This window comes from Chelmon rostratus, chromosome 4 (assembly GCF_017976325.1).
Source record: "Chelmon rostratus isolate fCheRos1 chromosome 4, fCheRos1.pri, whole genome shotgun sequence".
Classification (NCBI taxonomy): domain Eukaryota; kingdom Metazoa; phylum Chordata; class Actinopteri; order Chaetodontiformes; family Chaetodontidae; genus Chelmon; species Chelmon rostratus.
This window is the reverse complement of record NC_055661.1, coordinates 21131883-21251025: the sequence shown is the minus strand read 5'-3', so window position 1 is coordinate 21251025 and position 119143 is coordinate 21131883. Positions and strand designations below refer to the sequence as shown.

The 119143-nt window shown below is 42.5% G+C and overlaps 7 protein-coding genes across 8 annotated transcripts; 2 read left to right on the top strand and 5 right to left on the bottom strand.

Annotated features, from left to right (window-relative positions):
- Positions 1 to 6991: 6991 nt before the first annotated feature.
- tmem59l (transmembrane protein 59-like) lies at positions 6992 to 18122 on the bottom strand. Its single transcript, XM_041935327.1, has 8 exons — positions 17955 to 18122; positions 16564 to 16669; positions 15635 to 15729; positions 15302 to 15454; positions 9078 to 9183; positions 8881 to 8995; positions 8175 to 8292; positions 6992 to 7150 (listed from the first exon to the last, which is right to left on the bottom strand). Exons 1-8 carry the CDS (start codon positions 18120 to 18122, stop codon positions 6992 to 6994), a joined length of 1020 nt encoding a protein of 339 aa, XP_041791261.1.
- A 1781-nt stretch (positions 18123 to 19903) lies between these two features.
- Positions 19904 to 31826, top strand: crlf1b (cytokine receptor-like factor 1b). 2 transcript variants are annotated; one of them, XM_041935325.1, is made up of 8 exons: positions 19904 to 20004; positions 22680 to 22958; positions 23864 to 23993; positions 24205 to 24377; positions 26765 to 26922; positions 27452 to 27620; positions 29698 to 29879; positions 30742 to 31826. In XM_041935325.1, exons 1-8 carry the CDS (start codon positions 19950 to 19952, stop codon positions 30763 to 30765), a joined length of 1170 nt encoding a protein of 389 aa, XP_041791259.1. In that variant the 5' UTR covers positions 19904 to 19949; the 3' UTR covers positions 30766 to 31826. The 2 variants fall into 2 exon arrangements, with proteins under 2 accessions (XP_041791259.1, XP_041791260.1); XM_041935326.1 differs by having other exon boundaries at positions 29698 to 29883.
- Positions 31345 to 35509, bottom strand: rex1bd (required for excision 1-B domain containing). The gene is made up of 5 exons (XM_041935328.1): positions 35373 to 35509; positions 34796 to 34878; positions 34384 to 34588; positions 32520 to 32608; positions 31345 to 32308 (listed from the first exon to the last, which is right to left on the bottom strand). The coding sequence occupies exons 1-5, from the start codon at positions 35373 to 35375 to the stop codon at positions 32236 to 32238; spliced, it is 453 nt and encodes a 150-aa protein (XP_041791262.1). The 5' UTR covers positions 35376 to 35509; the 3' UTR covers positions 31345 to 32235.
- A 2655-nt stretch (positions 35510 to 38164) lies between these two features.
- Positions 38165 to 40319, top strand: fam78bb (family with sequence similarity 78 member Bb). Its single transcript, XM_041936041.1, has 2 exons — positions 38165 to 38541; positions 39797 to 40319. The coding sequence occupies exons 1-2, from the start codon at positions 38165 to 38167 to the stop codon at positions 40317 to 40319; spliced, it is 900 nt and encodes a 299-aa protein (XP_041791975.1).
- A 3274-nt stretch (positions 40320 to 43593) lies between these two features.
- On the bottom strand, positions 43594 to 53891 carry slc35a3a (solute carrier family 35 member A3a). The gene is made up of 8 exons (XM_041935950.1): positions 53518 to 53891; positions 53208 to 53417; positions 52218 to 52372; positions 51951 to 52073; positions 48306 to 48480; positions 46786 to 46904; positions 46482 to 46615; positions 43594 to 46367 (listed from the first exon to the last, which is right to left on the bottom strand). Exons 2-8 carry the CDS (start codon positions 53395 to 53397, stop codon positions 46277 to 46279), a joined length of 987 nt encoding a protein of 328 aa, XP_041791884.1. The 5' UTR covers positions 53398 to 53417; positions 53518 to 53891; the 3' UTR covers positions 43594 to 46276.
- A 902-nt stretch (positions 53892 to 54793) lies between these two features.
- Positions 54794 to 98406, bottom strand: notch2 (notch receptor 2). Its single transcript, XM_041934550.1, has 35 exons — positions 98085 to 98406; positions 86834 to 86915; positions 74129 to 74403; positions 73379 to 73586; positions 73098 to 73231; positions 72431 to 72553; positions 71322 to 71555; positions 70743 to 70898; positions 70461 to 70646; positions 70058 to 70171; positions 69786 to 69899; positions 69367 to 69600; positions 68072 to 68182; positions 67697 to 67889; positions 67103 to 67248; positions 66850 to 66963; positions 66584 to 66703; positions 66278 to 66430; positions 65698 to 65926; positions 65232 to 65433; positions 64871 to 65027; positions 64448 to 64632; positions 64184 to 64316; positions 63658 to 63909; positions 63378 to 63490; positions 61757 to 62292; positions 61303 to 61644; positions 61030 to 61175; positions 60716 to 60920; positions 60279 to 60366; positions 59974 to 60127; positions 59574 to 59893; positions 59259 to 59406; positions 58799 to 58896; positions 54794 to 58327 (listed from the first exon to the last, which is right to left on the bottom strand). Exons 1-35 carry the CDS (start codon positions 98155 to 98157, stop codon positions 56876 to 56878), a joined length of 7530 nt encoding a protein of 2509 aa, XP_041790484.1. The 5' UTR covers positions 98158 to 98406; the 3' UTR covers positions 54794 to 56875.
- Positions 98407 to 109322: 10916 nt separating this feature from the next.
- Positions 109323 to 115300, bottom strand: sec22bb (SEC22 homolog B, vesicle trafficking protein b). The gene is made up of 5 exons (XM_041935267.1): positions 115110 to 115300; positions 113246 to 113355; positions 112894 to 113054; positions 111248 to 111394; positions 109323 to 111056 (listed from the first exon to the last, which is right to left on the bottom strand). The coding sequence occupies exons 1-5, from the start codon at positions 115182 to 115184 to the stop codon at positions 110902 to 110904; spliced, it is 648 nt and encodes a 215-aa protein (XP_041791201.1). The 5' UTR covers positions 115185 to 115300; the 3' UTR covers positions 109323 to 110901.
- Between the last annotated feature and the right edge of the window lie 3843 nt (positions 115301 to 119143).

Below are 119143 nucleotides of genomic sequence, written 5' to 3'. Positions count from 1 at the left end.
CCTGCTGTGAAAGGTCAAAAAGATAAGTGACTTCACTTCGGCAAATAGAGGTTTTGCACAACAAATTTATTAATTCTGTGTGAGGATGTTTAATAAGTCAGAGCATAGAAAAATGACTCTAGATATATACAAAGACTGCCATCACTGTCATGCATTCCCCCTATACGTCAAAGTCAAACTCCAACTAAGTGGCGTGATGACTGACGCAAATGGAGCCTGTGATGACAGTAATATAAGCAAAACAGTATCATCATCAGTAAGGTTTGCAATCAATTTTGACAATTATGAATCAAGCCTCTCACAGATGATATTCTGCGTGACCTCCAGAGGCCTAAAACACCTCCCAAAAATGTATTTTGCATAATCATGAGTGCATTTCACTTTGAAAACGGGCTGTTATTAACACTACCGCACAGTACAGCCTTCTAAATGTAATTCTTCAATAATGGGAGTAAGTTGCTTATGGTATACAGCCTCCCATCTTCTCTTGTGTTGATAAGAACTTGGCCTAACTTTAGCACCAATGTGTTTAATAATTTGAGGGAGGAGGGGGAAAAAATCATATTTATTGGATTTAACTGTTTTGGGGTCTCTCTCTCAGTCAAATTGAGCCTGCACACCATTCTATAATTCCTTCTTATCGGCCAGAGGCTTTAGTTATTTACTTTAAAATGGACTAATTTCTTATTCCAGCGGAGGGGAGACCGGCCGCTGACTTGAACAGCTGCTTCATGACCCAAAAAACTGTCAGTCTTTCCCTGGAATAAATTGTGGAATGTTCCATTTCGCGGCGCGGGGGTGCAGCAATCTGGGAGATACCGCGAATCCCTCGAGGAACGCGTTATCTCTCTGTTACAGCGACATAAACACAATTCCAGTAACATTTGAAGATACCCGATCCTATTTGTGTGACATTCGGTGGGGTTCCGACCCGGACTGGACGCGTTGTTTTGTAGCGCTCACCCCCGCCTCTGAGAGCAGAGATTCGTGTAGGCTCATAGTAGAATCAATTCACAGAGAGGGCAGCTTGAAACCGGCCGCTCATGCCTGTGCGCCTAGTTTGGAGAGAGTGGCGTGTCGGGCAGCTTGGAGTTTAATAGTCCGGGTAGCATCCGTGCTGTATGTACATGTCTGTCTCCCCATGTGTACGTGTATGGCTACTACGGCTGTAAAAGACCGAGAGACACAGAAAGAGAGGAGGGGAGGGAAAATGTCCTCAGAATTTTGATTTGGCGTGTTGTTAAAGCGCTGATTGAATCTTTGTTTTAGGCGCAGCGGAAGTTTATGGCAGATGTCGTGGTGAAATAAAGTTAGAGCTTCAACCAGGTCCGCTTTGGTGGATGTTTCCCCCTCTCTGTCTGTGCGTGTGTATGTGTGAAACAAAGCGACTGAGATGGAGGGAGTGTGTGAGCATTTTCCCTCCCCCCACCCCTCCAAAAAAAAAAAAAAAAAAAAAAACCCACCAAACTTTTCACCATGTCAAAGCAGATCTGACACAGAATCACATTCATTTTGACACTTGTCACACACAGTTGGCGTGACTCAGACGGCTGCAGAGTTGACAGATTTCATGCCTTGCTACCTCTGTTATTTGTGCATGATGTGCACAAAGAAACATGTTGGGGAAATCAGACCAGGTCCACCAGCATGCAAGATTTGTCAAATTATGGAGACAGTTAACCATCCACACCAAAAAGGGTCCAGTTTTGTGTGATGATGTGAGGTTGGGAAATAAATGTGTCTACCTAAACTCTAACTTAACTCTTTGATATTAAGATTATTAAAGGCCAATTTACACATTCCCATTAAAACCCATTTCTCTTCAGCTTCATTAAACGTCTCATCTCCAGGTCACTTTCTTGCACATGAGCAACAACACATGACATTTTCATCATTTTCTCTCAGCGCAGTCTCTGAGGGGAATTATTCACAAATATACACTACAGTGCAGACTGTCCAATCAATCCCCCCGATGAACTCTCCTTCTCCTTCCCTTAACTGTCTCTGACTGTCGCTCCTCTCTCATTATTCTGTTCATTTTCACAGTCGCACACACACATCCTCACATGCTGCTCTGTGTGTATTCGCCTGTTTATGTGTGTGTGTGTGTGTGTGTGTGTGTCAGTGGTGGTGGCTTGTTTAATGCACTGCAGGTTGGCTCCTGCAGCAGGTCTGGCCAGATAAGAGCAGCACACAGCTTTCTGCTGGGAGGGAGGGAGAGAGAGAGAGAGGAACATTGCCTCTTCGCTCACATAAACCATTAAATTGTAATAATGGGGCCACCAGCATTCAAACCTGGATCCATAGCGCCCCCTGTGGGTGATTAGCTGAGTGACAGCCACGGTGACAGGGGCAGGGGGGATCCTTGCTCGCTGGTATGTGCTGTGTTTGTGCACCCCACTGCTGAATGAGGCACTCATAGCAATTACTTTGGGTTGATTAGCCAAAAGGTGCAACAAACTCTTCTCCTTTGCGATGTCGCATGCAAAGATGAAGATCAGCAGGGAGGAAAGAGGGAGGCTCATGAGAGGAGAGGGAGGGGAAAAAAGGGGTGAAGTCAAAGAGAATAACTTGGAGATTTCGCACGACGACTGATTCTGATACAGTTTGTGCTTTAGCATATTTAAAAATGCAATTTTCCCACTAGAATTATCTTCCTGGATGTGTTAATACAGCATTTAAATCATCGTATGAGGAAATAAACAGCCGCCATTGGGAAAAATTGCACTTGACAGTGTTGATATATAAAATTATGGCTCAAGCCATGTTTCTAGACACCGTCTCGTGAGAGAGAGAGTGAGGCTGGAAGGATATAACATCTCAGTTTGTCTTTCCCTGCGTCAAAAGTCTGATTGTGGGAGACAGAGAAATAGTGAGACAACAGGGCCCATTTGCATTAAATGAGTCAGCGCGTCAGTGTGAAAAGTACAATCCATTCCTACTCTTTTTCATTTTTAGCTTCCTCCTCCTCCGCCGCGTCCACACACAGACATGGGATCTATTTGTTGCCAGTTAGAGAGAGACACGCACACACATGCAAGACCCCCACCACCACCACCACCACCTTCCTCTCTCTCCTCCTCTCTCCAGTTCGTTATCAATGGGAGCCCAGCTGCTGCCAAAGCCATTCACTGCACACAGAGCGAAGGCTGGCCCGGTCAAGTTAGTGAAGTGGCACTACAGTGGGCAATTTTTCTCTCTTTACCTAAAGTGTCTGAATGTATGGCAGACAAATCAGAGCTCAGACGCAGCCTGTGAAGGCTCCCGTGAGGCGTGTGAAAGGGAAGTCAGATGCACAGATTTAGACCCTCTGCCCACACATCAGCTCTTGACGCGGTACAAGAAACCAACAAGAAGCCTCGCTTTAAAAAGTTCCTCCAGGCCTCAGGTGTCGTCACCTGCCGACACGCACTCGCCGTCAATGGAGAGCATCCGTGCTGCCTTCACGGACCTACAGTATGTAGAATGACCGGCAGCCACACACTCTCCACGCTGCACTTTCTCCTGCCAAAGCATCACAGGGTAATGTAACGCAACACCCGCTTGTAGAGAAGCTTCTCCTCTTTGATTATGTGTCACAGCTGACAGCAAGGAGGCTTGTTTTGATATTTCCTTCTGTCTGTCTGTCTGTCACACAGCCAGCCAGCATGTTATGCTAATTGGACACATGCACTGGAAGCTCTGGTGTGTTGCCCCTGTTGTGTGGTGTTTGATTATGTATTCATTGTATCTGGTCTGCTTTTGATGCAATGACAGAGAAACCAATGCAAATCCCTGTCTTCTTTTCTTATTGTCTCTTGAATCTTGTTTTAGAAGAATCCTCTTTAAATGAATGAATGAATTAATTTGATCTGCTGCAGGTAAGTCTAAACAGAACAGTGCATGGTATTTGTTCTAATTTGGACTGAGTTGCACAAATTTTCTGGCCATGGCGTCAGATAGTGCTGCAGATTAATCTATTCTTGTGAGGACTGCTCAGCACTGCCAACAACATTACATGTAAATTAGGTTTGTGGTTGATCAAATGTAGAATGACGGGCGTCCAGTGTCTGATTTCATCCAAAATGCATGTTCCAACTCTCATATTTCTCTGAAGTTTAGGCAAACTTCATTCCGTGTCTCCGTCTCCTGCAGGTGAAAGCAGCCAGCTGCTCCATTTATTGTCTCAGCAGTCGTCCCAGCAGCAAAATCTGCTTTCACTTGATGCTGCAGCTCTCATCTGTCATGTTGTTTTGTCATCATTTTTTCATCCCTTCAGAAACAAACTTTCAGATGAATGTATTTTGTGGATAAAATGCCGCCCATTCTCTTTCTCCACTATCATGCCTTCCTCAGCTCTTTCTGTACATACTGCGGTTCGGAGAAGACGCCACGTGATTATTTTTCAAATTAAGAAAATGAACAGGAAGAACTGTGCAGCTATACAACCGTCCTCTATGGCTGCAGAACCTGCCCTCTCTGGTGTTTAATTGTGTTAAAATGAAAATAAAACTATTGCTCTCTGATGCAAAAACGTGTATAATTATCAAATTCATCACTTAAGCTCAGGTGAACTGAAAACAAGGCACAGCAGACTTCAGTATTTTCCAAATAACAGATGCAGTTGTGCCTACAATAAACTTCTCATTATGGTAGTTTAAGAAATACTGAAACGATGCCGCCACCAAGTGGACAGAAGCTTGTATTACACACTGAAGATGGGTCGTTGTGAAATCACCAGCACTAAATGTCCTAATGTGATTTTTGAAAAGAAACTGAATGACCGACATTATATGACCAAAAGTATGTGGACACAGCTCTGTTCTGGGGCTTTTTTTATGGTTTGCATGAGACAAACCCTTAAGCTAAAGAATGGGAATCTTAAAGCTATTGACAATAATGTGCTTTGAAGTTTCTATTCCTGTTTAATGCAACAAGGCCTAAAGCACCGGCCCTCACGTAGCTTGACCTCCAACCCCTTTGGGTTGGATTAAAATGTTGACTGTGAGCCTACATCAGGAGCCAACTAATCCCAGCAGCCAGTGAATGAAACCTTTTGGAAAGCCCTCTAGAAGTGTGGAAGGTAGCATAGCTTTGTATTAGAGCCTGTGGCTTTGGGGTGAGGTGTTCAACCATCACACAAAAGGTGTCCACATGCTTTTGGAAATTATTTGTTGTATTTTTTATTCTTCAATATTCATTCATTGTTGTCCTCTTTATTTTGCTGCACACACATACACACACACGTGTATAACATGAACCATTTATGTGGCAGCATTCGCCTTCTCCTCTTTTTAGCATAAATGGCAAAAAACAAACACTTAACTCTCATTTATTTACAATGAAAACACTTTATTTCATCATGTTGTAAGTATCATTTCATTGAAAATAAACAGACCAGTAAAAAGGAAACAATACGGTTTGAAATTCATATTCCGTGTGACACACCTTCAGCTTGAACCAGCACAGATATTGATTGGATGGCTTTTTAATTAAGAGTCCTTCCTGTAAAATATGAGGATATTGTCATTCATCATTACACATTCTATTCAATGTTTACAGTAAATAGTAACACAAAAAATCACAAGTCTACAGCAGAGGCTTACCATACTGGCGTGGCCGGAGGTTAAGATAAACTACCGAAGCGTCACTTGCATGCACGGTTTATTGTCTACATAGCCTGGATGAAACGAGAGCGTTACAGGACATCAAAAGCACTGAGAGGAAAACAGAAAATCTTCTCTAAGACTGTGCAACTCTGTTCATTAACAAAGAGCTATGTTAAAAGCTTTGCATTACACATCGTTACAGAGGTTATCCTTCAGTGTGTGCTCCTAGGACATACAAAATAGTCAGCTATTAGAAAGCACATGGCACATATAACAGCTAGGAACTCTTGAAGTGATATAAGAGCAATAATATGATGATAATAATAATACAGTTATAGGTGCGATCCTCTCTCTACGTGTCTCTTCCCGATCTGTGTTACAATGTATTTTACATACGGAGCAATTACATTTGTATGATGAACTGTACATGGCACTTCAATAACACTATTTAACAGGTAACTCATGTCGATGATTCTGAATAAATAGAGGAGGAAATAAATAAAGGTTTCCGATCCGGCTCCAGTTTTGAATCTGCCAGCTTTCAGTATTTGCTCCCCATAAATGCGTGTGCTGTTGTAGATGCGCGCCCACACACACACAAACACACACACACACACACATACACAGGCACACACAGGAATATGGCGACAAAAGGCGCTGTTTTAGTTTTTCAGTGTGACTGTTTCTCTAAACTTGGTGAGAATGTGTCGCTCACCTGAGAGTTATTTCCCGCCGTGTAAGGAAAACAGGATTTTGAATATCTGGACCATTTTATAATGCGGCCTTTACTAAACAGCTCATGACGCTGATGATGTAAACAGATTATAAACTGTGAGCTGCAGTATCTGTTTCCTGCAGCGCTCACAGGCCAAAGTATTTAGCCCACCTTCCATTCATCTTCCTTTTCCTCTCTCTCACATTTTTACGCCTTCTTTTTTTTTCTCGCCCTCAGCAGCCCATCAATTAATCCAAACTCTGCGAGAACGAGGCAAAATGAAATCTAAAACGAATCTCGCCGTTTGTCTTGTCTTGTCCGCGCTAGACGTGAAAAATGATATGAGAGCTCTCGCTGGTAATCCATCCTCCCTGCTCGTCTCCAGCTCTGACTTATCAATAAGCAATGAGCAGGTGGATCGTTAAGGTAAAATTTGCGGACGGACTTGAGGAAATCTGGACTGTACAAGTAAATGAAGTGCCATCAGACCAACAAGACCAAGCTAGATGATTCAGCATGATATTTTAAATGACGGGAGGGTGCCATGCTCTTAAAAATATGTTTTAAAAAATTCAGGTGACTGAGTGAGTCCCGCGGTGTGTCTGCTTCACCCCTTTCACCGACAGGCCAAAGATTTCACACATGGTTACCCTGGGAGACAAGACAGCAGCTCTCCCATTGGTCCTTCCTAAACACAGGTCTTGTTGAGGTCAACTTTCACCGGCAGCGGCCCCGCTTCCTGACTCTCCTCTGATTGTTTCACGGCGACAGCGATCACGGGACTCAGGTGGTACGGGTTGACTTTGTGGGCATTGTCCAGGAACTCTTTATCTCCGTTGATGCTCAGCTGAAAAGGCACAAAGAAGGAACGAGTGATAACAAGTTCTCGTGCACGTACCTCCAACTACGATACTTCACCACATCTTGTCTCGACTCGATTAAACTTGACTGCATAAAACAATGAAGTCAGAAACACCAAACTGGGAATGTTAAGACGGCCTGTTTAAAGCCTTTACATGGCTGACAGTTCCTGTAATGATTTGATGGAGTGTTGTAATTTAAGTTGGAGGGAAGGAGGAGGATGCACACAGCTGCTGTCCTACAAACCCAGTCTTTGATTTAAACACGGTAAACACAGAGAATCTGGGCTGCATAAACAAAGTTTTGAGAATGTGTGTCACTCAAATTACAGGCCGCAGGTGCAGAGACGCCTCGCTTGGCTATAAAGTGATTCAATCACAATACAAACCTGATTCCAAATAGGCTGGGACACTGTGTAAAACATAAGTAAAACAGATTGTGATCATTTTACTTATCTCTTGACATAAATTGAAAACAGCACATAGACAATAAACAGTATTTAATGTTTTACCTCATCAACTTTATTGATTTTTGTAAATATCTGCTTATTCTGAATTTGACGCAGCAACACATTTCATTTTGTTCAACATTCGGGGTTGTGCAGCAGCATGTCAGCTGTTGTGGATGGGAACTGCTGATAAGAGTCAGATATTACAGTTATGTTTACTCTGCCTCCCTGGAATCACAACTGTGTCTACAGCTTGAGGAACGTATGATGAAAGTGACAAGGGTAAAGAGTTTGTCTAATGAGTTCTACTGGGTGCACCTTCACTAATTCAAGTGATGCAAACATCACAAAACATGGTTGCACATGTTGACAGCACACATACAAGGACCTCAGACTTCAGCCTAAGCTGCAAAGTGCTACTGGATTTCCAAACTGCCCCTCTACTCGCGCTGCCAAGTGTGCTGAGTCACCTTTGGATTTGCGAGCGAAACGTATTAAGTCACTGCTTCCCCTCACGTGTGCATGCGATTATGCCGGTGCGGGCGCTTTCCTGCGTGCGTACCTGCGTCTTGATGTGCTGCTCTGGCGCGGTGACGAGGCTGGCACAGCTGAGCCACAACATGACCATGATGGACAGGAAGAGACAGGCCGCTAAAATCCACCGTGGAAGGCCTGAACGTCTGCAGAGCCAAAAAGAAGGAGACAGGAGGTCAGGGATGAGACTGGAGAGGGGTAGAAACACGGATAAACTATGCATCAAATAGTGCTAGCCCCAATGTAAATAAATGTGTGGAACATGCACTTTTAATTTCATACTTTTTCACAGAGATGAAACTACTACTGCTTCAAATTCCTTTTATCCCTCCTTACTGTCAGTATGGTATTAAAATTATCCGGCAGAGACAGGAAACATTGAGTTAGACGGTCCATCTCAGCGGATGCATCTCATTCCATCATGTCTACCTTTGTTTTTGCGGAAAATACATCATCACAAAGTGATTCAGTTGAACGTGTAGATTGATGCGGACTGCATACATTGCACAATGATATTATAAGGCCGACAGAGATAAAAGACATGAAGTTCGCTGTGATGGATTCCCTGCAAGTTGATTTTCACGCTGACAATAAACTGCCTGTAAGGAAGGAAATCAGACCAAGACACTCGTGGTTCGCTTAGGAAAATGAGCGGCAGTGATGTAAAGTGGATTTTATGGAGAAAACATCTCCCATCTAGCTCTTCAGCTCTCTGCAGGGTGACTCCAGCTCACCGCGACATGCAGCCGAGGAAGTCGTGCTCAGCTGTGGGGTCGTCCGCGTGCTGGACTGGGTGCTTCCCTTTGCCTCCCGCTTTGGATGCTCCCCTCTCGCCGTGACCCCTCACACCTGCCAAACAAGGGGATACTGCAGCAACGTGCACTGATAAACGTGCGCATGTGCAGTGTGTGTGGGGTGTGCGTGTTCTCACCATGGGGTCTCTGGGTGTGAGAGTGGACCTGAGGCCAGGGTTTGTCTGCCACGTTGGATCGAGGAGCCTGCAGCTCGGGCAGAGAGTACTCCATCTCTGGCTGGCTCTGAGGAGATAAAAACAACAACAAAGACAGTCAGCCGTCATGGCAGCAATTACACCACCGTAATTCACCAGCAGATCCGACAGGAAAGGATCTGTTTAACGCCGCGAGAGGTCAGACCACAGAGGAGCTGCATCTAAGAATAGTTGGCTGGGAAGCTAGAACGAGCAGAGAGAGAGACCACAGCAGACGAATCAAATCTGAGAAATGTGAGGAGAGGCAGCCTGAAAATTTCACATTTCCAAACTCAACAGCAAGCTTTAAAGAAATAGTTTGGTTTGGAAATAGTTAGTTTCCAAGATTGAGATCAGAAAATTGATACCGCTTTCATGTCTGTAGGGTGACTATGGAGCTAGAGCCAATTAGCCTAGCTTAGCATGAAGACTGGGAGCAGGGGGGAACAGCTAGACAAATATTTGAATGTAAAAACGACATGCTGTGGATTTGGTTGCTAATTATTGAGCTTTAGAGGTGCTAGTAGGTGGCTTTTGATACCTTTTAGCAAAGCCAGGCAAGCTGTTTCCCCCTGTTTCCAGTCTGTACGCTAAGCTAGGCTAATCTCCTCCTGGAATCTGACACATTTGAAACTTGGAAAGAAAATTAAAATGAAGTGAGTTGTACAATGGATCTAATATATAGTTGATTTAAATGTCACCTAATTTTACATTAATATCATAATTAAAACGTGACAAGTAGATTCTATACTTAACATTTGATGCTTAGCTGAACTTCAACCTTTAGACACTTCAAATAAGCTGAAACCAAAAAGGCTCAGTTTGCTTGCTCCAGTGAAAGGTCAGAGGTCAGGATCGGCTGACGTCTACAGGCCTGATGGAGCTGGAACAGAGTTAGATTTTCTCTCAGCCTCCAGTGTGACAGATCATGGAGAGGTAGCAGAGAAGAAATGCATGTTGAAAGCAATAAACATCAGCTAAACGTTGTGTCAAATGCACAACGCTGCTGTTTGATAATGCACATTTTAATTAACTTTGTCACCATCTGGATCTGAATTTACTCTTCTGCTCAGTGAAAAGAAACCCATCCATCCTAAATCATAATCTAGCACACCAGCAAAATGACTGTTTTATCTCGTTCTGAGCATTCAGTATGTTGTGTAACTTAATCAAACTGCCGTGAAGCTGACGATCTCCATCCTTTGTTCTTGCTCGCTCGGCCTGCCTTCTTTCACACACTCACATCAGTTAAGTTAAACCTCTTGAACTGGGGCTGAACTGAGCTGAGAAATGGCTTTTAAAACAACTGCTGCACACATATGCACACGTCCTGCTGTCAGTACTTGCACTGTTGTGTGTTTCATTATGTGCGCAGTGTTTCTGGTTCCCCTGGAGAACTCATTAAAAGAGGATTTTGGTTCCCCACCGCTGACCCTCCCTCCCCTACAACAGCGGCTGTAGTCGGTTGTAACAATGCCAATGCCGGCCTCAGCAACAACACAGTATATCCCACTGCAGTAGCATCAGCTTCCCAGTATTTATCGATTTTGACACTAAGTGGATCAATGAACTTTGAAACCTCTTGCTGTGTCTTACACTATAATGTGAAACCAGCTAAATTCATTCTCAGCTTCATTCATCCTCATTATTTTACTTTTGGAAAGGGTTGATTCTGGACGATTTCCATCGCTCGTCCAGAATAACAAAACAACCAACTGCAGTTGACCGTGGAGACGTGGCTGATTGCTTCCCAAAACACTTACAGTCCCTCAGATATACCTCTTCTGTTAAAAAAGTTATTTCACAACCGGGTTTATTACCCCTAGCGAGCAATGTTTTCTGGCAGAGTGCATTGAAACCAGATGCAGCGCCAGTGTGAGGGTTTGGGGAGACTAGGGCAGATGTGAGGGGGGTGATTCTCATTGGCTGCACTCTGAGGAGATCTAACCATCAGAACGAGTGGAGCCTGATCTGCATCTGTCATGCATTATGAAAGGGAATGCAAAAGGTGCTCTGGCTTCAGAAAGACAGAGGAGACAGACAAAAAGAAAGAAAGAAAGACAGAAAGAAAGACAGAAAGAAAGAAAGAAAGAAAGAAAGAAAGAAAGAAAGGGGTTTGAGAGTTCGGAAATGTCTCAGTCATAAACACACAGGGTTTCAGGCTGAGGAGTCGGGATACTATGAGACAGAATCTCACTTCTTCTTGAGCAGTGGACACACTCTGTCTTTGTTGCTTTTGAAGGTCAATAAAATAACAAACAAATATCGTCCATCTGGTAAATAATTGGAGCAAACTGAACTGATTCTAGCCTTTAATCTGGAGTCTTAAAATCTGAACTTTAATTACAACGCCCCCATGTGGTCATTTAGTTCCATTTCTTTATACACGTATTTCCATTCGGAGTGAAATGTCATAGGAAACAGACAATGTGCTGAGATTCTGTATTTTTCTTATTGTCAACAAATCTCATGAAAAGGCCAAAACCAGCAATAAATTGATCCAACTAACACGAGCTGACTGAATGTAGCTTCATACTCTGTGCCACAGAGCTCCACTGTATCAGTGAGCCACATGTTAAAACTAATTCACCATCACCACTTGCGCATCAAATGTGTATTAATCCACCTCTGAAAATAATAGTCCCCAACAGAATGCACAATTTACTCCTGTTTGACCAACCTTCGCTAAAACCTACAGTCTCCAGCTGTTTGAGGAAATTACTGAGCCCTTTTTAAAATGAAAAAAATATATCTGTGACCTATTTTTAAAGACTTATGTCTTCAGTAGGAACTAATGTGCTTGTCGCTAAGCGCGACAGACAGCAGGAAGGTCAGGAAGTATTTTTAGCGACAGACTAACGCCGTGTTGTTTTTTTCATGGAACTTGTTGACAATAAGTAAAATAAATATATAATATTACCAGCCTTATCGTACATGCATACTGTATGTAATGTTCACGCTCAAGTCACTTAATGTCTCTTGTGCCTGGATGAGTAAACTAAGCTGCAGCATAAGTCAGAGTCACGCTTCCTTCAGATGCTATTATTTCACTGGTCCTCTCTGTTCTCTTCTGTTCTGTTAGGGGGTTTTGTTTCTTTCAAATTCATTCGGGGAGAATGACTAATTCTCCAATTGTCGAGACGAAATGGGAGTAGGGATTTCTCTCTTTGTATTCAGCCTTACACGCCGTTCAATTTGTTCTGCAGGCCAGCTCGCTAGCAGAACCGCGGCTCGGTTGGAGGAAGTCTTTAATCGACTCACTTTTGTCCTGAACGCTCTCACACTGTCGCACCATCACGGGCTGATTGGCTAAAATAACAGGGGGGCTGTGTGAAGGGAATGACTGAACTAAAGGGCTGTGTTTTACCAATATTTCCTCATGATTACAACTTTTTTTTTTCCTTCCCTGGAGAGAAACCTCCGTTGTGACCTAAGAGTGACTTTACTCCACCCTTATAATCCGAACTAACTGCTGCCCCTGACTGCTTATTGGTAGCTGTCCTTTTATGATGCTTAAGGCTGCACACGACTAGTCATTCCCATAACCTGAAGTCACACAAACACACACGAGCCCACAGACGGATGTATATGGACAGCTCATTATGGGCATCCACATCAGTCATACTGCAGGCAGCTTTGGCTTGTTTTCCCCCTCTGCTGTTCCTCAACTTAGCTGGACTTTTTCTGTTGTTTCAACACTCTGAGAGTCAATCTGTCAAGTTGGTGGCGGTTTGCCAGCTGCCCACTAAACACAGGCCTGACAGTCTTCTCACAGCCCCGTGGAGCCTGGCTTCCCCTCGCTGCTTCGGCCCGCGTGTCACTGCCATAAAGAGCAAACATCCATCACCAAGTCCAAAAGAAATGCTGGTAATTTCATGTTCCGTGGCTGCTGCATCTCTGTATGAGGTCAGCCTGCAAACAGCTACCTAATAGTGAATTTCAGCATATAAAAGACTCCTCTGTTATACAGAAGCCCTTCTATATGGGTTACGGTGCATAAATACTATCATTTGCCGCTGAGCCCTTTAATTATGGAGCTAAAAATGCCATCAAATTGACATTATCCAAACAGGAAAACCCCTGACAAGGATGCAGGTTTCTAAGCTGTTTTAGGAAATTTGGAGGATATGGTTGGGTAGTCTGGTGGTTAGACAGACCAAATCTTATTATAGCTTTAATGTATAGGTTTATGGCACTGACTTTAACAGTCTGTTCAAGTTTGAATAGAAAGCCCTCAAAATGCACATACTTGTACCAAAGGTGCACAAACATCTAAATTTGCTATTTCAATAATAGAAAATGTGAAGAAATGTTTAATCAGCTTCTAATCTCTCCATTTGTAGTCCACGGACCAATCACGTATGAGCGGGCTTTGCAGGTGAACACTCTGTGTGGAGAGAAAAAGAGGTGGAAGGCTTTGGCAGAAATGCAACCTCTGAACTCATCAGCTATCGTCTGATGACAATGTAGCTTTTAATTATTATTATTTTTTATTTATTTACATTCATATGGAGATATTTGTTATAAAAATTAGCCACAATGTCGGGCTGTTGTCGAAATTTGAAGGTCGAGTTTCTAATTGAACTGTAAACAATGAATGGCGCACAAAAGAGGAAGGCTTGGCCCGGATGTCTGTTTTTTGGATATCTGCCTGCTACACCAGAAGCTCTGAAACACTGGCGGTTGCCTCCAGAGGCTAAATCATCATCAGCTGATGGTTTCCGAGACCTATCTGCATCTGGTTCCAGATCAGCAGGAAAGTACGCATGAAGTGACAGATAATCACTGTATGTGGTTCATCAGTAGTGGAAATGTTTTCCAGATCCTCGATGAACGGGACCGAAATATGCCCCCCTGGTGATGGTAAGCGCACTGTTGCATGAACAATGAGCCTGTCAGCTCCATTCAGGACATCTTTTCAAAGTCCAGAAATAACTAATATTTGTCACAGCCAGAACTTTATCCTTTAGTGCAGTCCACTCTCTTTTAAATCTTGCAGCATGTTTCCGTCCTGAGGCAAACTTCACCACAGCTAGCCCTGCCAGGCATCAAATATGCATGGCGCTGAGGGCGTGTGACACAATTTAAAAGGACATCTACAAACAATTAAAGTGCTGAAATGAATAGATTCAAGCACCTTGTCCCCACCCTGCTGTGTGCCCTTGCTCACTCAACCTTCACAGATGCACTGACTCTAAAATGGGCCGTGAGTTATCCTGGCAGCCGACCAAACTCTACAGCACCGTGTAGCAGAGGAGATATTTCACTATCTTAAAAGGAAACAGAGGTTAGCTCAGCTAATAATCTATAAAGGTCCATTGGCTTGCTTTTAGCCTCCAATTAAAGACATACGACATGAAAAAGCTTTGCAGATATTAATTTTCGAATTTTCCACCATCATGACTCAGTGGGCCATTATATAGTGTATGAGGATATTTCATTTTTGGAGATTTTTTCGTCATTTGTCTGTGTCTGTTGCAGCAAAGTACTCAAAGTTGCAACTTTTCGCAGATATTCAGTTGTACAGCAAATTAAAAAAAGGCCTTAAATCTTACCGTTGAATATTTGCTACTACATGATTCTTAAATTACTTCTTATTCATGCAGCGGAGAAGACTGCAGAAAAACATATATGTTCATCACATCACAGTGTAAAGTGATGCATTCGTGATAAGACTGAGTATGAAGTGTGCTCAGCCGAAACAGGAAGAGGACTCACTTTGAAATACGTTAAACATCTTCATGTTGACTCTGCTGCTGTGTTCCTGAATTGCAAGTAAGATCTCTTGTCACTTGTTTACTTCAATTTCTGGGAATGAAGTTTGGGGACAACGTAGGTGCTTCCACCTACACGGTGCCCCATTTTTCTTTTTCAGTTGAGCCACAGGAAGCCCAACTACAAAGTTTTTCTTCTGTTAATTATTAATAACAAGCTGCTGCTGCCAGAAACAAAAAACACATCGCAGCTAGCAAATCTGCTGGATGTGATGTGTTTTTAGGAACTAGTTTAGGCTTAAACAGGTTTGTATAAATTGCCAAAAGAGTGCAGAAACTTTATTTATGTCCAAGCGTTCAACAGAGAAAGGACAGATCGGAGATGAATGCTGCCTGTGAAGCAAGACAAAGAAAAGCCTGCCCGTCCTGCACATACACCTAGTCGGGTCCTACCTGAAATACCACCACCTTGCCGTCGTCAGCCTGCAGGTAGAAGGTCCAGGTGGAGGAGATGAAACTCTGGGCGGAGCTGACAATGTCATTGCACCAACTGGACACGGCCTCCATCACAGAGGGGGGCTTGGGGCGGAGAGTCATGGCTCTGAGCTGTGGAAGAGATAGCAGGACACTCTGTTACGAGTATTGGCTGTGAATGTGTTTCAGTATAGGCACAAACTTGAGTTCTTGGTAGTGATATTAATTTTCAGACGCCCCGCCTCACTTTGGCCTTAGTACCTGCTTTTGCAGTATTTACGTGTGCAGCCACTGACTGCAGAGCTCTCTCACCTTCCTCCTCTTGATCTCAGGTTCAGAGGGCTGGCTGGCACAGCCGGTGCTGCAGGCGTCCTGCTCCAGCAGCTTGATATATGCCTCCTGGCAGGCTGGAGAGAGACAGAAAGAGAAAGAGGGACAGTTGTGAAGCACGAAAGAGAAAGAGAGTGCAAATGAAGGAGTGAAAAGAAAAAGAAGAAGCACAAAAGCGAGTGGGCATGCAGCACTACACTCAGCTGGGTAGGAGACATGAAGGAATAAATCAGGTGCAGGCTGTTTATGTGGGAAGAAAGATAAAGATGCAAGGGCGATGTATCTGTTGGCCCCTGTGGAGACGATTCACTCCACGTTGCTGTTATTGAAACAGGGGGCGATGGGGCATCTGCTGTCTGGATGGCAAATCACATCATTGATTTCCAATACAGCAGTTCAAACAGGCCGAGCAGCCTCAGCCACACAGAAAATACCCAGTGAGCCTGCCAGCTTCTAGGAAACAGTGCAACATTTAGCTGAGCTGTGTTCAACAGTTTAATGTTAAAGACATGTCAGTCCGGATAGCCGTGAGGCCGCTATCTGCTTTTTTCCTTGAATTTGCATAAATGTTTCGGTTTCTACTCAAAGGAGACCACAGTGTATTTACCTTCAGGTAGAAAGAGCGAGTGAATGATATTTATTTTCCTGTCTTGTCAACAGGACCCACTCCTTCAGGGTTTCAATACACAATCCAAGTAGAAATTACTGGAAAAAGAAGTTGAACCTGCACATTATGCCGCACTAAGCGCACCTCGGTTCAAATAAACGATGCAGATTGGATTTTATTGTCAGGACGATTCACTTCTTTTGTTTTGACACAACATGTGAAAGGCTGAGGCCTCCGTCTAGCAAGACTAAGAGCAGCAAACTCATTCAAACAGTCCAACAGACAGATTGACACACTGACTCACCTCCCTGACACTCCTCCCTGCTGGTGTTGAAGCCGGCGTTGCCATTGACAAACTGACAGATGGAGTAGAGGCGACAGCCACGGTGACAGGCGTTCATTATGGAGTCCTAGCAGCCAGACAGAGAGAAGAGGCGAGGGGGGGGGGGTTGGGGGGACAAAATTAGAGATGTCTCCAGCACTCTTGGATAAACTCAACATAACCTTGTTAGAAAATATGTCAGAGAGATGGGTTATGGTATCTCTTAATGACACACTGCAGCTGTTCTATTACAGCCTATCATAATCAGTCAGTGTAAAAGAAAACCGGTGATAATGAGCCACTTGCATAAAACTTGTGCAGGAGAATGAGAAAGGAAGATGCACATTACTGTACTCCCCCTTGTCATAATGCCTTAATTCTCGGTTTGGAATGGGGAAATAGCGCCCTCTGGTGACCTCTTTGGGAACAGGCGAGACAAAGAACCATGACCGGTCTGTTTGAGCCGAGCACTTGTCATCATCTTCACTGCGTTTCCCTGTTTATTCACAAAGAGGGGTGCTCATCCCAAACCACGAAACTCTGCCTTATAGTTTAAAGGCGACTGTTTATTCAACACCCCTGCTGTTAGAGTCCAGTATGAAACTCGACATAAACGCATGAGCTGCATGCTCTCAGTCACAGTCTTCAAGCCAGGTGACTGTGATCTGCTTTGCAGCTCTGCTCCTGCCGCCCTGCAGGGCGCCTGAACCACACCTGAAGGCAGCAGAGGAGGAGGAGGAGGAGGAGGTGAAGGTGGTGGGAGGAAAAACATCCGACAGTGAAAATCTAAGCAAGGCTCGCAACCACAGAAACTCCTGTAATTCACAGCCATCAGCCAGGATCCAGTCTGGCCTTGTTTGAGCAGCGGAGGGCTGAGTAAACTGTCGCTGAAGGAGAACCGCTTCATGCTTCACAATAGTCTCACTGATCCTCCGTCGCCCGCATTCGCTACGTCTGGCCAGGTCGACCTTAATCGCGGATTAAGAAATGATCAATTATCGGCGCAGTTTGTTTGCAATTACATCTGAGATGCGCTGGCTGGATGCAGTTCACTTCTTGGATGAGCCTTTAAGGTGCAGAAGAAAATGAGCTGCATCCATTTTCGGCCCAATTGTGCGCCGTAGCATCCAAGAGAGGGTGCATCGGAAAAAAAAAATCGGAGCGAACCTGCAATTACGCACAGACCAAAGCACGTTTGTTTTATTTTTTTCGTGTAAAGATAGAGTTTATTCTTCATGCCAACTGTAATGTGATGGTCTGTGCATCGCTGCAGGCGCTGAAATGTCGGACAGCAGGATGTAGCTGTCACCTCGCTGCTGATAATGCGCTTTCTGCAGAGACAGCCTACGCTACAGCACACAAGAATAACTTACTTTAGCGGGGCTTTTGTTTTTGATGGTGAGCTGGCATTGCTTTTTGCAGTAATTGATGTCGCCCAGTTGGTTGTCAAACAGGTCCGAGGACGCCGCCGCCGCGAGCCCAGCGACAAGCACCGAGAGCAGGGCCGACAAGCCGCACATCCCGCCGCCGAGCCGGAGCATCTCAAAGCCTGGAGAAGAGGAGCGGAGAGTCGAGCTTCCAGCAGCACTGAGCTCCCTGTTTGTGGCGGCGCTGTTGGTGCGGATGCTGCTGCTGCTGCTGCTGCTGCCTCAGCCCGGGTCCTGTCTGCTCCGCTGATCTGCTTCTGCCCGTGGCGTCACGCGCATCATCATCATCATCATCACGCACAAGCTGCCCCCCCCGCCCAGCAAACACACACACAATCTGCAGAGCAGCCTTCACCGCAGTGCACAATGTGGCAGTGATGACATTCATAAAAATGTGACAGATAGTTGATGAGGGCGAGCTGCGGGTGGCAGATGTCCCGCACAGAGCAGACAGATGGGCCGTTTGCTGAATATTGACAGCTCGTGCACAATCAATGGCACAATTATCAGCTGAATGTAAAGATCCTGCTGGAACACATGAGGGCCACAGCATAGATCAGCTGAGGAGAGAGCATGTGGGGAGCCAACAACTGATTAAGCCAGCAGATTGAGTTTGGAGAGGGGGCTCAGAGGAGTGAAGACGGTTTCTGCTGGTGTTTCATTTTCTGTTTTTCTGGTTTATTAGTGATGCACTTTTCCTACTTTTCCTATTAAAGTGCTTTAAATAACATTTTAATGATGATGATGATGATGATGATGATGATGACTGTCATAATGAGTATTGTGAACATTGCAGGAATATTATACTTAATGCCCCTTATAATTATCAAACATAAGAGGAAGTTCATCTAAGTAAAAGTACATGAGGATTATTGACAAAATACACTGAAATATCAAAAGTAAAAGTACTCATTATGCAGAATGGACCCTTTTAGATTTTTATTATTAAAAAATATTAGATAAATTTTATTGATATTCAAACATTGTATGTAAAGTCGTAATGTGACTGAGCGGAAGTCGCCTTGTGTACTGTATTGGAGCAGAAGTCTAAGTTGCATAAAATATAAATAGTAATCGTACTTTATTTTGTATTATACTGTATTAGGCTATATTATAGTATATGAATCTCATTTTCATAAATACATTTAGACTTAAAATTGCTCTAAAGTACATTACCTGAGTAAATGTACTTGGTTACATTCCCCCGCTTTATTATATTATATTATATTATATTATATCATATTATATTTCAAGGAAAGAATGTCATTTTCATATGAACATTTACACTTAAATGACTGACTGAGCAGAAGTCACCTTGTGTATTGTATTGGAGCAGCAGTCTGGGTTGCAAGATACAATATTATATGGTATTAGATTTTGCTTTAAAAGTATATAATTTTCATATATGCTTTTACACTTGAAATTGTTCTAAAGTACAGCACTTGAGTAATTATACTAAGTTACATTCCACCACTTAGTACATTTCAGGAAAAGAATATTATTTTCATATGGACATTGATATTTCTTGTCGGTAAAATTGTATTAATTACACACCTACCTGGAAGTTTTACATAAGGCGTCGCGAGCTCACCTGGAGCAGCCAACCACATATCACTAATGATAAAACAATGAACAGTGCAGAAAGTTTGTAGGGAATTTTCTGAGTGTGTGTGTGCGCGCGCGTGTGTGTCAGGGAGGAGACATGTAGAGGATCAGTAATGACTTGTGGCCGTGTGGGAGAATGAGGGAGGAGCGAACAGTGTGAACCTGAGTGTCTGAGCTGCAGCAGCAGAGCCGAAGAGGGGCTGAGGAGGAAGCAAACCTCAATCTGGTCTCCTGCAGAGTGAAGCTGCTCCGGGTTGACCTCCCCGTCTGCTCCTCGCGTCCCGGAAACAAGAAAAAGACGAAGAAAAGCGCAGAACCCCTCCCGCGGACAGAACCATGTTCTCCTGCACGTTCCTCCTGCTGCTTGCTCCTCACGTGCTCTCCTCGACTCGTGAGTACCAAACTTTTACTGCCGAGCTGACAGACAGACACAACCTGATGCACGAGCCGGGGGTCTGTGGTTACCTGCGCATTCTGTCAGTGTTTACAACAAAACGAGTTAGAAATCATTTGACGAACTTAAATCAGCAGGAAGAGTAACTTTTTTTCACCTGCCCAGGTGTTAGTGTCGCCCCGCCTATAATAATCACAGTAGGTAAACACAGTTTGCAAGAAGTTCCAGAGGTTATTAGAAGTAGGCGATCTGGATAAATTCCATTATCGTGGTCTACGTTGTTTTATATCACGATATCGATGTATTGATGTAGTATATGATTAGGGAGAATCAATAGACACAGCGTTTGTTTAAAATATTCGGATGTGGACATTTGTTTTTATCTAATCATGTCAAATGGTCGAATATCACTATTGATAAGCAGGAATGTAAAAAAAAATCTGACAGCTATATTAGAGTAGGGTGGCGACTAACGATCATCTTTATTTTCATTAATCTGTCCGTTATTTTCTGAATTATTCGATTCGTCGTTTGACCTATAAAATGTCACAAAATGGTGAAAAATGTCGATCAGTGTTTCTCAAAGCTCGAGGTGATGTCTTCGAATGTCCTGTATGTGCACAACCCAAAGATATTGAGTTTACGGTCATAAAAACCAGAAAATAATCACTTTTAACTTTAAAAAAAAAAAGACTCAAACTGATGAATCATTGATCGAAATAGTTGGCAATTCATTTAATAATTGACGACTAATCAGTTTTAAGTGTTGCAGCTCTATACTGCACGTTAATCAGCCAATATTCTTTGTTTTCATTCGAGTTTGTGGACAAATTATGTTATGGTGACACTTTCGAAATACACTCAAACACATCATTGACATTTCTGTGCTGCCAGTTCTTGTTTTCATCAGCTGACATTTACGCAGAGACCAATACATCTGCAAGAAATCCACTAACTGACACTGGCCAGTTACATCCAATAATAATCCAGTGTATTTCCCATGAGGACATAATACATCGAGGGATATTTACACAGAATAGCAGGTTGTGGTGTAGGTCATCACATCGCTTGACCCTTTATTTGGGAAACGTTTGATTAGATCACGCTGTAACTAACGATCGTGTCAACAAAAACACAAATTATAGCCCAATTTTCCACTAAAATAGTTCCTGATGCAGTGACACCACTTTAATATGAGAGCAGTCATTAGATGTGATTGTGTACCCAGTGGTGGATTAGACTGAGAACGAGGCCTATTAGACACGGTGGTGATGTAGCTGATGAGACAAATGGAAACAAACAGCGTTCATCGGCGCGTTCGCGTGAAGGAGATGCACAAAGACACAGTATCCTGACTCAGGCTCCGAGAAACTGAGCCGTAAGCGGCGTCTCTACGTGTGATGAAAACACGCGTCACTCCTCCTTACATGTAGTTCTCATCTCTGCACATGTCTTCATGCAGCGGCACATGTGTCGGGAAAGCTACACCTGCAGCACGGCGAATAAAACTCCACACATTAATCCTCGTATCTGTGTGGAGAAGCAGCGCAGTGGTAACGTTCAAACGCACTGCAGAGGGTTTCTCATGGGCATCAATCATAACAGCAAACCTCAGGTCTAAGAGGGGTCGCGGTATGGAAAAGCATTCAGGGATTTTACCGACAAACCGGGGTGACCTTTCCGACTGAGCCTACAGAGGCTCCATAAATCCACTTCATTACTGGGTCATAAATATGTGCTGAGCTCCTGCTCTGTTGTGGTGCAGTGCTGCTGCTGCTGCTCCTGCTGCTGCTGCACTCCTCCTCCTCCTCCTCCTCCTCCTCACACAAACACAAAGTTTTCTTACGCCTGGCAAGAAATGTGGAAACAGTGTGTTCAACACTTAAACAAATCAAAGTGTGCAGAGGAACAGCTCCCCAGGACCTAATGCGTGTTATTGAGGAGAGTCTAATTCATTTAGAGGGAGCTAAAAACCTAAAAAGTAAAAGCAAATGCACTGTGGTATTCTTAGAAAAACAATGTCAGCAAGTTTACTAGTTTTTTTTTTTTTTTGGCTTTGGTTACTTTTACATTTTAAGAAATATACATAAGCTAATAAAAGCAGTGGGCTTGTGCTCACGATCAGGAATGAAACACAATATAATAGTTGGACACAGGCTGCAAAACCATCAAAAAGGAGTGAAATCACAGAAACAACTAAAACAAATTTACATTCCATAATGAATCAACATGCAGCCCATTGAAAGATTAATTAACCATTTATGTCTCAGGCAAAGAAGCAACATATTTGCAGGTTTCAGTCTCTTAAATGTGACAATCTGCATCTTTTCCTTGATTTATGTGTCTCTGTAAACACATTACGTTTGTTCGGAACAAGAAAACAAGTCATTTGAAGGCATCACCTTGGGGTCTGCTAATAGAATTCAATGAAAGCGCGACATGAAGGAAAAAAAGGAGCTTTAGAAGAGAAAGTTTTTTAATACTAGCTGAGTTTGAAAGAGTGTGTGTGCATGTATGACTCATGTTGTGGGGACATAAATCTGTTTACACATTGTGGGGACTCGACTGCCTCATGGGGACAAAACACAAAAGTCCCCAGAACGTAAATCATCACATGTTAGGACTTGGGTTAAGTGTGTGCGTGTGTCTCTGTCTGCCTGTCCACCACCCAGATGTCGCAGTGATCTCCCCTCAGGATCCCGTCCTGCGCATCGGCTCCAGTCTGACCGCCACGTGCACGCTGAGCCCCGAGCTCGGCCTCCGCTCCAGCACGCTGTACTGGACGCTGAACGGGATGCGTCTGTCCAGCAGCACCTACGGCGCCGTGAGCCCCGACGCCCTCGGTGTCACCATCCACAACCTCAACGGCTCCCGGCAGCAGTCTGGAGACAACCTCGTGTGTCACGGAGCAGATGGACACGTCCTGGCTGGTTCATGTCTCTACGTGGGCAGTGAGTCGAGGCTTCTCTGTCCGTGTAAAAACACCATTATCAGTTCATCTCTGCCAGCGTTTGGCTGATAGTGGACAGCAGCCATATTCATTATATCATTAATAGAATTAAATTATTTTTTTCTTTTCTTTTAAATCCGAGTTATTACTTTATGATGTCTGTCACTGTGTTTGGGTAATGAGCAGATACCACGCTGTATATTTTCAGCTTCAAAATCTGGTGTTTGGACATCCCTGATTTAAGTTCAAAGGGTCTTAAAAATGCCACAAAAGCAACAATTTTAAGAGAAAATTAATATTTTATGAAAAAAATACATTTGGAAACAAAACTTACAGTAAATTCAGGATGTTAAGAAGCCAATTGTCACAGTTATTTAGTAGATATATATCATTTGAAAATGTGATGTAAGTTAGTCTAAAGCATGCTGCTTCTCCTAATTGTCCATTTTTATCTAACAGCTAACTTCCCGTCCCAGTAAACAAACAACTTTAACAACTTTACTTTGAATAAATACAAACCCAGATAACAACACCTGAAATGAAACTCTGTTGGGAGCATTTTCAATGTTCTTGTCAATACACAAGGACACAAACCCCATGAATGAATATGAGGATGTGTTTGCATGTTTGCTCTCTCAACAGTTTTGCATTTCTATTTAAAATCATAATTAATGACGTGAATAGTCGGAGCTTCTTTTGGACACAGTTGTCGATCTGTTTATCTATTCAAGGCATCTTAATATAAAGTTTATGAAACTTTATGAGACTCACAAACGCCATGTTTGTTATGAACTTTATTTTTATTTTTAGTTAGTATACAATACAGTTAGTATTTCACTCCGCTCCCACTTTTTACGTTCTTTCTTTAAACTTTGTGTTTCCATTGTTCTTCGTTTCTCTCTCCAGTGCCTCCAGAAAAACCAGTTAATTTGACGTGCTGGTCCCACAACACCAAGGACTTGAGCTGCAGGTGGAGGCCGGGGGGGTGGGGCGAGACCCATATCCGAACCAAATACACCCTCAAGTACAAACTGAGGTGAGCGCCCCAGACCTGCTGCAGCTCACAGGTGATCACCTCGTCCAAGAGAATTCAGGTAGACCAGAACAGGTGTGCTGGTGCATCGGCGCGGCTTGTAGCTGCGGCGCAGACCGCACTGAGGGGCTGCGGCGTGTTTCTCGTGTTAAAAATAATCGCTCCGCCTTTCCAGAAACAGACTCCAGGTTTCATTTTGGTCACTTCTGTCCAGGTGGTACGGCAGAGAGAAGGAGTGTGAAAATGACAGCGCAGGGAAGCAGCGTTACTCCTGCCACATCCCCCGCAACCTCGCCCTCTTCACCCCGTATGAGATCTGGGTGGAGGCGGCCAATCAGCTGGGCTCCGCCACCTCTGACATCACCACCCTCGACATCCTCGATGTAGGTGGGTAAATTAAAGGTTGTTTTTCCTTTTTTGGCTCCTGGAGGTTAAGTACCACAACAGTTTCCTTTCTTCCTCTCTTCCCCCTGTCTTTTTTTATTCCTGTCCTGTCCTTTCCTTTCCTTTCCTTTCCTTTCACGTGATTTTACTTTCCTTTACTTTCTTTTCCTTTCCATTCCGCCCCTTTCCTGTCCTTTCCTATCTGTTCCTTTCCTTTCCTTTTCTTTTCCTGTCCATTCCTTTCTGTTACTCTCTTTTCCTTTCCTTTTGGTTCCTGTCATTTCCTTTCAGTTCCTTTCCCTTCCTCTCCTTTCCTTTCCTTTCCTTTCCTTTCCTTTCCTTTCCTTTCCTTTCCTTTCCTTTCCTTTCCTCTGCTTTCCTTTCCTTTCCTTTCCTTTCCTTTCCTTTCCTTTCCTTTCCTTTCCTTTCCTTTTTGTTCCTTTCGGTTCCTTTTCTTTCTCCTCCTTTCTTTTCTTTTCTCGCTCTGACATTTGTTTGTGCCCAGGTCTCCTACATATGGCTAACACACTTCTCCTGAGCGGAGGAGATTAATTATTATAGTTCCCTTCAACATGCCGCAGTAACAACATGATGTGTTTAGGCTGCAAGGATGAACTGTTCTCTGGCTGCTTAGGTTTCCCAAAGAGGTAGGTTATGATGTACGAGCGATAGCAGGTATTCCTTACAGTTTGGAGGCATTGTGGCCTCCAGTGAGCGCCACATTATGAAAGCAGTGTTTATCTTTCGTGGCCGAGCATCCTCTTCCTCCATTCGTCCTCGCTGCACACTGAGGAACAGACAACTTGGAGCTGTGAGTGGGCTGAGAACGCTGCCACATGTATGATGCATTGCTCCGCCTCAATAAACAAGACGCTCGGGGAGCGTTTGTTGTGGCTTGGTGTTCCTCGCTCTCTCTCGAGCTGAATGCGATAGAACAAATGAAGTACATCAGTTGAGAAATGGCGTCACGCGCCAGCCGTGGAGGACGTACGAAGCTGAAGGTTTCCAGCAGGAACCGCTTTTACAAGACATTTAATAAGCTCCTTTCTTTGTCTCTCGTGCTGCCGCCCCCTTTATCCTTCCCTCCATCTTTCTCTCCTTCAAAGCACTGAATGTGTTTGCGTCCTTTATTGCAGAGGGTAAAATGTTTTGTTTAGTACAGACTGAGGAAGTACAGACTGACCTGAACCAAAGCCTGCCAGCCCGTCAGGACAGGACCAGGACTTTTTCTGTCATGTGACTTTTTATATATTCGGATGTAAATATTTAAATCATTATTCTCACGGAAAGTTACCGACATCTTTACATATGGCACAAGACTTCTGGATGATGAGTGTTTGAGACTTGCTTGTTTCTAAATGGTTGCACCAATTTGCACTTAAGTAAAAGTTGCAATACCATTCATCAAGCTTCCAAAGGTGGTTTTAGTACTTTATGTAGTGTATCCGCTGGGTAGCTTGTGATCAATAAAGTTTTATCTTACATCCATAATATTACATCAGAATTTATTTTTTGATTGTATTTTTTGTTATTAAACTAAAACTGCAAAGTAAATAGTAACTTAAGTTGTCAAAGTGGTGTTAAAAGTACAATAGTTGCCTCTGAATTGTAGTGGAGTAGAAGTGTAGCGTACTCAGGTGTAGTACCTCAAAATTCTACTTGAGTAAATGTACTTAATTACTTTCCACCACTGTCCATAATTGTCCTGTTCAGGTGGAAGTATTTATTTTTATTGTAATGTTATTCTCTCAGCTTCATATTGTGCCTAGCAGGATTATGTTCTTCTTACTTACTATTTGTATTCTTTCAGTCACAGCTGTCTGAATAGACTGATTTTCAGTATGTAAGCACAGTTTATCTTGGGCAATAGCATGTATCGGTGGGACACACACTGTTGCTTTGACCATGTGGTAAATCAGAGCTAAACAAAGTGCTTTACCGACTGTGAGGTATCCACACTTTTAGTCCCCAGGATGGGTTAAGCTCCAGAAACACTGGATCCTATACTTCCCATAATGCAACTGAGTAACACTTTTCATTTGACACTCACTGACCTCCTCAGGGTTATTTTCCATAAACAGTTACTGAAAGACAAACCAAAGACCAGATGAGGATTTGAATGTGAGGAGGCTTTAACATTAAAAAACATTTGAATAAATAAAAACGTGTATTTGAGACAGGTGGCAGTTGGCTGGCTCAGCACTGATCAACCTCACCATGAAGACTGATGAGACATGATGTTTTTCTGCCTCCAGTGTTGTCATATAACACAATATGTTTGGTTTAATCTCTCCAGAGGTCATTCAAGCCTCTTGCATCCTGTATCCTTGCCGCACATGCTGTACATCTGCTGTGTACAAACTTTTTAACACTTGTCCTTGTCCGCGCAGTGACCACCGACCCTCCTGCCAATGTGCAGGTGAGTCGCGTCGGCGACCTTGAGGACCAGCTGACGGTCCGCTGGGCCAGCCCCCCCGAGCTCAAGGACGTCCTGTTTCAGGCCAAATATCAGATCCGCTACAGACTGGAGGACAGCACTGAATGGAAGGTGGTCCACACGCTCCCTCACACAAACCTTTAGACCAGCACAGACACAGTTCCACTGCAGCTCTGACGCCTGGCAGGCAGCGGTGGAAATACCTGAGCTGCAGCACCGACTGATCAATTAAATGATGCGCAGAAAACTTGGTCCTGCTGCAACTGCAGCCTCTTGTCTGTGCTTTCATTATAAAGCAAATAGTACAAGTGTGAAAGCCTTGACTGCTGCTGGTGATTCTTTGCTGGTAAATTTTGAATCAAAGGCTGACTTTGATTCAAAAGTGCAGCCGTGGAGCTTTTTTAAGAAGCCGTCATTCTTTCAAACTGCTTCTTTGATGTGTTCTGCCCACAGCTTCTTGATAATTTCTCTCCATTGTGTAGGTACATACTGTATGTCTTTGACTCCTTTACTATTGAACGAGAGGATTAAGCAAATAATGTTAAAATATATTTGAAGCCAGCCGACATTCAAAATGAAAGCAGAACAAAGTTCTTCTGTTCTTATTACATCCTCCCCATCATTCTGTTCCCTCTCACAGGTGGTGGATGATGTAGGTAACCAGACCTCATGTCGGCTGGCCGGCCTCCAGCCCGGGACCGTCTATTTTGTCCAGGTGAGGTGCAATCCAGTGGGCATCTATGGCTCCAGGAAGGCCGGCATCTGGAGCGACTGGAGCCACCCGGCTGCCGCCTCCACCCCCAGCAGTGGTGAGTACACTGCACAAAAGAAATGGATGCAGGGCAAGTCATTTTAATACAAGACTACATGAAGGAAACAGTGCCTGTGTTTGTGGACATTCACTATAAAATTCACCAAATGTTTAAAAGTACTCTGTCTGTCTCCGCCTTTTAAAATGCTTCCCAAACTTTTCCGATGCCCACAAATCTTGACCATTCGTTCCTTTCTAATAATCAACCTTTCATCGCCAATTAAAGCCAGAAAAACAATGCCGTTATCCTTGTTTCAACATCCTGAACAAGCAGATCCAAACCGCATGTGACCCAGGAGAAACCAGACATCAATAGGCTAGATACCTTGATAGAGATCTCCCAGCAGAGGATTAGACGGAACTGCAAAGAGCCAGGGGGACTCTTGATAGATTCTGGTCGTCGGCTTCAAAGATTGATCAAGTTAAAAAGATGGTTGTGTGTCGGCAGCACACACAGGGCCCATAAAGCTTGAGTGGAAGCAGGTTTGGGAGCAGGAGGAGGAGCAGATAATGAGTTGCACTGGTCATGCGGTATTTACTCCCAAGAGGGAGGAAGTCGTTATGGTGCTCTGTTGTTTGCCATAAAGAATTGACTGTAGCAGACTTACGGCTTTCAGTAGCCTTTCCTCTCCAGAAAGCCAAGTTGGTATATCAGCTCCACAGTTTGGAACATTAAACCGACAAACTCTTCTCTTTGTATGCAACAGTAAGCTACATGAGCCATCAGAAATATTCACTGAAAATGTGCTAAATTACTGGACCAAAAAAGAATCTGCCACCATGCTAGCAACTCTGCGAGGCTGTACTTGGGCACATCGATGCTTTGAGCTAAATGCTAACATCAGCGCGCTAACACTCACAACAGTGCTAATATGCTGATGATCAGAAGCTAGATGTCACCATGGCCAAAAAGCAGTAGTGCGTTGAGCTAAATGCTAATACCAGCATGCTAACACTCACAATGACAATGCTAACATGATGATTCTCAAAAGCTACACTTACCCTTCGTCACCAAGCATTGGTGCTTTGAGCTACATGCTAACACCAGCATGCTAACACTCATAATGACAATGCTAACATGATGATTCTCAAAAGCTGCACTTAGCCATCGTTACCAAGCATTGGTGCTTTGAGCTACATGCTAACACCAGCATGCTAACACTCGTAATGACAATGCTAACATGATTCTCAAAAGCTGCACTTAACCATCGCCACCAAGCAGTGGTGCTTTGAGCTACATGCTAACATCAGCATGCTAATGTGCTCAGGGACAATGCTAACATGCTGCTGCTCAGAAGCTAAAATCTACCATGGTCACCAAGCAGCGGTGCTTTGAGCTACATGCCTACATCAGTATGCTAACATGCTGAAAGCGACACCAAATGTTTAAGTAATGTTTACCATGTTCACCATCTTAGTTTAGCATGTTGGCATTGCTAATGTTTGCTAATTAGCACTAAATACAAAATAGCTGATTAAAGTAGCTGATGGGAATATCATTAGCTCTGCCGGTCATAAACTGAAGTGTTGGACAAAAAGAAAGTTGGTGCTAGACAAGAAGTTGGAATAACTAAAGTTATTACACCCGATCCTGTTGGAGACATGAATAGTTTATGGCAGCCCATCCAGTGGTTGTAAAGATATTTCTGTCCAGACCAAAGTGGTGAAACCAGAGCCAGGCTGTTTAAAAAAAACATTTCAATTTTCTTTATTTCACAAAGTTCATTCATTTAGTATCAGTGCTGCTCTCCACAGAGGTCTGTGTACAAAAAACAATGTGAAATTATTACTTCCAGCTCAAACGTAACAGCATCTGTTTTATTGTATTTGGATCTTTCTGCATGAGTTTGGAGTTTTATTTTTATTTTTGCTGAAAATGTTGACTGCATGAATTCATAGCTTTTGAAAAAGTGGCAAACAAAAGTCAGTCACATGTGTGCTGACACATTACACGGCAAGCATCTACACACCACCCTGTGCGAACACTTGCCCTAACTATAACCTTGATGCTGTTCTCTCTCCCTCCCTTCACTCCCTCCTTTGTCTCTCCTCCTTCCCTCCTCCTCCCCTCCCAGGGCGGCTGCAGAGCGGCTCGTGCGATCCTAAGCCCGGTCAGCAGAACTCCACCTTGCGGCGGGAACTCAAGCAGTTCTTCGGCTGGGTCCGCAAGCACGCGTCCGGCTGCAGCGGCATGTCGATCAAACTGTACGACCAGTGGAGGGTGTGGCTGCAGAAAACGCACAAAACGCGCAACCAGGTAGGTAAGCAGAACCTCTCCGTCTGTCTCGTTTCATTATCCCTGCTGAGCCGCTCGCACAAACACAAACAGCCGCTGCTGCATTGAAGCTGAATTTCTGACCCTGCCTTTGTTATGCCATGCGGTCAGCATTTTTTTTTCTACAAACACACAGAGGACTGATTTCTCTTGAACTGGCTCTGTGAAGTTTCAGCGCGTATTTGCTTTATGATCAGGTAAAATGTGCGGTTTTGACTTTACTGGCACAAAAGTGGGAGCATAAAAGCAGATATGCACTCTGATTTTATTACATATTTTAACGATGTAGACGTCTGATCTTCAGCTGATGGCCACAACAAAGAGAAGCGAACATGGACATGTAATTAACAGCCCCGCTGTAATGTGTTCCTGTTGTGTTTCCTCCTGGCGTGAGGGAGCCCCTTTCAGCGAAATAACTCGGGCCAAATGGCACGACGTCCCCTTTGTGTTTATGTGACTTCTTGAGGAGTTGAGATACTTTCAGCCACATCCTCTGCTGCTCAGCCCTCGAACTCACGGAGACCTTCACTCCACCTGACTCAATTAGTTCAGCGGTCTCTGGGTTTTTGTGCTCTATAGGGCACAGGCTGTCTCCTGAATAATGTCTTTGTTCATAAGCCGTGACAGGTTCCCATTGATTACCTTGAGAGAGAGGTAGCAGGGGTCCGGGGAGCGATACGCAGAGAATGACAAAGAGATGATGCAAAAAAATAAAAATAAATAAGGGGGGGGAGGGTGAGAGAAAAGTGGCAGCCAGACAGAGCAATTATGGTGATGATTGTGAATTACAAGGCATCTCTCGTTGAATTATCCCTGTGTGAACCATCTGCTTTTGTCTTCTCAGATTCTACAAGACGATAATTCATAGCACCGCCGCTCAGCACCACCGTGGTGTTTAATTCAAGAACAGCATCAAGAAACACTGACAGATAACGGCCCCCGAAGGTCCCATCTGTGCGAGAGGTCCAACGCCCTCAGCCTGAGGGATACTGCAGTGTTTGGTCATACAGCCTCAACTTGAGTTTAAAGGGCCCGGGTGGAAGATAAATGAAGTGAGACAATGCAGCCTTGTTCTGCCGTTTCCGCTGGGCCAATCTGTCTGTTAGATCTGTTCGCACAAACACAAATATTTAGACCCTCAGTAACTGCACTTTTATTCAGTGCACAGAACAAAGTGTACAATCCTGAACCTGCTGTTCCAGGTCAAGCAGCATTTTTTTAGGTATTATCGCAAATCTTGTAATGTTTTCTCCCAGCAAATCCGCATATGTGAGATCCCCGTGATCGATGATCCCATTAGGACAGTTAGCACTACATGTGTTACTATTGGAAATAATTAGTTCAGTGTTGGCCTGCAATTAACAATTATTTTTTATTGGTTGATCTGCTGATAAGCTTCTCAACTAACTGATTAATTGTACATCTATAAAATATCGAAAAATTGTGAAAAACAGTCAGTGGGCATTTCCAAGGTGACACCTTCAGATCTTTTGTCTGAGCAGCTGTGGAAAACCCAAAAATATTGTTTAAAATGATATGAACAAGGGGAATCAAACACTCACAACTGAGAAACTGGAACCAGTGAATGTTCTGCTACAAATTGATCAATTAGCAAAATAGAGGCCAGTAATTTTTGGACAGTCCGACTAAGCTGTTGTTTCTGTTGTAGTTCAGTGAACTAATGAGCGGTTTTAAACACAGTAATCAAACAGGGATTTCTCTAAAATGTTGTCTCAAACCATTCATGTAGTTTAGTACAACACAGTATCAGTAATTGTAATAAGGCCTCACTTTGTGTAAAATGTATATACTGTCCTGTGTCTTTGTAGACTATGTAAAGACATTTTCATAATGTTTATATTTTTATAACTGCATATTTAAAGAATATTTTTGTCTAAGTTATATTAATTTACAGCACCAATAATGCCTTCTGACAAATACTGTGTATAACGTATAAAACAGTAAAACATAAAACTTGGAAAGTGGGTTTTTTAATTTAAAAATACAATTCAGAAAGTAAACAAAGATCGCTGGATGAGCCTCCAAAAAATATTTAACCTTATTTACACATTTCTTCACAATATAAACAGAGTTTCTGTTCCTTTCTTTTTTGCTGATGCATGTATTAACACAAGCACATGACGACAGAGAGAAACACACAGAGCCAGAATGTGAAAAGCCCCCTGGGTGGAATGAGACTGCAGCAGCCAGCAGGGTGGGGCCGGAGGGGGATCGATAAGTGCAGCGGAGGAGTCCAAGATGGAAGTCGCAGCAGAGCAGAGTGGATCTGTTGGTGGTGATGTGAGAGGGAGGCTACAGGCCTCCTGGGAGCCACCTGTCAATCACACTCCTCAGAGTCATACTTGAAGTCCTGCATGATCTCACTCAGAGCCTCTTTGTTCTTGATGATCCTGGAAAGGAAGGAGCCCAGAAAACACACTGCGTTACAACAAATTACTGAATATCTCTGACAGATTTATGATGTTACAGTGGTAACAAAGGATAGTCTGTTAAATTAGGAGGAAGCAGGAAGTTCTGCAGCCGACAGCAGGTTGATAGTGAGTGGATGGGTCAGCGGGGAGCTAACGCAGTAAACAGAGGGGAGGTAATAGCTGCTCTTACTCGTGCTTGATCTCCTGAATCTTTTCTTGACAGTCTTCGTCCTCCGGGTGATCCTGGGCCCGCTGCCTGGCCAGCTGCAGCTTGGCTGTCTGTGGAGAAGGCGCATCAGATACGATTTATGCAAAGCATTCATCGGTGGAGGACGGAGAGGAGACACAGGATGGACTTTAAGATAATAGGAGCTTTATGACATTACTGGCAGAAAGGAAGTGAATATTATAAAAGGAGTGTAAAACCTCATACAGTGCTGCACATCACCTCTGATCACCAGATGTGTGAAGCACATTTTAGCACCAGACACGCTCAAATTGTCTGTCCAACCATGATGAGAGTCACAGACGGACTGCAGCTTTCCACTGGAGAACCACTGTAGCAGCACTGAATTACTTTAATTCAACTGAAATCATTGTTTGCTGTCCGGTCAGCACAAAAAGCCCAAAATAATCTCATCAGAAGCATCGTGGACAAGTGGTGCTTAAAATATTTATGACTTGAGTGAATCTTTTACCACACAACCATCCAGCAGGGTTGAAAGGCACGTTTTCTTTTAAATCTCCCGCCAAAAATTACATGTTTATCATAGCCAGAAACGGTACAACATAAATTATCGTAGAATTTTCAAACTTCCAACTTCATGCTACAAACCAAAAAAATAACCAAAATCTAAGCTTAAGGTGACATTTCATCAATATCAATTTATTTCACATGGCTCATTTCAAATTTGGCCAAAAGAAACTAACCAGATCCTGTAAAAAACATCAAACTTTGTGTTCCTCAATGCAACTGCGAGCCATGAATGTCTACACTGACACCTGAAACACGTCACATGACAACAATTCAGTGAAAAGTCGACTGAACTTCAGGCTGTGGAAATATTTCAGTATGTATAGCATGTGAAGACCCCCCCTTGTTTCTTTTCCAATACTGGTATCATTTGTGGGCACATAGAAAAATGTATGTATAGATTTCTTTTTTTTCATTTTTGGAAACTAAATTCTCATAGAAATTCAGCTTGCATTGTTTTTATGACTGTTGGCATTACAACTGTGTTAAAGTGCATCAAAGACATTTTTGAGTTCTCCATGACTGTGCTGTTTCCATACAGGTGCAGTTCTCATGTACTGCAGTCAAAAATGTGACAGGAGCAAATGTCAGTGGTAAAAACTGTTTGCTTAAGAACTCTGCCTCCTTGTGGTGAAACTATGGAACTGTACCAAACATTAAACCAAAATTGTGAACTTACAATAACTTACAAATACAAAGAAATTTCAAATGGAAGAATTACAATACAATGAAAGAATTAGTCATCCACTACATAAATCACATTTAACTACATTTACATACAACTACAGAAATCAAAAAGCAAACTGAGGAAATGATTCTCCTTTTAAACAATGGCCTGTTTGTAAATTTAGCTGTTTATTCACTCCGGTGGTTTTGGTTTGATTTTTGGCTGTTTTCTTCTGTTATTAGTAAACCCTATTTTAATTTTGTCAGTTATTCATGGATTGACTTATTCATTTAGCTTTATATTTATGTCTTCTTCCCAGTACCCAGTTAAATTATCAATCACGACCATTTGCAAGTCTCTTGAGTTTATCTGTACTAAAATGTTAGTTATGTCTATTTATCATTAGTCTGTATCTAAAAATAAGCTGATTATGTCTCCTTTACCTTCTATATGTAGGACAACCAGTGTACATTGTTGAAAAAGGTATCATCAGCAGGTCCACCTTTCCACAATATAGTCAATGTAGTGTTAAATCAAAGCATACGCACACTTGGTATTGTAAAAATGTTTCTTAATGTTTCACTGCTGTCTTTTGGACGAAATATAAAAACCACATAGAGTGTGTTTACTCACCAGTTCAAGTTTCTGCTTCTCTTTGCTCTGCAGCTTGTCGATGTGCTCAGAAAGGTCTGGCCTGTCAAACTCATGGTGCAGCCTCCCCTTGATCTCCAGCACTTCCTTGGAGATGCCGCAGAAGGCCTGTGTTATCTCATGGACCAGCTGCCTGTAGTGGTCGAAGTCATAATGGGGCCCTGTCCTCAAGTAGGCCTCATGTCCTCTGGAAGGGAGTCAGCAGCAAAAACAACACCAAGAAAAAAACAAGCAGAAATAAATGAGGAGTATGATTCAGACTTGTCCATGTGTCTGAAATCAAGAACAATGATGGCTGCAGACAGGAGGACATGTGAAAGTGTGTACAGGTGTATGCAGAAACTATAGTAACTACAGTTAACAATGTGTTAGTTGTTACTGGATCCAAACTCACTCTTCAAAGAGCTGATACGTCTCCACCCGCTCAGACTGAAGGTGATAAAACCTCTGGATCAGGGCTTTAAAGTCTGTAGGGACCTACAGGGAGAGGACAGTTAATACATAACATGCAGAGCTGAGAAAATTGACTGAATATAAATACTTAAAAGTTGAAAAAATATTGTTATTACTGAAAAACGGATGAAAAAATATTACGATTTGCAAATATTTGCATCCATATTATAACAGATTAATCATGTTTTGGTCTTTAAACGGACTAAATGAGCAGTTTCACCAGCAAGAGCTCTGATAACCTGTGATTGATGGGCTAAGTGATTAATGGATTTATCAAAAAAAAAAAAAACACTTCATTTATGTAATTTTGAATATTGATGTAATACTTTTATAGAAAAGAAGAAAGCTTAAAATAAAAGTTCAGAGGTAACAAGCTGCCCAATGACTCTGATAACAACGCATCAACCTCAGCTGCACTCGCCAAGTTAGCATTAGCATTAGCTTAGCTAAGCACATGTGGAAGTATTAGTTTTGAGCCTCTCAGACATTTAACTGTAGGATAAGAGTCAGATATTCACCATGGTGACCTGGCTGGAAATGCTGTCGCTGAGTTTCCGCAGTTTATAACAGCGACATGTTCATATTTTCATGAAAATAGGACGTTGTATCTCTCAGTAAGTGAATCAGCAGCCTGTCTGTTCCTGCTACACGGAGGTGACGACACTGCGCAGGGTATACAGTTGGTTTTCAAAATAAAAGTTCTCATACAGCAACGGACGGTTTAAACATTGTAATTCATTGTTAAAATTTCGTGTTTATTATCAGCCTTAGAGCTACATTTGTGATAATATTTTCCTGTGTGGTGATGCTAAACTTTGCTACATCCGTGCCAGTTGTTCTTCATGATCCCAGAGCATCCTGAAAGGTCCTTACACAAATTGATTAAATTAATTCACAATGTAGACAGAGTGTCAATATAAAACAAACTTGTCTTTATTCATAGATCCAAAGCAAAACTCTTTTTATACACTTGTGTGCTGGTAGCTCCTGCAAATGTTATTTTTCTTTGCTTGTTGTAGCTATCCACAAATTATAAGAAGGCGTGTAAGGTCTAAACAAGTTGGTACATTTGTTCCATAAAGTGAAATAGCAGTGAATGCATTGTAATTCTTAAAGGTAAAATGAACTGACAGTGGCTCATGTGGTATTTCAATAAATGTATGCAATTAAAGTTCAAAAGATTTAGATGATTCCAACAATAAAAAGTTTAAATGAAATAGAAAAAGACATTTTGACACAAAACCATCAAGACAAAAGCACTAAAACATTAAATATATTCAGTGAATCCTGCATAAAAAATGCAATAGTAAAATAAAATATCAGAATATGTCCAATAAAATGCATACAGTATATCATAATGAAAGCATTAAAAAAGACACACTTCTGATATAAACATACTTTTACATATGCACAAAGTAGCAATAAAAATATATAAGGTTTATGTGTGTGTGTGTTTATGTCAACTATGGAATGCATTGGCTGCTGGCTGGCTGTAAATTGTTTAGCAGTAAGAAGCTGTTATTTATTCTGGAAGTGGTGTACATATTCAACAGTTAACATCTGTCCAGTAACGTCATTTGATCTGTCTTGTCATAACTCATGTTACTGAGAGCAAGATAGGTGCTGAAAGTAGGCCTGGCCTGTCACAGGTCATCAGTGTATCTGATGCCTGTAAATATGGAGGGGTCTTTTATTAAAAGAACAGGATGAAGATCAACACACCAGAAGTTTATTTTTGACTTTGGAAACACCAGCTGGTAAAACAATCTCACAGCGAGGTCCACTTGGTAGCTGCAGCTTTCAGGAGTTTTTATCCGGAGTTTTCCTTTTTTTGTATCTCAACTTTTAAGGCTGCATGGAGGAGAGCAATTTTTTATAGTTCCAGGATAGTTGGGCCAACTGCACCTGCTGAGGGGGATCATGCAGTGGAACAGGGACTAATGTACCTTGTGATTGTTTTGGCAAGGCTCTGACGGTTTTATTTTGAAAAATGGCGTAATGCCTCTAGCAGCTGACTCCCACCAACCAATCAAATGTTCCTCTGCACAATAAGAAACACCCCCATCTCTTTACATTTAACTCTATAGGATGTATTATCACAATGTATTAACAATTATATAGAAAATGATGTTTGCTAAGCACAACATCTGGACTAAATACTTAAAAAATAGTCCCTGAGAGCAAAGACTATACCTGTTGCTTCTTCTCTTGCAGCCCCATTAACAAGAATTACAGGCCGTCCAATGGAGGCTTATCTGAGCCCAGTCTGCTTTGTGTTTATGCGATTAGAAAGCATTATTCCAATATGGTGGAAAGAGGTCGTAAAGCCACTATTGTGCAGACGCGGGCACTCCTACGCCTTCAGTCTCCCTCTGCCGTTCATTGGTCCATTCAGCATCTTCAGCACCACGCAGGCTGAACAGCGACACACAGCCATGCAGCTTTCAGCAAATGAGGATGCCGAGCGGCGTATGCGCTGCGCTGCACGGCTACTGTGACACTGTTTATCTGATTTTTTTTTTATTTTTTAGCCTTAATGCCATCGTTTGATCAGCGTGTGGCAGATGTGGACAGCCGGTTTATCTGCAGCTGATCGCCTCCCTGGTTCTGATCGGAAACAACCCGCCTGTGTCGTCTAACTCTGCAAGAGGAAGCGGTTTTTCTCTCCCCCATCACAGATGCTCGGACTCGCTGGGTTTGTTTGTTTCACCGGCTTTCCCTCCCGTCGAGTCGACAGGCATGACGGACAGTAACGCCGCTGCTCGGGTTAACGGCAGCAGCAGCATCTCATGTGCAGTGCCGCATCAACAAGCCTCGCCGCCCGACCACCGGGTCCCCCTGCCGGCGCTCCGGTGTCCGCCGGTCCCCCGACGCCTCTTATGACATGACATCTCGGGGAAGGAAGAAGAGGATCAAAGGTTACCGGCAGGGGTTCGTGCAGGAGCGCAGGTGGGTCGGATCCTTGAGGAGGGGGCGCGCGGAAACAGCGCGCACTGTGTGAGTGGAGAGGAAACAATCAGACCCCAATCAAAAATTCATGTGACACTTTATTGATCCCTGCAGGGTACTTTTTCTTGTGGCTCGCCGCCTCCAGGGAGGTCAGAGCACGGGGTTAGCCACGGAGCAGCGCCCCTGGAGTGGGTTGACGCGCCCGCACATCAGCAGGGCGGCTGCCTGCTGACACGGAGGGACTGAACCTGGATCCTGGTCTCACGGGACCCAGCTGTCCCCCCCTCACTGAAGCCTTATTGTGATTCTGATCTGGGCCCACAGCGTGGTAGCACCCACCTTTGCCTTACAGCTTCATCTGATGCACGGCCTCATAGTGTTGATCCTGGTCGAGTCCCGGTCAGCAGTGCTGTTCCCCAGGCCTGTCAGGCTCTCTTGGCTGCTCCTGACCATCACCTTCACCTGCACAGCCATGGGCTGCATCCAGAGCATAGCCTGTAACAAGTCACGCATCAAACGAGAGAACATCGTGGTGTACGACCTGTCCGCCACCATAGACCACTGTCCGACTGTCATTGAGGAGAACTCGCCCATAGTGCTTCGGTACAAGACGCCCTATTTCAAAGCCTCGGCGCGGATTGTGATGCCCCCTATTCCGCGCAATGAGACATGGGTGGTGGGCTGGATCCAGGCGTGCACCCAGATGGAATTTTACAACACCTACGGAGACGTCGGCATGTGAGTTCACACCTCTGTCACCTGCGTCCCCATTACTGTGACGTGCTTTCAGATAGAAAAAAAAAACAACTGTGCGCGTGCCGTGCGTGCGTCCAGCCTGCGCGAGGGTTTCCATGCATGCTCGTGCACTCTCTGTACAATAACGTGCTGTGTGCATCACACTGAGTTACATGGAGGAGCATTTGTGCACGCAGCAGGTTAACTGTGCTCGTCAGCCTCCTTCATTCAAACGCCCACCGACAGATTCTGTTCCTGTGACTTTGGCACCTAAATAGAAAAGCTGCTATTAAAGGAGCTAAACAACAGTTGATGCTCTCGCACTCAAATTGTGCCCACGGAGACATGTCCTCCCCCACACCCCCACGACACACACACATACACACACACACATTATCTGGAGGGCATATGTGAGGGGGTGTTTAATCCCCTTGGATTTAGGGAGTGGGTGGGCGTAGGGGTGAGAGGATGGGGTTTAGGGTGGCTTGTCATCAGATTGGTCATGAAAGCACAACGAATAGATGGAAGGGGGCCACCAGATGACAAACACTGATGGGCACAACAAAAGGATGATGTTAATCCACTGACACACTGAACCACTTGATATCATTTCCAGCCGGCTGTCGTCTCACTGCGAGCTCGTGTCTGGGTAGGAACTGTACATGATCTCCCCACCTCTGCTGTTTTCCTTGTAAACAGAAATTCACAACTTTTAATACCTCAGACACACAAGTGTGCCAGTGATCATTTCTCAGTTATGTCAGTTATTATTTCAATTAACTATTTAGCATTAAAAATGTAAAAAGAAAAAGAAAAAGAAAGATAACAAATGATTTGATGACATCTTTGAATTGCTTGATTTGGCAAACCAGCACACATTTGAGAAGCTGGAACTTCAGAATGTTTGGCTATTGTACCTGATAAATTACCTAAATTATTAATATTGATAATTATGGAATAAAAGTCCTATATTTTCTGTTGACTGAGTAATCAATGTACTATTTGAAAGGGATTTGTTTTTTCAATTAACGGTTGAGAAACAACAAAATCCTTATCATTCATCCTTTGATCCAACTATTGAATAATGTGTGAGAGATGCAGGTTTCATTGGGAAAAAAAACAACTGATTAGGCCTTTAAAAAGCAACTTAACAGAAGTTAAAAGATAGAGTATCACCATTTGTATCTTTTAAATGAATGGACTGCAGTTACCCAGAAATCTCCTTGTTTCCAGTCTCATACTGTCTGTCTCCTCTCAGGTCGAGCTGGGAGCTGCCTCAGCTACGAGAAGGTCTGGTGAGGGCCATCAGCGACTCAGACGGCGTGAGCTACCCCTGGTACGGAAACACAACAGAGACGGTGACCATCGTGGGCCCCACCTCCAAGCCATCGCGCTTCATTGTTAGCATGAATGACAATTTTTACCCCAGCGTCACCTGGGCTGTGCCGGTCAGTGAATCCAACACACCCTTACTGACTAACATCAAAAGGGACCAGAGCTTCACCACCTGGCTGGTGGCGCTCAACACCACGTCCAGGGAAAAGATCCTGCTCCACACCATCAAGTGGAGGATGAGGGTCGACATATCGGTGGATCCATCCCTCCCCCTGGGCTCCAGGGCCAGGCTGGTGGGCCGGGTGCACCAGGACCAACCTCGGGTGCTGACCCGCATGGAACCCATCCCTCCTAACGCCATGGGGAGGCCCAACGCCAACGACGCCCAGGTTCTGATGTGGAGGCCGAGGAGAGGGCCTCCGCTTGTCGTCATACCGCCCAAGTAGAGCGCTGAGAGCGTCTGATTGGCCGTTTGATACATCATATCATAGTGGGCCACTTCAGCAGCGAAACGGCGAACAAGATAATCAGATAAAGACAAAAACCGGACAAAACGAAGATCTGTAAGCAGGCTTGAACTGTCAATGGCACAAATCAGAGTTGCAGTCATTTTGCGTGTAAAATCTTGAGGGGACAACTGCCTTAATTCCCCACCGCTGCCTTTGACAATCCAGAAAGTATGTTGGTCTCTCCTCCTGGTGCTGTCGAGCTGCTGGGTACCCAGGCCTCCACTCCAGCCCGGCACCACTGAACAAAGCTAACTTTGAAATCCGCCATCAGTGCTGGGATGTAACACAAACCTGTACTGTAGCTACTCAGGCCCAGAAAGAAGCGATCAAGCCTAAATACTGACCCTGTTTAAAAAGGTTCTTCAGCCTTAATGACGACATAATACTGGCCTGCCCTGTTACTGTACAGTTAAGTGCTGTGTAAGAGTGTAACCAAGGAAAGGTGTTGGTGTCTTTGTGTCAAACGGGTCCGAGGAGGACGACACTGCTGCGGGGTTCATTAATTACGGACGGAGATAACCACAATACCAGCCGAGACGTTACTGGATGATGTGCTTTCAGAGATGATGCGAGTGTGGGTGTGCAGGCATGTGTGTATGTGTTTGTGGTTGTGTGTTTTCTATAATGGAGCCCCAGGGTTGGGTCTTGCTGCTTCATCACACCAGACTGCCTCACTCACACACACACACACACACACACAAACACACACACCAGGGGCCTCATTTGTGATTATGCTACAAACAGAACGATTGTCAATATACATGCATCCTCAGAGCTACTTTGTTTTGTTTTTTTTAACATATCATAGAAAATGCAGAAATCACAGCTCGGATTCGGCGGTATGCACACAGTTTGTGCACTGAGAGGAATCTTAAATGAAGCCCCGCAGCGGGATGTTTTTTTTTTTTTTTTTTTTTTTTTTAAAACACAAATGGCCAGTTCATCCAAGCTGCAGAGCTTCTCGCTCCCTGCCTTCTGAAAGCCAGCGATGCCTGTGTTGATGACAGCCTTCTACAATAAGACACACAGTTCTGTCTTTCCTGTGTCCCATCTGATCAGATTTATGAGGTGAAGAGGCAAGGGTACTTTATTTTACGAGTCATAAAATGAGTCTGTCTTCTGTTTGTCCTCTGCAACAGAAACAGAGTGACAGTATATGTTATCAAAGAACAAAGATTGGAGTGAAAGAGGACTGTATTTATGTTAGAAGACTTAAAGAATCGGTTTGCCTAAATTACAACAAAACACAGCTTCTAACTCACTTCCAGTTTGTATTTAGCTGTGAAGATTTGGGGGATTTTCTCTGAGTAAGTTTTGAAATATCTGTCAGTGAGATGAATTGAATGAATGAAATTTCCTCAGTGATTGTAGCTTTTAAAAATGGCATTTAAAGAGGGTGCACCAAGAAAAGCTTCAAGCAACACACCAACATGCCTGTGACAATGCTAACATGTTGATGTTTAGCATGTATAATGATTACCATGCTCACCATCATAGTTTAGGATGTTGGCGTGCTCACAACTGCAAGGCTCATTAGGAGAAATTAAACAAATGGGACTTAACAATCAGTTCATTACCAAATTGCATGAGTGATTTACTAAAAACCAAACATGTCAACCTCATGATGGCGCTAGAGGAAAAGTCCGGGAATTACCAAAGTAATTAGGATATATCAAGTCAAGGAACTATGAATATGCATGGTGTCCATCAGTAAGTGCCAGTCGGACCAAAGCAGTGGACTGACTGACCAAAACCCTGATCCAGAGCCATGCCAGAGTGTATTTCCAATGAAAACGGTCATTCACACTTCCATTGTATTAACTGGAGGCTGAAATCTCTGGGACAGTATTTTAAAACCTGCAGACATAAAACTGAAACTATCTACAGGGCTAGGTTCAGACAGAGGTGAGAGCATGTGTGTTTTGTTGTAATTTGGGTGAACGGACCCTTTAAAGAGCAGTGCAGTATTTGGTTCGCTCAGACTTACAATCTCTTGTGCCATTCTGACCTTTTATAAAATGTGTTTTTATTAAGATTCATGACTGACAATGAAAAACCAGAGTGCAACTTAAAGAATCTGAACACACTCATGTTGAAAATGTGGCTTACTGTTTTCCGGGCCTGTCTATATGCTGTATTTCTGTTCGTACACACTGAGCGGGCCAGTGAAACAGGTCACGCTGAAGTGCTGAGCTGGTCCAGATGAGACAGAGATGAAGAGAGATGGAAGATGTAACCACGTTATCTTACCCATGCTGCTCATTACTCCTGGTGCAAACCGAACGAGCCTTCACACACACTCTTTCACACACACACACACGCACCTCATCTAAGAACGACACTAAAGCCGTGATCGCCGAGCGCTCTGCCTGTGTGCTGCACGCCCTGCAGCACACTCACCGCATAGGGGGCACGGACACCGGATATTTTAACGCCATGCCTATTGTAGCCATGACACGGGAGCAGCTTGTGAGACAAACAGCATGTGAGAGAGCCCTCGCTGACAATCAAGGGAAACATCTAGAGCAGCACTTTTAACTGGAGAATCAAAGTAGGTGATGTTTATCGGCCTGCGATTTTATTCAGAGGATTGAGGCTTTTATAGGGTGAAACAAAGCGGAAACCTTTTTCACACGATGCCCTGATTAAAGTATAGCGCTAATGAAAATATACATTTATACTTGACCAGGAGGTCACAGGGCCTCACGTGTCTTTTACAGTAACAGATGTGCCTGAGGACTCGAGGGTAGAGCGGTACACGGCCCTTCATGGGGAGCTTGACTTGTTTATTCCTACTTGTTCTGCTGATTGACTGGGGTCTGATGCAGCTTTTGGTTTAACATGTCTGGGTAATGGTGTTTTACAGTGTTATAATATGGAGGACATGAAACCCTGGCGTGTTACAGTCCTTTCTCTCAGACTGTCTGGCTTTTGCATGCAGTGTTTTTAAACTCATTAAAACAAATGCCAAAAATATCAACGTGTGAATTTATTCATGTTGCTTGCAGCTCTGAGGCGTTATGCCAAGCATTAAGTTAGACTAGACTTGAACTGTGCATAAAATAATCTAGAATGAGACATCTGGGGAGAAGATTTAAATGCCTTCTGATTTGATTTTAGCAGTTTAAGCGATATATGTGAGCGTTTTAGTGCAGGAGAGATCTGAGAGGACACATACTGTGAATTCAACACAATAACACATTCAGGAAAGTCAAAGGAAACATTTTTCTTTTATAAAAGATTCACATGTTGGTAATTAAAATAATAAAGTTATTAATTTTACCCGCTTTATCCCAAGAAAAATAAAAGTAGTTCCAGAAGAAAAACACCAATCAAATCGTACAATCCAATATTATTTCCTGTGTAAATAATGCCTCACAGATGTAATTAGCATCAACAATTCAGTCAGTTCAGACTTAGTTGGGCCACATTCAGTGATGTTTGATTACTTTGCCTCAGAATCAACAGAATATATTGTCACATGAGCACAGGACATGAGGAGCTGGATGTTTGTAATCAGTGGCTTTGACGCCTAAACGCCTAATTAATGAATGAATAAGTTAAACAGACAATCCATTTAGGTTTATAGATTACAATTTAAATGGTGCTATTATTTACACCCGAAGTTAACATAATTTCAAGTTGTACAAAATAATCCTCACCACATATTAAACCGTCCGATTCGCTTTGAATGAGAACCCCTGTTTCAGCCCAGAACAGCGTTTCTGAAGTGTCACATTAGTTTATTCCTGTCGCATTTTATTCGTACACCCAGATTACTGTCAAATATTAAACTCCACCAGACACAGACATACCAGAGTCAGACACTAACACAGCTCTGTCACTGAGAGATGCGCTATATGTTATCAAAGACATCCCAGTGACTATATGTTGCCTGGCAACAAAAATTGTTTCCAAAAATAGCTGGACAAAACCCAAGATGAGAGCTGTAATTAAGGACAACAATACGAGTTATGGTCACTTCAGCTACCATAGTCTAAAGGCTCTTGGTGCATTGAATGTTGAGTTTTTTTGCCCCGAGTCTTGCCTCCCAGGCAGACAGGCCTCTAAAGCCGTGTACAAATCCCACCTCTATAGCAGGCTTGAACACCAACCGTGGTCCCAAACTAACTGTGACCGGTTGGTGTTATGGCTTGCGGTGCTGTACGCAGCTTTAGAGTCAACAGGGAACTGGGAAGGCTCATTTCAGGGAAAAAATGGGTTGAAATGTGCTTTCAGCTCCAAGTGGTATAAGAAAGAGCCTTAAATACAGCAGCTCTGAGGTGAACATGCCCACACTAAATCTAAAAAACATGGTTTTGAAGAAGCTTTAGAAACTCCTGCCTGTATGCCTCTTCAATCTTTTAGTGCAGTGATACTCAACTTGCGGCCCACAGGCCACAGTCTGGCCCACGATAGGGTGCCGGGTGGCCCGCCGACCATTTTCTAATACACAATAAAAATAAATTGATTCAGAGTGGGGTTTTTTTTTTGCTTTTTTATACACCAATTATTCAGGGCTATGCGGAGGGACAGACATGCCAGTTTTGTATGATGGGGCAAATTAAGCTGCTGGTAACAGAGAGAAGGCTGATCTTGGTGTGATGGCCTCTCAGGCTGCACAAAGTGCCGCAAGATCAGACGACAGCTCGATTCCACCTGGCATGGCTGCGTCACATTCTGGCTGCGATGTGGTTTTGTTCTGTCCTCTGCAGGGCTTCATAATCCACTGGGAGCGTTTCAGAAGTGGAGCCTTTTGCCTGCCCAGTTTTGTTGACTTGCTCAGCTTTTGATGATTTGGTACTTTTTCATTAGCGTTTGTGCTTCCACCAGTAAGTAGGCTACATAGTTAGTGGTTTCCTTCTTGTCTGTTTTAAAGGTGTTTATTGTTGATATACGATTAGCAGTCTGTGTTTTATTCTGAAAGATTCTCTGTGCCTTTCCTGTGTCGGACTTCCTGTCCAGCTCTGTGCAGCTTCACGCGGTGTCCATCAAACACAGACCAGTCGTGTATTTTCAGTGGAGAGCCGCTTCCGAAACGCCCCGCGGGGCTTCTGGTGGAATCACAAGCATTGTCTGGAACGGTCGCAATCAGCTGTCGCAACGTGACACAGCCCAAACCGATGAAAATTATGCAGGGAAAACAAGTGAAGAGCAGCAAATGCATGCAGAAATGAGGGTAACTCTGCTCCCATAAATATGTATTTCACACTTAAAAAGAGCTTAAATGGAGATGGATTCCAGCTTTGTCTTATGTTGTAACAGAAGCATTTACAACTAAAACGCAGTTTTAGCTATTAAATGCAGTCAAACATTTGATTTGTCAATGCTTGCACCACGTAAATTTAGTTAAGTCAGTTAATTGGAAAACAGCAAAGAGCTTTTAATGTTTATTCATTTTATTATTATTATTATTTATTTTCATTTTGCGGCAGTGGCCCCCGGCCGCGGCAAGTTGAGCATCCCTGCTTTAGTGTCGAGGTGTGATTGATGTGGCAGTAACAGTGACTGGCAGTCAAACAGGCTCCTAATGAAAACAATCAGTCGGTCCCGTCGAGAACACCCCTCCAGATCTGCAGGTGAGGCAGCCAGGATTATCTCTACAGCTGTAATTATAAACACTGGATGCCATCTCAGCTGAGGCACTTTTGGTGTGTGAGACCCATCACAGCGTTGTGCTTGCTTTTTGTTTTAACCGTCTCTCCCCGTCCCTCTGCTCCCAACCTGCTTACCTTCTCCCTTCCTGCTCCCCTCCTCTGTCCTTTCTGTGATCACAATATATGATAAAGACCTTTCCCCTTCTTTTCCTCCAGCCCTCTGTCCTCCTTTCCCCTCCACGTCCTGACGCTTCAACAGGACCTCCTGCTGCTGCTGCAGTGTCAGCCGCGAGTGTCCTACGCCCTGCTGGGGTTGGGGGGCGGCTTGCCTTCGTAGCCATACAGGAAAGTGGCCATGATGACCAAAAAGGCCCCCAGGAAGAACACGCTGTGGACATCAGCACACAACGACGTCAGCTCCAGAAATTGTGATTGTGAGAAAGAAAAAAAAAATGGGGAAAAAAGAACAGACAGAAGCAGAGGTAGTGACTGTTTCCTCTACCTGGTGGGGTCGAAGTCCTGGAGCCAGAAGTATGATATAAGAGTTGACAGGATGATGGAGAGCGATGTAGCAAAGCCCTTGAGGATGTTGTCTGCATACTTGATGACCGCTGCTATGACCAGACCACCCAGCGCCTGGAAAAACAACAAACACGCAGACACAGATGGACGAAGGCACGACCTGTACAGACCGACAGGGAGTTTGATCCACGGAGAAAAGAGCCTGTTTCCCCAGAGGCCTGACTACATATTTGACAGCTTTGGTGGGAAACACATTGTATCACCGGCAGTGGAGCGAGCGTTACCTGCAGCGCCACGACAGTCCAGGTGATCGTGTTGTATCCCTGGAACATTCCCGACTCCTTCACCCTCTCTCCATCGTAGGCCAGCATCCCAAAGAGGCCAAACACCAGGCCAAACATCCCTGGAAACACACACAGAAGTAAACGAGCGAGCTAAAGATCTGAAGTCTGATTAAACTAAGTATATAAGTTAAGTATGCCAAAAACTGCAGTTCCTCAAATGGCCACTTGAGTCCGGCTCCAAAAATGAGTCAATCCCCATAGACCCCCATATTAAAATGCCCAACTTTACAGCAGAAATAAACATGTTTAAAGCTTGGCGCTGAAAACGGTTGATGCTTCCAAGATGTAAGTGCTGAGCCTCACAATAGCTCCTCAGAGACCTATAGGGGTGACGTCATGGAGACTACATCCATGTTGAATACAGTCTGTGGTTCAGAGATGAATTCAGACGCGGGATTTCATAGAGAGTGAGTGGAAAGAACACACACATACACACACGGACTGAGTTAGCTGCTAGCTAGCTGAGAGCTAATGTCCTTACAGTTTGCATATTGGCTGTTTTGGGGTGTATAAACACAGACTGCTAACATGCTCACAAAGAGAATGCTAACATGTCGAGGTTCAGCAGGAATAATGTCCACCATTTCCACCATCGTAGTTTAGCGCGTAAGCATGCTAACATTGTCAGTTGTGCGCCTGACAGAGAAACAGTCTGCCATGCAATCATAAAACGACAAACTGACCTTTTGTACAGATTAAACAAGCCATCATTTGTTAATTAGTGAGTTTTAAAGGTGCTGGAAGTTGGTTTTTGCTCCCTATAGGCTAACTGTTAGCTGCTAACCCCCTCCTTGTTTCCAGTCTTTATGCTGAAGTAAGCTAAACTAGCAATCCTCTTATCTAAGTGTCAGCAAGAAAGTAACAAGTGCTTTTCCCAAAATATCAAACTAACTTGTTAATACCTTGCTACAGCCTGTCCTCCAACTACTTCTCATTGTCATTTAAAATGTTTTCACATGTTTAATTGTTGTGAAAAACACTCATCACATCTTTGAAAGAGCTGGAGGTGACATCTTCAAATTGCTTTTGGATCAACACTCCAGAGCTCATCAGCACCAATTTTCCTTCATTTCAAATTTTCTTGGATCACTTTAACAACAACAACAACAAAATAAGTACACAGCGTTTTCTTGCTGCAGATTTAGGCTCCAACATTTGATGCAGGTGAAAAAGCTCCAAGCTCACACCAGGAATCGCAGGAGACTTAACACATGCCTCACACGCTCCGGGGTAAAAATAAACTAGACAGGAACATTCATCTTAACAGAAACATATCGGAGGTAAAGAGCCCAGCTGGCTCTCTGTGCAGGGAAGAAAGGAAACTGTACACATGCGCACGCACACACACACAAGCACACGCACACACACGCACGCACAAGCACACACACTTGCACGTTACAGGTTGTGCTGTTCAGCCCGACCGGACAGCTGATTGATTCCACTGATGGGTGAATACTGACCGAGCTGGATGTTTCGGACCCAGACGCTCTGCTTGCTCTCCTTTAGGATCTTCTCAAAGTAGACGCCAGCGAATCCACTGGAGCAGCACGCCACCAGAACTGCTGCCACGCCAACGAACTGGGAGCCCGCAGAGAGGGCCTCCTTCTCTGGGGTCACTGCGGACTCGGAGGGCCACTGCAAACACGAGAGAAACACTTGGATTATAATAAACCTCCAGCGTCAAAGTTCAGTCTCGATGGAAACACTGATCTGGCTAAAGAAAACAATTAAATTTGAAGTGAAAAATTAAGCAGCTGACTTGCTGGTGTTTTTTAGATCTTTCAGCTGCATCACGCGGTCTGCAAAACGTGGCTGAATGTGAGTAAGTGGGCCTTAAGTTAGAAAGAGTAAAGTCAAAGCGTCAACTATAAACCTTTAAATGGTAAATGACTTACACCGACAAACTGATTTTGTGGATAAAACAAACGAGATATAGCGTTGAACGTCGATTAGTGAGTTTTGGAGCTGCTGGTAGGCAAATTTCACTGTCTTTGGACCAAACCAGGCTAACTGTTCCTCCTGTTTCCAGTCTTTGTGCTAAGCTAAGCTAACCCTTCTTCTAGCAGTAGCCTAGAATTTAAAGGACAGATATGAGAGTGGTACTGATTTTCTTACTTAGCGCTCGGCAAAAAGAGAATAAGGACATTTCCCAAAATGTCGAACTATATGTTTTAAGTTTTGCAAAAGGAAACTTTACCACCAGCAAAACAGAACAGAACAGGCACAAAACAAACAGCTCCTGTCATAAAACTCCAGAAAAAGATTCCAAAAGAGTTTGGGACGCTGTGTAAAACATAAATAAAACAGAATGCGATAACCTGCTAATCATTTTTGACATATAATCAACTTAAAACAGTACAAAGACAATATATTTAAAGTTTTACCTCATGAAATTCATTGCTTTTTGTAAATATCTGCAAAAACACCTGTTTGGAACATTCCACAGATAAACAGGTTGATTAGTAACAGGTGATAGCATCATGATTGGGTATGAAAGGAGCATCCTGGAAAGGCTCAGTCGCTCACAAGCAAGGATGAAGCGAGGTTCACCACTTTGTGAACACGTGATTGTATGAAGGATGTTACTGCGTGAGCTCAGGAACACTGTCGGTTACACAGTTTGTTTGCAAATGGTTACATTCTGTTTTATTTATGTTTTACAGTGTACCAACTTTTTTTACAATCAATGGTTGTCTCGTGTGTTTTGCATAGAAAAAACAAAACATCCAATTAATTTATATCCAAATGCAGATGAAACTTCTACATGTATGCACTTATTAAGGCCTGAATAATGGTTAACAATTGCCCTCGAGTCTCTCTCTGAGTCTCTGGGTACCTGAAATTCACACAAAGGCGTCTTCACAACTTTGCCAAGTTGTAAAAATGTTGCAGAGTGTGAGTTCCTGCGTTTTGTGCTGCAGTAAGCAGGAAAATGGGTGTTAATGCAAAAAAAAAAAAAAAAAAGAAGAAGAAGAAAAGAAAAAGATGATGATTAGAAAGAAGTATTGTAGCTACAGCACTTTTTCATTTGTGGTAAAGATCCTTTCAACAAGTTAGCAACTTTTGGAACAAGATGCTGTTTGCCTTCCACCTCTATACCTCCGCCAAAACAAAGCCTGCCGAGTGCGAACTAACAGCATAAACCTTGAAGATGAACAGTGAAAATGAGACGCTGCATTAATACAACACTGGCCAATTACTTCTCCGTGGATTCATGCTGACTTTTTAGCTCGTTTATTCGTTTGTAGGTGGGTGCTATGGCTGCGTGTTAATACCGTATCTGATGTGATGATCTGTTATTTGAGCCTTAGGGAGGTGTCGTGCATAAACAGCCTGGTTACGCAGTTCGGGAGTGAACGTTTGCACCCGTCTGATCCTGCAGACTTATGAAGGTGCATCTTCACGTCCTCCTCCTCTATTGTGCTTCTGTCTGAGTGCTCTGCCAATATTAGGATCACATCCAGTGGAATACGAACTGACTGGCATTTTCTTTGTTTTGCCAAGGAGGAGGAGGAGGTGATATCACAACAGTCAACACTTCATCATTCATCAGCACATCCCTTGTAACCACTGGTAGCCAATATTTATTCAATGTTCCAGTTCAGGCCTCATTATTTTGGTTTATTTACTTAACCTTTACACAGCCACAGAACTCCCTCTGAGATTGAGAGTTTCTTGTCTTTTTTTTGGCCACCGGAAGAAATTAAAGCTCACATAATGATTAAAGCTAAACGGAATAGGAGCAGTTCCAATACACAGCTGAGCAAATGCTTCATCAGACAAAGTGACAGCTACAGAATTGGCCGCAATCGCCTTCTTCTTCGATTTAAGAGGCACTAATAAGACAGATTTAGCCTTTCAGCGCTATTCCGGGCAGGAGGGGTTGAGCAAATGAGCGCAGAATTAAAAAGCGACCCGAGCACAGAGAAGTAGCGGGAACATGCTGAGAAATACCAAGCAAGCGGTTAGTCCATCCGATGACTGTGAGTTATTTCACGAGCCTATTCTGCCTCCTGAAAGTGATCAATTCAGGCGAAGATTCCCCACAAATCAAACCTGGCTTCCTACCCCACAGTCTGCAATCAGAGGCTCCACTAACAAAGTCTGGCACATGCAACAGCATCAGCTGAGCAGATCATGTCCCTGAAGCTGGTTAACATCCTCCAGTCAAACACAGCTGCTGTGAGGGAGAAACACGACTGGGAAAACTGGTTGAAAGTGTTAAAAAAATGAACATCTTATTTTACTTAACTGTTCAAAGAAAGAGTATAGATATGCAGATATTCTAAAAATATGAAGTGATTAGAAAAAACACACAGAATGCAGGTTTAAATCAGTCCTTTTGTTCAGATGGAGAGAAATTCTCTGTCAGACTGTGACATTTATGTGCTAAATGACTTAAGGTATAAATATAAGGTTAACATGAAACCTACTAATGATTAGTTTCATCACTGATTAATCGAATTTGTTAATCAATCAGAAGGTGACAACTTCAATATCTTGCAGCGGAGCAAAATCCAAAGATATTTTGTGTACAGTGATATAAAAACAATCATATTCTCACATTTTAGAGGCTGAAAATAGAGAATGATATTTTTTTTCTCCAACGTTATCTTAAAAAATGATTTAAATGATGAATCCATTACCAGAGGAGCTGCAGATTATTTTCTGATTGATTCCAGTTATTAATATATGTTCTTGGACATATAATATTAAAGAATGCATACACTGAATGCATCTCTCTGTTCTCGCTCATTAGATGATGCTCGGCTGTCAGATCATATATTCTAGCCCGAGCAGAGATTCAGATTTAGCAGAGAGATCTATTAACAACAAAGACCAGCTGATCATTTTTCTGGGGCCAACCTGCCCTCGTTGATACAATCCATTTACGTGAGCTTTTACTCTGATTATTAGTGGAATATGAGGCTCTTCATAAAAGCAGCTGCTGAAATGACCACTCAGGTGCTTCTGTGTGCAGTCTCTATTATTGTTCCATGATGAGGAACCGCAGAGAGAGTGTTCTGCGGCCTATTTCTGGAGCAGGTGAACAACGTGATTTTTCATTTCTACAACCATCAAACAGACGTGAAGCTGTACTGGACCTGCACAAGAGTCACTCCAACCATGAGAATCAGCAACGAGAGCCACTGGTAGATGCCCAGCCTGCGGCCCAGCATCGACACCGAGAACAGAGCTGTGGTCAGGATCTTCAGCTGGTACGTCACCTGATGGAGACAGGGTGGGAAAATGGTAAATAATGACTGGGAGGATGTGCTACTTGCTAAATGGCTCAGAAAGACTCGGCTCCTGTGTGAGTCACACAGGTTCACAGACCCGGCTTCGATCACACAACCTGCCGTCTGCTGTACCTGGTAGGTGGCTGCATCCAGGTTGGACAAGGCGACGTACAGCAGGTTGTTCTGCAGTGTGTAGATCCCAGAGGGGATCGCCAACTTCAGTGTTTCTATTGGTTTGTGGAGAATTTCCTGCCGCAGAACGCTGTTCAGAGCTCGCATGCTGTAATCTGAGGAATGAAGATGCAAGTTAGACCACAGGTGGCTTACTGTTTTACCAGATAACTTTGTTGATAACTGATGTAACAAGATCAGTAATCAGTACAGGATCCAGACCTGAGGGGCTTCCAGCTTTTACAGGTAATGCAGTAAAGCTATAGGAGGACAGGTGTAACTCAAAGAAACTCCCTGAATGAGTGCTTGTTTCATTAAGACGGGAGCAACCTGACAAACCTGATTCCTCAGAGAGAGAATAAGGGGAGCCTTCGCAATGACAGTATGTGGCATATTTTCAGCCTGGCAGGTATTAATTACTACACCTCAGTGCTATTTGGTACCATAAATATGTCTGTGGCACTTTTAAGTACCAAGCGTTGACACTCTTTTTGCTTATTCTGCAAAGCATTCTTATGTTTCGACAACATTAAACATATGAAAACTTTGATTCAATTAAAAAAAAAGTTTTGTAGAAAACCTTGTTTCAAAAAACGAAGTTTTAGATGATTTCCAGCCCTAGTTTTTAGTATTTCCTCAACCTTGTTAGATTGTATTGTTGACCTTAACTCTTTTTTTTCATGTTGTATTGGTATGCTGCTCTATTGTGCAGTTTTATGAATATTAGCATATGTCAAAATCAAAACCATTTTCACAGTTTGGGTTGAAAGCACAAATGAATTTATCAATTAGGCCAAATTTTGATGGACCATTTGACCATTTCACACTTAAACCTCACAATTAATCAATAAAATCAGTACAAAATTCCATTAGGTTAATATTATGAAATGAATATTAGTGGCAGCTCTACTAATAATTAATGAGATTGGCAGTGTATGCAGGTGCACTCACTGTGCTCCTTGAAGACGAGCAGCACACAGGCGAGGATCTTCAGAACCTCAGCCACCACCACAGCGGAGGAGGCCAGGTACCGCGGGCCCTCGGCCTGCAGGGTGCGGGAGTACCGCATGGTGAGCACCAGGGAGGTGGTCTGGAACACCAGCACGCCCAGAGAGAGGTACTTTAGCCGGGGTGAGGCCATGGCCACTGATCAGTAGGAAGCTGGACACAGAAAAGAAGACTTTCAGAAACTACAAGAGGTTTTTACTCACAGAGCAGACAAACACTAATGAGAAGAGAAGTCGCCTGCAGAGTGGCTCACCTTTCTGCCTGTAAGCAACTTCACCGATGTGGATGTTCGTCTCAACACAAAATAAATCGCTCTTTCAGGGTTTAAACCTCGGGTTTTGTCTGTTCTCAGCAGCTCTCTGTCAGGCAGGCAGACCAGGTACTGGAGGCTCAACCCAGCTGTCAAAACAGCAGCACTTCAAGTCCTGGCGTCCATTGACCCGCGCTTGATACAACCGTTGGCTGATAACTGCACATTATCTTATCAGGGTTTCCACACCGACTGTCCCATTGTTTAGTGCCATTACGGCGCACTAACCGTGAAAGAAAGGAGTAAATTATAACGAGAAAGTCTACTGGAAGAAACAAATCTCATACAACTAAGATCCTGGATGACTTCCGTGTACGGATTTCTTCCTCGTCTTGCGACATGGCTTTCTGCGCGAACCAGCGCCTCCTGCTGGACGAGCACCAAACTGCACCAGTCATACTTTTAACAGTAAAACGCAGCGTCTCTCTCAAGGTATTTCTTTTACAGGTCTAATAGTGGAATAACAAAAGACTATGAATAATCACATATTTATGGCCAAAGTCTCACCATTTCTTTTAAAAGAAGATCCAAAGCATCTCTATGTGTCAAGTAAAATTCAATGAAACCACTCAAAGATTTAAATATGGTTAATCAGACAAAAAGCCCAGAAGGTGTGTTTCTGTCTGAAGCATGATTTTGTTTCTATATACTAATTTAGTAATGGATTTTTTTATTACTTATATATTATACTTATTAATGATTTTGATCTATAAATAGAAAATACAACCACTGACTCATTGCTTTAATTTTACATGACCGGAGGATACAGAAAAATAATGAAAATATAACTGCAATATATGAAATAAAAAAGTACTAATACTAAAAATCTAAACATGTATAAAATAGGAATAAAAAGACAGACACTACAAACTTTGATGATTGGGCATGCACACACAGACACACGTATATATACATATATATAGACACATACACACACACATATATATATATATATATACTAAAATATGTATCTGCAACTGTAGCTGACACCTCTACTCATCTGGTGTATTGAAAATACAAAGACGTGTATTGTGTAAAGCAGAGTAAAATCTATTGATGGAATCAAGTTGCTGTCCTGAACGTCTAATTTATATTTAAAAAAAATCACCAGCATCAGTCTGAATTCTGTATTCATCTGTGTCACACTTCAGTTTTCCATGTGAAACCAGCATTGTCTGAAAAAACACAGCACACTTAAAAAAAGACAGAAGTGCAAAAATCTATGAAGATCTGGGCTTTATTTCAATAAGCACATTTGGTTGATCATTTGGTTTTTTTGCAACAGACAACTTATTTTATCATCAGTTTTTAGTTCTACCTTATACAAACTTTGTGACAACTACTTCATATGGCATGTATATTATAGGTTATTTGGTTAACAGGAAAGTACAATAAAAAACATTCTATATACACAACATAGACACATGGCCTTGCATATGAACGGGAACTGACATGCTCAGTTCTTTTATAAAAATGCTGACTGACACCTCAATGTACAGCACTTGTGTTTTGTGAAACTGCAGGGACATTATCAAGTACAGAGAAAAAGGTACTGGGTTTGGTTTGTTCACACAGACACTTGCAGCAGTAATTCAAACCAAAATGACATTTTTTGTTATGGGATGTGTGTGCTGTGTGTGTAACTTGACAAAAGTCTTCAATAAAACACCAACTGAAACGAGGGCAACAGCTGACAAAAAATAATGGATATGATGTAAATTTTTGGCAGAAAAAAAAATAATTTGGTCTGATGTTCCTTTTTGAAATTTCAAAAATAAAACAGTCAATGATTGTCTGTGTTTACAGAGCAGTCACACAAAGCCATGATCAACATCAACTTTAAGAAGGTAGACAAACAAAAAATACTTTATTGAACCTCACTCACCTCCAGACTTGGTTTGTGAATCATGACAATTCAAAAAAGGTGCACAGATACACTGATTGTAGTTAAGCAAAAGGCAAAACTGGTTAAATGATTTTGGAAGAGAAACGGTTTAAAAAGAGGTGGTTTAAAAGGTAAAAACATGCACCTCTGTAACATTCAGAATCATTCAAGAAGTGCGAACAGAATTCATATAAAAAAACCCAGAAGAAGTCAACATATCTCAGCCAAATCGAGCTCAGTAATAACAAGCAGAATGTGCTGTAAGTCTATGTACATTTCATCATACAACATACTAAACCTAATGTATGTATTTGCATAAAGTTTGTCAAGCTTCTGAATGAATCCCTCAACAACACATGAAGTATAGTCTGTGGCGAGATACGGAGTAACTGAACCCAAATGAACTCTGATTTGGTTTTCAAATCAACGGTTTTGTATTTCTGTAACAGGAACTACCTTCAAAACACGGGTAATACACTGCGTTCTCACTGCACCTGCAGCGTGCAAGTAAAAACTGCATTTACTGAACATTCTGTGTGTTCAGATGTTTCATAGGAAACGCTAATATCAGTTGTAATCAATGCAGTAAATACACTTAACCCGAGTAGAGCTATTTAGTAAATGATGCATCTGAGTGCATTTCTATATAATCTGTAATTTTCTTGGTGTTTGTCTTTGTAGTCATGCAAAAGCATTTTCTAAAATTCCCCCTTTCGCTAAAAAAAAATGCATGAGTAAAAAAAACAATACGGCAACAACTAGGTAGTTTTGCTGACTTAAAGCAACAACTGAATGTGACCCATCGTATTAAAAAAGTAGAGTGAATGGTTTCGACGAGGAGTTAGTATTGGCAGGCTTATCACATTAAACACAAAATAAGGATAGTATATAACAGAACGAAATAGCAATGTCCTCCAGAACAGACAATATCAATGCAGAGTGTCCTCAGTGTCCGTCTGAGCAGTCTGTTTTTCTGATTCAATACCAGCCGGCCGCCATCTGGTCTGCAGTTCCTCGACGATCACTCAATAAACAGTTTGTGTTTGGGTGCCAAGGGCCGAAAAGAAAAGTCTTGGCCAACACGTAGCAGAAGATGCTCAGCTGGGATCGAAGGCACTACATGGAAAACTGACTTTGGCTCGTGACAGACAGCCAACTCCACTCCTTTTTGGTATTGAGAACTTTTGCTTTCTAGCTGATAATACTCAACGACGTTTCAGGGACTATACACACAGTTTTCTTAAGTGCAAAAAAGAGAAGAAAACATAGAAGGGGAGGTGACCGATTATTATAATGAAGAACAAACAAGGAGGATTAACGTGACAAGTGAGAAAAGCACTGTATGAGTTACTATGTGTTGTTATTTAACTACACAGAGCCCCAAAGTCAGTCTGTTTATGCTTTCCTCTGGCCGGCCTACGCAAACACCTGCATGTTTCCGAGCTGAGGCTGTTGAGAGGCCTGCTGCATCTGTTGTGACTGTGGCTGCAGCTGCACCTGCTCTGGAATGTGTGTGTGGTGTGAAGACGGCAGTGCATGGTGGGGGTTCCCCAGAGGGGTGGGGCTGGTGGTGACATCAGACCAGTCCGAGTTGGAGTGTGGCGAAGAGGACGACCAGGGGTCTGGGGACTCGGGTGAAGGGGTGAGATACGGGTGCTCGCTTGGTGGGCGGGCAGAGTGGCCGGGGGTGGTGCCCTCTGAGCCGGCGGTGGTGTAACTGTGCTGGGAGGGCGGTGTGGGGTACTTATCCACAGGGCTCTGCATGGGCGGATAGGAGGGCAGCGGCCGTGACTGGCCCTCGATCCCCCCGTGGCCTCCGTGGTTGACGGTGTGGGGGTGCTGCAGGGTGTGGGGGAGCCCGTGCGCCATGCTCATCTGCTCAGGCATCTGGTACATCATACTCTGGGAGCAGTGGAGGTGCCCTGGGCCCTGCTGGGAGTGACCCTGATTCTGGTTCTGCCCCTGGGACTGTGAGACCTGTACCTGCCCTGGTTGAGGCTGCTTCAGCATGGCCTGGCCTCCTCCAGGGGCCATCATCTGGAAGGTGACAATGGGTGGCAGCTGCTCTCTGCTCATTGTGACGTTCATGGGGGTCAACATCGGGCCCTGGCTGTGGTGTTGGCCCATGCCAGGGTGAGATCCTCCCATCTGGTGCGGTACGAGGCCGAACATGTGGCTGCTGTAGCCGTGCTTGGTCATGCCCACCCAGCCCTGCTGCTGTCCCAGCATGTGGCTGACGGGGGGCAGCATTGGTCTGGAGGTCGGGCTGCTCAGGAGGGGAGGGGAGTTTGCTGTGGTGGAAACAGTGCCAGACACGTCGCCTGTGTACGAGTGCGGTGATTCTAGGGAGTCGACAGGTGACATGGTGACAGAGCTCTCTGGGAGTCCTCCTGCTGCCTTGACGCCATTCGCGCTCCCTCCTCCTGCACCTCCTCCACTTCCTCCTCCCACTCCAGCACCCACGCCTGACCCCTCTCCTCCAGCAGGCTTCTTTCTTCTCTTTGCCTTCATGTCTTTCAGCTCTTTAGCTCCCCCGCCAACACCTCCCACCTTCGCTCCACCTCCGCCCCGCCTGCTCTTCTTCCCCTGCGGGCCAGGGCGCATGCCGATGAAACCTGCTCCATTCGCCCCGCACATAACGGAGGAATTTCCTCCTCCACCCATGTGGTTAGGCCCATTGTGTGGACTGTGAACCAGATTATACTGGTCCAGCAGGCGCACGATGTCATGATGCATACGTTCTTGTGCTGTATCGCGGGGCAACCGATCCAGGTGATCAGTGATGTCGCGGTTGGAGTAGTGGTCAAGGAGAACCTGAGCCGCCTCAAAGCTGCCTTCTCTGGCTGCAAGAAACAGCGGCGTCTCCTCCTATAAGAAAACCAAGTCATTAATATGTGTGATACATTCTGTCATAAAGTACAAATTCAATATGAACACACTGGAAAACTGTTGAATCTTTTAAAGTTTAGCTATGAACAGTACATCCAGTTATGAATATTTCACTGTTTAACTTACCATACAGATCAACGGTAGACAAGGGAGATTATATTTGATTATACAGGTGTGGTTAGAGAGGTTTTGGTGGGTATTTTGGTACTTTGTTCACAGTAAAACCTTTTTCAGTGAGTTTTCATGCACTTTAATGCACTTCAGTGCACTTGCTTTTATACTTTAGTAGTTTTGTAATGGGTGACTTTAACTTTGACTTGAGTAATTTTCCTGTCCGGTGCCTTTATTTTGTTAGAATATTTATTCCAGTTACACCACTGCATACACAGTGTTCATAAGTAGCACACAACCTTCCAGAACAATGGCACAAATGAAGATGCAAGAACCAACCTTATTGTCTTGCATGTCACGGTTGGCTCCATTCTTCAAAAGCACAAGAGTTGCCTCCACATTATTAACTGCAGCTGCCCAGTGCAGAGCAGATTTCCCTAAAATGGGAGGACAGTGAAAAGGGACCAGAATGAAGTTATCACAAATTTCAGAACTATTTTTCTGCTACTTACCAGAGCTCCTCAAGTCTTAAGTGTTACCATCTAACTGTACAGTAAAACACTGAAGCATTCCAGCAAACTAACATGAACACTTCAGAGTTGCATGGATGGATCTAATCCAGATGCCTGTCATGCTTACCAACTTGCATGATTCCTCATACGTATACTGTACTTTCAATATGAGGATTATTGTAATCCAAATAAGTATGTGCATGACATGCTGTGATTCATACACCAGACTTCCATGACAAAAATAAGACATTCTACAGGGAGAGTAAATATATGAAAAGCTCGCTGACCGTGGTCGTCTACAGCATTGATGTCAGCGTGGCAGTGGATCAGCTCTTCCACCATGCCCTCCACAGCGAGCCTGGCTGCCAGGATCAGTGGTGTAGTGCCGTCATTCATGCGGGCATCCAGCTCTGTTGCACGATTACGGATCAGAATCTGAGAGAAGACAAAGATGCAGACACATGAGACATGAAGAATATCGACCACAGTGATGCAGATTTCACAAGAAATTAGCAGTTCATAGGCATTAGCTTCATTTTTGTTTATGGCTACCATTATATAAAAACATTGTTTTGGCTGATCTGATCGAATGGCTGCCTCACCTGGAAGACTCCCTGGGCATCAGCCGCCACGGCAGCATGCAGCGGAGTTCTGCCCATGTTGTCGTGGGCGTTGGGATCAGCACCAGCGTCCAGCAGTCTTTTAGCAGCATCAGCCCTGGCGTAGCGGGCAGCCAGGTGGAGCGCTGTTTCTCCTGTACGGTCAGTCTGAGCCATCAAAGAAGCACCCTGAGCGATCAGGTCTGAAATCACACTCGGTCCTGGTTCATCTCCTCCGCTCTCTTCCTCCTCTTCTCCGTGCAGGCTGCAGTCTGGGCCTCCACCATTACGCAGCGATGCCAACATCAATGGGGTGAAGCCATCTGAGAGAGGAGAAATTTAGTATTCAAGAAATGAATGAAAATCAATCAGATCAAGATGTCAAGAAGTGCATTTTTCGCACCAGGTCCCTTGACGTTAACATCCAGACAGTCAGCATCCAGGTCAGCCTGTGGGGGAGTGAGGGTGATGTCAGCGGCCTTGCGATGCTGCAGGGTCCACTCCCTCCGGTCAACACTTCCATCCATAGCGATGGGCAGCAAGGGTTTGTCTTCAGTCTATAACAAGCAACAGAACTTGAAACAGCGTTTCACAACAACCAAAAACCTTTCCTCATGTTCCAAACATTCCGTGCCCAATTTAATTTAAACTACCTCCATCCATCAGCTTTATTTGAGCCATTCTTTTTTTCTTTCTCAATTCACTTACTCTTGGTTTCTTGGATGGGACCTCGTCTTCCAGCCATCTCTGACTCTGACCTCCATCAATCATGGCTCCATCCTGGGTCTTGAAATTCCTGATATGAGAACAAAAAAATCTGAAATTTAAGCGACAGCAACATTCTGCTTGTATTTATTCCAGGACATAGAATACATGCCATGTTCCAGCTCTGTTTCACACTCCAACACCAGTATTGATTGCTGGGAGCTGGCCAGTACAACCACTTCCCTCTACTGATGCCATGGAGTTGTTCCAGCTATTTAACGTACAGTATCTTACACAAAGGTTTCATAACAATAGGAGGGATACTTTTTCACTCTCTCTGCCCACATTTCCCCAAAGTCAACTCAGAAACCCTGCATTTCATTCTGGTTCTGGACTTCTCGCCCAGCAGTTGTTATCATATATCTTTTATATCCACTCACTTCATGTCAAAGTCATCCTGTCCGACAGGCTCTCTCCTCTTGTCATTTTTATTGGCCAAGAAGCCATCAGGCAGCCACAGGACACCATGTTTATGCTTCCTCTTGGCTGCGAGCACCCCCAGTACCAGGATAAGCAGAATAATAACCACTGCCATTCCGACCAGCCACGGTAAGACCGGTGTCTTAGATGGAATGGACGGGTAACCTGCAGGACAGAAAGACAAGCCAGTTGAGTACCAGTTGTTTAGTCTTCATTTGATTTAGGCTTTTACCAAACAAACCAGTTAAATTCCATTAGCTGCTGAATGACTTACTACTGTTAACAGACACTATAGGGTAAGGCAGTTCAGCCTTGATGTGTGCTGCTGCAATGAAAGACGCAGCCTCATCAGCGTTGGAGAAACAGTCGACAGAGCTCTGGGAACATTCACGGTTATCGATTTCCAGGTACACCACAGATCTGTGCGGACAGACGTGAAAATGCAAAATCAGTCAATGATACACTGCTGATTAATTTCATGCTACTCAGCATTTTATGAGAGGTTGAAAAAGAATTACGCAAGTATCCCACCATAAACTGTCCTTACCCAATAACCTCCCTCTGCAGCTCCCGCTTGCTTCTGCTCCTCTGTAGTTGTCGTCCATGCTCCTCGTCCACCCCAAAGTAAGGGTACACCATTGGCTTCTTATTGTCATCCAGCTTCACCTGCAGGTTGGTGTGCAGCAGGGCTCCCAGGGAGCGCAAGAAACCCCTCAAGTCTCCAAGCAGCTCCTCAGGCTGCAGCCGGACCACGATAACCAATGTGCCATCCACCAGTTTGGCTGGAGTGTCAGAAGAACAGTCCAGGCCGTCCCAGCCACAAGGCTCCGTGTAGCAGCTCTGGTCACAGATACCGTTACCGTAGTGGTCTGCGCAGTACTTGTCATATCTGAAAAAACACAACACAAGGAGGATGGGCGTTTGGTTATTGGCTTCAGAACTCTTTGGACTTTATAGGTAACTGCGACAGCAATGACAAAACAAAGAGGAGGGTCACATACTTGCAAGAGGCCGATGGGGTCTCCTGGCACTCAAAGCTGTCAAAGAGGCACCCAGGGTTGTCACACTCTCGATCACAACGGCCATTCTTAAAGAGATCCCAGCAGGGAACACTGGCAGTGCAGTTAACCCACGGCTGCTGCCAGTTGAGCGAGCAGTCTCCTCCATCCCACTGACATTCATGGTTGTTACACTGATGGTCACACACTTTATCTCCTGAATGGCGCTCACACTGCAGGTAAGGGCAGGCTGAACGGCCTGGGATGGGTAGTTTGTTCTCACAGTATCGTCCGGAGAAGTGCATGGGACAGCGGCAGCTGTACTGGTATGGGTTGGATGGGTCTTTGATGCAGGTTCCTCCATTTTGGCAGGTCCACGGACACCTCTGCGCATTCTCACAGTGAGGCCCACTGAAGCCTGGCTGGCACTGGCAGTACAGGTGACCAACTGTGGTCTCCACACAGCGCCCACCGTTCTGGCATCGTAGCTTTAAACAGCTGTAGCCCTCTATTTCGCCACAGTTGAATCCAGTAAAGCCCTATTAAACACAAGATGTTGCTGAAGTGAAATACATTCATTTTAAAAGCGACATTTGAGTGCACATTTTGAAAAGGGCCAATAAAACTTTGCACCTGACGTTTAATGAAACAAACTACTATAACTACATTTAGACTCCTACACTTCTGCTGCTTGTCTACTATACCTGAGCCATGATGTGGCCTTCTGAAGCAAGCATGAGAATAAGAGAGGGAGCAAGAGGTTAGTGGAGAGAAAAACAGGCAATGAGTGTGAAAAGACTGACATTCTAGTATGCGAGAAAAGGAGAGGAAAACACTGCCTGTCATAATATTCTGAGGTCAGTCAGTGTGTTTACATACAATTAATAATGTCTTTACTGTGAGCAGACAGACTCATTAAATAGATCAATTATCCTTGAAGACTTAAGTGATGATTAAGCATCAGAAACACACGAAAGACTTCAATTTTTTTGATCACTTATGCATTTAACATAGTGCTCAGTGACCTGTTTACCTTATTAACCAAAGTTAACATTCACTGTTTGAAAACCAAGCCTTGAGGGATGTATGTTAGCCAACAGACTAATATGAATATAACTGGAAAATGGTAGCTTACATATAGTAAGAGTAGAGTATATCAAGAAAATGGAGGCACATCACTATTTACATTATTTTAATTTTTTGTGTGTGTCGATACATTGCAACACAATGTCAGACAGTCCTGTCAAAATAAGAGTTTTGTTTTTCACACCGCTGCCAGCCATGACATTCTGTCTTCAGACAAACCACTTTGCACCTGGTTCACACTGTGAACTTTGGCATAAGCGCAAAAACATAAGCACAGAAATAAAAGGAAAGCTATGTGTGCACAAGGCATGCCAATAGTTATTTGAAAGAATGTCGGGCACAGCGCTGTTAAAGTATGACATCAGACTTCTTCTGATCAAGTTACTAGAAAGCAAAGAACAAACGACTATAAAGCCTGTTTGCAATGAGAAATTAATAAAAAACGTTCTGTTCAGGAAGTGAACATTTAAAGAGGAGAAATAACTGTAATGATGCTGACTTATGAGACCAGAAAAGGGCTGACATTAAAGAAACTTACAGGTAAACAGGAGCAGGTGTAGCCATGTACTGAGCTCATGTTCATAGAGCAGATGCCACTGTTGTGACACGGCTTGGAAAGACACAGATCCACCATGGACTCACAATGACGGCCTGGAGAAATGAGGGAGAGAGTAAGAAACAATTAACAACTGAAATACTTAGCAGAATTAATTACCAAAACTGTACACAAAACCACTAACAAATTCCTGGTTTTCTAACATACAAAATGACTAAATATGGTGCTGTTGTGCCCCTTTGAGCAGCTGATATGAATGTACCTGTGTATCCAAGGCGACAGCGACACTGGTAATCGTTGACCAGCTGCACACAGTCGAGGCTCCCGGGGGAGTGGCAAGGTCCGGACAGGCACTCGTTGAGATCCCCCTCACAGTGTTCTCCAACGAATCCTGGAGGGCAGGAGCATGTGTAACGGCCCACACCGTCCACACACTGTCCTCCATTCAGACAGCGAGGTTCCCAGGAGCCTTGCTTAGGGGCACAGTCATCCACGTTCACTTCACACTGGAGCCCTACAGAGCAAAGAACAGATGGATATCACCACATGCATCACGTAAAGTAATAAATCTCTTTCAAGATAGGATTCTATGAACTCTTATTATTTAATTGGTAATTCCAGGGTAATCATATGAGTATACAAGAGTGTTTTTTACTTTTATAGAAAATACACCACACATCATATCTTTCCCACTGTGGGAACTACTGGGGGCTTACAGAAGATGGTGTTTTTTGGCCCAACCAATCCAATGTTTCACTTAACTGACATGCAGAAATATGCAGACTTACCTTGTGTTCCAGGTGGGCAGGCGCAGGTGAATCGGTTGATGAGGTTAATGCAGGTTCCTCCATTGAGGCAGGGCTTAGAGTGGCATTCATCAACATCATACTCACAGTTCACCCCCTGATAGCCTGGTTTACACTGGAGCAATGTAACAAGAGAGAAAAGTGAGCTCATCCTGTGCTTTAGGAATGTTGTTGCAAGTGGGCAATAAAATCTTTTGGACAATGCACACCACACACTTATACACAAACAGCAGCGAATTTACTTACTATACACTCATATGTGCTCTGATAGTCCTTGCATGTAGCTCCATTGCGGCAAGGGTTTGACTTGCATTCATCCACCATCTCTTTACAGTAGCTGCCCGTGTATCCTGGCTGGCACTCACACTTGTGGGAATTGCCCACATTCACGCAGCGCCCGGCATTCTCACACACATTTTCCACTTCCACACCTGTAATAATTTAGCAAAGGAGGCACATATAGTACATTAAGAAAGTGAACATATACAACTACTGTAAACTGCAAAGGTTTTGTCTGATGACACACTAATTTTTGTCTGGCTAGTGAACCACATTTCAATGTTTGTTTCCCTAAGATGCAACTTTTCTCATGTGGTGACAGAAATTCATCATTACAGGGATGATATCTGCCCTTCTCCTAATTATAAACAATGTGATGGTGTTCCTCACCTTTCTTGGCAGCAAAGTCCTGGCAGGACTCTTTGGGGACGTCACAGTAAAGTCCCGTCCATTGCATCGGACAGTGGCAGGTCCAGGAAGTTGCTCCTGTCTGAGAGCAGGAGCCGCCGTTCAGACAGCGCACCTGGCTGCACAGGTTCACATAGTTCTGCACACAAAAAAATGAAAGAAGAGAGAGTTAACTTTGGCTGTTAATGTTACACACACAGAATGAACTACACCCACATCCACCTTAACGAGTTACATATTTTCAGTTGGGCGCGTCTAACTGCACCGACTTTCCTGTCAAGACCTATCTTTTTTTTTTTGCAGACCTACTCTGTACACTTGGAATGACACACAGACACTTTACCTGGCAGTTCTGTCCATTGTATCCTACGGGGCAGGTGCAGCGGTAGGTGCCCAGGCCATCAGTGCAGGTGCCTCCGTTCTTGCAGGGCTGAGAGTCGCACTCATTATGCTCATTCTCACAGAATGTTCCGTAAAACCCAGGACGACAACGGCAAGAGAAGGTGTTGATCTCATCAATGCAAGTCCCATTATTCAAACAGGAGCTGGAGGGATGAAGACAAAGAAAGTAGTGATCAATCTGTCACTCTGTCTGGAGTGCTAAGACATACTTTAAAGGTACAGTACAGGCCAGTCTTGAAGTTCAACTTCAAGCCTGCTTTTACTAAAATTGGACATTTTAGACACGGACTAAATAATAATTCCGTCAAGTCATTGCAGGAGATACAGACGAAATAATAGAGGAAGAATTCACTGCAGAGGAACAGAACAATCAAGCATGGTAATAAAATGCAGGCTTTCTGGCTCACCTCTGAGTGCATTCGAGGATGTTGTGTTCACACAGGATTCCATCAAAGCCTGGTGGACACTCGCACACAAAGCTGTTGACGTAGTCCCTGCAGGAGGCACCATTCCTGCAGGGCTGGCTGGCGCACTCGTCTACCTCAATCTCACAGCGCTCCCCTTCAAAACCTGGGCGGCAGTCGCAGGAGAAGCTCCCAACATCATCCACACAGGAGCCTCCGTTCAGGCATAGGTCTACAGAGGGGGGAAGAGAGGCTTTCCATGAACAAACATTTTATCTGAACAGCAGCCAACATCACGAGGAGTAATCCACCAGTGTCTGGCTGAAATTGTAAAGTGAAAAACACTGATTCTGTGGAAGCACATTTGCATTTTTTAAACAAGTTTTTTCATCTCAGATATTTTTACATCGAGTACAGGCTTATACCCATGTGTAACTCAGTATCTCAGGGGATTTTCTATGCTGCTCTCTACTGGTGCTTGGGATATCTCTAGTCTCCAATGATACACCAAATATTACATACACAGCCATCATAAATACAGCGATGCCGATAAAGTGACTGAATTAGTTAAAGTGAAACTTACTGGGTGAGCAGTCATCAATGTCTGTCTGACAGTTGTGTCCGCTGTATCCAGGTTGACATTTACACGTGTAGCTGCCCGGGCTGTTCATGCATCGACCACCATTTTTGCAAGGGTTCTTTTTGCATTCATTCACATCCTCATTGCAGCGTGTACCTACACAATTGTGAACAAACAGATATTACTACAGCATCAATCTAGCTGGGATACATAATAATAGATATGACTTCGCTCTGGGACACACTGTTACATGTCTCACATCCACACAAACAAAATCAGACACACATTATCTCGAAGATACACACATACCTTGCCAGCCAGCAGGACATCGACAGGTGTAAGAGGTGTAGTCTGCAGATGGACGACACACTCCTCCCCTCTCACATGGCTGAGAGGCACAGGGTACCTGTTCCACCTCACAGTGCTTCCCTGTTTTGACATTGCACACATTTTTAATAAAGATTACAAAAACAGATAGAAAATGTGCTAAAATGATATTCAGATGGCCCCTACAATGACTGCTACTGCATGTTAGCAAGCGGATGTTGATGTGGTGAAAATGTGATACCACTAACCTGTGAACAGCGGACTACACTGGCAGGAGTAACTGTTGACTCCATCTATACAAATGCCATTGTTCAGACAGGGTCCAGATGCACACTCATCTATGTTCTTCTCACAGTTCACACCTGATGAGAGAGGAAGAGTGATTCAAATACTTCTTTTTAAAACTAAGTGTCGTCCCTTGTACTGATTTCTCAGTATTGCTTTTTTTGAAATACTATGCTGAAATATAACAACAACAAAAGTAGTAATAATAATAATTACCTCTGAATCCAGGTTGGCACTGACAGGTGTAGCCGTTATGTCGGTCCACACAGGTGCCACCATTTTGGCACGGGCTGGCCTGGCACTCATCCTTTTCCTGCTCACAGTGTTGTCCCACCCAGCCGGCTTCACACTCACAACGGTACCTTTACACAAAACAAAGGCACGCACAAGTTTAAAATGTGGAATTAGCCACATAGCAATAAATAGCAGTAGGGTGTCCCCAGCATCAGTGCCAGCAGTTCAAGAGTGACTATAACTTGGATTATTTTAGTATTATCAACAAGTAGTTGTGCAGACTATGCAGGTTTTAACATTGTGTAGGGGACACATTTGGAAAGCAAGGCAGGCTGGAAGAAACCTTGCTCCTGCATGTGGTCTCCACATCTAACCAGAGTCAAGGGACGCACTATCAAAATAATAGAACATGGGGAAATTATTTGACTGATGGCTCGACTGTTGCTTTACGTTATGGAGCTTTTTAAATTCCCACCAATACTACAATCCTGGTGTATGTCAACCCATATTCAAGCACTGGATTAGATAAGGACAGATGGATCTCAGAACCTGAGTAGCAGTATAACATTAACCTACCCATGTTGCTGTTCAATACATTCTCCATGCACACAAGGCTGAGGAGCACAGTGGTCGGTCCCAGAGAGGCACAGAGGGCCATGGGTGCTTGGTGGGCACAGGCAGTGGAAGCCGTTGACCTTGTCCACACAGGTTCCCCCACTCATACACGGGTTTGAGTTGCACTCATTGATGTCCACATCACATTTAACTCCTATTGGAGAACAAGTCAGAGGTAATCAGCTGTGTGAATAGCACCCACCTGATCTCTGTGTTGATTTCAGTAACAGCATCCAAATCTTAGGTCGCAGTGCGATAAATATTTATTAATTTCCAAAATATTTATACTGTTATCAAGTTGACTTTAATGGGTAACGGTGTAGCTAACAAACATACCTGCATATCCTGGGGCGCACACACATTTGTACTCATTGATGCCATCCTGGCACTCTCCGTACTCACAGGGGTTGCTGGCACAGTCATCTTCATTGATTTCACAGTTCACCCCTGAGTAAAAGAAAATACTATGACAAACTCATAGAATAACAACAGTCAGGTGATTAAATTTGTCATTGTACCTGTCTGTACAATGTTTGCTGAGATTTAAAAGTAGCACATCAAAAAGCAAAAGCGAAGGACAAAAGACAAAGGAGATCAAGAGGCTTTGCAAAATGTGACAGTTGACTGATTCACCACCAGAGGGAGTGAGACTCCATAAAAGTGGAGTTCAGCACTAAGCCAGAAATGTTAACAGAAAACCCAGACAGACATTTAATACAGCAGAGGCCTGCTACCACTCAAGTATGACATATTAAGTTAGAAAGCGAACAGAATAACATTAGAGGCACAACAGTTAAAGGAGGAGAAGGGCAAGAGAGAGGAAACAGAAAGACAGAGAGAGGTATAAAGAGAAAACTAAACAGAGAGAGAACAGGGCAGGTCAGAGGAAGGGAAGCCAGGGCACGAAACCACAATGTGATATCCGACAGGGTGACCTGACACCAGTTTTGGTAAAGTGAGGACAGTACAGACTTTAGTACCAGGCCTCAGGGTGATACAACATACTGAACTCAGCCTGCTAATCCACAGAGCAACGCGGGTTAGTGCCACTCGACGCAGACTTGTGACTGCTACACACACTTGCACTCAAAGCTATACAGGAAGCTCTAGATGTGGGGGATGGAGGTCTTTACATTCACACTGTTACCTCTGCTCCTACACTTTTTAAAGGGCAATCAATGATGAGAAAATTCTCAGGAGCAAATTAATGTGATGGGGCAAAACGATTATTTAGAATTGCTCAGATTTAGATTTTTTCAATATATGACTACGCAGAGACAATTGATACTTCAGTGAAAAAGTGCTGTGACAAAATGTTGGAGGAAGTTGAACTCACACAATTTTTTGTGTTTATGGTTCAGTCTGTATGGTTACTTTAGCAAGCAGTCGTCAAGCAGAGCATAGCTTTGCTTAAAACCTTGCAAAACAAATGGCTATTTTGGAGGAGAAAGTGGCTGAAACCCCTCATACCAGGCCATGGAAGAAGTTTTTCTCAGTTAATAAGGCTGCCCCGAAGTAGTTGTGCAACAACTTGCATCATTCACATGCGACATGTCAAATGACACTTATTTGAAGAATAAACTAGAATGAACGATACAGGCAATGAATTTTGTACCACACCAAGTACTAACCTGTGGTTCCCGGTGGGCAGTTACACTGGTAGGCATTGACCAGGTCAATGCAGCGTCCTCTGTTCTGACAAGGGTTGCTGTGGCACTCCTGGACCTGGATATTACAGATGGAGCCTGTGTATCCAGGATAACACTCACAGGAGAAGGTGGCAATGCCATCTCTACACAAGCCATGGTGGCATGGCTCTGGTACACAGTCATTGATGTTCTCCTCACAAAGTAGACCGGTGAAGCCTGGGGAGGAAATTCCGTCTTAAAAATAACACAGGCTATTGCATCAGATTATTTTCTGGGTCAAATGGGGTTTAATGCGATGCAGTCTAAAGTTTCCCTTGTTTTTATAGCACAATAGCAGTGCAGCAACAAAGCAGAATAAGAACTTTTACTTCAACTGGTAAAAATGGTTATTCCCCTTTTACCTTCAGCACATTCACAATCATATCCATTTGGTCGGTCGATACACTTGGCTCCATTTAAACAGGGTGTGCTGGAACACTCGTCTATGTCTATCTGGCACATTTCACCACTGAAGCCTAAAAACAGAACGCACAACAACATGACAAGCACATTCATTGAAAAAACAAAAAAAGTGTTATACAGGTAGGGCTTCATACGTCAATTCATTTTCACTTTGAGTGGATGGAAATCAAAAAGAAAAATACGTAAAAAACATTGCTAAATGTGTACCAACCTGCTGGGCACTCGCAGACAAAGCGGTTGACCTGGTCCAGACATTTACCCTGGTTCAGACAGGGGGAGCTGAGACATTCATTCACCTCTATCTCACAGTGAGTCCCCTCAAATCCTGCATGCATGACGAGAAACAAGTTTTTATCATTTCTTTTCTTTCAATTCCATTCCCTTGCAGTTTCTAAGCAGTTTCATTTGAAGCTGTTGTGTCAGCTGCCACATTACAAACTCCTAGAAGGAGTTGGAGTTATCCAAAGTGTTATTCACTGCACCTTTTCCTGACTGCTGACACTCGCAAACACTGACAATTCCAAATGCTGCACTGCTCGAAGATTGTCTAGATGAGAATGTCTGATAAAAATGATAAAAATGTAAGGTAATTCATTATTTCTCCAGGAATGTACCGGGCATGCAGATGCAGGTGTAGTCCCCGATGCGATCCAGACATGTGCCATCGTTCTGGCAGGGGTTTGAAGCACACTCGTTGACATCTTGTTCACAGCGCGGACCAGCATAGCCCCTAACACAGTTACAGGTGAAGGAGCCATCAGTGTTCACACACTGACCGCCATGCTCACAAGGGTTGGTACCTGAGGATGCAGAACAAAGAGGCATGAGTGAGCAGAACAGATCAGAAGCCTGGCAGAGATTCATGTTACGTCTGTTTAGAACTTTCTCTTTCTCACCAATGCTGCACTCGTCTCTGTCGATGTTGCAGGTGCTGCCTACATATCCAGGTGGACAGTTACAGTTGAACATGCCACTGATGGGGTTGGTGTCACACTGAGAACCCTCTCTACAGGGGTTACTGATGCAGGCGTCATCTCTATGGCATAGCAGTCCTGAAAGGAAAGCCAAGTTGACAAGGAATGAGTAAAAAATTTGAACAAAAGATCCTGAAACAATTCCCAGAGAATCTCCGATACAGTGTTATGCTGAGTTCAGAGAAAAGCTTACTGAATGGAAATTTGCTACTGTGGAGAGGTTAATCAAGATTAGGCTTAATTCAAAGTGTCACTAATCAGCACTCTGGAAATGCAAGTCTGTTCTGTGGTGTAATTAGTTTTTTTTGTCTATTTGACATGGATCACACCCAGTGCCATTTCCTCAACAATATCTAACAGGAAGTACTGAAGTGTAACAGACCGGCAGAATTTCTGTTTTGTCTTTAATCTCATTATGTCTTATTTTGCAGTAATCAGTCTAATGCATTTTAGTGCTTGGCAAAAAAAATGTCCATATGTGGTTTCTTACTACTGGCCTACCTGTCTTTCCATGGGGGCAGAGACAGACAAAAGATGCAACGCGGTCGATGCATGTGGAGCCAGGGCTGCAAGCCGCTGTAGCACAGTCATCGATGTTCTCGGAGCAGTCGGGCCCACTCCACCCATTAACGCACACACAGACATAGCTGCCGATCAGGTTGCTGCAGGTACCTCCGTTCTGGCAAGTGTTTGGCTGCAGGCGACACTCGTTCACGTCTTCTGTACAGTGCTGGCCTGTGGAGAGGCAGGGAGGTGGACAGACAGAGGAGTGAAAAATGCACATAAATCAAGTTAATACGCCACACGTGTGTTAGCACAGACACTTGTGTGAAGTATGGGCTACTGTAGGATTAAGAATCTGTACAGAAGAATGGTGAGAAGTATAATATCAAAACAGACAATATGAAAGGATGCATGTTATTTATCATTGAGCACAACACAAACATTTATTCCACTTTACTGCTCTACCAGTGCACCCAACTGCTCAACCAAAAAAAATAAAGACTTCATCCTAGTAAAAGCTATTTCACAGTGATATGGCTGCAAAGTATAGGAGGTATAGGAATTCATGCAATTCATGTGAAAGCTGATAGAATATTCTGCAAAACGTGCTCAACAAACGTTTTTTTGAAACACAGCAGGCATACAAACTATAGTTAATACATTACATAATACATTAAAAATATTCCCGGCTGTGCAAATAGAGGCCAGCAATGGCAGAGAGAGGCAGCATGGAAAGACAGCATGGAGAGCCAGAATATTTTCACATTTAACTCAGTGAACTAAGGGTTTATTTTGAACAAACTAGAGTTGCCGACTGTTGGAACAGTGGAAAGACTAACCAAGATGAAGTTTAGGTTTTGGTCAGTTCAGAGGGTGTATGGTTGTATTTTTCTGCTTCATACAATACTGCTTTTTAAATGCTTTATTTCAACACAAACAAGTTATCTTCAGCCACAGATCCACTACTGATGCAAACCCTGGTATCTTGCATAGAATTGAGGTACTGAGGCTCATGTGCAGTGTGTGCCTCAGTGCTTCTCCACTCTGGTATAACAGTGGTCACAGGAACACATGAACAAAAACAATGGGGCACACAAGGCCCTTACCAGTCCACTCTGGAGGGCACTGGCAGTTGTAGGTGTTGACTCCATCCATACAGGTTCCTCCATTGGCACACTGATGACCGGGGCAGTCGTCAATGTTGTTCTCACAGTTAGTCCCATTGAAACCTGGCACAAGTGATAGAAAGAGACATTAATGTAATTATTAATTGTTCATTGTTTTAACTATGTGCCAATTCCCTCAAATACATAAGCTGTACTATGATATTCTCTGGTGTACATAAGTATTACAGCATGTCCGGGACTGGTAGCGTATAAACAGCAGCTGTGTGTGTGTTTGTGTGTGTTTGTTGTGGATACTTGCAAACTGTAGCAGACTAACAGTACAGTGTGTGTAATACAGCACAGCCAACAGGATCAGACTGTTTGCACCTCAAACAAAATAATGTAACAAGACAGAAGCTCAAAGCCACATTCATTTATAGATAAATAGCAGTTACACTGTTTTCTCTTCCTACATTCATTCATTTCTTTTCATATACTTCTATTTCAATTGCTAAAACTGTTCAAAGAAGCCTTCTGCATTCCCTCTCTTTGCCATTCTCTCTCGCTCTCCGTCTCTCTCATCACGGTTGGTGTGTGGCAGCAAGTTAAATTATTAAATGTGGTATTAGTTTAAGGTGTAGGCTTTTCCTAATTCAAATCCTCCCACCTGGCAGGCAGTGGCACGAGTAGCTGGTTTCAGAGTTCTGGTGGCAGGTGCCTCCATTGAGGCATGGTGAAGGTGAGCAAGGAATGTACGAGCTTTCACAGTGTCTGCCAGTAAACCCCGGGGCACAGATACACCTGTAGCAATGACAATGACAATGAGTCTATTGCATATATTTGGTTTCATTCAGTCTTGACAGAAAACATCTGACAATTCTTAAAGATATAGATATAAACACACACACTTTGTAGTAGTATAATAATCTTTCAAAACTAGATTCTCACTTGTAAGAGCCAGGGTTGTTGACGCATACTCCTTCATTCTGGCATATAGAGGGTGTGGCAGCACATTCATTTGTGTCATTAAGGCATCGAGGACCTGTGTAGCCAGGAGGACAGGAACATGTGTAGCTACCACCAGACAGAGAACTGCACGTTCCAGCGTTGGCACAAGGGCTAGAGAGACAGCTGTCCTCATGCTCACATCGTGGCCCTGGGAATGAAGAGGAAGGAGAAGAGCTTAACATTTGTGCTTTGGCCATCCTATGTGGCACTTATCAATTTAACCATATATGGAGAAAATATCAGCAGCTGATGTACCAAGGTTGCACAAACCTATAAATTTGGTTATTCTAATGACATAAAATAATTTGTAGTCACCTTCTGAATTCATTAATGCATCAATATGCACATACATACTGATGCACACAAGAAGCGACTTGTTCCTTGACCCACTGCCTAACTTTTTTATTAAACTTCATTTATCTCTGAGATATCCTCCTAACAAACGAAAAAAGCAGGACCAAAACATTAACTTTGGGGGAGATAATAACAGGCTTCTCAGATGGCTTAAAATTACCTGCTTTGCGATGCAAAGACTATTTCTTACAAACATTCAGGAAAAGAGTTAGGATTTACTTTTAGCAAGTGTATTTGCATTCAGAATGTTTGAAATAAAAAAGAAATTAGTGTTCTGGTGATTAATGTCACTCCCCTCGTGGCAGACTCATGCGAGGTGATTAAACAGTATCTCACCTGCCCATCCTCTGGCACACTCGCACTTGTATTTGTCGAGGGACAGCAGGGTGCAGACACCTCTGTTGGCACAGGGGTTGTTGGGGTAACATGTCGAGTTCTGGGGAGTTTGGCAGTGTTGTCCGGTATAGCCAAGAGGACAGATGCATGTGGCGCTGCCCGGCACAGGTACACCAGCTGACATGGACACAGAGCAGTTCCCTCCATTCAGGCAGTAGCCAGGTTGGCAAGGATCCTTATGGTGGCAGTACTCACCCAGAAAGCCTGGTGCACACCTGGACATGCACAAAAAACAGAAATCAGAGACCACAAGGTTTTAAATGTAATCATCCCTCAATACAGACAATAAAGCTGAAAGATGAGTTAAGCAAAAAGACAAATATGTATATGTGTAAGCACCTGAAAGTGAGGCAAACAAACAAAACAAAAGAGTGAGTTTCAGTCAGGTGCACGTAATGCACCACATCAGACAGCAGCATTGATAGCGGAGAGTAACATCTGCAAAAGAGTCCTGTAGTACACACACACACACACACACATCAAAGAAACAAATGAACCAGCACAGGTAAACACTACTGTCTAATACACAGTCTTTCCACTGCTATTTGGTGATCTAAATAACAGTATGTGGGGAACCACAGCTCTAAGTAGGAGTATTAGCAAAATGTGTGGTTGTGCATAAAGAGAAACCAGTTGTTACCACTCCAGCCATTAAAATATATAGTAAATGCTTAATGATCTGCATTAAGATAGTGCCTTTATCCCAAGAGAGATTTGAAGCTCCTTACTGTGCAAGGCCTCATGCTTGATAGCACACACATGCACGCACCCATGCACACACATACATTTAATTAGGTCACTTGGACAGACTTACATTGACTTCCTGGAGACTAGCCCTTACCCTAACCACAACCACTACTTGCCTAAATCTAACCCTAGCTTCAACTACTGGCCAGAAAATCTGACTTTTCCTAATTAGGGACATGGCTTTTGTTGACAGTCTGGATAAGCCAATTAACTGATATTTAATATGAAATGTGTCCTTGAAAGTTGCGTGTGCCAGGAACATACACACACATTTTGACATGCTGTTTAGACAGGCCAGAATTGAACCACAAATCCTAAAATTAACAGATACAAACTGAACCCTGAGCTGTTAACCCATAAGCCCTGTCAGAGAAAAGGGGAAAGCTGAGCTTGGTAGAAGGGCTAAACTGGGGTCAATGATGGCAAAGAAGAAGCTAAAAAGTGGAAGGATGTGAGATGAAGTCATCTGGAAGTTGTTGACTGAGACCTGCAGAAACTAAAAACCAGTGGAAAGCAACAGCAATGTTTCTGGCATTATAATAGATGAACAATACTCCTGCCAACACATAAATAATGGCATAACCTACATAAATGTGTCCACAGCATAGGTAAGGAACTTATCGAGACAACTGCAAGTTCACTGAAAGACTTCTCTATCGTGTTTTGACCACATTTGATCTACATTTTGTGTCTGTGACCCCTTTCCTCTGCTTATTCATCACCCCTTCCTTTTGATTTCTTTTTTTCTTTCTTTCTTTCCTTTCAGTAAAGTGATTCAGTCTCATGCCGAGCAATGCAGAGGAAATAACAATATTACACAATATGTCCACTAGGGATCTCATCAGAGACAATGATCCCTTGATCACTTTCTATTCCTCTGTTTTTTGCAGTCCCTCCCACTTTCACTCACCACTTCTCTATGTGTGACAGTATTTGGTCGGAGGTGTTACTGAGCAAAAATGTTATTAGTCAGGTAACTTCCTGTGTATACTATTTTGATCATCCTTCTCTTGTATTGTGTGTGTGTGTGTGTGTGTGTGTGTGTGTGTGTGTGTGTGTGTGTGTGTGTGTGTGTGTGTGTGTGTGTGCGCATGCATGGCACATGGCAGACACACTGTCTGGGGACTGTCTGCGACAGAGCAACTTGCTGCCTTTTTCACAGGCCTCTAAACCCGCCTCCCTAGAGGGCTCAGGTAACATAATAAGAGAGAAAAGATACACCACATAGTAACCAGCACACACACATACATATGCACAGACAAATGAATACCATCTTTCATTACCATTCCAAATGAAAAAAAAATTGTTTATTTCACAAATAAGCAGATCTCTAGCATGTAAAAACATAAAGAAGAATCCGAGATCGGTGCTATGAGCCATATAAAACATATAAAACTGAGAGGTAACAGTGGGAATGGGAATTACTTGAAATTCAGTCTCACGCTTAGTAACTTTTGTATATTATTGGCCACTCCACCCCAAAGCAGCTTGAAGAATAGGCTGTGAGCGCATGGGAAAGTAGGAGAGTCATGAATCATGCCATGCAGAAGTCTCACAGATCAATCACATCTGTGAGATGCGTGAGTCACCCAGTGTCTCTTCAAATATAACAAACAACATCTGGAAACAAATTCCCACTCTGACTAGCATTTGGTTTACAAATATAAGTATATGACATGTAGTGTAAGTGTGACATGTACACAAATCAACAAAAAACACTGAGTTGCATGAACATCATATCGAGCAATATGTTTTATGCAGCCAAACTCTGATATCTTGTTCCATACCATTGTCTAGAAATGATCAAAAACACATCACTAATACTGTACTTTAATGCACTAAAGTCAATGCTCAAAACAATCCCCGACAAATTCACTGTGTATTCCAGTTGAGTACAATTTGCTTAGATTAATGAGTTTTCACGCAATTCGCAGAACTTGATAATAAAAAACTGTGCTGCTATGTTTTTGGTGTAACGCACACACACACTGCGAGAGAGAGAGACGCAGCACCGTAGCCAGAACCCATCACTTCAACAAACTTTCAGAAGTGGAACCATATCGGCACATCCAAGACTTTGTGGGTGTATGGGCGTAGGCAGATATTCTGCTGGGAAAAATGAAAAAAAAGCTACGTCCGTTTCTAGTCGAGCATTGTAAACAAGGAGGAGCCTTCCCTGAACATGAGACGGGATCCGTCACACTCACTTACCCAGTGTCCGAACTCCAAGGAGGTTGTCCTGCAGAAGATCCGTTTGATAAAAAAAAAAAATCATGCAATGGCGTGTTAAATTTTCTTATTGATGAAATTTTATCCACATCCACTACACGATTAGCCACAAGGAATTTGGGAAAAAATAACACCTAATTTAAACTGTTTTCATAGGGCCCTAGGGTCTTTTTATGGATCCTTTTGAAAGTAACAAGAACAAAGAATATCATTAGCCTTATCTTTTAAATATATAGTTAATCTCACTAAAAATATTCTCTAAAATCCTCATACTTGTGGTACTGGTAAACAGACAAACCAGCTGGTAGATTAGTGATGTGTGATCTTTAAAACAGAGAGAGATTTCATACCTACTCACTTCCCACTTCTCTTGTCTCCATCCCTGTATCAGCATGTCTACATTGCAACTCCCTGCATACGCCTAAAACCCATGCCTACACAAACACAATGTCCCTCCACTCTAAACACAAACACAGCTTGGCCATGATATCACAACAAGAGTGCTGTCCTGGGAATTAGGACTGCTCTTTTTTCTCCTGGACAACCTCTCCGCCCCCTCTCAAGGAGTAATGACATGGCCCTCTGCCCTGTGACATACATCACATTAGCAGCCTGTCACACAAGAACACCGTGTCCAGGTTAATGCCAGGTTTACATTTCACTGGGAACATTTCACACATTTTCAGTGTTAAAACTATGGGGAACATGAGACGTATTTTAAAGTCAAGTATAGCCACTTCACTGAGAGAGAGGACATTTGAAACTTGTGCTTTGTTGTAATGTTTAGCCTGATTACAAGCTTTTTGACCTTGGAATGAATCATTTGTAAATAATTTTGCATGAAATACAACTTCTACGTTAGTCTCAATGTGCACAAAAAAGATAAAAGGGGTATGATAATCTAGATTTGTCTTGCAACTCCACACCACCCTTCAAGAATTATTTTCTACTTTGAGAGTTTTTTTGTGAAAATTTCCAAATCGCTGACAGGAAAGATGCATAGTAACCTCTACTAAATTCAATTGCTGCTATCTAATCAGCGTTAACAGAACCACATGCCATGGCGTCGGGAAACGATACCACCCTGTCCTTCAGGTTTCAATGGCACACAGAGAGCTCATTATTAGCCTCAGGCTATATCACTCGAGCCTGAGGCAAACAGACAAGACTGTGCATGATTCGCATTAATGTCAGGGAGTGGTATCTCACTGAGGACGAAATAACGTAACGCACTGACACTGTGTTGCTGAGTACAACACAGGAAACGCTGTGATTCTTCTACACACACTATAGAACACAAGCAAGAGCTTGCATGCTGATGAATGCACATGGACACTTTAACACAGAGTCAGATCTACTTTCATGAACAACTCAGAGAATAGGGTTTCTGCAGCCAAATTCATCTATGGGATTCTTTGTTTTGCTCCATGAGGACTTTTTTCCTGCTCTTTTCTCCATCCTTCTCTTTCTCCGTGCAATTTCCTGCAGCCCTTCTTTCCCTCTCTTTCTCACTCCTCCACCTCTCATTTCTAACCCACTCTTGAGGTGTCAGGTTTCTACAGCTGGTTCACATTAGCGCCCCCATCTCACGCACACCCCTCCCTCTCTTTCTCTGTCTCTGCACCCCTTCTCTCCTTCGTTCTCTCCCTCCTCCTCCTCCTCCTCTACCTCATGCTGACCTCTGCCTGTCCTGGCTGGCCGTGGGGGCTTCAATAAGCAGAGAGGGGTGGGTTGATTCTCACCCACTCATGCAATGTCTCTCACCTTCTTCATTCCAAATTCCTACGTCCCAAGCTCCTCAACTCTCTCATTCTCCTCCCATCCCCAGTCCCTAATTCTCCTTTTCTTTTGTGCTAATTCTCTCCTCCTACCTCTCCAACTTCCTCTCCAAAACTACAACCCCGCTACCCCCTCCTCCTCCAGCCACTATTCTAGTCTCAGCGTCGCTTAATAACTCCATCATGCTCTCCCCCTGCGGCTATCACAGAGAAACGGTGTGAGAGAGAAAGAAGGAGAGCATAAACCGGCTCACATTTCAATCCCCGGATCACTCCCTGGTTTGGCTAGAGCATAGGTGGCCTATTCACTGTACTGTAGTCTTGTGTCTGCATGCATGGATGGATATCACCAGTCAAGTGCAGAACATGTCGCTGGCTCTGCTGTTCGTATCTTCAAGATGCTTGACAGATCTTTGTAAGAAAAGTGAGTTGCTCGTGTTGTACTGGATGTTGTACTGAATTTAAAAAGACCTGTTGCTATTTCAGACTAAGCCTGCAAACCTTATCAGATCCAGAAGTCTTGAGAAATAGTAATTTAGATAACAGGGCTTTAGTTTGGAAACTGCAGTCTGTGATATGGTTAAAAGCACTGTCACATCAATATACATCATGATATCGTAAATACAAGTAAAATACTGTGTCATTTAATGAGATGAAACACTTCATATATGTAATCAAAAACTTTCTTCACTCATTAAAGATGGATGATTGAGATGCACTTTCGCAGTCATACTAGACCCAGAAGTGACAGAAACAGGGAAGCCCTTTTTAGACCTCAAAGGTGAACCGTGGAGCCCAATTGATTAGTTTAAACGTGCTCTTATGTATCTCAATGGGGAGGTACACCAGTGTGTGACCTTATGAGTTCTAAACTGAAACCTTTTGCACCATTTCTGCACTGGTCCCATCAATTCGTGCTGCTACTATTGAGCACAACAAAAGATGGGAGCTTCAGTTGACTTACAGAGGCACTGATGCTGTGAGGACTGAAATTACAGCTGACCTGGACCCCTAGAGCAAGCTTCAATTCATGTCTCCAGAGGGAGAAGAATCGAACTAAAGCAAAAAGTGAAAGGAGAGATCAACTGCGATGAATTTGTAGGCAGCTGACAAGTCCTTTCTATTTCCTTTCAGGCTCCACAGTCTCTATTACCATTTCCAATAACAAGCTGTCATAATTCATCAATCTGAAAGAGTATAAAATACTAAATATTGACAGATACAAAAAAAAGGTTTCGTAAACACCACCACCTTATCCCCAGTACTATAATAAGGAAGAGCACTACTGAGCTTATGGCAGTTTCAGGACGACAGGAAGACATCTCAATGAGCCTGTTTGTCCCATCACAGAGTGACAGTGAGTTCTGCCAAACGTTTCTCTTGTGCAGCTGGAGTGTAAATGTAGAGTGTGGATAGGTCTGGCAGTAGCAGGCTGGTATCAGCGTACTATTTAGGCCTATACCTCAGTGAGTGCCACAGAAGAGAATAGGCTTTTTCTACATTGGAAAATCAAAGTGCACCTAAACTTAAATGAAAGGGTTCAATTATGTATTCTTTTTTGAGGGGGTGGAAACTATAAATACATTTGTTCAATAATTGTTAGTAGAAATGTAGTACTGGGTTCGGAGGGGTTTTTTTTGCCCACTCCCTCACTTCTTAGTATAGCTTTTTTCCCCCCTCATTTTCACAGAGAAGAGCAGAGGCAGCAAAAATAACATCACAGAGGAGGCAGGCAGAGGGAGGTGTGGGAGTGATGTCAAAGTTAGAAAGAAAGGCTTAAAAGGTAAAAAAAAAAAAAAAGAGGAAGTTGCATGAAGCGAAGAGAGCACAATGAAGTGGAAGTAAAACCGAGAAACGTCATAAGAGAGCCAGACATACGCAGAGAAAAGGAAGCCAGGCAGTCAGACTAAAAAGCATCAGTGTAGACTGAATAAAGGAGTGCAGAGCAGGGTGGAGTCCAAACTAGGGACATGTGGTAAAATCTCAGACTGCATTTAAAAACATGTTCAAAAAGACTCATCTGAGTGGCTGTGGTACACAACACATTTTCTTTCTAAGCACTACATCTGTCTGTCTCTCTATGCTGTTCTGTCATTATGCTGTTTCCGTGGTTGTTTAAACTGGAATCTCCAACAATAGGTCTGCTGGCCTATAAAAGTTCCATAACTAGGTTTACACTATACATAGTCGACCACTGACTAATTCAGAAATGTATTAAAAAAAAAACAACAACTATATAGCGCACACTCTCTGCTTAAGGTCGGCATTTATTATGTCTTTATTTCAAAAGTCTGCTAGGAACTTCCCACTGACACAACCAAGAGGGAAATCAAAGAACAAGGTCTTTTTGTGTGCTTTTGATGTATTTCATTGATGTTTCTGTGTTTATGATTGAATAACTAAAACCATAAGTTGAGTTGAGGCGAGTTGAAGATGCACAGTGTATGTGCAGAGAATGTGTCACCTGGTGACAAAACTGAGGTACTTTTTGACCCCATGCTGCCATCCTCAATGTGTGACAGAGTTGTCACCTTTCTGTATGTGGGTTTATGGTCTGGTTGCTACATTCCCCACTGTTTTGTAAGGCTTCCTCTTTCTGGGAGTGGGTTTTAATCTCCAGATCTCAAACCAGCCTGGTGTGCATCTGCACGTTTGTGTGTTTTACCCTTTGTTTGTTTGTTTGCTTGTTAGTTTTTGTGACTGTGTCTTCTATCATGGTGATCCCAGTGACCTCTGACAGCAGGCTATGTTGACCGTACCCAACTCTAGGTGAGTTGGCACTTGTGCTGAAAGGATCCGTCAATTAGTCAATTGACAGAAGAAAAGAAAACAACAAAACAAACATAAACGCAAGGCATTTGGTGGTCCCCGTTTGTTTAAATGTGAGGATTTGCTTCTTTTCTTGCTTTTCTTGTAAATTGAATATCTTTGGGCTTCTGGCTGGTGGCCAAACACAATAAGCAATCTGAAGACATGAATCAAAACAGCTGGTAATTCAAATAATTCCTAGCAGCCATAGATTCCACTAATGAACAGTCAACTTGTCACATCATTTATGCCCTTAAACACACTCAAGAGACACAGAGAAGTACATCTACACCTTCCAAATACTGAGCCTAACATGTTCACTGAATCTGACCTCTCTGTGCCACCATGTGAACTTGCCCTAGGCTCAAGGTGCCCCTGACTCTCTAGAGATACACATGCAGACAGGGCACATACACAAACATACACACAAAGAAACTCTTATCATTGTGGTTCCAGTCTCAACCACATCTACAGCGCTGTTAGCTGAGCTGTGGGAAGGAGATAAGTCTTTGGAGAGTATGAGCAGGAAATCACTGCCGTGGGTTCCAATCTCCTTCTCTTAGGTTTGTTGACTTTAGTTTGGATCATACGGCTAACCCTGTTAAAATCTTTACGAGTGTGAGTGTGTGTGTGTGTGTGTGTGTGTGCCTGAGAGAGTGGGTGTCTCCTGGTGGAGGAGTGGAGGTGTGATTGGTCTTAACCATTCTTCTCATCTTTCTCTTTTGTCTGTTTCCTCCTCACTCTGTTACTACTCTGGTACCCCCTTTTTAACCTAAAGGCATGAGACTGAGAGGAGATGTGGACATGAAATCACACCAGAGCTTTCTGTGAGGTAATGAGCAGCCACAAAGAGGTTGAGACTGATAGACAAAGGGTTGGCCGATTGTACATCAGCAACTGGTCCACTGCCGGTTGTTTTTTGCGGCCGATTTGTTGGGCAATTTTTGTAATTTTATTTTGCTAATTTAATGGTCTGCATCTGAAGAACGAGTGAGGGCCGTAGCTCAGTGACAGACTCTTGCGAGCTAACTCAGTGGCGCAAAGAAGCCAGCCATTGGAGAGAGACAGTGGGGGGAAAAGAGCATGTAGAGCCAGAATATTTTCACATGTAACTTGGTGAATGAAGGGTTTATTTAAACCAAACCATAGCTGTTCATTGCTGGAACAGTGAGAAGTCTAACAAAGACTGTTTTGGTGAGTTTAATTTTGTTTCTGTCAAGTATGAATTGGGTGTGTTTTATGACAAATTAACAAGGCAATTAAGCTTACTTCAGAAGACAGAAACCTGAATGCAGAAGGTGTACAGTTGTGCTTTTTTCTCTTTTATAAGGACAATAGAGGTAAGAGGATTTATTTTCTTGACATCATATGACTTTATTTTATTATTTATCAACTTCACGCTCACTCCCAGCTGAAACTACAATATTTTAATATATCGCCCAACCTTAATAGACAAGAACAGCCATAGCAAAAGATCCTCAACAAAACCCTACATGCACACAGATATGAATGGGAGATGGAGCAGGTATGGCCATAATAAAGGCTAAAGGGTGAAGATCTCAACAATAATGGGGTTGTGGTAGAAGGATTAAGAGGCCTGGCGAGTTGCGTTCAGAGGCACCAAAAACCCTGAAGCAGAGGGAGGGACTGAGTCATGGACGGATGAGCGACAGTTTGATGAAGGAGGCGTAGCAAGAGGGAAATTACACTCCTCTCTCTGCCCCGCTTCACCCTTACCCTCCCACCCTTTGGTGCTCTCTCATCATTAGTAAGGAGTTGTGCTCCGAGGTATTCCTCCTCAAATTACCTGAAAAAAGACATCCTCTTTACTTTTGGCCCTTTCTCTTCCTCTGTCTGCCCTGCAGGCAAATTCTACCTGTCAGATCAAACAAGCAGCAGGTCTGCACAACACAGTAACTCTCTCCCCTCACTCTTAAGAAACCTTTTTTTGGTTTAAATATAAAAGGCATGACAGTGACTCCAAGAGAAAAAGAGTGAAAAAAGAGGCATTGTTGGGGAGGGTGAGTAAATCAGTTTGCACCATGGCCCAACAGCAGACAAAGAGATCTTGTTCTGGAGGAAAATAGGGTTTGAACAACATCCTCACTCTAGATTGGACTGCTCAGGTATTAACTAAGTGAGTCAGACTTCAAGTTAGTGTCAGGAATCCTCTGTGGCCCACTTACAAGACCATTGTTTCTGGTCTTATCTAATGCCTCATCAAAGTACTTATAAACCTTCTGTAATGATGTACGTTCCAAACACCCACCAAGCAAACTTGTGACATGCACAAAACCATACAGAGACACACTGGCAACACACACCTTTTTTCACACCCAAGGCCGATGGCTTGCAGTGTCACCGGTTAGACGACTTCTCTGCACCCTGCCCTGCTAGTCAGCTAGTCAACCTCTCCTATCTACATTAATTCTCTTTCGCAATATTCCTTACATCTAAAATAAGAAACCTAAGCTTCCTATTTAAGGACAAATTTCAAATCATTTTCGCATTTAACTTTTCTGCAAATGTCTACACTACTGATATGCATACAAACGCACTCACATTCAAAGTTTCCAGTAAAAAAAAAAAAAGTAGCAAAGTGAAAAAAGTCTCAAAAAGGAATTAAAATATGTAAAACAGAGACATACACATATGACTAGGGTAGTATTTTTGTTTTTCAGAGTTTTCAGGACGTAAGGCACCAGAGGCAAGTTGACAAATGAAAACATGCAGAGGCTCACTCTGTTGCCAATCAAAATACAGCCCTGTCTCCAATGTGGACTTGCTTCATTACAGATATCAAACAGAAACAATACTGTCCTCACCTGTAAAAATGTATCAACATGGTTTTCTTGTTATTACATAAACTGAGAAAAGCTAATAACATGATGACATTTGCTATTACTTCCCACTCTCCGTATTAAGAAAGGACTGGCTATTTGTAAATTAGAAATACCTTCAAATGTCTTGGCAAATAGATTTAACAGTTGTCCACAGTGGCAGCCTCACTGATATAAGCCTGCCGTATCAATTGCCTGTCTAATTATACAGTTACTCCCAGTCTGACCCCACACATGATCCATGTGACATAATAAGACTGGTCTGGGCCAAACGGCCAAAGTGGTTGTTTATTTACAACCAGCTCCCTTTAATACTCTGACACACATAATTTGATTTTTACACAATCAGCTTTTGACCAGCAGCACAGTACAGATGGAAACAGACCGACCAGACAGAGGCAAGTGTATCTACAGTATTTGTGTGCACGAATGTGTGCACGACATTGCGTGTGCAGCTGTTCATGCGGACAGCAGAAAAAAATTGACAGACTAGTTAATCAGTCTAACAGTAGGCCTGCGCTCTGTCAGCTGACTCTTCTCAACTAAGAGACTCCTCTCTGCATGTCTTCAGGGCACAGGCCTTTCTTTTATCATCAACATCATCATTCAATTCTGAAAAAAATGAACAGACTTAGTGGTCATGAATGGAGACAGCGTGGCTGAGCAAGAGAGCCAGAGTTTAAAAAAACATTAAAATATTATTGGTTCTCTTGTACAAAAAATACACACAAAATTATTTTGCGTCATACTATTAACCACAAATGTAATTAAATGGTAGTAAAGGTAATAAAAAGAACATAAAAACAAAATCTTACAGAACTTGATCATTTTAATGTTGCTTCATAGACATATGCCGGTAAGTATCGGCATAAAGCCTGATTCTACTGGTAATGTATGCCTGTCTGCCCACATTAAGAACGCAGCTCTGAAGTTGGGTGTGATTTTTTGATTCAAGCCTGTTGTTTGAAAACCATCTAACCAAGACAATCTAGTTGTGTTTGCTCCACCTGAGAAAAATTTCCAAAATTAAAAGCTGCCAGTCATGAGCTGTCCTTGAAAAGGTCGATGTTTCATCACTTCTTTATTACCGTCCTAACTTGCACAGCCATCTCCTGCAGCTCAATAGTTCCTAATGTAGCTACCATGCTTAACTAGATGCACCAAGATCACATCGCATCCGCTGATGCCTTTAGGATCCTGTCTGTAGTAATAGAATTTTGACTAGTCTGAATAAAAGAATTTTGTTCATACATAGTACAAACAGACAGCGCACCTTTGGACCAGCAGCACAATGTCTCTGTCAGAGAAAATGTCAAACACTGATTAAGGAATGTTGCTTTCCTCGTCCCTATTTACAGAAGTAGCAGACTGTTGAAATTCCAAAAGTTCTGGGAACAGACGCACAGTGTGATTCACATCACTTTTGGTGAAATATGATCAGGTTCATGAACCAGCTATGGTGTGCTTTCGTTGGGAATTTGGCTCGGGAGTGGCGATGCAATTATAAAGATAGCTCAGTCTTAATTACAAACTAGGCTAAGCTGTCAGAAAGTGGAAGGCATAGATCAAATAGGCCACTGCTCTCCTTTACGCTACAGCACTTTTCCTCAATGGTCTGATTGCACCACCGGTAGTAGAGAGTCCCTTGCAGGTTATTTCATGTTTCCACAACAGCATGGCATGAGCCCAGAAAGAAAAAGCTAAACTAACACATGCGGTAAGAGTGATTAGCCAACTTGTCATTTTGATTCCATCAATCAAGTTTCAGATTGTTTTTTCTCATCAATTAGACTGAATAGGTTACTTTCACAAGTAATAAAAATGTCTCGTCATGGTCTTGACATCCCTCAGCAACAACAAATCAGTGGTAAAATATATTGGCACACTTACGGCTATCAATTTTATAGCAACAAGAGAGTAAGTAACAAAACCCCCAAAATGTCCTAAATAACATCTTGGAGGTGGAAATGTGTGTATTGGTATTGTTCCCAGTACTGGTGTACTTTGTCAGACAGAGCAGTCTTTTATTCCCTCTTCCGTGCCTGAGCAAAACCTCATGGTCCCGTGGACAGGCTCGGGTTGATCTAAAAACCCATTTCTGTACTAGCTTTCACATCCAACAATCCCCTTGTAAGGCCTTTCTATTGCCGTGTTCTCATTTTTGTTCGTAGCATTGTGGTGATAGCATGAATTAAACTGAAAAGCCTGTGCGTTCGGTCGCAGACCCAACACGTCAATCTTACCTGCAGTATTCGGTGCCATTACTAAAGGTCAGACACGTAGCGTTGTTAACACAAGGCGCCTTATCATCCATACACTGCAGAGCTGCAAAAGACAAAAGACAGAGAGTGGGCAATCAGAAAGGTTTCATCTGCTACATGTTCAGTCAAAATATCAGCAATATTTTAAGTGTCACATTTGATTACAAATGTCAATGGTACTTCCAACTATGCCATTTAAACAATTCATGAACACAGATTCAGAAATGTTTGTCTTCACATACTGTACCACATGGGGGTATATAAAGACAATCCACACACCTAAATACAGTGAGAAGTTGTAGTAGTGTCAGGAACATCAGTTTCCTCATTGAAATGCACAGATTTGTTTTGTATATTGTGAAAATGTGTGCTCCAAGCCAGTTTTCCACTCTACAGTTATCCGCCTGGTTAACAGTCATGTCTTGCTCTTGACTTGACTCTTGACTGTGTCTAGACACAGACATACAGAGACACCATGATAATGATGTCCTCCTGTATCGTGCCAAAATGTAAAAATACTCTCTTTACGTTTATCACAGAAATAACCTGTTTAAATTACAGGAAAGTTCCCCACAAGCTGGGTAGCTATAGTCTTGCCAGCAGTGCTTCACTGTGGCTGAATTTCAAAGTTGGCACTGATCACATCTTGTTCAGGGTTTCCCCCAGAAAATTGTTTAGCATAGGTGGCAACATATCCTCTTCACACACACTCCCCTACCCTCTGAGGGACACCCTCCACACAGTAGTGTACTAATTTTTCCCTCCTCATCTCCCCCTTACAGAGACAATGCTGAAGACTCGCCACCAATGTAGCGTATGAAAAACCACCCTGGAATCAGCCAGTGGTCATAGGGTGGCCGGATGAGCAGGCGGACAGAAATGAGCCTTGATGAAGACAACAAAGTCCAACTATCTCCCCGCCAGTGAAACACTCGTTGCCAGACACATCAGCTATTGTGTGGCCTTCAAGCCACCAGAGACACATTTCTCAAGTGGTCCTCACACACACCATGCCAGCCCAACATGCCAAACAACAGCGTGGTGTTCTCAGCCTTTATTTATCGATGTGACATGGAAGCCAAATGAAAGACCCCTCTGTTAAGTGAGTGTAATTAATTGAGCACAACTCTTATAAATCATTAGTAGTGGTTGCAACAACTGTTGTTATGTTAACATTTTGTTCCATTTATAGTCTTATGTTGAAGTGATTATGTGATGTAGCTCCCACTCTATAGAACAGGGCTCCTTTTACAAAACTGAGGGGAGATCAGCTGATTTCACAGAAATGCCAATAATGTCTTCACAAAACAGTCATTGCATTACAGGAAGTGCGCTCACAAATGGTGTGACTTCCTGCATCTAGGTTAATCAAAGTGTCACTCAAGTGGAGGAGTCCTGACAAAGACTATTTTAACTACAGTATTATCAACCCTACTTGATATGATTTTGCAGTGTTAAAGGTTGGGCACATATTTCAGGGTCCAGACTGAACTGGCCTGGTCAGAGAGCAGCAGAAGACTAATGCCTTAGAGTCAGGCTCTAGATAGACCAAGACAGACATAGTCCATTAGACATGGGGATACCATACATAAACCACTGTGAAATTCATAATCCCAACAGGCCCACACATAACCATGCCTCCATGTGCACAACTGCACAGACATCTACCGAAATAAAGTAAAGTAAGTAGAGCTGATATCAGGCACCAGCTGCAGGACAAGAGACCACAGAATATACTGTGCCTTTATGGGACTATTTCTGTACTGAGCAGACATATGCACACTTTCTACAAAACATGAAAATAATGCACAATCATGCACATAGCGCAGCGCAGACAGCAGAAAATACATACGTATGTGGTAAACTTGTGAGATAGCCACACTTTCACTTTTGGTTTTGTTCACATTTAAGTCAAAATTTAATGTAAAATCATGTTGAATCTGCTTTTAAATAAATCAAAAAAGGACATCTAATATGATTATTGTACAGCAAATCTGGGCAACATACCATAGGGTATAGCATGTGTGGCACATATAGCATTGCAAAATCAGCAAAAAAAAGAAAAAAAAAAGAGTTGGAGGGGGGGTTATGAAAACACTAATGCATAAGGCAGAGGGAGTGAAAGAATGGAGGCAAGAGAGCTGAGACAGGAAAAGCTGCTGTCATCTACGACTGGTTTGACGAGCTTCCCATGCACACTGTTGCAATGCCAGACACAATGATCTTACCAGATTTGGGAAAGCCTGCCTCCTATTACGCCATTTTAACACACACTCACAAACCAATTACCCCATGATATACAGGTCACCAATTCCCTGACTGAAAGTTTGGACAAGGTTTCAGCAATCGATCTCGCTACGGTAAAACAAACAAAATGTTCACACACATTCAAATGACTGACCAGTGCATTGTGATCCAGACTGATGTCACCAGCATTGTATCCTCTCTACCTGGCTTTCTCACACTATCAGCGAACCATGGACAGAAAAATTTCCCAGGAATGAGAGCCTTGATAAGACCCAATCGACAAAGTCAACAGTGAAACTACAGGCAGATGGTGTGAACTGAGAAGAAACAGACAGTTTCCAGACCAAAGTATTACTATTATTCGGGATGTTCCTGATCAAAAGCCCACATTCCTTTTCTCACTCACTAGCAATTGTGTGTGTGTGTTTCTCTGTGTGTGTACAGGTTATGGGGAGGAAGAGGAATTTAAGTGGAGAACAAAAGCAGGAGATTTACAGTGTCTGCAGTCTGGTGGGACTGGGAGGAGAGCTGTGTGTGATCCCTGCTGATGGAAGCTGTAGTTGTTAAGATGCTAAACACTGATGTCAAAGCACTTTTCTCAAACTGTCCTCAATTATATATTAATAATCTTATTTGTATTTCAATTTTCAAAGACAAAAGAGACACAAAAATGTATACAATTAATACTAAAATGTTGACAGAAAAAGAGGAATCTTCTGATCTGTTTCAGTATGTAGATGTGGCAAAGAAAAACTATTCACTGTGCTGCTGCATGGAAAATCAGGGCGGTCATCGGGGCAGTAGCAAAAGGTATGTTTCCAATCACCTACTTTTTATGTTAGTAAGACCACACCAGCATTTAACCATGCTAAAGTGACATTTGCAAGTATGTGTACATGCCGTTTCATGTGCTGCAGTTGATTAACTATCTAGCCTGCAAATCAGTGCATTTTTCCCCTGTGAACATTTGTTTGGTCATTCAACAAGCTAAGGTGCAGTCCAAGATGTACGTTCATCTTTCTAAGTTAGACAAGAAGATGATTTAGAATGCTGATGTCACTGCAATTTCTCTTTGGAGATTAATAAAGTATCTGTCTATCTATCTATCTATCTATCTATCTATCTATCTTAGTGTAAGATTTGCTTGACATAAGGTCTCCATCTACATAAACTGATACTTAACTCAAACTAGGGGATGCCATCATTATATCTAAAAATAGAAAATACTGGACAAGTGATTTACAGAGTAGACACATATGATGTTGCAGTCAAAACTGTTGTTTAATTTTAGTTTTACTGTTTCATTATCATGTATGCTGACTTTGGCATTTAGCTCACAGCACACCAATTTCAAAGGACAGTCTCACAGAGCCACAAGCATGGCGGTAGAGTCTTAGTCTTTAAAACAACTCTTGTGCATAATAAGCAGCTAATTTGTTTTTCTTTCCATTAAACTTTTCACTTTCTAAAACTAGAAGCATTTACTGAGCTGTCGCCACTGCAAGTGGACTTTGGTTTTTGTAAACTGCGGTGGAAGAAAGCAACCACAACTACTTTTGGATACATGCTGACATAAATTCCAGGTTAAAATAAGTGTAAACCAATCTCCTCCTTTTTTAAACCTGGGTATTTTTCTGTGACAATCTGTAAAAACTGAAAACACTAAGCCGTGTGAATGAAGTTAGGCAAAATTCAGGCAAAATTCACAGCCCTTGGAGGCCAGGACAGAGGAAAATGAGAGGGGGAGCAGAGTTGTTGTGCTCAGCTGGCATTACACTGGTTCCTCCCTCAGCACTCGCCACTGCTTTGTCACCGACACCACGGCGGGTCTCTAGAGGGATCCAGCCATGTCATGAGAAGAAAAAAACACTGTCAAAGAGGTATTAAGAGGCAGGGAGAGAGATAGATGGGCTTTGAGCTAATAGCTGAGGATTGAGATGGGGAAGTAATTATGAAACTACAGACAAAGACTGCACACGAATGGGTGTCCCTGAGCACTGGCACACATCCATACAGCAGAGGGCAGGAAGTTATTCGCGCTGAGTGAGGAAGTAACCCCATTTCCTGGAATTGCTGTACAAGCCTCTATATCCAGCAGGCCAAACAGTCACCATGGTAACTTGCAATAAAATACCCTTAGCTCAGCATGGAAGGAGAGAGATGAGGCTCAAACTAAACACTATTACCCTGAGGGAAGCTTTACTGGCCCACACAAACAGCAGAGGAACCAAGCAGACGAACCAAGCAGGGGCTTTAAGGCTTTAGTCTCGCAGGTCAGCTTCAGTTTAGAGGGTGGTCACATACTGTAAGACACAGATGTGTGCCAATAGTAACAGCAAAAGTGTGATTACTAAGGATGTTTCAAGCTCATGTCCTGGGTCTTTATCAGGACAGATCAAGGCATTTTGTCATACAACTGTATCGGCATTATTAAACCTGATCTATTTACAATCCTTTCATGTCCTTTAATGTAATACCAGCTGTCAAAAGCGACTCATGCACTGACGTTACAACACTGAAATCTATTCCTGAACCTATGAGAAGTGCAAGCGTGAACCACAGATTAGTAAAACAGATATAAAGCTACTAGTAGCCTCAACTGGTAAAAATGAGAGTAAAGTAGAAGACAAATATCTTGATTGGGACAGCCCCAGCAATTACCCTGCCAACTTCCAAACTGAAACGGTCGCCTTGCTGTTGTAATTACTTGGAGGAGTTGAGAGAGTCTCATCTAAAACCGAGTGCTGGCCTGCTGGCTCTCTCTCTGTGTGTGTGTGTGTGTGTGTGTGTGTGTGTGTGTGTGTGTGAGAGAGAGAGGGAGCATGTGTGTGAGAAAGAGACAGACAGACAGAAACAGGGAGCACAGACCAGACAAGGCAAATGTGGGGACTTTCCCTTGCTCATTCATGTCCTTAATCATAACTGTTTTTCCTGATTCAAAACTTTTTTTATTACGATAAAAAAAAACTCAGGACTATTGTGCAGACACGTTCAGTTACATTCACAATATTGCATAAACTGTGGTGTAGAATATTTTTAGCTGGAGCTTGTGAAATAGTGTGAGACTGTGTCCATAAATATATTCATAAAATATGTGAAAAACATACATATCCAGTGATACAATGTCATGTCTGTCATGTCAGGCTGGAATAGGGCTTTTTTGCATGCATTTCAGTTCTCATTTCTGTGCAATTTCATCTTACAGTTCTTTAGAATTGAACCACCAGTATCTGAACAATGACCAACAACAACAATGAAACATCATATCTCAATGTGAGATTTTTGTCCACCTCATAACAAGATGCATGGGTGGTTAACCATTATAAATTATTTCCGCTAGTCTAGTTTGGCCACACATAGAGACTTCCTTCTCTCCTCTCCCCTAGTATTTTTATTATACAGCCTTTTCCTCAGCAGTGGTATTTATACAACAGGGTCACTATTTGTCACCGAGTGACAACCCAGTTTGTCACTGGTTGGCAAACAGTGGGAGTAAATGGACTATTGCCTGACCAGTGCCAATATTTCTATGCACTTGACAATCCTTACTGTTAAACTCTGTATTTTAACCAGATAATCCCATGTCCCACTTAAATAATTCATCATAGGTAACCCAGAACTGATAGGCTTCCCTCCTTCTCCTGCCTGATGTGCCCTGCTTGGTTCATTACTCCATGCGCCCTGCCTGAATGCCCCAGGATTACGGGGCTGTGTTGGCCAAAGAATGCAGGCCGCAGTAATTCCCTGTTAATTTGCTAACCTGTTCAACAGTGCAGACACAACGCTGTGTAATCCCCTCGACCTTCACAGCAGCAAACACCGCCTCCTATAGTAACAGTGCATGCCTTTCATGCAGGGCATACACCGAGCTTCATGCACATTTTGACTGGTATTTATTTAATAGGAAAGGATCAAAGTCACTAATAGCAAACTCAAGTGGGCTGTATTAGCACAGGGAAGCAAAATGGTAACAGGCCCATACCTATGACTTTCACCTTGTCTGCTATGCATTTCAACTTCAAGACCTTAATCACAGTAGCTCTATGAGTTTACATCTATTCTAAGCCACCATGACGTCAGAGGCGCACACACATGCATATGTGCATGGAAATGCAGACACACTTACATCTGGTGGGCAGCTCCACAGATCTTCATCCACTGAGTCATAAGGTTCTACACATTATTTACTACTCTCTCCCACTACAACCAACAAGCACAGGACCGAAACATATGCGGTGGCCTGGCTTTTTAACTACACTACTAATCTAAAGGGTGGAGAAGGCTGAACTGAAAAAAAACCTGAAACATGAATGCACAGTATCTTACTTGGACTATGATGATAACCACATTTCCACAATACTGCAGTCATGTGATGCCAACGCGGGGTTGAGCTCATTACCGTCATCATTGTGATTTTTTGTGTTTCTGGTTTTTAGTGCTTATGGTGTGTGATATCAAATATAACAAACACATGAATTATTTTTTTAGTTATTATCATTGTCTTCATGCTATGTTGAAGGGCAGTTGCTCATCATTTCAGCTTCGTGCACTTTGGGGAGGGACAGTCCATTAAACATATGGGGGATTTCTTTTGTTTATTATTAATTTTTTCAAGGCTTGAGTACTTGTGATATCTACAACTTATGCTCCTCGTGTCAGTATAACCTTTAGTAACTATGGCTCTGTTCACTCACAGTAACTCCACTTCTGACACCATGTCACGTTGAGTTCTTTCAATAACTCTGACTAACTACTGTGTGTATGTTTTGGGGCTTTCATTAAATAGCACTAAACAGCATTTTGCAGTAGGCTAATTGAACAAACTCTGCTATTTTTTTACCCATGCAACCCCTGAACACTGATGCATGTTGATGTGGGACATCATGCATACCTGAGATTACACTACATGATTGGTTGACAAACTCAAACCAAGGCATCATGGGATTGATGGCACATTAATTAATGACAGAACATTAACCGTGAACGTATAAAAATACATAAGTCATCACAGCATGGATTCAGTGTAGGATTTATCATTATGAATTTACAGCAAAGTCTCCAAAAAGACACTGCAGTTCAAGACTGGATAGCAAATTCTAAAAGGGATATGATTGCACACCGGAGGCCACGTTGGAGTAGAGGAGTTGGCAGTATTGGCGATAAAACAACAAACCGCGGAGATACATTGCTTTTTCACTGCAGTAAGAATAATCCATACAATCACAGCCCTATACAGTTTCTTACTGAGGGAGCAGATGAGAAGAGATCTGACAGAAACCAAAGGGAAAGCTTGCAGGGTGTCACAGAGAAGATGTCTTAAGCTACATTATTAACACAGCCACAAAGCAGTGGGCAGAGTTGGTGGCCAGTAAATAATGCAGTGTTGTGGGCAGCTCAATAAATATCTTTGTCTTTAGAGCACAGGGCGAAGCATGGTGGAGATAAATCACATTTCACACCAGCTTGGGACAGATGCAAGTAAACCATGGGCGGCACAATTGCTGGCCTTTGTCAGTTTGTATTCACAATGCAATACATACACACACGCAAATAGATACACACACGCATGTCAGCTGTCTGCTGTTTGCACTGGGCAAATATATGCAACCATCCACATACCCACACCATCGAGGTAACACTATGTCGTGTGCTAGAAAGATGGCACCCACGCTTCTTTAAGAAGAGGATTGACATTCAGCCGGACTGTAGCACAATATTAACCATGTTCCTGCATTAACACAGACAGACTTCACTGACCTTTACAGGCCCTAAAAGTATTACGAAATGACAATCATTTAATCTCTTTGGAAGACATCATATACAGTAGAATTGTCTTTAGCAATATTTTCAACTCAAATAGCAAAATAAACCACAAGAACTTGTTGACAAATGCCAATGTACCCTCTGGTATGTCTGGTACAGGTAGTTTAGGAATGTGTCTGACATCACGTTTCGCAATCAGAGCTTGGTAACACTGAGCAAAAAGAAAATACAGACAGTATCATCTACTTCAGACAATAAAAATTGGCTGATTAATGTAGTACAGGGAATGGCCTGTGCCACATTTTCACTGTCTCTGGAATAATATACTTAAGCCATGCAGTGGCATGCAAACTTGTGATTAAGCATTTCCACTGCACCCTCTCCGCGGGGGTCATTGTTGTGGCCTGCAATATTGTGGTCCTGCATAGGAGTAAAGTCAAACTGTTCCTCCCTAACTGGGCTGTGATGCACTAAATGGAATGGCTTGGCATGTGTGATCAGGTAGGTGAAGAGGTACAAAGCTAATTTTTCACATTTTTATGTTCAGCAGATTGCAGCTCTTTAATGATCCACCCTCATGTGCCAAATTGTAGCTCTAAATGTCAGGTAAAGATACAGCCAGTTCTGCTTCAGAATTAAAGCTTTGAACTGGCAAACATCTGGCAGGCTTTTATTGTGAAGAAGCTAAAGGAAGCGCAGCTGTATTTTAATAATTGGTCTACATAGCAAGAAACACACATTTGCAGTTTCTTTTGGCAAATGAGTGAAACTGTGAAATAAAAAGCCACAAGCTACTGCTGCTTATTGCAGCATGGGCAAACCTCAAACCTTCCTCACATCATCAAGGTAAACAACACCTTCAACAATGCCATCTTGTCATATGGAAAACCACCTGTGCCTTGCATGAATCAGGCTGTGGTCACAGGAGCTTGCTGTGTGGTACATTACACCAAAGAGTCCCCACTATTTGGAAGTTCAGCATTAGCGCGGAAAAAGTATAGGTGGGGATGGAGAGGGGCAGGGAAAGAAAATCATGGCGCACAAAGTGTGTGTGAGTGAAAGAGACAGAGGCTGAACAGAGAGGGAGGGAGGAATGTCAAACACCAACAACATTCCACTGCCTCTCCTTGCACTGCCTGCAGCACTTTTACATTGTCTTTTCTTCTTTTGTGCAACTCCTCTGTTGAGAAGTCACCTATAGTCCAAGAAAACATGCATGAAAGAATAGCAGGGCTGCATGTATCTGTGGGCAGACACACAAACAAATATAGGTAGAAAAAAACATTACAGTATCACTGGGAATAATGTTAAATAATGATAAATTCAAGAAAAAGATCAAATTAGTATGGCACACTTCAAATTAAGTTTTCAACATTACATTCACAGATGAATAAAGCGACAAACAATGCATACTATCAAACTTTTTTTTTACATGTTTTTCTCTATTTTTTGTATTTTTTTCTATTTGTTTATTGGCGTTACAGCTGAATTAATGCCAACATGCTGTCTGTTGGCCTGCTAGACCTTCATCAGCTAACTCTTTTCGACTGTTTTAGTTGCCATGTGGTAGTGTGAGCCACAATGCCCAAAGGTACTTAATTTTTCAGCAATTTCTACACAAAACAACCTTTCATTCTGCAGAGTCTTTAGTAATGCACAGTGACCTGACCCAAGACCTAAAGACCTATTTAAGGACCTGCTGTTGTACTCCAATTAGTGGACCCTAATTAGTGCTTAATTAAAGACAGGTGCACTAGAAGGTAAACTAGCCATCCCTATATATGCTAAACACATACACACTGCTTGCAATTCTATGACAAATATACAGCACAGGTGCCGGATTTGAAGTATTAAGACCATTTCCAATTACATCTAGGTCTCACAAATATTTCTCAATCTTTGTACCAATTCCCTCCTTAGTATGTCACTTTTTAGGGCACTCACAGAGTGTGACCCAAACTTCTGAAGTGCAGGTTGCTGAAAAACTTGCAGCGTTAAAATGTACATTAGAGGTGCAACAATTAATCATTTAGCTGTTAACCATAAAATTAATCGCCAACTATTTTGATAATCGATTTATAAGTCAGAGTAATTCTTCAAGAAAAAAAGTCTGAATTCTCTTAAAAAAAAACTTCCATTCTCTTAAATGTGGATATTTCCTGGCGTCTTTACTTTATGACAGTAAAATTAACATCTTCGAGTTGTGGACAGAACAAAAAATTTGAGGTTGTCATGCTGGGCTTTGGGAAACACTGATCGACACATTTCACCACTTTCTGACATTTTATAGACCGGACAACTAATCGATTGATCGAGAAAATAATCTACTGATTAATCGACAGTGAAAATAATCATTAGTTGCAGCCCTGCAGTACATGCAATACATAGGCATGGTCTTGTAGAGGGAAAAATAAGTTTGTTTCCTCGTGAAACTCTATATAACCATAATTATGGGGGCAGATATTTGCCTTAAAATCCACAGTTTATCCACTCCTTCACTGTCAGCTCTCTTAATTCAGCAGGGCAGTCTAAACATGGTTAAGTGTCCATTTTGAATTCTTTCTCTTGCTCTTGCTGTTCAACATCTGGGCAGCGGTGCAACTCAGCTCAGACTGAACAGTCAGCAGTGGTAGGCCATAGTATCCATATTAACCAGACCTCAACAATCTTAGACACATGGTGACGTTATCCTCAGTTTTGGTGGCCTTGAGAGGGTGTGCAATCAATTCTAGGCTTTTAAACTATGTGAGAATGATCCATGAGACTTTAAGTATACAAGATGTATTAAGAGTGATGAGAAAGTCAGTAAAATAGCGCGAAATAATGAGTAAAGGTGAGCATAACAGTGACAGCCTAAACCTCTGTGAGGATACTATAGTAATATCAAAGCAACGTTAGCTAGCGTATGTTTTGGATAAAATGTCTTACCAACTCCTATTCAAACGCAGCAGAAACAAAACAATCACCACAAACTATTGTTAAAAGTCTTTCCAGAGGATAGTTATGCATCTAAGGTCAGTTGAAGGAAGAAGTTTCGCTTTTTCAGGTAACTTTTTCAAAGCAGCTCACCTAGCTAGTCAGACACAAGTGTACAAGCAGTGAATGTAGAGATGCTACGTCTGCTCCGCGTCCCGCTGATGCGGAGGCAACACAACGTGACAAGTTATGAATTATTAGAAGACGAAGAAAAAACAACACAGCTTTATCGTGATAACAAACTTACCCAGAGAGAAGTGAATGAAGCAGAAGACAAAGACTAGTGATTTGCCCGAGGAGAAACCGGGGATCTGCTCCATATTTTCTGTAAAATCCACATAAGGTCGCCAGCCCAAAGTTGAGTTGTCTCCGGGACGGTTACTTCTCAAAAAAAAGTATCGATGGAAACGGGTCGCACAAAAAATAAGCAAACGTTAAGTGTAGTGCCGAATTACAACATTTCAGTTGTTTTTTACATGTGTCCTACGAGCCGTTCCGTTAAAACCGTTTAAAATACTCATAAATCTAACTTCTACTAGCGACACACGGCAGTGAAAAAGTCCTCCACCTCTCTGAGTTCACCAGTCACTGAAGTCACTGCGGGCGAAAACACAAACAAATATCCTTCCGCCGAAGTCAGCGGGGATCTATCGTCGGCCTGAAAAGACGGTTAAAAACCTATTAAAAGCTTATATCTAACTCACATTTGTTTGTCGCCGATTCAGAAATTCCTCACAACTCAGCACGCGTTTTTACAACGGACACAACAGCCAAACAAGAGAAGTTAAAGTTTTCTTTCTCTGCGTCGCGGCGGCGGAGGAATTTTTTTTCTCATTTTTCTACTTCTCGGAGCCTGGTATGACTCAAAATTAACCCGTTCAATGATGCTTTTTTTTCTTTTTCTCTTCCATGAGCTGCGCGTTTTTTCCCGATATGTCTTTTAACACCCACTCTTGTTTTTTTCCGATACCATATTAGTTAAAGCCAGACTGTGTGCCAAGACTCAGGTCTACGGCGTTTTCAGGTAATTTATGTCCATGAGAAGCTAGACTGAAAGACTTTGCAGAGGCAGACAAAAAGGTGGGTGACGTTAAACAATGACTTGTAGTGATGTCCAAAAACACCTGTGCATACGTTTCCCAAAGCGTTTTAACGTTGCATGTTTTTCATTATTGAAGACTGATGCATGATTTTGGTACCGCGCATTAGGGAATGACAGGAAAGACTGAGCGTAGACAGGTGAGTGAATCAAGGTGAGTTTTCCAGGTTTTTAATCAGTCTGTGTGTACCTGCAGGTTTCAGCTTAGTCACCGCTTTCCAACGTGCATTGATTCCATTCCGCAAGTTAAATGTTGTTATAGGACTAATTAGGTCAGAGTCATATTCAAATGTTCAAATGTAAGTAAGGAATTGTGAGAGGAACACACTATAAGTTACACATTAGAGTAATATTGTTTTCCAAAAGGAAAACAGTACCATAGCTAGCGAAATGAATAGGCAATTTTAAAAATAATTTTATCATTTGACAGAAAAGATAAGTCAATTAATTGATGAGTTGAACAACACAAACTTAATCAGCAACAATTTTGTTAACTGATTAGTCGTTAAAGTCAGTTTTGACAGAAAAATGCCAAACGGTTTTGGTTCCAGCACACTAATGTGAAAACTGGCTGTTATTTTATGATTGTGGATTTTGATATTAATGGGTTTGTGACTGCTAGTGGGACAAAACAAACAACGAAAAGAAATCACATGCTCTGGAAAATGATGACAGGCATTTCCATTTTCATTCTGCATCAACAGAGTAAATGATAATCCTGTTCATCAGTAAAGTTGAAGCCACAGTTGTCACACAGGTGAGGTTTAATGCTGAGGTTGTCAGTTGCATACATAATGAGGCATTTTTCCTGATGTTTGCCAGGAAAAAAGTATTTCACAATAGTTGATCTGTCTCTAATCCCGCCTTTGTTTTGTTTTTCTGCAGAGCAAAGTGAGATTTAGTATCTCAAACACAAGAGCACCCCAGCACTGCCCTTTAAACTCCCTCACTCACTCTATCTTTATAAACTGTTAGTGACCACAGTAATCCCAAACTAATTATCCCTTATCAGCCTGAATGATCCAGGTGTGAATCACTGGCTCATCACAATAACAAGACCACGTCTCATCCCAGTGATTTGTTTGTCTTTACACCCCGTTAGAGAAACATTGCCGGGCCTCCTGCTGCTGCGACCGGCCCTCTGTCCTCTATTCAACCCTGCTGAAAGGCCTGGAAACAGGGGGAGCAAATTGATCTCCTCAGGGGTCCGTACTGACAATGCTTTTGTTGCTGTGGCCAATGTCAAGCTCTTGCTCTCCATGCGTGGTTGGGTGTCAGGTGCTGGCACCACAACAAACGCTGTTCAGGCATTTGGTCAGATGCTGTTTTTGTTGATAAACCACGTCTTGTGTTTGCTTGTTCTTCTTATCTATCACCAAAGCATATAAATTCACTGCCGCAGATGCATGGCTTACTGAGTTATTCATTTTATTCAGAATTCCCCCTGCTACACTTTGATAATCTCATATTTAATAGTAAAGCCAGTGGTCATGTGAGCCAGTAGTAATATGATATAAATCACAACAGAGGGTCACTTTGTCTGCAGCACTGTTTTCCTAATGATGTCACCCCAGATGTGGGCTTATATAGTCTAGGAAACATGGGGTGAGAAAGGGTGTGGATCTGCCTCGTGAGCAAAAAACGCTGATTAGTTCCTCTTTGCCATTGCGCAGATGAAAGACTTCTCCCACAGAAGTCTGACACAGTTTCGAAGAAGAAAAATAAGTCATTTGAAAACAGAGTGTTGGGAAAGCTCAGCCTCACCGATGCTCTAAATCCCTTTGAGCGACTTTTTGTATTAAATGCACTGACGACTCCAACTTCAGATCTCTTGCTTGAGATGTCAGTTTCTCAGATGACAAAAGCATGTTACATAATTCCATCTGTGGTAGCACTGAAATCATTTACACCGTGTTTAAAATCATATTTATTAGCAGCAAATACTGACAGAAAGCAAAGGAAATCAACCAGGACTTTAATGCAGCACATTTTTTGGGTTGGCTGCACGAGTATTAGTTTTTTGTAGGTCAGGTATGCCACAGAGGAGTAATAAAACTCGGCCTGGATCAGCGCCATCGACCTCTGCCATGCTGGTGGGAGAACCACTTTCATCACCGCTGGGGCTCTTCACACTGATTTGGAGCTCATCAGTCAGAGTGACTCCAGCTGTCTGCCAGTAGATTTATACTGCAGAACATGGTGTTCAGGGGGCAGATTAATGACTGATTACACTGGAGACAGTGTGTGTTCTTGTGCACTCCCCTCAACCATAAACACGCCTTCTCTCCCCAGTGTGATAGCCATGGGAAACCAAATCAGCGCCTGTCATTTAAGAAGTCACCCGGCCTTTACGTTCTAGGATGGCTGGCAGCAGAGGCAGTATGAAGTGTATATATGATGCCTGTCTATAATTAGATGTGGCAAGGACTGATTCACTTTTCCCGGCTGTGGCGACTGATTTGCTCTCATAAACAGTTGTACATAACTGTGGCAGGTTCATTGGTTCTGGATGCTTCCGTGTGCTTCAGAGACACGTTATTATAATTACACTTTTTGCACAACAGCATGTCGCTAATCATGCTGATAACCTTTAATGCAGCTATGTATGCTTCACCGAGATCAGGTTTAGTTAACACAAGTGTTGACTAGCAGGCATTTTGTGCTGGCTTCGCTGAGATGAGGCATTCACGAACCTCGAGCATTGGGTGTGAAGTTTTGATGCCTCCTGTGCCCTCATCGGGCTTTTTGCACATGCTGTGACGGAAACACCGTCTCTCTAACGTCGTCTTTACTATGTAAGCAGATATAGGGGACAGGAAGCTAAAGGGGGTATATTTAGGGTTGATTATCACCTCCTTACACTGACTTGTTTCAACTGCTGTAAAAGAAGCAGCACACACTCTGTAAAAGGCTGAAAGATCCGTGGATATATATTGAGTTAAAGGTTTTACTTAATCATAGGAGCTGGGGATGGAAGGTGGTGTATGCTCTGAGGATGTGAGTGGTTCAAACTTAGCATATCAGATCAGTTGAGTTTCAGATCTCCTTGACACCGGCATCAACAGGAAAAGTTTGGCCACAAGAGCCAGGTCATCAAGATGAGAAGCGGCATGGTTTCCAACTTACAGAGAGGTGCAGAGCTGATAAAAGGGTTTCAAAGTATTTAATCACAGTAACTCATTTTCCTGTGTGAACTGGTGGTTATATGAGCCAAATGTCAACATCGGGGCAGATAATGCGCACATAAATTAAAGAAGCACACAAATCAGCACTGCATCTGTGTAATCATTTACTTGGTTGGACCTGGGATCATTTTAAGAGAAAGTAAACATGCTTGTGTAAGGTTTTTTTTTTTTTTACTGGCCAGGGTTTTACTGTGAAATATTATACTGCAGAATAGCCATAGATGCAAAATTTCTAGTGTAATCATTGCATGTAATCACTTCAAACTGATTTACTGTGACCTTACAGTGCATTAACATTATGCTGAGGTTATCATTTGATTGATCCTCAAGAATGACTTTATAAACACCCATCACTTAGCCAACAGCGTCACATTGCAGACGTAATGCAAAACAAGAAAAAAAGCTGTATCACCATTTTCAGCAGATCTCATTAGCTGGTCATACCCTGTAGCCTTCGACATACAGTATATGTCACAGTAAAAAATTGTTTTTGCAGTTCTCAGCATCCTCGAGGAAAGCAGGCATTTTGTGAGTGTGAGAAATCAAGATGGTGTGTGAGCGAACGTGTGCGTCATGGCGTTCCACAGTGGTCAAAGGTGGAGAGTCAGCGAGCGCGAGGGCCCGATGTGACCGAGCGTGATGTGGGTAGAGACCTCAGCCAGGGGGTCCCTGATGAGGAGAAAAGAGGAGCTGGCAGAGAGGTGAGGAAACAGGTGATGAGGGAAAGGTGTGAGGAGGAGGCGTGCATGTGAACACATCCTGTAAGGTGACCTACGGCTCTGGCAGGGCCAGGTGGACAGGAATGTGCTGTTGTGTGTGGATGGGATCCTCCCTTGAGCGCCCCTGCCTGCCCACCGTCACCCCACACTAGCAGGCTATTTATATTGCACTGTGGGAAAATAACGGCTCCAGCAGTGTCATCTGGGTTCTGCAAGGTTTATACTCCCCACCCACACTCACTCTCTCTCTCGCTCTCACACACACACACACACACAAACACACCACACTTCCCAACTCCCTCAGTCACAAACAACTTCAGGACAAATTAAAGCATATGGCCTAACTGATATATCCGCCTTGTACACTGGCATTATCACTGCTGGTGCTCTCAATTACCCTTGAGCCATGCTAACACAAGATTCAGCTGTCTTCACCTCACAATGGACGATTTAGAGTTGACATACAGTAGATGTTTGTGCAGAGGGGTGAATTGTAAAGTTAAAAAGACATGGCAAGACTACAGTTTGTGTTGCCTTTGAGTAATACTGGGACTGACTTGGAAACAGATCCTGAGTACTTTAACAGCATTTTAAATACACACACACACGAAGACAGCATGCACACACTCATGCATGCAACATTCTCATTTGCAGAGCGCAATCGGCCCTCTAACAGTCATACGCAACTGTGCCTCTGGGATGAATATAGTTTTACTGTCTGCAGCAGGAAACAAATATGGAGCTAAAAATATTATAAAGGTGTAAATGATAAAATATTTAAGCATGCAAACATGCTGCAGCTGAATGGATGTAACACTAGACTCAAAAACATGTTTCCACAAAAGACCAATTGGAGTCACATTTTGAGCTATCCCTATAGTTTGCTGTTAGTTTTGGGTGGCTCCTATAACCTATAATTCAGTGAGGAAATCACAAATAGGATGATGGATAGAATTCAGTGTGGAAAGATTATTGACCAAATTATGGTCACTGCACTGTGGCAGGGGGCCAGATTAACCCAAAATGAGCATATGACTGTTATGTAACCTAAACCCTGAATTATCTTGCGGATTTTTGACAACGCACTAAACACCCTTCACCGAAGTTAAAGATGAACAATGATGTGTTTTAGATGACTTTATGGTGGACAAAAAAAACAACTTGGCCTGGTTGTTGTTGACCGCTTTAAGGGTGGAGGTATGTTTCAACGGTGGGAGTTGGTGGGACCTGAAGTTAACACCACGACCTCCTGCCAGCTCCCACCCAAGGTCGTCTCAATTGTAGGGACGCACGTTGAAGTACAGATGATACGTGCACATGAGCAAACGTGTGCGTGCACCAGCTGCAACACATAAACACACAAAAATACGTACTAACACGCACATTCAGACCATCAGTCATCATGCCCCGGCCCCTGAGGCCCAAGGTAGCAGCAGGTCGAACTAATCTGCCACAGTCCATGATGTTTACCACACGGATGGGATGAGAACGCCAGGCATAGGACAGAAAGGAGAAATGATACTAAAAGATATTAAAATATGGTGTGTGAGCTATCAGGTGCATGAATGACCAGTTTTGCTTTATTCTGCAAATAAAGAAACATATACTGTAACACATACAAATATAGACAAATCACAGATGACCTGCAAAGAAAAAATCAGATTCAAATCATATGAAACATGCAAGCAAGGAAAAATATTAAAAACTTCTACCTTTAGTCTGTCATCACTGTCTGTGACTGATTTGTTTCTCCCTGGCTGAGCATTTTTTTTTTTTTTTTTTGCAATTTCTCCATGCTCAATTCATAACATGTGTGCAGTGCAGACCCTGTTTTTCCTCTGCATATTTGTGTGTTTAACTCACATGCTGAAAGTTATAGAGAGTGTAAAGTGAGTGAGCTCTGCATATCTTCCAGGGTTAATTGTATCATAAATTCACAAGCTGCTAAAAGACAGGCATGGCTGGAATTCACACTTGATCCCTCACTTTGTCACAAGCACAACACACTGTGTGTGTGTGTGTGTGTGTGTGTGTGTGTGTGTGTGTCAGATGTGACTATTAATAAATCAACTGTCTATCTGAAGAAATGGTGAGATAAAAAGGTAGTTCTGGGAAATCAAAGAAAAATATTCAGCCGAAACTGTAAATTACATTAAAATATTAATCTGGGACATTTTCAGAACTTCTCACCAGACATTGACTCATGGCTCTCAGTACAAAGCATCTCTCCCAGTGTGACATACATTTACGTATCTAAATGTCCTCTGTTCTTCCTCTGTCTCTTGCTTTCTCTCACATTTCCGTCTTCCCACCTTATATCCTGTTTTTGTGTCTGGCGTATTCTTACCCACCTAAAGGGCAATTCTGTCACTCAGTATGAGATGTGGGTATATATGCAGCCCTGGGAAAAAAAAGTCTAATTTATTGCAACAGTTTTATAACAGAGTTGAGTCTTTTTTAAATAGTCTCCTGCAGTATTACGACGCCGGGGTGTGAGGTGTCATCATCGGTCTGGGACGAGGTGATAAAGAGTACACAGAGCGCAGAGCAGGTCCAGGCTTGTGGAAAACACTGCACACTGACCCCCCCTGTGAGAAGTTCCCAGTTCCCAGGACCCGGTGTGTACGTTTGGGGGGCAATAACTCACCAGGTCCATTGACTTCCTCTTTTGGCCCTCTGTGTTTTATGACCCTCTCCTCTGCCATACAGCTGCTGTCTCTGCAGCTTCCCTTTGCTCTGATTGGGTTAGATGGGAGTTTGAGGGAAGAAGATGAAGGAGAGGAGACTGGGGAAGCAGCTGGGATGATGTGGGAAGCTGGTTTGATAAGGGATGGAACGTGTTTTTATCATGACCATTAGAGATGACAAGATGGAAACAGCTTCTCTTGTTGTGGTCCACATCTGCCCTCCCACCACACTACAATATGAACAGAAGAAACCAGCTGTCTGATAATCAGATCAATTTAATTTCCATATTATTTCTATTTGAATGGCCAAAAAATGGACATGTGGTACATGAGGTCAAGAAAATGAGTTTTCTTTCAAATGTGCAGGTGGGAAGACACTTAAAATTCTTTTGAAGTGTCTGCTGTGAGTTTACATGAAATTATCATGAAACGCCCGTTACTCTGCTGATCTCCTGACTGTTTCACAGGGGCCACCAGCAGGTTCACATTTGTTTTTTTTTTGAGTGAAGCAGCTCAACAACCATAGGATGCCTTGCTATGAATTTTGGTACAGACGTTCACGGTCAGATGAGGATGGATTTTGAAAACTTTGATCCCCTGACCTTTCATCTAGGGCCATCAGACATCAGGTCAACATTTCTGTTTGTCCGAGGCCTGCAGAACCACTCACATTCCAATCAGCCTCCATTGCACTTTGTGTTTCGCACTAATTAGCAAATGCTAGTAAGCTAGCACACTAAACGGTGACCACCTGCCTAACATCTGCATGTTACCATTGTCACTGTGACCCTGTTAGCATGCTGACATTAGCATTTAGCAAGTACAGCTAGCATGGTTTTCTAAATAAATATAAATTGCTATAAGCTCTTTTTAAGTTTACATACCACACTGTGCCAATTGTTGATATTAAGTGTATTCTGTACAGTATTTAATGTCATATGCACATTGTTTTGAGCAACTAAGAATGAATTTGTGACCGTTTTAAGGTGAAACTTGTGCTTGTTCTGAACACTGGCTGAGAACAGCCCACTCGGTAAAATTAACCCAGTGTTGTATCTGTGCTGTACTGGTTCAAACTGAGTTAGTTTTTAACTCAGTGATTTTTAGTGTGTTGGTTAAATTGTCTGCGGGTGTCTTTTTGTTTCTTTTTTGTCACATCCTGTCAGAGATCGAGGTTTCCTCACCCTCTGCTCTGTCAGGGTGCAGCAGGACAGACCTCTTTCAGACACGTGGGGCCTCCCATTAATGAGATCATATCAGTGAGGTTCAGTGGACATAGGGCACACTGGGGAACAATCAATGAATTTGCATGTTAGCGAGTCACCTGCTTGCCAAGTTTCATGACTGAAACTCTCTTGCTGTGTCTGAATTTGCATGAATTTGTTCCAGTGACTTTGAGACGAAGTGGCTGGAGGTGAAGGTCAGGGTCAAGGTCGCGCTGTTTTAATGTCCTGTTTCTTTAAGATTGCACAAGAGTCTCCAAGAGAAGTCGAGTGTGGGTGGACAGTCTCTGTGGTTGTGTCTGTGTCTTGACAGGAAATTTAATCAAGATAGATTGAGATAGAGACTAATATGAGCTGGCAACAGTACACGGCACAGGTTTTTTCTCTTGATAAATGTGTAGAAGGCAATGCAACCTTTCTACCCGCGGTTGTGAGTGAGTCTGTGTGTGTTTAAATCAGCCTATGTGTGTTTAGTACATGCGCCGTATTCCTGACCCCTGATCACACAAAGTATTTTAATCCAATCAGCTTCGTTTTCACATGACTGTCACACACTCGCTGCTGCTATGGTAACCTGCAGAGGAAGGAGAGAAAGTGCCGGAGTGCGAGACGGGTATGTTGTCCTCGCTTTAATCGCTGTGACATTTACACACACATTATCACACACATGGATTTTACACTTTAACCCTCGAGTTTCTCTTCCTCGTTCGAGATTTTTTAAGGTGATGACAGTGTTTGAAAATTTAAATGGGACAGGAAATTCAAGGGTTCTTTCTTTTACGTGTCAGCTTCAGAGGTTTAAATGTAGAGTCAATGACTGAGCAAATGATGACAAATTTATAGAGTGTGACCGAAACTGACAGAGGACACACAGGACAGACAAGGCTGCAAATATGAGCACAGTGTCGCACACGGCAGTGCAGGTAAAAAAAAAAGAAAAAAGGAAGGTTTGCAAAAATCATCTTTCAGGTAATGAAAGTTGTTTTAGTGGAACAGGACTACAAAGTAAGATAACTTTGATCACAACTGGGGCCAAACTCACAAATACCCGCTTCCCTTGAGAGGTGAAAAGGTTAGCATGTGCCCTGTGGTTTTGCTTCTGGCACGCTACCCTCTGCTGCTTCTCATTTTTTCTCGAACATTTCCTGTTATATGTCAAGAAGAAGAATCAGACTGATGCTCTGTACAGTTCTGGTAGTTGCTGCATTTACTGTTACGTGCAAATACAGCCTCTTACCCCGGAAGCTGCAGCCTGTATTTTTTCCCATCTTTTAAAACAAACCTATGATTTGGGGCTCAGCTAGCAGGCGGCCGGCTGTCAGCAGCAGAAGTTGCAAGTCAGGGAGATTTGGGCCTCTTTTTTTGTTGTTTTTTCCAACTGCATCAGCGCAACAGTGAGCAAAGAACTCTACCTGCTGGTCAAGAGTGGGATCACCAGACTTTATGGTGAATCACCATGAAATTGCATCAGGGTAAAGTTTAAGTATTTCTGGAAAATGACAAAACAGTAGCTGTGGAAACGACACCGACTGCCTGCGGCTCTTTCCACTGAAACCTTTTGTAGATCTAAAAGAAATATCTTGATCAAAATAATATAATAACACAATACCTGGCAGTGTCCGTGAGTCACTGAGTTTCCTACTCAGAAGTTGGGGCTGACTCTATATTTTTTCATTTATGTTTTTCCCCATTATATGTCAATAGATAGTTGTTTTCCTAGAAATCTTTTGCATACTGTACATTACTCAGATGGAGAAAAGAAAACCTGTTTCTCACACTCAAATTATAAACGATATGAAATGATATTTTGTAGTTAAGTTTTTTAAACATGTGCATTTCATCATGATTAAATACAGTCCAAGCATGCTTATAGTGTATATAGACATGCTTGTTTGCATATATAACCACCTGCATCATGTAATCTATTGCATTAAGCAGTTGCATTCAGCTTTGTTATCCTTGTTTTGTGCTGCATGTCTATTTCTATCTTAAAGAAATTGTTCTTGGAACTGTGTGAAATACTGAGAGGACACTTAAAATGTCAAATTCCTTGTATGTGCACACATACTCTGCAAATAAAGCCGAGTTCCTGTCTTAAAAAAAACACCTTAATAACTTGCTTTTCAATCGTCTAAGAACAGGATCATTAGAATAGTAATTTGGCAGTTTGCAGTCCTGTGTATGTGTATTTGTAATGCAAGCATCTCTATTTGCAGCCCCAGTTTAACTGTGTATATTTTATTCTGCTTGTATATTTTATTCTGTTGCACATTTCACTTCCATATTTTATTGTTTAGTATATTTTATTGCCTTAGTATATTTTCATTCTGTTTTATTTTTAATTGCTTTACGAATATTTTTATTGCATGTAGGTTTATTTTATTGTAGTTATCTTAATTTTATTCTTTTTAGTCTTCTTATCTTTCTTACTATCTGTTCCTAACATGGGGGTTGCAATGAAAATTTCATTGGCATGCTCAATGACAATAAAGACTCTTGAATCTTGAGTTGAAGAGCACCTGATAGTCATCAATTCAACTAAAGGTCCTCTGACAGAAAGGAGGTGCGTTTTGTGCAAATGATTTTATTCATAGAGAGCAGACAGAACGGAGAAAGAGACGGTGTTCTTTTCCAGCCGTGAGCAGACGGCGGCGGCCGAACACACCTGTGACTCTCAGCCTGAATCCACTTTCAAACTGAGTCTACAAGTGTAAACTTTATACAAAATAACAGGACCAGACACCTTTTTTTTTTTTTTTTAAACACCTGCGAACAGAAAGGTGCTGGTCCACACAGTCACGGTGGAAGAGATCATAAAGGGAACGTGGACACACTTTATTGAGGTCAGGTTAGGGACTGTACAAAAATGCTTTTTATGGGGGAGGGGGGATCTTACATTTCATTTCTTTAAAAACATGGCCCTCCCCAGTGTATTTTCTTTGGACTGTCTCCTTTGAAAAAAAAACCTGCATAAATAAAATGGATCAGATTTGAAATCGATAATAAACCTCAATATGTTATTGGAATAATACATTACAATACAATAGCCTTTAATACCTCATATATGGCAACATAAAATGATGAACAGCTACTTTCTATTTTAGACTAAAGAGACAGTGACTAAAAGGCTAAACTTGAATTACAATGCAGGCTAACTTTATAGGATACTTCAAACTTTATATTGTGTTTCTCATAATTAACATACTGGTCCTATTAGCTAATTGACTGCGATGGGAAAAATGCAAAAGCATGACAGGATTGTTGGTCTTAACAAACGTTTAGAGACTATTTTATCTCACAAGGAAGGCTGAAATCTAAATTTGGGGTGAGTAAAACAAAATGACCCTCTCCTGTTCTCCCTTTCCTTTCCCTTTAGCAAAAACAAATCAACCTCCCCTTTTCCTGACAACCCTCCCAATAATTTTTGTACAGTCCCTTGTAGGGTCACTGACATCCCATAATGGCAGAAACATCTGTTAAATCAGACACAGGTGAAATGGCATTTTGCAAGTATTCCATACAGTATTTTTGAAAAAACAATCTACTTAAATTACTTTTGCAATGTTGTTGCTGAATGAACGGTATGTTTTCCTAACATTTTTAACTGTTGTACCTGTCAAGCCATTACTACTGTGATTATAATGCTAATGAACGCAGATACCCATATGATGTGCTCAGGTTAAATAAAGTTATGTTTTTTGTTGCTCTCTTCCGTGTTATTAGACAGTATACAAGATTAAATCAGTCCTGTTATAGTACAGTACAGCTTTGGAAATTTCAGGAAATTCCTTTTTCTCTTCATTTTCCCCCCACACTTCAAAACCAATCACCATTAATTGCCTTCAGAAACAAAAGCAATCAACCCACACGCACACAGCCAATCACTCATTTCCTCTTAACCTATCTCCAGGGCAACTACTAGCGGATTACTGTGTAATTGTCAATAATAAAACTATGTGTTGTGACATCATTTATATTCAGATCACACATCCATGGACAGGCGAGAACAAAATGGGCGGTGGTATGTCTGCAAAGTCTTATTAAGAGCAGGGATTCTGTTTTTAGTCGAAGGTGACAGCTTCTTAGTGTCTGCAGGTTCTGTGCAGCTCATTTTCCACGAATACCTCCTTCCTCTTCTTCTCTGTTCTGTCTCAGAGCCACCAGAAGCGCACATAGACAATGAGCATGATGAAAAAGACACCGCCGGCTGCCAGCTTGGCATAGGTGGAGCGGGTGTTCAGATACTTGGCGTCGCTCCTGTACTTCTTTGACAGGCTGGACAAGTTGCTGGCCTTGGAGTCTAGTGCTGCAGGGAGGAGAGACCGGAGCAGAGGGAGAAAGGGTTCAAAACAGATGAGGAGATGTGGAAAAGGAGGAGGGGGGTGACACAGAAAAGGACAAAAATCAAGGAATCTGAGAGCATCCTATTCTCCAGATAATTCAGAAAGACACTGCATCCGAAGAGACCTGACCGGGCCTGCGTTCACATGGACTTACCAGAGAGAGCCTCTCCTCTCTGCAGCACCTCCTCTATGTTAGCCACCATGATCCTCTGCACGTCCTGGAGCTCTGTGTTGATGCTGCCCAGATTCCTTCTCGCTCGGCTGTCAATGTACGACTTCTTGGTTTTTTGGATGTAGGTGTCTGGCGAGGGAGCGGCAGAAAAAATAAAAAGCAGTTAATGGAACGTAAATAATGTAGATGACTTACAGCACTGTGTTCTGCAGGCCTCTGAGCCCTTCTCTGATAGATCTAATAAGAGACTTAATAAACTAAAGGTGAAGATCCACTTAATGCAGAGCAGTGTTTGACTTTTTTGACTGTTTGATTTTCTCTGGGACACAAGCAGCATTGTTTTTCAAGGTTCTGTGGGACGGCAGCTGATGCGGAATTGACCAGCGATGCAAGAAAAGTGAGTCGTAAGTTAAAAAATGTAAACTTGGAACTGAGAGCACGATCAGCCTGGAGGCAGTGTTGTTCCAAAGAAAGGGTGATGCAATGGTGGGCCGGTGAGATGTAGCCCACAACAACAAGCCAACAGAGGGGAGGCAGTGTTGCATGATTTTCTACTTCCAGTGGGCTTTCACCGTAAGGAACTCTCTTACAGCTTTAAGGCTGAAAACCTTTCACTTTAAATGCTTTATAACCCAAAGTTTTGACTCTGTGTAAAACATAAATAGAAATATAATGCAATCATTTACAAAAAAACTGTTTACTGAAAACAGTTTTACATTGTTCCTGAGCCCATGTAGTAACATCCTTTATACAATCATGTGTTCACAAAGTGGTGAACCTTGACTAAGTCTTTCCAGGATGCTCCTTTCATACCAATTCATGATACTATCACCTGTCACCAATCAACCTGTTTACCTGTGGAATGTTCCAAACAGGTGTTTTTGGAGCATTCACCAACTTTCCCAGTCTTTTGTTGCTGAAACATGTTGCTGGCATCAAATTCAGAATAAGGATATATTTACAAAAATCAATAAAACATTACATATATTCTCCTTGCACTGTTGTCTGTTATGTCAAAAATGATTAGCAAGTTATTACATTCATTATGTTTTATTGATGTTTTACAGTGTTGGAATTAGTTGTATGAGCTATGCACCGATCCACCATATTGTTATCATGGCCCAGTTACATGGTACAGGTTCTGCAATGCCATTACAAGAAACAAATACGTCAGTTTCCTTCATTAACTCAGGCCAAATCAGTTGTAGTGCCACTTTTATGTTGCTTTACATAATAATTAGGAGTTCCACACAATGAAATATCTAGATTTTAAATTTGGGAAAAAACATAGCACTGGTTCTGGAGTGACCTGGATTCATTATTGGCCTCTACCCTGAAGTATCAGAAGAGGAAAAAAAGGTATCACGAGAGAGGAAGTCAGATTGGTGGATCCCTGGCTTTGTTTTTACTGTGTAATGTAATGTGTCATTAGGTCTGTCACAGTTATTACTAAATTGCCTGATCGCAATTGTTTGAGTTGACACTGATAATTTTGCATAATCATTAGAATTGTTTTGTTTCACTTGTATAAAAACAGCTGGATGAAACTAACAGAAATGTCATATTTCATATTTCAATCCGCCCAGAGAGCAGTAATTCAGCTGCTCCTGGCTTTCTTTTCTTCTTACCAAATTCAATGAAGGAGTAGGGCCGGGAAACTGTGGGGACCTTCTTTCCGTGCTGCTCATGAAACTCTGCCTGCAGGTCTTCTAGGTAAGCAAAGGCCAGCTTCTTAGGAAAGCTAGCCTCACACAGCACAAGGTAGCACACACCTTTCTCTATAAAATAGCTGCAAGGAGAACATAAAAATGTCATGAGAATTTGAAACATGAAGTTGGTATGGGCAGTTCATGCATGGATGCAGGTTGAAAGCAAGCTAAAAACTATTATGGAAATAATAACATTCTAGATTTATCTTGGTGTGTTAAACGTTTGAAAATTCAGCTTTTCAACTGATTTCATGTTCTTTTTCATACTCACTGAAATGCCATGGAACCAGCCTCTAAAGTGCAGCGCGTGGGACTCTGCTCATTGAGTTTCCTGAAGAGCTGCTTAGCTTGACTCTGATACTGCTGAAGGTCCCGACCCAACTAAACAGACCGAAAAAAAAAAAAAAGCCAGTTACCACACGACTCGCTCACATCTCACACAGAAAATATGGTGTTTGATCATTTGGTGAGCAGCATTTGCAGGTAGGTACAAGCAAATTTCACTATTTTAGCAGCAGACATGAAGGTCAAAAATTTGAATGTGTTTGACAAGACAGACAAAAAAAAAAGCAACCACCTACAGTCCAAATTTCACACTATTTCCTTGATGGTGTTGATTTCTTGCCCTTTAAAGTGTGCTGAAAATGAATAGTTGGCATAAAAGACCACAGACAGAGACTGAAGGCAATGCTTTAAAACAGAAAAAATAGCCACTCCAGCTGTTTTGTGATCTATTGTTTAAGGTCAGCATTTAGCTGGTGGAAGCTGGTGGATTCATTTCTCGAGCGTCGCTGACTCTAGCACATGAGTCTTTACAGCAACACTGTAGCATCACAGAAACACGTATGATGAAGCACAGAGCAGAGACAAAACAAACCTTTTCACTTCCCTTTTTGAAAGCAAATAAGAGAGTAAGGGAAAGATGTTAGACTCCTGGCAATTCATGCTCAGACAGAATAAAACAATAGGTTACAATGCCATCCATTTTTCTCAGTTTTCACATGTTAAGTTGACATTGGTGTCCCAGGCCACGTCAGTCAATTTCACTCAACCGGAAACAGTTACAGCCGGTAATCAGGGGGAAAGCCCAAACATTTGTGACGTCACTGGGATGTAAAATAAGTGAAGAAAGAGGCGACTACACTGCCGTGATATGGTAAGTTGAGTTGCATCACAACAACAAATCTTAGATTCAAAACTGCTGAAAGACATATTACAATACACCATATGACTTCATATAGTCAGCATTTTATTCAGAATCCTCTCTGCGGGTCTAAAGATGTTTAGACCTCTGAAAACCAAGATATGTAAACTGTAAACAGCATCTTTACCTAAAGAAAAAAAACAGATACTGGAGTTTTGAGGACAATATTGATATAGACAAAATCGATTACCAATGCATTACCAAACACATAACATAGACATTTTTGATAGAGTCTCGGCAAACATTTGACAGTTGAAAAATAAACATGTTTGTGCCTCTGGTGGTCAAATTATGTAATAAAGACAATGTTTCTAATTCATGTCAATCACATCTTTCTGTAAAATTTCTTATTACTTATTGGCCAACATATATATATGTGTGATAAGCTAAGCCTGACATACATATTGAACAGGCTCTAAGGTGAAATGATCATGAGAAAAATGTCAAACAATGCCTGTACACAGGCGTTGTTGACCTAATGATGCAATTACACCTGATAAAAGGTTTTGCAGCCCTTTGTTTCTGCAATAACATAAGGACACGTCTGATTGTGGACTGCAGATTCAAGAGGTTTCTAAAGACCTAACTTGGACTGTCTTCAGGCTCAGAAAGAAGCTGCAGCAGAAGTTTCACTTAGCTAACTGGTGAAGTTGTGCAAAGTTCAAAGGAGCTGGAACAGGATATGAATAAGGTCAGGACTGTAACACAAGAAGACTTTTCTTTACAGACTCTGAGGAATGACTCAGTTGCATTATGTAAATAAAAGGCTGGCTCGGCGTAAAGGTACACAGGCCTGCAGTTGTAGTTAGTGTTAGCTAACGTGTCACCATAGCATTTGTACAACATAGAGGCATTTACAGCAGAAGCCTGTAGTGATAACAGCAACCAGACAGCTAGCGACCACACAGACAAAATAGCTAAATGTTTTAACCTGCTCGTCCTCCTGCATTGAGGCGGCTAACGGCAGCCCGTCAGCCAGCCGAGCGATCATCGTCAGCAGCACCATCTCTCCGCAATGTCCGGGTGTTTCTCCGCAGCCCGCTAAACGCTACAGGTAACTGATACCAGTGTTTGACAGGCTGCAAACTGACAACACCACAGGTCTGATGCGCTGAGCTGGCCGGAAACGCTAGAGCTTTGTGTGTCACAGTGAAATAAGTCCGTACTCTCGATATGCGGAAGTCAGACATACAGTTCCGCGTTACTTTCACTTGTAAAATTTTCCACAATGACTGAATGTCCGCACCTTTATTTTTCTCTTTATATATTTTTACTACAGACATCATAAATCGTGTTGTTATGTATAACATATAGTTTTGTTTTCCTTAACAAAAATAAATTAATAAATACATTTTTGTAAGCTTTCAACCTCATCTCATCATGTGTTTCCATCCACTGAGGAAGACCAAGAGATGCAACTAAAACCACTAGAAAAAGCTAATAAGTGGACCCTATGACTAGATTATTTTTGACTTTTCACTTATGAATAATTAATTATCAATAATTAGATTTAGGCCGTATGATATTTTAAAGATAAAACTGTATGAAATAGTCATTTTGTAAATGCTTTTAGGAGATAGTAATCTTAAAATTTACAATTAGTCTGGGTTAATCAATTAGATTTTTTGCTCATGAATGATTAGTTAAAATGCAGTTCAGTAAGGAAGATGTTTTTGTGTCCTTTATTTCTGCAAATGAATATTTCTATGTGAACATTTTACAGGAACTACTGATAAAAATATTTGATATTGAAAAGTCTTGAAAGTTACAGCTATTTTTTTTAACAGTGTCAAGATATTAACATATACACACCATGTCCACAAAACATGCTTATATAGTAAATTCTCACATGCTTTTATTGTGAATACAAAGCCAACTTGTTTCCAGGGCACCTTTCCATTTCCATTCTGCTTATTGCACAGAATGATATCACTCTTGCTCCACTTGCATCCTTATTGTCCTGTACACAGTGGAGCAACTAAAGATCAAAATGAGTCAAATACTGTTTGTACTTGGAAATGAGTCAGTTTACCCAGTAGTTGTAGTTGTGAAGCGTATGCAACAGAGGTCAGCATGGTTCACTTTTAGGGAAAGTCTCAGTGAGGCAAGCATTCACTCAACATGACTTTTCCCCTTTCCTTATGGTACTGAACCTTTTTTTATTTAAACAAATTGTGTCCCAGCTATTTTTTGAGTTAATTAGTGATAAATTATTTGTCCTTTAACTCCTTTTTCAATAAACTGTAAATGGAAATAGGTGACGGAATTGCAGAATTATGGTATTACAGACAAAGCAGCATTTTGTCATTGCTTTAAAAGAAGAGGCATGTTCAAATCAAGTCAAATCAAATCAAGTTTTATTGTCACATAGAAGATCATACGCAACCTATAACAAATGAATCTAACAAATAAAATAAAGATGAATCCGACAATAGAACAGAGAAGAATATAACAAATACATACAATAAAATATACAAAATAGTGTAAAAATTAAAGTTGGAACTATAAACAATATAATCAGTAATGATTTGGGGTGCTTATTTGCAGAACATCTGCAAATAATTTGAACTCCAGGTACAGAGACCAGCGAGGAATTTGCATGGATGTACTGTTGCAACTCATCTCCCAATACATGCACATACACACGTTTTTAAACTAATACACAACTATGTCCGCACCCATTACCAAGCTGCGAGACAGCAGCAACTGGAACAGCAGCAGAGAGAAAGAAAGGACTTTCCGGATCGTGAAACAGCTCGCCAGACCTTTCACGACCTCTCAGTCTTGTGGCTCGTGAGTGAGTCAGGTGGCATGTCCACAGGGAGTCACTGTCACAGTCTGCAACCCTGACACATCAATCCCACACTGAGTGACCCCCGGCGTCTGCCACACGGCATGTCTGCTGCCCACCTGACATTTCATGGCATGGCATAAGCTGAGAGGAACTAGATAAAGGACCAGAACCGTGTATCCCTTCATTGGATATTTCAGAAGTTTTTAAGTGTGTTTTTTACTCTTATTAACCTTTATTTAACCAGAATATTTCCCACTAAGATTTCAAATCTTTTTATCAAGGGAGTCAGGCAGCAGCACAAAAATACAAACAAGTATTTGTACAGATACAAAACAAAAACACACAGTATTACAGTATGTAACATTCCAAGGAACAAAGTGCAGTACAAGCCATTCATCCAAAAATATCGGTTTATCAGTATCACATCATCCACACACTATATTATCAGCATTTAATCTGATGTTTGAGGTGTGACACATGCTGATTATATCATCCGTGATTGCATCGACGTCATGAACAATGTGATCCAATTACATGATTCTTCTGTGGTGAACTCTGGAGACGTGGAGCAAGTGTCTCTAACGGGAGCTGAGGAGGTGAATGACAGATGGAAAATGACAGATGGAAAGAATAATCTACAAGGACGCCAGAACGATGTGAAACAGAGGTACGCAGTGGAACATGAAGGCTCCATGGCTAATGAGGATACAATGAATATATTAAAAGTGCTTTGCAAGAAGTTTGACAGGGGAAATCCCATCCTGCTACTCTCATTTTGACCATAAATTTCTATCTATGTAATGGGAGTGTTATCAGTTGCACATCAGTTCAGCATCTTTGGCATCATCTTATCACTATTTGCTCTGCACTGTCCTTTTTTATGGTCTATTATTTTATTACAGCCCACTGTCCTCATGGGGATCATCAAAGTGCCATCCTATATCAACTTCCCTCTCTGTTTGCTCCACAGGCTCCATCTGTTAACATGGCACTGGTCCTGGTCCACTGCAGCTGCAGGTTCACACAACATGGAGTCAAGTTCAGTCTCAGTAAAACAACTGAAATCCAACTGAGGACGACCTGGTGATTGTTATTGCAAACGACTAAAATAATGACATGCAGGAGAGCAATTTGATAAAGCCTCAGGGTAAAAACAAATTTTATTTGCACAAATACTTTGCTTTACATGCCTGTCTAAGCGTTGCTCCCTGTGATGGTGTCGAACAGTGCTAACAGGAAGGGACACTAATTTTGAACTGCCTCAAATATCACAGGCTCACTACTTGGGTGAACACTACTTAGTTGGCTAAATGCAGCAGATAGTGGTGACAAAATCACCATAAACATCATTCTAATGACCTTTACACACACACACACACACACACACACACACACACCTGACAGAAGGCTACTGCAATAAAACAGTAGCCTGAGGCGAAAGTTGGTGCAAACCGTGCACAGACTACTCACTGATCTTGTTCTCTTGCCAAACGTTCTATTCAAGAAATATGCACCAACTCCTGACAGCATGGCTGGAATATGCTGAGGGTGAGTAAACAGGTGCCAAATGATTTGGAAGTGAGACAGTTACACAGCTGCAGAATACATAAGTGGTGGTTATGTCTGTCTTATTGGGTGGCATAGCTTTTCACAAAGGTTAGGTGTGTTTCTTACTCACACCTGTTTGCACACTGTTTCTGTAAATTTGCTGCCTTTTTGGGGTAAGAAGAGAAATAGATGCATTTAATGCAGCCACATTTGTCAAAACTGTGCACCAAACCTTGTAAGTAGAGGTTAACTTGGAACAACAGCAGTGATAGTCAGGTTTGCAGAGGATCTAAAACTGAAAGGGTTTTCAGTTTAGTATAAAACTGGGGGGTAATTTTGGGTGCAACAGGATTTTAAGATGTGCCACAGTTTAATCTGGGTTTAAAGTTAATTGCTAGTTTGTAGAATCCACTGATGTTTGTCAGTAACAGGCAGAATTTGATGATAATCTGCTAATTTAGAGTTATGGACTATAGTCCAAGAAGTGCAAACAGGTTATTACTTTGTATTATTAACAACTGAATTTCTCAAAAGTTCCCAAAATTCTTTAGCAACCAGCAAATGTAACCTGCAAAAAAATCCACAGCAGAAATACAACTTAATTATCAGCTAATACAAATAAT

Excerpts from the sequence above, each read along its gene's own strand:
- tmem59l (XM_041935327.1), bottom strand. The coding sequence starts at position 18,122 with ATGCTCCGGCTCGGCGGCGGGATGTGCGGCTTGTCGGCCCTGCTCTCG. Across the intron at positions 16,670-17,954 it reads AAAACAAAAGCCCCGCTAAA|GACTCCATAATGAACGCCTG; the intron begins GTAAGTTATTCT and ends TCTGGCTGCTAG. Across the intron at positions 8,996-9,077 it reads TCACACCCAGAGACCCCATG|GTGTGAGGGGTCACGGCGAG; the intron begins GTGAGAACACGC and ends CTTGTTTGGCAG.
- crlf1b (XM_041935325.1), top strand. The coding sequence starts at position 19,950 with ATGTTCTCCTGCACGTTCCTCCTGCTGCTTGCTCCTCACGTGCTCTCC. Across the intron at positions 20,005-22,679 it reads TCACGTGCTCTCCTCGACTC|ATGTCGCAGTGATCTCCCCT; the intron begins GTGAGTACCAAA and ends TCCACCACCCAG. Across the intron at positions 22,959-23,863 it reads TTCATGTCTCTACGTGGGCA|TGCCTCCAGAAAAACCAGTT; the intron begins GTGAGTCGAGGC and ends TTCTCTCTCCAG.
- rex1bd (XM_041935328.1), bottom strand. Across the intron at positions 34,589-34,795 it reads ACGTATCAGCTCTTTGAAGA|AGGACATGAGGCCTACTTGA; the intron begins GTGAGTTTGGAT and ends ACTCCCTTCCAG. Across the intron at positions 32,309-32,519 it reads ATTCAGGAGATCAAGCACGA|GATCATCAAGAACAAAGAGG; the intron begins GTAAGAGCAGCT and ends CTTCCTTTCCAG.
- fam78bb (XM_041936041.1), top strand. The coding sequence starts at position 38,165 with ATGCACGGCCTCATAGTGTTGATCCTGGTCGAGTCCCGGTCAGCAGTG. Across the intron at positions 38,542-39,796 it reads ACCTACGGAGACGTCGGCAT|GTCGAGCTGGGAGCTGCCTC; the intron begins GTGAGTTCACAC and ends GTCTCCTCTCAG.
- slc35a3a (XM_041935950.1), bottom strand. The coding sequence starts at position 53,397 with ATGGCCTCACCCCGGCTAAAGTACCTCTCTCTGGGCGTGCTGGTGTTC. Across the intron at positions 52,074-52,217 it reads TGGATGCAGCCACCTACCAG|GTGACGTACCAGCTGAAGAT; the intron begins GTACAGCAGACG and ends TGTCTCCATCAG. Across the intron at positions 46,368-46,481 it reads CAGGACTTCGACCCCACCAG|CGTGTTCTTCCTGGGGGCCT; the intron begins GTAGAGGAAACA and ends TGATGTCCACAG.
- notch2 (XM_041934550.1), bottom strand. The coding sequence starts at position 98,157 with ATGGAGCAGATCCCCGGTTTCTCCTCGGGCAAATCACTAGTCTTTGTC. Across the intron at positions 70,647-70,742 it reads CAGAGACGAGTGCAGCATTG|GTACCAACCCTTGTGAGCAT; the intron begins GTGAGAAAGAGA and ends CTGCATCCTCAG. Across the intron at positions 60,921-61,029 it reads TATAGTGTCTGTTAACAGTA|GTTACCCGTCCATTCCATCT; the intron begins GTAAGTCATTCA and ends TCTGTCCTGCAG.
- sec22bb (XM_041935267.1), bottom strand. The coding sequence starts at position 115,184 with ATGGTGCTGCTGACGATGATCGCTCGGCTGGCTGACGGGCTGCCGTTA. Across the intron at positions 113,356-115,109 it reads CAATGCAGGAGGACGAGCAG|TTGGGTCGGGACCTTCAGCA; the intron begins GTTAAAACATTT and ends CGGTCTGTTTAG. Across the intron at positions 111,395-112,893 it reads CTACTCCTTCATTGAATTTG|ACACCTACATCCAAAAAACC; the intron begins GTAAGAAGAAAA and ends CTCCCTCGCCAG.